We start from the raw sequence: 140,163 nt of genomic DNA on the forward strand, positions 1-140,163 counted from the left end.
TCTGTGTCCTTCTCCCCATGGTGGTGACAGTACAGATCCAAATTTTGCTATGTGTTCTCCCCAGATGGTGAGACCATTAGCTTATTTCCATACTTCCCCTTCGATGAGGTATGGCCTCCATAGTTGTTCTTTTTTTCTACAGAAAGAGAAAGCACTTTCCAGTGTTTTCTCAGTACCCTGTGATTATTCAGATTCTTAGCTTCTGAATTAAATCTCCCCACTGGTGCTACTAATAAGGGTCTACTCCCCTCCTGTCGAATAGGGACTCCCTAAAACTGTTCATTGGAAGGTTATGATGTCACTTAGTGGTTGCTGGTGGCATGTTCTCTTGCCTGTGCCTGCTTCACTGATGTCAGACACAGAACAGTTCCTGTGGCGATTCATATAGGGACCCCTCATGTCATAACTGCCAAAACGTCAAGTGAACAACAGAAAGGGAACATCTCAGTTATGAGTGTAACTACAGTTCCCTGATGGAGGAAACAAGCCTTTGTGTCCTTAATGCCACAACACTGCTACACCCCACTGAAGTGAGCTGTATATATCTTCTCGACCTCTTCAGCACAAGCTACTGAATAGTGCACACCATCTCCTATTATACCCGTATATATGAGACGGAGAATGGCATGCAAATTTCATTCACACAATTTTATTGGCGTTGTACATACATGTCAGTCAGAGTAGATTGTCTCTCAAGAGCAAACCCTACTGTCATCATTGATACATGAGTTAATATGGTCCAATACTGTGGATATTTAGGTATGAATGTCAATGTATGGGTCCACATTGGCCTGTAAGGCAAAATGTTTCAGTCAGTATTCTAAAACGGCTGCTGTAATAAAGAAATGGCCCCCTCTGGCCATGCTTTCACTGAAATTTCAGATGGTTTTACACCCTTAATGAGTGGAGTGTATTTGGTTAACGAAAACAAAGAAAGGTGATCAGACTGGCCCAAATGGGATAATAGAATGGCCTCAGGAATGTTTGTGTATACATGATGCAGAGTGTTGTGCTTTCTGGTAGGACAAGTGTCACAGGGTGACGAAAAGATGAAAGAACCAAAATGAAAGTAAAAACGAAAGCGGAACTACTTTTGTGGAGGCGGTTTCCCGCCGGACGGATTTAAGTGTAAGGGGTTGTGTACACCAAAACTTTTACGCCCGCGGCCGGCGCATGTTTTCAATTGTTTCCAATGGAAGCTCGGCGTTTTTCAAATAAGCCAGCCGCAAGCGGGTTTTTTCCGCGCTGAAAACCGGCGCTCGGCGGTTTTTCCGCGCTCGGAGCTGAGTGTCGAAAGTTGAAAGAGATTCAACTTTGGGAGAAAAGCTCCGCTCGTCAATGTCAGTTCTCACACGGCCGCCCAATCACAGTGGAGGAGGGGCGGGACATTACCACAGCAACCAACCGGCTCGCAGCTGAAGTATCACAGCTATCAAAGCGCTCAGCTGAAGAAAGCTGGCACTCAGCTGAAAAACAGCTGGCATTTGGCGTCCTCAAGGCGTTTTCAGCCGCGTTTAAAAGTTTTGGTGTACACAACCCCTAACAAAGGTTTTTAAGCTAGTTCTGATCGCTTCGCCGGCGAGTTGATGAGCAAATGAGCGCCAGGTGTGCAGATTGAACGTGGCGATGGCTGATTGGGACACGTCACAGGAAGATGGGTTTTAAAAGGGATGTTGAGAGCAGGCTATGGGTTGTTGTTGTTGCTTTTGTGGAGTCTCATTTCTGTTCCGGTTGGAAGAAGAGGCAGCAGTCTAGTGAGTGTACATGAGAAGAGTGAGTACCAGCAGGGTCAAAGGACCAGACCATTTGTTTGGTTGAAGAGGAATTAATGTTGTGAATAAGGATCTAGGAGGAAACGAAAACAGATGTAAACGAAGGCTCCCACGAATGAGTTTTGCTGAGCTTACAAGAGTGATAATCTGCCTCTGTGTGATTCTGTTGTTCTGCTCTTTCGACTCTTATATTCCCACTTTTTGGAGCTACATCGTAACTCTGCTGTGTGAGAGAAGAGGAGCTAACGTGGCTGGCGGGCAGATTGGCAGGTGGAAGTGAAGCGCTGTCTATGTGTGTCCCATCTCATTACTACTAGCCAGACACTTTGACTTCAAGAGACGGGTCTCGGGTTAAGGCGGTGGAGTATAAGCCCTATGTTGCTGTGAGTACTTGGATTTCGGTTTGTTTGTTGTGGATAACTACATGTGTGCATTGCTGTGGAGTGGCTTTGACTGTTAGTGGAGTGTGCGGAGCACCTGTCTTGCTGATATCCGTGCCTGTGACCGTGAGTACCGTCTACTTGTAGAGTTGAAGTTTTCCACCAATGACCCTGGACACCCCTCTGGCTCCGCCACTGTCTATAAACCATGAATTGTTTAAATAAATCCAAATGGACTTACCAGGACTTACAAGAGTCCGTTGCTGATCTGTCAGCATGGGAAATATTGTGATCCTCAATCTCACTGGCACTGCTGGGGATGTTGTTGTTAAGCCATGTTTCTGTGAAAACCACTGGGCAAGTTTGGGGTAACAGCCACTCTTGCCCCCCCAAAATCCAAAGGTGATTCATTAAAAACATCATTTTAAACCTTCTTCAAGTACATTTTAATTTCAGTTAATTTACTGCACAATTCAGTAGAAGGCTTGCTAATCTCCTTAATGTGAGATGCAAGAGGTCCATTTGATGCTCCTGGATCAAAGGTTTTTAAATGGCTGAAAGCATTGAGACAAGGTTTGTTGTACTGGCTGTCTTATACATGAAAAGACTGTGAGGTTGTGGGCTGACCTATGCCTGGGCCCTCATTTATGAAAGTATGCGTAGAATCCCTACTAAATTGAACAAACCAAAATTGAGATTTATAAAACTCTTTGTACGCACACCTCCAATTTTTAACAACTAGACAATACCTGTCCATAAAACAGCTTTTAAGTCAACTGTCCCATTACTTTTGACCCCTTTAAAAAGGGGTGTCATAATTTCGGTCTTACCGGCCGCTTTGTCTTTGTTTCATTATGTGTTGTGTTTTGTTTTGACAGCTCCACACGTGCGCGCTTCCCACCTGGTGATCTCATTATCTCTGACCCTTCTCACCGGCGTCACACACCTGATCGCATTTATGCCCATTTCGGTTTGATTTAAATTCCCCTCGTTTCCTCTGTTCTTTGCAAGTTCGTCATTGTATGTTCATGCCCGCTAGCTTGTCTAGTTCCTGTCTAGTCGTGTTCTGTATATTATTGCTATTTACCGTCTGTGCTCTCTGCTGCCTTTGCCCCTTCAGACTCCCGTTCAGTATCTGCTCTCCTGTGAATTGGTGCCCTGTCTTCGCTGTCTGACTGCTGGATTTGCTCACGTCTCAGCTCACTGGCTCGGCTGCTGTGGCACAGCCGAGTTTGACCTCTGCATCGGGAGATACATCTGAGCGCTGTTCTTCATCATGTCACGACACGGAAGGAGAGACAGGACGCAAACGCAAAGTTCAAAAATAAATAACATTTAATAATAAAACACGAGGGATAAGATGGTGAACACAGGAACATCCAAGACAGGGAACAGACGGGGTAGCAATGACAATCTACCGGCAACCGGAGTGACAGAAACAAGGCATATAAATACAAAGACAATTAAACATAAGACAGGTGTGGTGTATTGGCTTAATGAGTCAATGAGAGTCCAGGTGAGACGGATCAGTGCAATACACAAAACATGACACGGACTAGCCGTGACATAACCCCTCCCTCTACGAGTGGCTACCAGACACTCAAATAAACACAAAACAAAAACAAAGTCTGGTAGCAAGAGTCCAAGGGAGGGGTGGAGGGCTTGGGGACCCTGGCGAAGCCGGCAGCCGCCGGGATGAGACCAACAGGAACGGTAGGCCGGACTGCGCCAGGAGAACCGGAGCGATCGCTCCGAGAACCGAGGCAGACGAATTACCCCCCTCCTGGGAATCGCCGACGATCAGCTGCCCCCGGAAGTCATCTCCCATCCCCTCGCGGAAACGGAGACCCTCTCACGGTAGCCACCCCGGGAAAATGATCGGGCGTGGTCCGTTCCGGATCCCCCTGCGAGCAGGATGGTGGTCCTCCGAGGGACCGTCGACGACGACTCAACCGTTGGGGGACCGCCTGGGCCGATCCTCCTCCCGCATGCTCGCGGGAGCGAGCGATCGCTCACGGTGGTCCCCAAGAGACATCGGGGCTGATGGGGAATACACCCCGATGTCACTACTCCCCCTCGACGAAACTCCTGGGGGAGCCGCCCTCCGTGAACCCGCTGCGTCCAGTCTGGCCGGATCATTCTGTCACGACACGGAAGGAGAGACAGGACGCAAACGCAAAGTTCAAAAATAAATAACATTTAATAATAAAACACGAGGGATAAGATGGTGAACACAGGAACATCCAAGACAGGGAACAGACGGGGTAGCAATGACAATCTACCGGCAACCGGAGTGACAGAAACAAGGCATATAAATACAAAGACAATTAAACATAAGACAGGTGTGGTGTATTGGCTTAATGAGTCAATGAGAGTCCAGGTGAGACGGATCAGTGCAATACACAAAACATGACACGGACTAGCCGTGACACATCAGAGCGCTTTCCAGCGGCTTCCGAGCTGAAGTTTTCCAGCATTTACCTCTCTCTCTCTGTGCCCCGCCAGGATTACATCTCGGGCTTAGAGGATGTCCTACGGCTTTGTGCTGTGTTTCCCACTACCAACTTTCCCGAAGGAACCGTCTGAAGATTGCCGATCTAGTGTTATCTCCTTTTCGCACCATTCACAAGGACACCGAGTGTTATTCTATTCTACATACTGACTGTCAATTATACATATTCTGAGTACATTGAGTGTTTGTCTCCTACACATCTAATAAATACCTCTGCGCTGGGATTCCTGTGTTCTGTCATACCCCTCAAGGGGGAGCTACATATAAAACGGCTGTAATTCCTAAATCCCTCAGCCAATTTGGATGTGAAAACCCTCAAAATTAAGCTGAAAATGTGCACTGGAAGCCAATAGTCATAATATGACTGTAACTGGAATACATTTTGGTAAACAGCTAAAATAACACAAAATGTGCTTCTGTCCCAATATTTATGGACCTGACTGTACTTGGAGGGCTTTCACAAACCTCTCCTTGAAAGTCTCTTTGCTCTGCTTATATATGCAAAAAACCTATAGGTTAATGTAAAGCAGCCTATCTCAGTCCTGCAATGGGTACATCACATAACGTGTTATTTGAAAAAAATTTCAATTGCACTATTCAAACACACACTGAGGTTTTTCTGACAGTTAACTGTGTCTTTATTTTCACATCACAAACTTGTAAGCTTCTGCCTTTAAACAAGCTAACAGTAAACAAAAAAAGAATGTGTGTTTAGAGTGTTTGTTTGTTATCATGTTTTTATATAAATAGGTTATTTTCAATGCCATTCAAGCGCAATTACTCACCATAAACATAGGAGCTTGATAAAAATGTAATTTTAGAATTTCATATGGAAATTTTCTGTTTTCGCAAATCAACTCTACATTTATTATAATATAAAATACATTTTCCTTTAAAAACATACTTCATTATTTTATTCTTATAAGTATATACATTCTTAAGGAAAGATTTAAATAAAATACAATCCCGTTTTTTCTACACTTTAGTGACGTGTCAAGATTCGTGTATAAATCAATAGGTCACATTATGCTGTTTAATTTGTTTATTTTGTAAGTAAAGAATATGGAAATGTGCAGATGGAAACACGTGTTGTTTGTAAGGTTTGTAGGACTTGTTACTGCTTGCACAAGAGTGTATATGACAAAAAACACCCGGACAGTGTGTGAAATAGTGTTACAATAAGGTAAAAGTGCCCATAGTTACCAAATTACTATTAATAGTGTTCAAATAGGCATCACGGTGACATTTACCGCTACGTGTTGTTTCAGGTTGGAATTCCTGTAAGCTGAGATGTCAGTTCGTTTAGGTGCACACAGCATTATGAAATTACTATTTTTGACGTCTTTGAGTGAAAACAGAGACCAAACTTGAGGCCACGGGTGATCTGCCTTCGATAGCTCACACATGCCTTCCTTTTCTTTAGCCATCTCCTTTCGTCTATGCGTGCTAAAGTAGATGAATCTGTTGTGATGCGTAGCCATGCAAAGCAGCCTCTCCAACGTCTCGCAAAACTGTTTAACAAGCCATATACATAAAAAAAATACATTAATTATTACCATTTGACAATAGCGAAGTAACGCCAACGGATGTAGCGTTGTAAAAGAACAGTTTTTTTAAAGTACCCATCCTTAAATATACTCTCGCTGAGATATCGCGATGTCTCTCCCAGCCAAATGGGACTTCACAGTAAACAAACATGCCGAACAACGGCATAAAGAAATGGCAGTAGGGGTGTAACGATACACTAAGCTCACGGTTTGATCTGTATCTCGATGCTTGGTTCACGATACGATACGCATCACAGGGGTTTTTGAGCAATTAAATTTATTTAAATTTTAGATATATATTAGATATATAGAGTTAAGGGTCCGGACTTAGCAGGGGCGTTGTTAGATATAAAGCTCTATTGCTCTATCTACATGCCCCCTATTTTGACTTTTTTGAAAGCCTAACACTTTTTTACAATCTCCTATTCATACATGTATTTAAAAATATTTAAGTATTATGTTCATTATACTTAACATGAAAATTGGTAACATGATTTGAGGCATAAATGGCATAAAACATTTGGAAATAATGACAGCAGAGAACATATTTTCTTGCACATTTGCATTTTACATTATACAATGATTAATAACTTATTTTTATAAGAATATTTTTACAATAGCACTATTTTAAGAAACCAGTCATTTTATGACTGCTATACTAAAATAATCTCAGTCATAGTTACTGCAAACTGGGCCCTACAGCTAGTGGACTAAATATTAATTTCATAACTGAAAACACAAAACAGTATAACACATACATGTGTGGATTTTTTTCAGCAACAATGCAATTCTATAGACTTGACAGAGGTTTACTTGAGATTTTTTCTCTAATGTTTGAGACCTGACTGGGTGAGGATTAAACTACTTTAAACTCATCATCTCTCATTTCTGCTTCCCTTTCCCTGCTTTGCACAAAACATTTCTGATGTCCATCTACAGAAGCCAATAGTGATCGAGTTAAAATAAGATTATCATTATTATTTCTAACGTACTTTAGTTTTGTTATGTTTTCATAAGATATCTCAATCGCGTGGCGTCACCTGGATTTTTGTATGCGGCTAAGCACTGAACGGACAGAGCGCGCGATTAAGATTCCCATCGAGTGATATGAAAACAAAATGCTGCCAGACGTTGGAGTTAAAAGATGACAGGGCATTATCTATATCAGTTTCTGTTTCTACTGAAGTCATGTTGCTGACCTTCAGTTCAAGCTGCAGGTGATTCAAGCGATGTCTGTGTGACTGCGGTGAAGCACAGGTGACGCTGGCGCAGAGTAGATCACGTGTTGACCGGTCAACGAATAAAATGAAAAGAACGTCATTGTATAAATATCCCCATCATGCACAATGCAACATTGTGGCATTTTTTGTATCGCGAAGTATCGTTACATTGCTAAATGGCATTGATACAATAGGCTGCTTTTTATTACATCTCTGATGACCATCTCACTTTGGACTGTGCCTGCTGCGCCATGTGTCGTTTCATTTCACGTGACAATCTACAGCATGTGCATTTGTCCTCAGAGTTTCCCCCGCACAACAAGATTTTTTGATCTTAAATATTAAACTTTACGATTTGCAATCAGAGTGATCCCGACTTGCCTCATATTCAGATGCTCTTAAAACACAGTGCACCACAGGAAAATTTGATAAGATAATTGGTTCATTGGTTATGTTATGATGTTTAGTGTTTGATGCTCATAGCCTGTATGTTTATTTTGTTCCTTATTTACTAAAATGTATGTTAATTGAAATTCCCTTGTCTCCATCGTCCTTTCCGACATACATCATTACAGATTGACTAGTTGGGGCAGAAAGGGCAGTTGAAAAGCATGCACTGAGGTGCAAAATGTGCAATACATCTGAGCACCCCTTAATATTTTAACTGATAAACACACAATGACATGTGTCCTACAGGCCCATATATCAACCGTCACATTTCACAGCAGTTTGTATCTTAGGTGCATACGGTGGCCATTAAAACTTGCACAATCGACCAAACTGAACAACAAAAAAGACTACAGACACCAAAGATTTGAAGTTGGACTTAACTTTTATTAAAATATAACAAAATATGATATCTTTATTTAATGCTAAATATAATATACTTTTAACATATAACATTTTTATTTGTGTTAAAGCAACACTATGTAGTTTTTTTACCTTTAAATAATGTCTCTAAAATTATTTCAGTAATAACTTTTAACTGGACAAATTTTACTGTTGCTGCAACCTGAACAGCCTCCTAGCTGCTACAAGCACACTCTGAAAGTGGCGGTGGAGGGTAGAGCACACAGCCCCGCCCCTCCCCCTGCCTGCAGAAGAGTGTCTGATACCAGGCACTGTTGCACTTTTCAACCACATGGGGGAACCGTAAGTCATTTTTACATGGAAACTACATAGTGTTGCTTTAAAATGTATTGTTTGAATAACATACATTTTATTAATCAGTCGAATGAAGGAAATACAATATACAGGTGCTGTTCATATAATAAGACTATCATTAAAAAGTTGATTTATTTCACTATTTTAATTCAAAAAGTGAAACTTGTATATTAAATTTATTTTAATTTTGGTGATTATAATTGACAAGTAAAGAAATTCCCAAATTCAGTATCTAAAAAATTAGAATATTACTTAAGACCATTACAAAGAAAGGATTTTTTGAAATCTTGGCCAACTAAAGTTGGGGCTCCTTTTGCCTGAATTACTGCAGCAATGCAGCGTAGCTTTGAGTTGATCAATCTGTGGCACTGCTCAGGTGTTATGAGGTTGCTCTGATAACGGCTTTTCATCCACTCAGCAGTCCAACAGACGCTGTCTGTTGTTCAAGAGTGGCTTGACACAAGGACTAACTATATGGAGATGCATATTTCATTTTCAACAGGACTTGGCACCTGCACACAGTGTCAAAGCTACCAGTACCTGGTTTAAGGACCATGGTATTCCTGTTCTTAATTGGCCAGCAAACTCGCCTGACCTTAACCCCATAGAAAATCTATAGGGTATTGTGAAGAGGAAAATGCGATATGCCAGACCCAAGTCCTGAAGGCCACTATCAGAGCAACCTAGGCTATCATAACACCTGAGCAGTGTCACAGACTGATCGCCTCCATGGTACGTCACATTGCTGCAGTAATTCAGGCAAAAGGAGCCCCAGCTTGAGTGCTGTACATGCTCATACTTTTCATGTTCATACTTTTCAGTTGGCCAAGATTTCTAAAAATCCTTTCTTTGTATCGGTCCTAAGTAATATAAACATTTTCTGAGATTCTGAATTTCTTGGTTTTCCCATTGAATTGTTTCGGTTTTAGATGTATTTCACATAAATTACCACAAGGGGGCGCCTAAGTTACATTCCTCTTTCCAGACTTTTAAAAGGAAACACTTTTAGATACAACACTGATTTTGTATGTTTTAATGATGAAATCTATACAAATAAATGAATCAAATTAATTGATATAATTCACAATATAAATATGTTTCTAATTTTACAAATGTATTTGCTGAACACTAAATCTGCTGTTGATTTATAATGACATTTGACATTTTTATATTTCATTTTTAAATAACTTTATCTTTTTAAAGCTGAAGATGTGTTATTTTTTTGTATTACCTGCTCTCTTCTGTGAAATTGCCTGCTAAATTGGACTTTTACCTTTCTCCCTGGTTTGCTGCCTGATTTACATAAACATAAACTCAATAAAATACATGAAATACATTTTAATAAAATACAAAACAAGACAACACATATCAAATGAACTATATACAAAAAATCTGTGTGTTCAAAGATAAAGTGGTACCAGTGTCTGCACAGTTTGGTTTGGTAATGTGTAATACTAACCTTTATATCTAGATTTATTTTTTGGATCGCAGCCTCTGTCAAATGCAAAAATAAAATGTAAATGGATATAAGTAGACAGGAAACTTAAAAGTAGGTTATGTTATTTCGGAGAAGCTATCAATAACAAGTTAGCCTTGAAAGCATAAGAGCCTTTCACAGCTCTCTTCAAGGCCATGCCTCCTCTTTAACACATAAACTCTGAATTTAGCCATTTCTTAATCCAGCCATTTCTCTTCATACCCATTTTGACTGTATTTTTACATCCTTTTTTTTGTGCCATGTCTTGTTATGATGCATGTGATGCATGCAGGGTTGTCCGATTTGCATAACAGCTCATTTCTACCATTAACACCGCCTGCACACATCCTATTTTGTGACTTAATAATGCCGTGGTAGGCCCTCAACAAGTCTGGGCCGTGTCCCAGATCTCCAGGCATGTGAGGGGACCAATTAAGTAGCCAGATTAATCACCACATCTCTTTGGCATAATGTCAATATATTTCCTCAGAACTCCAATTCAAGTCAGAAGCTTTCCTTTAAATGTACAAGTGCAATATGTTTTTTCAAATCGCCCCAAATTTGCTTGATGGGGTTGAGGTCTGGACTTTGAGGGACAAGTAAGGAAACTTACATAAATCTCCTTATGATGGCCATCACTGTATCTACAAATTCATTATTATGCTTTTTAAACCATAAGGAGATTTAGGTCATTTTGCCAGAGAGATGTACAACCCCAAAACAGAAAAAGTTGGGACACTGTAGAAATTGTGAGTAAAAAACTTGAAATGTCATGCCAAATATTGCCTCATTTTGGATTTCATGGGAGCTACACATTCCAAAAAAATTTGGGACAGGTAGCAATAAGAGGCCAGAAAATTTAAATGTACATATAAGGAACAGCTGGAGGAGGACCAATGTTTAGGAATGGGAATGTTGTCCTATTCTTGTCTAATACAGACTTCTAGTTGCTCAACTGTCTTAGGTCTTCTTTGTCGCATCTTCCTCTTTATGATGCACCAAATGTTTTCTATGGGTGAAAGATCTGGACTGCAGGCTGGCCATTTCAGTACCCGGATCCTTCTTCTATGCAGTCTTGACGGTGTAATTGATGCAGTGGTCTGGCATTGTCATGTTGGAAAATGCAAGGTCTTCCCTAAAGAGACGACGTCTGAATGGGATCATATGTTTCTAGAACTTGGATAAACCTTTCAGCATTGATGGTGCCTTTCCAGATGTGTAAGCTGCCCATGCCACACGCACTCATGCAACCCCAAACCATCAGAGATGCAGGTTTCTGAAATGAGCGCTAATAACAACTTGGGTTGTCATTGTCCTCTTTAGTCCGGATGAAATGCTATCCCAGTTTTCCAAAAAGACCTTCAAATTTTGATTCGTCTGACCACAGAACAGTTTTCCACTTTGCCAAAGTCCATTTTAAATGAGACTTGCCCAGAGAAAACGCCTGTGCTTCTGGGTCATGTTTAGATATGGCTTCTTTTTTGACCTATAGAGTTTTAGCTGGCAACGGTGAATGGCACGGTGGATTGTGTTCACTGACAATGTTTTCAGGAAGTATTCCAGAGCCCATGTTATGATTTCCATTACAGTAGCATTCCTGTATGTGATGCAGTACCGTCTAAGGGCCTGAAGATCACGGGTATCAAGTATGGTTTTCCAGCCTTGACCCTTACGCACAGAGATTGTTCCAGATTCTCTCAATCTTTGAATGATATTATGCACTGTAGATGATGATAACTTCAAACTCTTTGCAATTTTTCTCTGAGAAACTCACAAAACGATTTTTCGCTGCAGCATTGGGGGAATTGGTGATTCTCTGTCCATCTTGACTTCTGAGAGACACTGCCACTCTGACAGGCTTTTTTATACCCAATCATGTTGCCAAGTGACCTCATAAGTTGCAAATCAGTCCTTCAGCTGTTCCTTATATGTACATTTCAATTTTCTGGCCTCTTATTGCTACCTGTCCCAACTTTTTTTGGAATGTGTAGCTCTCATGAAATCCAAAATGAGCCAATATTTGGCATGACATTTCAAAATATCTTACTTTCAACATTTGATACGTTATCTATATTCTACTGTGAATAAAATATAAGTTTATGAGAATAGTAAATTATTCCATTACTTTTTTACTCATAATTTCTACATTGTCCCATCTTTTTCTGTTTTGGGGTTGTACAGCTGGAATTGCCCCATTATGAGATTGTCCTATCGTTAGTCTGTGAGATGGGGGGGGGGGGGGGGGCGAGGCAGTAGCTTACTTATTTATTTATTTGTCATTTTTTACTCATTTATGACAAGTCACTTGATTTGTGGACCAAAAAATCAAGGGCAACACTGTCATGACCTCAACTTTCTTAAAATTGATGCCATTAATCAGAGCGCATCATTAAAGTAACATTTCCTGTGTGCCAGGGAGCGGGAAAAACACACTCGGTTTTAACCCTCTGCGTGCTAACAACCTCTCTAGTGCCAGGAATGTTAAACTTAATTTGTGTTCAAAACTTGGATGTTCGCTGTTGTGTTTGTTTGAAATAAATATATGCTCTATTCTCAGGTTACTGAGAAAATCACTCACTGCTTCTGACTAACTAAAAGAACAAACCCATATTTACCTATATAGATTAATTTTATTTTATTTACTTACAGTTTTTTACGATTGCTTAAGCACAATTTTGAGAACAGGGCCCGGTTTGTCAGAACACTACACACAATTAACACAACCCTACACCAAAGTAGTAGCACAACACGTCAGGTCATTTGCAAAATGGAACACTTTTGTCAAAACTATACATGACTTTATAAAAACAATATTTAGAAACACACACATTCATAAGACTTGAACCAGTTACACACTGCTGTTGCTAACCTAAAACACTTTTAGCAAGTCTAATTCTTATTGGTTAGAGTACTGGAAATGAAGTACAAAGAGAAAGCGCAACTATAGTTACCAAACACCACACAAGACCAATGCTACAGACTGAGGAAAATATCATTGATTTCTCTCCATATACCCAAATCAGTCAACATGGAGAATCACAACTAAACCCAGTTGTCCCAGTTGTGCATAACACTGTTAGCTCAGTAAACAACAGACAAACATAAAATACTGTATTCAGTACAGTTTACAATTACAGTAAATAACAATAACAACCATAAAAATAATCAACAAAAACTGACAATATTGTAAAGAAAATACTACAGTCATCCAGCATATGTTGTGTTTTGGTGCTGGTGTGCTGGTGACCATTCCCATGCTGGTGCTGGTTTAGCTGGTGGTCCCCAGCATACCAGCACCAGCATCCCATTCTGGTCATACCAGCAAGACCAGCATATGATGTGTTTTGGTGCTGGTACAGCAGGCTGGTGATCACCAGCTAAACCAGCACCAAACCAGCATGCTGGTCTGTGCTGTTTTTTTCAGCAGGGATACTATTATATCTTCGCCTAGCTGGATCTGGCCAGAGAATTTTGTCAACATAACAAGCAATTTCTTAATTTGCAAGACAATGCGTGTAGAACTGTCTTGAATGTTGAATCCATCCTTGCACAGCTACGGTGTCAACTTGGTCACATGCGTCCTCCATGGCCTGAATGAGGGGTACCTGAGACTGGGGCTGGAAATCGTAAACCTTTCACCACCATGCAGAGAAAAACTCTTTGATTGGGTTTAGAAACGGAGAGATGGTGGAAGGTATTGTACTGTGGATGGTGTTGAAACCAGTTCTGGACCAAAGCAGAGCAGTGGAATGACACATTGTCCCAGTTGACAGTGTTTTGTATCTGGTGCATTTCATACCTGCTGTGACAATGTGGTGTAATCGGTCCAAAAATGGGAAAAGATGAGGTGTGTTCTAAGGGCCCATTTTGGCATGATGGAGGAGAACCCCATGCTCTGAAATGGCAGCGCGAAGGGCGATGTTACCCCCACGTTGCCCTGGGACATTGATTATAGCCCGGTGGTCAATGACATTTCTGCCTCTCCTTTCTTTTGTGATTTTGAACCCTGTCTCATCAATATATATGAATTCATGCAGGACCTGCTGCATTTTTAGTGCTTAAACATGATTGGTGTGTCTACAATTTAGCAATAGTGTGTTTATGCACCTGTTGGCTGTGTTTAACCGATTGGCTCATAAGTGTGGTCATTTGACAGTCAGTGCTTTGGAATTGCAAGGAAGTGCCATCCTGATATACTTCTGTGTCTGATGTATACAAGTGTGTTTAGTGTTTTGCAAATCACTGTGTGTAATGTTTTGAAAATAGTGTGAAGCTGACAATGTGCTTACAGTTGTGCAAATCTAGCCTTGTGTTTTGCTCCTTAAGTGTAAGGTTTTGCTAATTGTGGGAAAAGTTTGATTTTAGTGTGTAAGCAATCGTAAAAAACTGTAAATAAAAATCCTTTGTGTTGAGCTCTGCTATTTTAAGTAACTTTAAGGTTAATCATAAAGTTTAGATTTACAAAACAACCTGTCGTTTATATTAAATCTTTTGCGTCATTATTAGACAGTAAATCAGATGTAGGAAATAGAAAAGTTTCAAATTCAGGCTTAGCCTACATTATGTGCAGAAATATTTGTCAAATATGAGGTAAGTAATCAGCGATAATGAGATAACGCTTAATAATTGTAAAATACATTACATTTCTTGAAAAAACAGATTTAATTAAATGGCGCCAGTATGTTACCAGGAGTCACAAGGATTACTTTAATATCTGCTTTTGAGTCGTCAAAGTTGCGGATGTATTGACTTGCATTAAATGGGTTTTTGCTGTGCTTTTTTATTTTTCTACTGATGAAAAAAGTCACCAACATGTCGGATAGCCTGATGGTTAGTAAATAAACTTGATATTGAAAGTATGCTACCGTGTTCTATTTTTATTATAGTTCGTTAAACACCATTCTTTTATTTAAATAGCCTACCTTACCATTTACGGTGTTGGTAATTATTGTGCTGCTAATTTCTGATCAGGAAGTGATTTGTTTGTTAAAAAATTATATGCTACTTTATTATAAGTATTGCTCTTAACAGTCTGTGACCGTCTGTCCTCCTCTGAGCCTGTAGAGCAGATCCAGCTCATCTCTAAGGTCAGTGTATACCTGCATCATATTAGACTGATCACTACATTTAACCTGACCATCTGTGTATTACATAAAACATGGTTCCTACTCTTCAATATCTACACTACAGCATCAAGTATAATAACTTTTATTGATTTTTTTAAAACCAATTGAAAATATTAAATTTCTTTATTTGTCATGTCATATACAAGGAAATCAGTGTGTATTTCATGAAAGTTTAGTTTCTATGCAGAAGCCTTTACATGTAACATTTACCTACATACAATATACAACAAAAATAAACTAAGAAAGTCTGTACATTAAATCTTCAAATGTTCTTGAAGTATTGCTCATTTATGATATTGAATGTTGTTTGTGTTGATGTGTGCAGGCAGGATCCAGGCTGGAGCAGTTGGGGGAGGATGATGAGTCTCCTTCAGGTCCTTTACTGCAAGCTTGCTTGAACACACTGGCGTTCTTATACATCACACTGCCAGTCAAGAATCCACTGAAGGTTTGAAACATCAACATTTATTCTTCATGTGTTATCAGTGATATTGTGAATCAGTTCCCACTTGTGGTGGTGGGTCTTGTTGTCCAGGTTGATAAAGAAATAATTGGGTAAAGTTGACACACATTTTATTCCAGTAAATATGTCTCAAGGTGGATTTAAAAACAACATTAAAAACACTTCTAATAAAAACACATTTGTGTTATTCAACTTATAACCCCAAAACTTTAATTTACTATGTTGTAGTGTTTCTCATACATCTGTTTAATAAGGGTTAAAGAGAAACTTTTCAGGACAATAAATAGTCCTATTTTCAAATACCTTTTCAAAGAAACATGTATTATGTTGTTGGAATTATAGTTTTACTACAAACAAACAACACAGAAAGGACACTGCAAAATAAAGGCATGACACAATGATTTGCTTTTTAAGTTATTATATTTATTTATAAATATAGGGCCAGATATTTCTATGTTAGTATAAAGCTATATTATAAAGTGTATAATTAATATATTATTAATATTTAATAAATAGCATAATATATAAATAATATAAAGTATATAAAGATTATATAATATTAGGTTTATATATTAGTACAGAAGTAATATTTTATTAATGTATAATATATTAGTGTAGTAATAGTATAATCAATGTATAATACATTATAAAGTATCTATATTATAAATATATATTATAAAGCTATAATATTAGTTTTATATACATTTATATATTAGCTTTAATATTAGCTTTATATATTAATATATAATTATAATATGATTAATATATAATATATTAGTGTAATAATAGTATAATTAATATATAATACATAATAAAGTATCTATATTATAAATATATATTATATTAGCTTTGTATATTAGCTTTCTATTTAGTATAAAGCTATATTATAAAGTGTATAATTAATATAGTAGTAATATATAATTTTTAGTATAATTAATTAAACATATAAAGTATTTATAATGTAAATGTCTATATATTATAAAGATATATAATATTAGCTTTATATATAAGTATATAATTACAATATGATTAATATATAATATATTAGTGTAATAAAAGTATAATTAAAATATAATACATAATAAAGTATCTATATTTTAAATATATATTATTAAGCTATAATATTCATTTATATTATATTATATATACAATTTTTAGTATAATTAATAAAACATATAAAGTATTTATATTATAAATGTGTTTATAAAGATATATAATATTAGCTTTATATATTTACATATTTATTTTAGTATAGCTTTAATATTAGTTTTATATATATATATATATATAAGTATATAATTATAATATTATAAATATATATTAGGGTAGTAATAGTATAATCAATATATAATTCATTAAGTATCTATATTATAAGTGTATATTATAAAGCTATAATATTAGTTTTATGTTTATATATATTCTTATATTAGATTTATATGTTAGCTTTAATATAGCTTCAATATTAGCTTTCTATTTAGTATAAAGCTATATTATAAAGTGTATAATTAATATAGTAGTAATATATTAGTATAAGTAATAGTATAATTAAGATATAATATATATTGTAAATAATATATCTATATCTATAATAATATAAAATATTCCAGAGGAAAGTACTGCTGATGAAATGAGCAGTACTGGAGTTTAGTTGTCAGCTGCTTGTAAAGCTGATCTGGAGACAGCAGAGGTAACTGGATCTAAAACTCAAGGCAAAACTGTGAAATCTCAAAAACATGAAGGCAGAGGAACTGGAAACCGAGAAGACAAAGCACAGCAACGCCACAGCCATGAACGACAGGACCTGCAAACCAGTCAATAAAACAACACAAGAGATGAACAAGACTTGCAAACGATGATGAGAGATGAATATGAAAGCCACAGACCACCAGCCGAAACAACCTGCAAAGGACAAAACCTGAGCCCGAAACAACCTGCAGACCACCAGCCGAAACAACCTGCAAAGGACAAAACCTGAACCCGAAACAACCTGCAGACCACCAGCCGAAACAACCTGCAAAGGACAAAACCTGAACCCGAAACAACCTGCAGACCACCAGCCGAAACAACCTGCAAAAGACAAAACCTGAACCCGAAACATCCTGCAGACCACCAGCCGAAAAAAAACCTGCAGAAGACAAAACCTGAACCCGAAACAACCTGCAGACCACCAGCCGAAACAACCTGCAACAATCAAGATACCAAAAAACACAAGGACCAGAAACACAAGACTCTCAAAAAGCCATGACATGAAACACAACATGGATTAACAACACCAGGATCACAAACTTATTAAAATGGGACCATACCTCATGTAATGTTTAATGCAATCTATAGAAATACATTTTACACAATTATCAAAAAATAATGAAAACACTGCTGAAATTCTTATACTTATGCTACTTATCTAAAGTGGTATTTACAATATTTACAGTAGAGGCTGACATTTTTTCGGGAATCCCGCGGGTCCCACGGGTCCCGCGGGATTCCCGTGGGATCGGGAACAAAATCACTATTAATCACGGGATTGGGACGGGACAGGAAAAAATGTCAGCGGGAGTGGACGGGACCGGGATCGTAATAAAACTATGATACCCAACTTTATGAACGCTCTCAGATTTCATCAAAAAGATCTTAATTTGTGTCCCAAAGATGAATGAAGGTCTTATGGGTTTGGGACGACACGTATGTGTTATCTGATACATGTGCTAGTCACATTTTAGAACATATGAAACCATTTTGCGGTATCTTGTATATTTTTGCATATTTTGAACTTAATTACAGCTGTTAATGCTGGTTATTTAAACAAATGTATATTAATGTTCTTTCATAAAACTTTTATTCTTGTTTATTATTTGTTGTTGCAGAACCACAAAAACACAGATACTTAAGTGCATATTAATGGAAGGTTTTATGCCCATACTGCAACTGTGAATTAAACACCCATAATCCAATTATTTGTCTGGTTCTTGTGTTCTGGACTCCAGACTTTGGGTTTATTAAACTATTGTAGACATGGAGTGAACTATGTATTGTTTTTCTTTTATTTGCTGTATTCCATTTTCTGGAGAAAATCTAGAAACCGGCTCAGCAGCTGGTCCAAAAAAGGATGGAGAGCAGATTAAATCAAAGTCTTTGTATGAACTAGACACTAGTTGAAGAAAAAAATATATGGGAGCGATACAGGAGCGGGAGTCAGTTTAAACAGGAGCGGGATGGGAGTGGGAGTCAATTTACCAGGAGCGGGATGGGATGGGATTATTTTTTAAACTTTGGTCTGGGAGTGGGACGGGACAAGATTTATTTCTATGGGAGTGGGACGGGACAGGAGTGAAAATCCACTCCCGTGTCATCCTCTAATTTACAGTAGTATTTTTAGGTGTGACTGATCTGTGTGTTTATAAATCACACATTGATTCAGTACCTCTTGGGTGGAGGCTCTCCACTGATGTCCACTTCGATGCGAGGAGGAGCAGCTCCTGGTGTGGAGAAGATCTCTCTGATGCGGATGGATCCATCAGCCTGCTCTTCCTCACAAAAGCTGGGACGATTGAGTGCTTCCCACAGGCGCTGCTTGATCCTCAGACCCAGAGCCAGGCTGTAAGGACGAAGCCGACCAGAGGGCAACCGCAGGATGGGATCCACCGTGGAGTGGTAGATCTCCTAAAAAGTAAGGGAGGGAAACGATAAATCATGTAAATTAGTTGCTATGCTTCTTAGTGAATTATGATGAAAGGCGGCTACATCCAAAACCAGAGGGCGCTTTTATACAGAAACTTAATATGCACCGCAGAAGAAATACCATTTACAAACACTCCAGCAAATGACTACAAGCTAATTTATATCGCTTCACTTCAAAACTTTGAGGTATTTTTATAATAATAAAGAATATTTATAATGATTATGTTTGACAAGTGCTGCTTTTTATATATAAACGACTTAAACAGTGATTTTACATTGATAAGGACGGATCAAAGAGCCGTAGTACATGAAATAGCTCTGCATAATATCGCCTCTGCGTTTCAGAATCAATACCGGACAAGCTTTATTAGTGTGTATTGCGATTTATTGTTACACTCTTACCTGAAAGTCCTCCACGGTGCGGCCGTTGATGATGAGAGGTTCCTCTGGTGCCGTGTCCGCGGATGGTGCTGAGACCGGAGGCCTGAAAAGTGCTGGACAAAGGTGAGGAATAACAGCTGTGTTGTGCATGTACCTTTCCTCCAGCCGCTGGTGGTCCTCCTGCAGCTCAGCATCTCTCTTCCTCTTCTTCGGTGGCTGAACGGCTCTGGAGACGCAGCTGTAGGTGTGGTCCAACCCGGTCACATCCGCCATCACTGGGAGGTCCGCTACCTTCGACACCCTCGACCTGGAAACACTCAACGGGCCTACACAGTAGTCATCCAAATATTTTGAACGAACTCGGGTCCTACGGAGGCCATACTCACCTGTGAAGGTCCTCACCGTGCTCGTCATCATGAAGATATCAACAAGATTCAGAAGAAGCTGAAAATCTCTTGAGAAATCTGTGTGTGTATCAAGGTATAAAGAGTGAGAATTTTGTTTTGAATTTGGTTTCTACAACTGATGTCAGACGTATGACATAAAACACCAATCAACCAATCACGTGGCTCCTTGAAATGCTCTGTTAATTTCAAATATACGCTGAGGTCTACTGATGTAATGCAGAGTCTTTAAATGTAAACAACACTGTCAATATTCAATTAGAGCTGTTATTGTACAGAAAAGACTACTTTATCTTTTATTTCTAGTAATATTAGTAAATATTTACAAGAGTTTTCTACTTCCAATAAAATTTTCTCTTTCAGTTGCACATTTATTTATTAAATAAAAATTTCATAAATGTTTATACATAAAAAATGTAACTTTAAAATATATAAAACAGAACACATTAAGGGAATTATTTATACATAAAGTATAATCAAATTTTTTCTTCACAATAGTGCAATAGCTAGCAGTCCAGATTGGCTACAGGAGCAGACATTTGGGTGTCTATCTGAGTGTCTGTCTGCCTCACTCTGCTCTGTGAGCACAGATCTATATCCTCCCCTGGAGCTCCGTCTGGATCGCTTTCCCATTGGTATGTTAGTGCTGGTATTATAATGAATTATTCAATTGTGTCATTATATCAGTTCTTAATATGTTCTGTTTTGCAGATGAGAAAACCCATTTATTGTTTGCTAACAGAAGGTTTGTATCAAATCATTAATACATTTAATGGCATAATTTTGATTGTCTTACATGTCATTTCTGAACCAACGGTTTTCTGGTTTTCATAGTTCTCCAGTTCCTTCACCAAGTCTTGAGTAATTATGTGGAGCAGAACAGGTAAACTTTTCATTGTTATGTAAGGTGCCGTAAACATGGGATTCACAGTGTTGCGATTGCACTACTCATAAACAGAATGTTTCACATGCAAATAACTGTTATATAATTGTCTGTGTATTATTGTGCACTCATATTTGATTTGGTCCTCAGTGGTCTTGCTGGTCGTCACGTGGCTCAAGCTCAGTGGATGCAGTCCTGTCTTGCAGGGTGAAGACCTCCACGCTGGTGGTCCAGAGATCTCAAAAGCCCATTAGTGCAGCACTGCTTTCAGCTTCAAACCATTGCGACCTACAGCAAGCACTCTGTGGATTACTGAGATACTCATCTATATTGACTGATGGTATGCTGAAAAGCGCTATAAGTAATGCATTTATTAATGCACATCAGAGTTTCCGTTCCATCTTTCTCTATCACTTTTTCCTAAAATCCAGAGGAGTTTGTTCAGGCAGTTCAGAGCACTGCAGGGATGGCTGTTGTCCTGCTCATTAGATCTGTTATGGGAAATGGAGATGATGTACCTGTCACTGTAAGTGAGTTTACTTTTCTTTTAAAAGTTGTTTAGTACAATAGCAGATTTTACATTAACCCATACTGTATGATCATATGTGTTTTCAGGTTGCAGGTCTCCTGCAGGGTATAGATGAGGAGAACGACACCGCACCCTTGTGGTTGAGTCAGAGCTGTGCGGCGCTGTATGAGAGCAGCAGACCTGAGCCATGGAGCTCTGGCCATGATCAGCTGGAAAGGAAAAACTCTCGGCCCACAGGCGGTGAAACTGACTGAAATGCTTCTGTCTTTAGATGCAAGGTACTGTGGGATACATTTTTATATTTAGGATGTTATATTACTGTAAACAAAACAAAAATACATCATAAAAAATAAGCAGTATTGCATTTAGATGTCCTCTATCAGCCCTTTTTTAAAGTTATCCAATGGTTTAAAGTTCAATGCAAACTATAGGAGAATCTTGAGAATCAGCATTTCTCTTCTAACAAAACATTTTCAGACACATTATTCAGGCCAGAACCATCATATAATCATCCAGATTTACTATCCTAAATATCAAACCTGTTTGAAATTATTGGGGCAGCCCTGATTTGCTTGTGAGTCATTTGGGAGGTGGAAGATTTGATTTGTAAACATCACACATTACATAATAATCTGAGCCAAACATCAGACCCAGTCCAGATCCTGGACACGATTTTCTTTCAGATTCTCAAGAGGGGAAAATTTGGGTCGAAAATCCTGTAGTGTGAGCCCAGCTTTCCAGTGTGTTTAAGCAATATTGAGCAATTATATCAGTGTGTGTGTGTGTGTGTGTGTGTGTGTGTGTGTGTGTGTGTGTGTGTGTGTGTGTGTGTGTGTGTGTGTGTGTTCCCTGGGATTTGAACTTTTTTTTTATTTAAATCCCGTCATTGACAAAACAAACATATACTGCAATTGAGCGTGTTTGTGACCAGTAACAGTCACTGACAACAAGCACACATACATAGTCTATCCCGCACATTTTTGAGCCATCATTGACAAGTACATTAACCCTCCATGTGCTGTTTGCAGGGTTCCCACGGGTCCTTGAAATCCTTGGAAGTTTGTGAATCTGGGGGGAAAAAATCAAGGCCCTGGGAGGTTTTTGAAAATATACTTGCATAGATGCAGGTCATTGAAAGTGTTTGAATCTATTTTATGCAAGAAGTTTTCTCGAAAAAAAATCCATATTATTCTCTGTGTAGTGTAGGATAATATCATAAAAATCAAGACTTTATAAGCACACATGCTAAACTGTTCCCTTTAAATGCTTATATCTTCTGTATGTGAATGTTGATTCATACCAAAATGCTTTTTTGCATAGTTATGTTTGCCATATGAAAACATTTCGAGTTACGTATGTAACTGTTGTTCCCTGAGAAGGGAACAAGATGCTGCGCCTCTCTTGCCATATTCCTGCATCCCTATAATGCCATTTTTGGCAATATTTCAGATAGCGATATACTTCCTGGCTCCCGCGTCACCCTGTCTTTGTCGTTAAGCCTCACCATTGGTTGAATTTGATATACGCATTCAGACACACTTACCCCTGGAGGCGTCCCCAACATGTCACCACAGTGACGCAGCGCGAGTTCCCTCAAAAGGAAACTGTAACAATGTATCTTAAAAGGTAACACAATGTAACCTTGCTCTTACTTGAAATGTGTCCCCACATTTAGTCCTTGAATTTGAGGGGGATTTGCACCTGACCATATTAAATGATAGAGAGCACGGACCCTTTTATATTTGAGATTAAATAAAACGTACAGCTGAGTTGACTCTGTCATCTATGTGACGCGCGACAGTCAGCACATGATCATTTCAAATCAGTTTACAAGACAAATTCTCTTGTTATGTTTAATATAAAAGTTAACATGTTGGTCCAGACTCAATGGTTTGGTGTATTCATTTTTATTGTAAGCCTTTAAAAAGTAATTATTTTAGATGCAATTTTGTAATATTTACAGCGTTAATTCTCTAATATTTTTTTTTTTAAATATTTTAGATAATTCCGCAGATTTTTCAAAAAAATGGCCATAGAAACAGCAAAAAAGCAAGAAGATTTGGTCTGGCCCTGCCCATAACCTTTGCTCTACCAATTGATCTACATGAACACTTTTTTTTCATAACTTGGCTGGTGCTGCGCCTTACAGTCAGGTGTGCCTTTTAAGTCAGTATGAATTAATTTTGACATTTATGAGGCAAGAGACAACATTACCGTCTACAACCGCGAGAGTCCGCCATATGCTGCTTCTGTATTTATGTAATTCAAAGGATTCAGTAATGTAGAATGACGAGTATGCGAACTTCACGCTAGGTTAATTTCACGCAATGTTCTGGATGCTATGGTTTATCGTTTAAATAACTGATAATATTACTTTTAACGTACAGACATCTATTCAGTCTGCTGTTCTGTCTGCTGTTGTTTTGAATAACTTGCCTTTCCAGATGAAATGTCTGTTCTTCAGTTTGGATTTTGTGAAAGAATTTTCTAAATAAACGCAACGTATAGTCCACTGTGACTTATATATGTTATTTCGTCTTAATGACGCATTTTTGAATGATGCGCCTTATACTCCGGTGCAGTTTATAGTCCGGAAAGTACGGTAATGAGTTGATCCAACAAAATTTCCTTTAACCCATTGCTCGCTTTCTCATAGAGTAAAAGAGTCACGCACGGTATGGTAGTGGCTCGTGTTTTAACTCTTTGGAGCGGCGCTGCGGTCGATTTTGTCGCCTGTCTCTCGTCGGGGGTTCTCCTCTAATCACACGCCTCCACCACCACGTCTACTCCCATTGGGAACACCTGCTAGACGGGGTACGTCACCAGACTCGCTCCCTGTTCCAGAACCTGCTACTGATCCACCAGAACTGCACAGAGCACATGTCTGATCCCACCGCCGACCCCTACATCGCTGAACTTACCCGGGATCTTCTAGCTCTGGAGTGGCATATGAAAGGGAAGTATGGGATCCTACATTCTAAAAACAAACGGTGCTATATAGCACCAAAAGTGGTTGTTTGCTCGTAATCATAGAAGAACCGTTTTAAGTGCCATATAGCACCGGTGAAGCACCAGTGAAGCACCTGTGTAGAACCAAATAGGGGCCATATAGGACCACATATGGTTCTACATAGCACTATATGGTTCTACACAGGTGCTTCACTGGTGCTTCACCGGTGCTATATGGCACTAAAAACGGTTCTTCTATGATTACGAGCAAAGAACCACTTTTGGTGCTATATAGCACTGTTTTCTTTAGAGTGTAGCCAGTCTGGTGGAGCGTTTAGGAGCAGAGCATCTTTTGAGGCTTGATGGTGGTCTTTCATCCAGGCTGCTGGGTTTGATGGGAGATCAGACGTTGGCACCGTACGCCAGCGATCTGCTGGAGAAGCTGTTTGTGAGTCATAAAGCCCAGCTTTGTGCCCAGTTTAAAAATAATCATGCCTGGATGGAAAGATGGTACGAGGCGTGGATGACGCCACTCTTGCAGGTACTGTGTGCAGCCCGGCTGGATCAGACAACTTATATATTGGACTACTTTCTACCCAAGCTGTTGCGTTGTAACCCATCTAATCTTAGCCTCATGGTGCAGGCCCTGCAGGAGATGCCATCCAGTACAGAGGGTAAGATAGTCATTCAAATTACTCATACAATGATTTAAGAATATTTACTGAGAGGAATTAAACTGAGTTTTGTATTGAATTGAATGTTTAAGTGTCTGTGTGTTTGTTTCTCAGGAGCGTCTGGAAGCAGAGGTGCATTGGGCGCTCTGATGACCTGTCTGCGTGCCGCCAGAGCTCAAGGTGTTTTCAAGTCTCTAGACCAGGAATTATGGGATGGCCTGGTGCCCCTTCCGCTAATGCGACAGGCATTGGTGCACAAACACGATCAGGTGAAACACCAGCTACATGCACCACTAACACTTCCTTGTTTATACTTCAGTCTAATTTTCCTCTACTTTGTTTGGTGATTCGTGAAATTAGGTGCGAATGGACGCACTCGGTTTGGTTTGCGAGAGCCATCGCAGCACAGAAACTCTCTCTAAACAGGAAATGGAGCTGATCCGACACTTCCTGCCCTTTAATCTGAACAGCCAATCACCAGGAGTTAGGCAACAGACGATAAGCCTGTTTAAGAAGGTATGAAAACCAAACATTTTTGCTGATTTATGAAAGAAAATTGTGTTGTCTCAGCCATTTGAATGGGATCTGATTGGATCTGATTTGGCCCCCGAAAGCAAAACCTTTACAAATTACCTGGTTACCACAGAGCTTCAACATCTTCAGCTGAACCTCAGCAATATCTTTATTTAGCTTTATTTATGGTTGTCCATAAAACAATACCTAAATAAAATGCATAATCATTAAGCTGAGTTAAGGCAGAACTACTACTGTACAGTAATAAAACTTAATCATTTCTTATTAATTTCTCGATTATCTGAAAATATGAAATTGCCTGCAACCTCTAGCGGTGAAAGTTACAGATTGCCCCATTGAGCACCACGTCACTGAATGTAGCTTCTCGTTCGGGTTCAGTAGGTATCACTAAACAGTGTGTAGAGACCCTGCAAATTGGAATGCAGCTTATGTTTGTAGACCTCCAGTAAGCAAAGCAAAGGCAAATATTGAGAGAAACCAAAACTTCAGGTGGTGTAAGCAGTGAAGAAAATAGAAACACTTAGAACAAATCAGACTTAAGTGCAAGTTCTTCTATGGCCAGTTTCCCAATATTGATGATAACTTTGCTTTCTCAATAATGACGATGGACTGAGGGTATCTACAGCTGTAAACTTTTAAGGTTAACAGAGAGTGAAACGGGAAAGACAGGAAACTTCGGTAACACTTTATTTTACGACCCGCAAAGTACCGCGTAATTAAACCGAATTTACAGCGTACCTATTTGTAACAACAGGGTAGGTAACCTGTAGGTATAAGGGAATAATATTTTAAGTTTGGGGTAATAAGGGGGTAAGAATATGAAGAATTATAAATTATTTATACTCTAAGTATTTTATAACAACAGGGTACCTATTGTAATATTACGTGGTATGTATGACTTAGTCAAGTCTATGGGGAAATTATGTTTTATTTATTTTTTATTGTGAATTTTATATATTGTCTACTGAATGTTGTATACAGTCAATGTCTACGAGCCACATCGGCAAATAAATATAACAGCACATCACTTTTATTTTAGTAGCCTATATTACTTGCTATTAATAACAAAAGTCCAGCTGATTTAATGTGGTTATCTTTTTTTTAAGGTAAGTACAATAAAAATAGCAACTTATTCCCTATTTACCAGGAACTCCTAAATTTTTTGAATATGCATATTTTTGACATATTTGAAGTGGTGCTTTGCAATTTATTTACTGTAAACACAAGTATTTTAGCCAAATATAATTTATGCAATGGCAAACCAGAATGAAACAACAGCAGATATCAGCTCCTGCTAAAGCAAAAGACGAAGCTAAAGCAAAAGAAGGCTACTGCGCAGGTGTAGAACGCGCGGCCGTCTGCAGGAGGTTTGCTGGAACGCGATCCTGAGGTAAAATTTCTTTAAGAGGTTTTAAAAACGTTCTACACTGTGGAGTACGGCTGCGAGTGATGTCAGCAGGATCCGCATGCTGGATAAGGTGACTGGTTTTGTTAATACATGACTCACGCATTTCAAACAATGTTTTTCAAGAAAGTTGCCAGCTAACGGTAGCAGGTTAGCTAGCACATAGGTTAGCCTAAAGTTATTAACGTCACTGGCTCAGAAAACTCTGTTTCTGTCAAGGCACAGTGAAGAAACATTTACTGAAGGCTTTCATTTATGTTTTTTTATATGTAATGCAGAACAGAATTTGTGAGACGACATCAACTCATCATCCGATCGTGGACAAGAACACCAACAGAGGAAGCCAAGCCGCAAAAACAATGAGAAATTGTCATGACTTTTTATTTTAAATAAAAGTTATGTGATAATAAACATTAAGTGTTGGCTTAATTATAGTGTTTTAAAGATGTTTTGAAATAAGTTGTTTTTAAAATAAAAATAACAATATTCTGTATGTTTATGGTATTTACCCTATGACATTTATAACAAGAGGTGAACAAAGCACCACTTTAGTTTACAGCCCGCAAATATGTGAGTTACCTGGTACATACACAGAACAATCGGGGAATAAGCCCCACTTCAATTTACAGCCCGCAAATATAAGAGTTACCTGGTAACTTCTGTATACATATAGAGATCAAAGAGGTACAAGTTGCTATTATTTTTATTGTGCGTTATATTTTATTTGCCAACGTGGCTTGTAGACATCAACTGTAGGCTATACAAAACACTTCATCAGGTAAGTAGCAAATATGAAAAAAAAAACATATTACACATAGACCATATTACACATAGACCATATTACCCATAGACGTAAGTCATACATACCACGTAATATTACAATAGGTACCCTGTAGTTATGAAATACTTAGAGAATCATTTTCCATATATTCTTACCCCCTTATTACCCCAAACTTAAAATATTGTTCCCTTATAACTACAAGTACGTACTGTAGAGGTACTCTGTTGTTACAAATAGGTACGCTGTAAATTCGGTTTAATTACGCGGTACTTTGCGGGTCGTAAAATAAAGTGTTACCGAAACTTCTCTGCTCTCCTCTTCTCTGCTTCACCCACACAACACAAAAAAAAAAAAACATATTGGCTACGTCTGAAACCGAACAGAGGTGGACACTACTTGAGTAATTTAAGTACATTTTCCAAGCATCTGTGCTTGATCAGGGTGTTTGTCTTGGGAAAAAATGTACTTTTCTTTAATAAAAATGTTCACTACATTCTAAAGCATAGAATCATACTGTGTATTCCTTTTATATTGCATATTAAAAAATTGATTTAATACCTAATTACATAAAAATTGTGTACTTTTACTTTTCTTAAGTAAAAATACAAAAGTACTTTTTACTTTAGTAAAAGTAAAAAAATACTAGATGTTTATTGTTCTTAAATATTAAAGGAACAGTATGTAGGATTGTGGCCAAAACTGGTACTGCAATAACAAAACTTGTGGCTAAAACTGGTACTGCAATCACAGAACTGGTGGCTAATACACAAAATGACAACATAAACATCAGTTGAGGGCTGCAACTCCACTTTTTAAATGACAATATCCTGGCCAGACCACTGTTGTCAGTGATATAATTATTTCAAATGAAAATTATTTCTTAATGTCTAGTGACATATCAGGGCCATTTTATGATTAATTGATATACATTTCTTACATACTGTTCCTTTAAATATAAACCAAAAACTTGAAATTATGAAATGTAGTGGAGTAAAAAGTCACTGTAAAAAAATTCAGTAGAAATTTGCAGCTGGGTTGCCGGTAACTTACTGTAGATTTAAATTTATATTATTACTGGCAACATTTTGTTCAAAGTTAAATGAACATTTAACATATACAAGTCTTTGTCTGTACAGAATAAAACTAGAAAAACAAAATCTGAAGCAAATAACAGAAAAAGTTTGATGATGATTTCTGGTTCCCAGAATGCTTTGCATGAGGCTGTTAGTTTTATTCTGTAAAGATAAAGACTTGTTAAAATATAATATTTATTCAACTTTGAACAAACTCTTGCCAGTAAATAACATAAATGTTAATCTACGGTAATTTACCGGCAACCCATTGTAATTTCTACTGATTTTTTTTACAGTGTATGCTTTGGACTGTATGTTTTCCAAAGAAAAACACTGATAAAATATGAATACTTAAAACTGTACTTTTATGTAGAAAGTAAAAATAATTAATCAGTGTCCGCCTCTGAAACCGAAGGCAGCTGACTTGTTGCCTCGCTGCCTCGAGGCAATGACTTTGGCGGCATGAAGGCCAATCATGCACCAATGAATACCTTTTAAGCAATACTATAAAATTATAAACATTTTTTTTTGTCATTTTTACTCATGCTATATGTTGTGTCTGAAAATGTTCATATTTTCAATTTTCCTGTTTCCATCATTTTGACAGGTGCAGTTTAATATTACACAAAGATTAATATAAATGTCTTTTAATAACAAATATGGCATTACATATATACAAATAATTCAACCAAATTGACAGGAGAAATGGTACCTCTCTTTACTTTCATACAGTCAGGGCCGCATTAATGCATGGGCTTACCTGGGCTTAAGCCCAGGGCCTCGGGCTGGAAAGGGCCCCGAGATGCCGGAAAAAAATAACAACCGCATTTTATAAAAAGTTGATACTCCCTTTAAAATGATGCTTAATCGCTTTGCTTTGAATGTCCGTGCGTGAATGCAGTTCCTGCGCAAGAAAATCTCTCTTACTGTAGGCTACCCTGCAATCATTAGTGAGCTTTTTAAAATTTCTGTCTGAAATATCCATTATTGCATTTCTGATGAACAAAGACGAAACTGAGGACGCGTTTTTATCTTATTATGAAAGACAACGTGTAAACATTCATTAAATGATTCCTCGTAACATTTTTAAAGCCAAGATGTAGGCTACAGAACAGCACACAAAGATATTACACAAAACATTTTTGATAACTAAATCTAATAAATAACAAATTAGATTCTGCCTCGGAAGCCATGGCTGAGTTCAGCGATCTTATTTCATTTTGAGATTTAGCGTGGCAAGGAAATAAAAGTAGAGAAATTACATATAATTTGTTACTGTAAATTGTAAAAAACAAGCTTTATATACAATTCCTTAAACGGTTCATTTATAACAAGAAAACACTTAAAATAATCGTTTCATAGACACTATATGCTTTATTATTTTGCACAGAAATATCTGATTGCTTACTTTCACTTTGATCATCTCTGTATTCACTTGAAACATCTGATGTGTCTTATAACATTTGTTTCAGGAATCTCTTTTCTATCATTTGAAAGTTAACACCGACCATATTATTAAATCACAAGAGATACAATTGTGTCAGATTCGGTAGAGATATTTATATTCGGTGTCATCACCGAAAAAAAAAACGGCTTACCTGTTTTGTAGCTCAACTTCTGACAAGTTAAGTAACCTTTTAAATACATTTTAAAACTTATTCTTGTCGAAAAAATCTGTTTTTTGATGTTTAGTTTGATGAACGCCTAATGATCACGCAGAACACCTAGCGTGTTCGGCTAAATTGAATGTGACAGCATGCAACAGCCTAACATCGACACAACGGAAAGCAATCCAAAACTTACAGAACTTAAATTAGATCAGAATTTACCTTTATAATTCATAAAAATTAAAAACAATATGAAGTCAGAATCAATAAGGTGCAGAACATGGGTGCAAAATGCCTAAATGCGCAGGGGAATAAAACACAAGCCACTAATAGTTTAAGCAGATAACACTAAATAATCTATAAATTAAATAAAAACAAAGAAATATTAAAATAAATTTTAAAATAACGAAAGTATAGAATTGTCTGTTTTGTCTTTTTTAAATTGCAGAAACAAAGAGACTTTGCAATGGTTTCTGGATATGGACGTGTAGCCCTGTCACGGGATTTAGGCTATTAACAGACTTTAAAAATATTTATTAAAAGCTAGTTTTTCACATATTATTTACTTCGTATTATCATAATAGGCTGTATATTTTTATATTGGGAGAAAGCTGTTATATGTGAAATCAGATAATGTGCACTCTTATACAGCCAAAATTAAATGATCTTCATTTTTATAACACATCTGCGACGATTCGACTGTGCAGTAGTCGAATCAGGCTTCTCCTGTCAAAGCATCGAATCTTAGACTATTCGGGTCACCTCTAGCTAGGACTATGTGCATATGTTATGCAGTGATATTTGTGTATATTGTGGGCATTCTGATATGGTTTTAATATTTTGTTATTGCATTTATTCCAGCAAAATAAAAGCCTGACAACTTGCACTTAGTGCCCTGCTAAAAAAACAGCATACCAGCAAGACCAGCATATGTTGTGTTTTGGTGCTGGTTTGCTAGTGAACACCATCTAAACCAGCATTAGCACCAGCATTAGCACCAGCTAAACAAGGACCAAACCAGCATTAGCACCAGCATCAAATGCTGGTCATACCAGCAAGACCGGCATATGTTGTGTTTTGGTGCTGGTATGCTGGTGACCACCAGCTAAACCAGCATAGACCAGCATAATTCCCATGCTGGTCCATGCTGGTTTGATGCTGTTTTTTTCAGCAGGGTTATTATAAAGATTGTGTGAATGTAGGCTGTAATTCTGGTGGATGAAGGGCCCCACAAAAGGGTAAAGCCCAGGGGCCCCTTACAGTGTTAATGCGGTCCTGCATACAGTACAGATTACATAAACAGGCAATAAAGAGTATCAATTGATTTTTGTAACGTGTTTCAGAAGATGTTTGCGGAGACATCTAGAATGCGAACCCTTTTATTTTGTATTTATGTTTTATCCTTTATTTATTTTACTGTTTATTTTGTATATTTGACAAAAGCACAACGTTTTGTTGCTATAATGAATGTAGACAAATAACAGTAGACCCTTCATTTTCAAAGGATGTCAAACATGTAAGTGTTTCATTATAAATGATGGAGTATTTTAAGTTGATTCCGCTTTGATGAGAAAAAAATCCATCAAACCGCGCCCTGGCGTTTTTTGACCACATGGTGTTAAACCACATGGCATAATTCCCGCATAATGCATGTATTTTTGCTACTTTGTGTTTACTCTGAACACACTTTCCGACGTCATTTGTCATTTCCTAACAAATTAATGCCATAAACAAGCCGTTCTGTGCTTGAAAGTTTTTGCACACAAATAGCTGCTGTTTATTCACAACCTTTAAGGGAAATGAACTTTATTTTAAACAGTGAAAAGCTCTCTCTGTAAGGTAACAGATCTGCAGCCTGGTGGGTGATTTTCCAAAAATATGGGTGTTGAGGTCATACAGACAATCTATTTTCTCTCTGAAAGTCATTTGTCCAGGTCACCTTGTCAAGTGATTTACAAAAGCAAACTTCTTTTATTAATGAGATATGTTTTCTCTCCTGGTTTAAATAAATCATGCTGACTAGAGATTGTTAGTCTTGCATTTTTGCTAACATCAAAGTACTGTACAGAAACAATTCATAGAAGTCAATGCACAATGCAATAAACCTAAATGACTCTGGATGTTCTCCGTTATCTACTCATAACCATCCATGGTCTGTACAGGAGCACTTTTTTAGCAATTTTGGGCCATATGAAAGAATAGGAGGTCGGGCCCCCTACCATACCTGTTTCGCACCAAACATACAATATACAATACAAGATAATTTATTGTGCAAATGTAAATTTCATAAAAAAATACAGTACAGTAATCAAATATTCATAGAAAATGAAACATTCTTAAACAAAGATTAAAGATAATTGTGACCCTGCCAGTGAAAAGCCAGCTGAAGTATTTATTTGTGGTTTACTGTTTACTACATAAAATAATCCTACATAATATAAGGAACATTTTGTGAAAATATAAACTTGAAATGTTTAATATTGACGGAGTAATATCATGTTAGCAAACAACAACATTGCATCTTTTCTCGAAATTGACCTTTTGCATTAAAGGCAGGATAGGCAGGAATTATCTAAAAAACTTTTTTTACAAATTTGTTTAAACAGTCTTTATATACAAATACAAAATTAAAATGTAAGTACTCTGAAAAAGAGAGTATAAAACTCGATTGTCTTTAGACCTCTCACGACTGTTTTAAACACAGCTCATTTTTCCATTCGGGACAAAACAAATGATTGGCTTGCGCGACTATCACTCTCTCTCGCGACCATGGCACCACCCCTGTTGCTATGGGATCTGCCCACACATTCGCACACCCGATTGATTTGAACGTGCATGAGGCACGAAATCTAGGAAGAGCAAAAGTATGGCAGAGAAAGTGCATTCAGAACTCACAGTACCTGCATATATAGTCAGCGAAGGCAAACAAGGCAAACAAAGGAATAAACGAAGCAATCAAACGAGAGTAAATATCGCGTGGCTTTTCCTCGAGTCGACGATGCGGTATGGTCTCCAGAGTGTAGTCCTCAGAGTCAACAATGCTTTCATCATGGAAACTCTTCCATGCAAAACACTGGCTTTATAGTGAGTACTAAAAGCCATCCTATTTGTTTATATTCTTAGTGATAAAGTTAGGTGTATTATTACATGTGATTGTGACATGATGTTACTACATGCACTGCGCTCCCAGCAGAGCCGTTCAGCGTCACGCGTTTATGTGTTTTGGGGGCGTGCTTTAGAAGAAACCCAGAAGGGAGGGGGTGGAGTGGATGGAAAAATGAGTCGTGAGTTGTCTACAGACACTTGATTTTTATACTCTCTTTTTCAGAGTACTTACATTTAACTTATGTATTGGTATATAAAGACAGTTTAAACAAATTTGTAAAAAAGTTTTTTTTAGATAATTCCTGCCTATCCTGCCTTTAAATCAGACTGGGTCAAAAATGCTTGACCAAAGCTTGTATTATAATTGTTAGCATTATTTATAAGGTGAATTACAGGTTTCACACACCAGCAGCTTCAGTAAAGCAAAAATAACGACACATTATGAAATGGTGAACTCGAGAAAACAGCTTTACTGTTAAATGATTCTTCAGACTGTTGGTTAATCAACGGGACTCTAAAATGAAATGAAGGACAACTATGGCAAATTACAACATAGATTTCCATTGATTTCTTAAAGATGTTGCAAGGTTAGAAGCTTTAAATATATTACTGGACTAGTTTAGCCTTTGTTACCTTTGTTTCTGTTGCATTCAGTGGAAAGAAAACTGTAATTTCTCTACTTAAATGACTCTTTAAGCTTTATGTTTTTATATGAAACTAGGCACAAATAAACAGACTGTCTTGTCATTTTGGTTATGTGTGGCTATAGGGTTTCCTTGTCATTTGGGAACTAGGCTGTTGGTCTTGGAAATGGGGTAATTAGTAGGAGTTTTCCATATACTGTACCTCACTTAGACCTTTCATTGGTTCCTCATCAGCTCAGATGGTCAAATGTTAGCAACATAATAAAGCATGGTTAACACATTCCAAATGATCTCATATATCCTCAGACTTAGTTCACCTAATTAAATGAGAAAGAATACTGCTGCTGTATCCTACTGTATGCTCCATGTGCCTCTTGGTTCTACTTCTCCTGTGCCAGTTCTGCCTTGGTGTCCTGCTCCAGAAAGGCCCCCAGCCATGCCTGTTTTGCCATGATCTACAACCCCATGGATATGTACATAGAGACATAAACTATCAACATACCTAAAAAACATTGATTGTGCTCATCTGAAAAAAGACGTCATATACACCTGGTATGGCATATGGGTGAATATATTATAGGATAATTTTTCATGTTTGCGTGAACTGCTCTTATCAGTTCTAGATCAGGGGAAATATCAGTGCCTTTAACACCACTCAGTCAGTTTTTGTCAGCAGTGTCAGTCAGTTCTTTGATTTGATAGTGACAAGGGCAAACATTGATGGCTAGAACCTTGCATGGCAAGTCTTGTGGGTTGTTACCAGGGACGTACCCATTAAAGGTTATCCAAAGACGGAAAATCAGTGAACTGGCACCAGGGTCACCCAAAACTTACTCATACATGTGGGGAGCAAAGGCTAGACTTTCTTGTTTGATCATACAGAAAAGCTACTGTAAAAACACACTGCATAAAGTTCAGGAATGGTTTAAGGAACATGACAAATGTTAAAAATGTTCAATCTCAATTTATAAAGCACAATAAAAACAACAGTGGTTGACCATTGTGATGAACAATATCAATTAAAACAAATACAACAGAAAACAGTAAGATGAAAATAAAACACAAATAAAATAATGCAGCAATTAACATTTAGACAAAGCAAAAATAGTTTTTTTTATTTTGCTTTAAAAAATAATTATGATGAGATTAATCTAATAGAAAGCGGTAGGCTGTTCCACAGTTTAGGTCCAGCTATGGCAAAAATGTTACCTTAGACCAGTGGTTCCCAAACTTTTTCAGCGTGCGGCCCCCCTTGTGTACGGTGCATTCCTTCGCGGCCCCCCAAAGAAAATTTGTGACAAAAAACTGTTCTAAAACTCAACATTTTAATAAAAAAAACAATTATACAAAAAAGTAGTGCTTTCGGTTAGTAGCCTTATTTTTTTAGGTTTAATTACACAAAATTCATGATAAATTAATGTATTTCATAAAATGTCATAAAACTGGGGCCCCCCTGGCACCATCTCAAGGCCCCCCTGGGGGCCCCGGCCCCCAGTTTGAAAACCACTGCCTTAGACCACAAATTTCCAAAAATCAAATGAACGTGTATTTGTTGATGAGCCCCTATTTGTTACGGTTCTTTGTCAAGAAAGCAACAAAAACATGGAGACACACAACTGCTTAATTTGCAAAACAATTTATTAAACTAAAGAAAATAACCCTGAAATGTTTAGTAGTCAGTATAGATGAATAATCAGTATGTGCGTGTAAGTGATGCAAATGTAGTCAAACTAACAAACTAAAGGAAGATTAATGTTCAATAATTTGTTCTAGGAAAGGCGGATCATAGCGAGAACTCCTCGAGTGCTGCTGTGGTCTCCCGCAACCTTCGTATCCCTCAAGAACACTGGTAGCCACATGACAGACAAACAAACGCCAACAAGCACACATCTCTTCTCTCTCTCTCTCTCTCTCTCTCTCTCTCTCTCTCTCTCTCTCTCTCTCTCTCTCTCTCTCTCTCTCTCTCTCTCTCTCTCTCTCTCTCTCTCTCTCTTGCCATCAGTTCAAGCAGGTCCTTATAAAAGAGCGCAGAGTTGGTGCAGGTGCAACACGTCATCCAATCTGACAGTCACCTGTAGCTAGAAACAGTAGGCTTGTTCGACTTTATGCGGTGCCGTTAGAACTGACAGCCGGATAACTAATATAGGTTAACACAGATAAAATCATAGTTAAGTCTTTCTTTATTAAGCCCATTACTGAGTGTATTTGTGTTTGTGAGTTTGTGACTGTGTTGTTGTCTGAGGTGGAGTTTCAGAGTTGGTGACTTGGATGTGGACGCCAGTCATCAGAATGGTTGATTTTCAAGTTCATCGTTCCATTGTTGTTGACAGAGTCCCTTTAAGGACACAGACATGGTTGCTACAAAAAATAAAACGAATAAAGGACAAACGGTCGTTTCCCTACGTTATAAGGCATGTTTACGTATAATAACAAGGCAAAACAACAGTTACATTGCAAAATGATTCATTACTGCAATGGCAGAACTAGCGGGGTCTAGATTTTTTTCTTTAACCCCCACGAAAATCAAGTGGCTAACTAAGTCAATGGCAGGCAATTTGTGCTTTTAATTCACGTCAGACTTTAGCACTACCATTACTTTGAGATAAAACTGTTATATATAATGTATAAACAGTTTTTATATAATTCATATTACTAAAAGGGGACAGAGAATGAAGAAACATTTTTATCTTGTCTTTGTTGAATAATGGTAGTCTACCCGCATTCATGAACATACAAAAAGTGCTAGACATGCTAAACATCTCAGTCTCATAGAAATTCCTCTTTTAGAAATGTCAGCCAGAAAACGGCCCAATCTGAAAAACTGATGCTTATGACATCACAGGCATCTCACTGCCCCTCCACTTTAAAATAATTGGCTACATTTTTTGAGTGGCAGCAAAGTCAGCCAATCAGTAATGAGATTGCAAGTTAAGCCAGTAGGGGGAGCCAAATAGGTGCAAAACCACTTGTTTAAAATCCCCCACCCTACTAGAGCTATCTGAGAGAGGTTTCTAGGAAGCTTCTAAGGCATTACAGACCCAAACAAAAATGTTTTTGTCTACATGTCACATCACAGAACAAGGATAAATACTCTGTTCAATCATTCTATGTCACCTTTAATCATAAATAACCAGTGTTTTGAGGACATTTACCTCAGTGGACGTGTTGCTCAACGAGGATTTCGTTGCGATTCTCAATCTTGAAGAGAAATATGCAGCGAAGCTCTCCCGCGGAGTGAAGAAGGGGTGGAGTTTTCAAGGGTTTCTCAGACAGTTGAAATGTCCAATGGAGTTAAGAGGACTTTAGATTGGTTAATAAATTCTAAAAGTAACAGACCCACGTGGGGACTGACCAATAGCATTGATTTGTGAAAAAATATGAAATTGACAAAATTTGGACATACGAGGTTGCCGCCCGACAGCGACGATGTACTTATTCTTTTGAATTGAAAAACGTCTGGACATCTGAATATTGCATGACATCCAATAGCTTTGTTTAGTATTACTGATAATACATTTACATCTATGCATTTGGCAGACATACTATACATTTGATCAAAATGTTTGTTTGATTCCCTGGGAATCAAACCTTTGATCTTTGCACTGCTAACAAAATCTAACAAACTTGTGTTCATTTGATTTATGTGCAGTTTTTATGTTAAAGGGGACATTTCACAAGAATTTTTAAAATGTCAACTAAATCTTTGGTGTCCTCAGAGTATGTATGTGAAGTTTTGGCTCAAAATACCATAGATCATTTATAACAGCATTTTAAAATTGCCAATTTGTAGGTGTGAGCACCCAGCACTTAAACAAGGAAAAGATCTGATTTTCATGATATTTCCCCTTTAAGTTTGGTTCAGAGATTCATCCCATCACATATGAGATTGATTTCCAGATACAGTAGCAAATGTTAAGTGCATGCAGAAATCTCTAAGTGAAAGGGGTGTGTTGTTAAGGCAAATAATTGACAGAATAGGTCAGCTAGTTTGACCCCACAGCTTTGCTGTCTGTCCTCAAATGAAAACAATTAGGTGCCTGGCTGACATTTACACTCTACATCTCGAGAACCGGAGGAGTCGGGCTTCAGGCAAAGTGGTCAAACAAGGGACACACTGTGAATGTCTCATCCACACAGGTAATCAAGTTACAGGTGGGTGTCTGGCTGTTGATGAAATCACAAAGTCCGCCTTTCAGTTTTGAGCCTAGAGGGCATGACAGGATTTAAAGAGGGGAAGACAAATACAGAACATACAAAATTTGTGTTGTGCTGACCACAGGCCAGTTCAGTCTTCAAGTGCATACAGTAAGACTTTAAGTTTATGGCTTACTTTTTTTAGATTAGTACTTTTCTGAAAAGAGAAACCATTTTAGGAAAAGAACGGTTTTCAGAAGGGCACTAAATATAAAAAAAAATTAGTATTTACTTAAATGAAAAAATACAGAGGAAAGTTAACTGGCTAATAGATACTATGGAAGAAGTTAGCATGAAATATAGCCACGAGGTGGCAGAATATTCTGATTTTGGTTTCTTTTGAAATTTGATCAAATCATACCAAACAACACAGTTAAAGTAAGAGTAGATGGACATACAAATGTTTTTGTGCGAAGCAGGGAAAGGGAAGCAGATATGTCCTACCTCCTGACTATATAAACAGACTGCATTCTCAGACAGTCAGGTCTCAGTCAAGTATATTTCATTGTTGCTGAGAAAATAAACACATGTATGTGTTCTGAACTGTCTTTGATTGTGTATGAATCAATCTTTCAGATATGAAATTAATACACCAAAGGTCAGATTTACTAACAGCTTGGGCCAGCGCAAACCATAATTTTGGCATTAAAACGTGATTTACTAATGTTTGCACGTATGTTATGACTGGTATTTGCACCATTATTTAACACTGAAAAAAGCATGTCTTAAATTCAGTGGCGGTCCGTGCATTTCACAACTAAGCCTATACAGTTTATTAAAAAAAGACACTGCAAAATGAGTCGCAGCAAATATTATACAGAAACCTGTTTAAAAGGTATTTAAAATGAAGTTTTTTTTTGCTAAAGACATTGCATACATGTAAATGGTTCTTGTAAAAGATTGCAAAGTGTTTTTAAGAATCAAAAGTATAAAAATTACTTTGTTGACCGTCTATTATTCCAAAATAATGCATTTACATACAGTACATCATTTACATTTACATTTTGTCATTTAGCAGACGCTTTTGTCCAAAGCGACTTACAAGTGAGGTAAACAATAGAAGCAATTATGGCAACACAAGAACAGCAATAAATAAGTGCACTGGAAATTGTCTCATCAAGTCCAACACAATATACATAGCCATGGGTATGTTAGTAATTTTTTTTTAATAATGCAAAGAGTTTTTTCACAGATTTACTATTTAAAAGTGATATTAGTATTTGAAATACACCTCCGGTGCAACTGAGACACATCATCAGTGATTTATCCTGGGTTCATTGGTTGTTTCGGGTCTCACAACATCATACACCCTCTCCCAGGTGACCCAGCCAGGGTTGATCAGACCTTGGCTTGTGTCTAGGTAGTTTGTATGATCCATGGATCATAAAAGTACAGCCATCTTGATGCCTTTTCAGCGACGTCCATGATGTTCTTGATGGCTTTCTGTGCAGACCCTTCACTCCATCTTGAGTGCCCTGATGAGTGACTGGGCAATGAATCCTCTACACCCAACCCAAAGGTCAACATTCAGCTGCCAGTCCTGTGCTGTTGCGAGTAGTCCCCCTGTTTGCTTCAGGCGCTGATGTGGCTTCCCCCAGCTTTAACAAAGGCGATGCTCTGCCTTGCTGATTGCTGGTGTTTAGGTGAGGTGGTGATGGCGCAGTGGATAAGACACACGGCTTTGGTGTGAGAGACCCGGGTTCAAATCCACTGTGACACACCATTGTGTTCCTGAGCAAGACACTTAACCCCTAGTTGCTCCAGAGGCGTGTAACCTCTGACATATATAGCAATTGCAAGTCGCTTTGTATAAAAGTATAATTAAATAATAATAATAATAAATAAAATAATGGTGTCTACTGCATGCAATCCCAGTACCTATTCCCTCCGCAATGGCCCTCAGCACTTGGTCCATCTCCCACAAGCTCACCATGTTTCAGCCGTGACTGGCAGCCTGCTCTACTGCCTCTACAGCCTTCCACTTCCTGCCAGTTCTGACCTATATGCCTGCTGAAGAGACTTTGATGTCACTTCATCACAGTAGCACCTCTCTTGCTCGAGTTACCATAAACTCTCCCTTCAAACTACTGAAGGGCAGTTTTAGCTTGTTCTTCCTCCCATAAGGCGATGTCACTGAGACTCCGTGGTAGCCCTAGCCACTTCCGCAGAGAACAGCTGACTTTCCTCTCAAGGCATTCAACGGTGGTAATTGGAATGTCATAGACCAGCAGTGGCCAGAGCAGTCAGGGCAGGATGCCATGCTGGTAAATCCAGGCTTTATATTTACCTGGTAGACCTGACTTGTCCACAGCCATCAGACAGATTCTCAACTGGTTAGTGGTTGTCTGGATTGCTGTGGTCCTTTAGAGAACAGTCGTGAATCTAACCAGGACTCTTAACTGGCTTTTCTCTGACAGATGGTATCTCAATGCCTCCTAGTGTGAAGCAGAACTGGTCTGTAACCTTCGTTTTCTTTACTATCAGGGACCTGTTCTTGGCTGGCTTAAAGTTTATTGTAGCCCATTTAATGAGGTGCTTGAGCAGAAGATCCATCTGCACCCCAGGACCGATGTTATTGTCACTGTCATATCATCCATAAATGCTCTGATGGGGGGGCTGCCGTATACCTGACTTGGTAATTGGGCCTCTGCACTCCACCTCTGTTGACTTCACCAGCATATTCATTGCCAAGGCAAAACAATATCACAGAGATGGGGCATCCAGTGATAATGCCCTTCTTCAGCCGACGAAATAAAGATGTTTTCGCTCCTGAGGTGACTTTCAAACTGAAGGAATTGTAATATTCAAGTATGAGGTTGTTTGGAATGTAATGTCGATCAAGTGAGGTTTCTACCAGCCTATGCAGGATTGACCTGTAGGCGTTGACAAGATCGAGCCAGAGGACTGCCAGATCCCCTTTGCTTTCTCATGCTTCACGTAACAGCTGGGTGACAACTTCTCTATGCTCGACGCATCCTGGCATCTTCGGGACTCCCCCCTTCTGCACAGAGGAATTGAAATATGTGTTCCTCAGGAGGAACTCTCTCAGGCGTTGGGCAAGAATGCTGAAGAAAATTTTGCACTCAACACTGAGGAGCGAGATGACTCTGAACTGCTCGATAGTGCTTGAACTCTCCTCCTTCGGGATCCAAACACCCTTTGTATGTTGCCACTGCTGCACCACCTTCCCCCTCCTCCAGATAACCTTAATTACTTTCCATAACCTTTTAAAGAGTCTGGGGCACCTCTTTTAAATGACATATGGCACCCCACTTGGGCCTGGTTCTTAGTCGGTTCTAGCAGCCTTGACAACTTCTTCAACTTTCTTCAAAGTTGGTTCCCTGGTGTTAAATGTCAAGGTGGGTTCCGGCATGGCCCAAGATCTTTGTCTCTTGCGCTGTCCCTACAGATGGTGCTGAGGTACTTGTTAACCCCATTTTCAGTGCACTCGAGATGGCCACTTCTTTTCTGCCCAAGGATCTTCTTTGTAAATCCAAACAGGTTAGAAATGAAGGCGACACGTTACCTCTCTCTCTCCTTGCCCCTCCTCCTATACAGCTCAGCTCACCGGAGGCCGGTTAGCCTTTTCCTCAGGGTGTGGTGGAGTTCTGCCAGGTCAGCCTTTCCTTATCCCTTGCCTTCTTAAACTGCTCTCCGAGCAAACTGAGCTCACTCCTTAGCTGGCTGATCTTCACTTCCCACCGGTTTGGCTCTGCCACACTTTTAGTCAGCTGTTGTTGCTTAATGCCGAACCTTTCAGCTCCGATCTTAATGATCATTGCTGACATAGCTTGCAACTTCTGGTCTGCATTCCCCCTCGCAGTAGCTTCAAGGACTTGGTCCAGGTCTTCATCGAACTGGAGCCACTCTCTCTCCTTGTTTGCATGGGTGAGGCTTGTGGGGCTTGGAGGTTCTGGGCACTGTGGGGTGACTCCAGGCCACCATAATAATCACCACCAAACAGTCAAAGATTTTAACGGGTTGTTTGACTTAAAAATCAATCACGGCATACGTCAAAGTCAGTTTTGTTTATAGCCAGGACAGATAAAAAATAGGCTTGTTTGACTTCATGCGGCACTGCTAGAACTGACAGGTGGAAGACATCAAAGTACTGCGAGAGCGAGACGAAAAAAGACTTCATATGATTTCTCGAATTACTCTCACGGCACTTTGACATCATCCACCTGTCAGTTCTTGTGGCGCCACATGAAGTCAAACAAGCATAATGTTCCGTGACTCTGCGCTAAGCTGGAGAAAGCTCGCGGGAACTTTTTCCGGTATGTTAGAAACTGCTGGGCATCAATCCAATCAAATGACGTGAAAATGCTGACATCATGTAGGTCAACGAGGTGGCTCCAGTGAGACCAAATCAAAATCTGATTGGTTAATGCAATGATTTCTTTCTCCATTGCTCTTAAGCTGAAGACGCCAGCACTGAAAATCCTCAAGGCCTATTCAGTTTTTTTTTTACCATGACAACACATGATGTCTGGCTGAAATATAATTGGATAAATGCTCTATTATAAATATAAACTATTGGAAGCAGCGCAGCCGAGAGAAAAGCTATGAAATAAAGTTATTAAACTATTATGGAATTAATTTAATAAATATTCATGGAAAAATATAAAAAAAATAAGTGATTCAGATAGTGTTTAGGCCAGCAGTGAAGGCTTTTCTCTTCCTCATGGCCCACAACATGTTATATTACTTTACGCTTGAAATGGCTGAAATTATTGCTAAAAAAGAGGCATCACAGAGCTTGTGATACAATGCAGAGGAATGTTTTAATATGTAATGTCAGAGGAACATATTATTAAAAAATATTGTTTGTCAAGCCATGTTGTTTTTATTTGCTGAAGTACTTGAGTTACTAGGAGAAGTCACATAATACCAGACGTTTCAAAACTTCTTGTTAACCTTCATTTTTTGTCCTCCATTTCTTTTTAGTGTATGGCTTCATTAGCTAGGATTACACACCCAAAATGTTCAGCTGCGATGTCTGTGGTACTGAACTCAAGCTCTGCTTATTTGCGACCCTGAGAAGATTGTGCTGGTGATTATGTTGCGCCCGTTTAATTTAACTTGCCTTTTTTAGTAAATAACCCACAGTTATTACCACTTATTACACGGCTCTCTGGAATGCTTGATTCTGATTGGTCAGTTGAGACATTTGCAGGTTCGTTCTTTTCAAATAATAACCGCTCCAAAGTAATAACGCATAGCCGGTACTTCTTGTACGATTTAAATCGCTCCGCTCCAATAAAGATTACTGTTTGGCGCCATCTTGTGACAAACACTGGACAACCACAACATTTTGACATTAATTTTAACATGTACAGAAAAAACAAAACATTTAAACAGTGGATAGAAGAACGAACAACGACAAGACACAGAGAGCTTACTGAGACTGAACTTGACAAAATAGAGCATGACAGCTACGAAGCCAACACACACAAAAATACAGAATGGGCATTAAAACTTCTAAAAGACTGGCTAAAAGAGAAAAAATGGAGACAGACAAGTATGAAGCAGAGGATCTTAATAAGGTATTACGATCATTTTGTGCATCTGTGCAAAGTTTCGCGGTAGGATAAAAATGTTAATTTAAAACAAATATGCCAATAAAATGTTTCAAATTCATATTGAAATATGTCCAGTTTTTTTTTATTTGGCAAGTAGCCGTGTAATAAGCGGGATAATGTAGAGGCAGCCGGTAGTTATCGGGAAATAAGCCCCTTCAGGGTGATACAAGACCCTCCGCTTTGCGTCGGGTCCTGATCACACTGTCGGGGCTTATTTCCCGATAACTACCGGCTGCCTCTACATTATCCCTTACTTATATCCGCGCTTTTTTTTGGAATTACACTCTCACACTAAATTGCCCTGTTTAGTAAATCTGGCCTAATGGTTAAAACCTGAATGCTTTGCTTTTTTGTTAAAAAAATAAATAAAATCTTATGCTCTTTATTTTGTTGCAGCTATAAAAAGACTATAGAATTTAATTCTTGAAAAATATTTAATTATTCATTGTTTTCAAAAAAATCTGCTTTCATTTTTTCCATATACTGTATGCAATTTATGCCTTAAAATTAGGGATGCACCGATACCAGTTTTTTGGAATACGAGTACGAGTACTTGCATTTCAGTACTTGCCGATACCGATACCGAGTACTTAATAAAAAAACATGATTTAAATTTACAGGTAACAGCTTTAGTCATATCATTTAACAAAAAAACAAAGGACTAGTTTTCCAGTTTGTTGTAAACTCTGCCTCTTTGGACAACACAAGAGGCATTAACCCCTTACACGCCGCTCAAACATAGACATTTCTCAGACCGTGGTATCGATTCCAGGTATCGGGGGACTTTTAACGAGTACGAGTACTTTAGAAAATGTGGTATCGAGGCCGATACCCGATACCAGTATCGGTATCGGTGCATCCCTACTTAAAATATGTTAGTAGTATTGTATAGTATAAAACATAGTACAAGTATGTTAAGGATACTTAATATAGTATACTAAAGATGATACATATTTTAAATACATAAATGTTTACCTTTCCCATTACTTGCTGCAGTATAGGAATAGTGAGTTAAGCTGAAATATGTGAAATATGTGTAGTGCATTGTGTTGCACACTTCTTATACACAACAGAAAATAATGTTAAAAAATTTAATGTGGTGTAAGCTTTATGTCTAGCAGTGCCCCTGCTGCAGGTCCACTCACTTCTCCCTCATCTCTCTGACTATTTTGACAGATGCACACTAACACTGCAGGCTTACAAAATTCATAAGATGAGTTTTAAAAATGTGATTGGGCCAGCCAAATGGTTTTGATGTTATGGGCTGGTCAGACAAAAATAAGATGTATCTGAAAATGCCCTGTCTGCCAGATGGCCAGTCCGCCTGTGCCACCGACGGAAACATAATTGGCACAAATTATTATGATTCATATGTTTTAGTTACTTACCTGACTATTTTTGTTTGATTGACAGCTCCAGTGTTAAACAATGATTTTCTTATGTGCATGACTTGTAAGTTAAAATGCCCAATCTCTTTTGCCAGGCCTGGTCAAAAATAAAAATTCCATTGGACACTGCTTGGCGTATTGTCGGTTAAAACAACTAAAAGAAAACTAAAAGTAAAAGTTTACTGTTTACACTAGAACTGTGGAATATAATAATTTCAACAGTGTAAAATATTCTGCATGAAAGGGTTTGTTTAATAAATAAAGTCCTCAAATTATGTCTTGCTATCTTCCACTATAAAAAAACAAACGGTGCTATATAGCAGTGGTTTTCAAACTGGGGGCCGCGAGATGGTGCTAGGGGGGCCCAGTTTTATGACATTTTATGAAATACATGAATTTATCATGAATTCTGTGTAATTAAACCTAAAAAAATAAGGCTACTAACCAAAAGCACTGCTTTTTTGTATAATTTAATGGTTTTTGATTAAAATGTTGATTTTTAGAACAGTTTTTTGTCACAAATTTTCTTTGGGGGGCCGCGAAGGAATGCACCGTACACAAGGGGGGCCACACGCTGAAAAAGTTTGGGAACCACTGCTATATAGCACCAAAACTGTTGCTTTGGATCGTAACCATAGAAGAACCGTTTTTAGTGCCATATAGCACCGGTGAAGCACCATTGAAGCACCTGTGTAGAACCATATAGTGCTTTGTAGAACCATATGTGGTGCTATAGTGGTGCTATATGGCCCCTATATGGTTCTACACAGGTGCTACACAGGTGCTTCACCGGTGCTATATGGCACTAAAAACGGTTCTTCTATGGTTACGATCCAAAGCAACAGTTTTGGTGCTATATAGCACCGTTTGTTTTTTTTAGAGTGTAGGGCATGTAATTTATCATGTTCATTTTTTTGAGAATGTCTGATTAAAAAAAGGAGAAGGAGAACTGGTCACTGGTATTGGCTCATCACTGGAATTAGTAATTTACTCTATATTGACATGCTAAGAGACAACAGTGTGTTAAACTTTGTTTTTTAGTGTCATTTCATACTGACACTGACTCAAGTCTTCACCTAGGACTTGGCATTTCCTTCATATTATCTATATGATAATACTATTGTACACCAAGGTAGGATTATCAGGTATTATAAGGTATACTTGGTGTGTGGTGTCAATTTTATTGATTTAACTAGGCATTTAACACATTTTTGAAGATTTCACAAGTCTTGTTTCAGATCCAGCTTTATCCGTACTTGGTCTTGAGCTCAAACCTGTCTGTCTTCCGTATGGTTTCTCGAATCGCACTCGTGGGACTTTGATGTCATCCACCTGTCGTTCTTGATGTCGAACACAACTTATGATAGAGGGGTTCCCCCATACAGGAGGTCTCATGACGACGGCTGCTGTTATAATCATGATCTTACTTAAAGATTATGGGCTGTGTATGCTTTTTACTTGTGTAAATTTAATTTATTCTTAGTTGGTTCCAAACCTGTGAACACGATATACTGATTCACCACCTCGGGAGCTATGGTGAGATACAGTGATAGATGATTTATTGTTCATATCAAGTCAGACTCAAATTTATTGTCAAGGTAGATGTGCGGCAAGTGTACTAAAATATAGATGCCTCTGAAACAAAACTTCTGTTCACAGGCGTGTGTTTTAATAAGCAGAATGAAGTGGCACATCCTGAATTTTTCATGCATTTTAAATGATAATGGGCCCTAATGCAAAAATTATTCCTATAAATTGTCGGGACTTGGGACACAATCAACTTGGGCATAAAGCAGTGGGGACATCTTTCACCCACAAATAGCCAGTCCTTCCAGAAAAACGCTGAGTTTTTTTGTGATTGTTGCGGGCAAAAATCCTTGATCTTGCAAAACATTTTCTTAAAAAATGCAATGGAATATGCAGGATATTTATGCAATTTTATGCGATGAAATTGCGGGAACTTGCAAAACAGCAGCTTTTGAATGATGTTCACGTCACATAGTCATGTCACTTTATAAATGTTCCCATGGCAACAGGGGACATGGCTGCCCTTGTGTGAGGTAAATGCATAGACTGTAAAATAAGATGGATGACACCTGTTAGCTCTCTTCCATTAGTGAAAAGTGAAGCCGCCAGTGTCCCGATATGGCGCTGACATCTTGGGTCTTTAGTCTGCGCACTAGCGATTTCGGGACCAGTCATGCGCAGTAGTGAGCAGGAAGTGAAGCCGCGAAATCAAGACCCACGCCCTCGGTCTCGCAGAATGCGCATATCACACGATATCACAGCTGTCAATCATGACGTGACACCACTGTTTTTATATCATTAAATAACTAACTAAACACAAGCCTATTTCAAAAACCAACATTTGAATTTACATCAGCGTGATAAAAACTACAATAAATGACAGAAACCAGCTTCGGAAAAAAGATAATTGAAGTGTAATTAAATTTTTAAGTTGGTCTCAAGTCCCATGGGGAGGCGGGGTTTATGACCTATACTGGGACCAGTCACTGGGGGGCGATCGAGACGTTTTGGCTTCACTTTTCAGGGCTTGTGCGGCATGAATTTCTGTTAAGATGTATGTGATTTTGCTACGAAAATGCAGGGATTATGAAATCATGCAAGCCCCGCATATTTTGCGCATAGAAATCTGCAATTTATTCTGCGAAAGTGCAGCGTATTTGAAAAAATGCATCCCCCGCATAAATATGCGGACTTTGGCTGATTATGCGTTAATCATGCAATCACTTAATCACGTTTTCCTTTAGGGACTGATTAGCCATTGGGTCTGGAAAATATTGTGAGTACTGGCAGCCTAGGGACAGCAGCCTTCAACCCGGTGGCATGACAACACTGACCCTGGTGGCCAAAAACCCAGACTGGCCCAACAGGAATTCTCCCAGTCCTCCCGACTGGCCAATCCGGGCCTGGGCATTAGTACTTGGACCAGTTCTGTTCCTCATCTGCTCATCTGAGTCAATACCTAAGGTCATGATCTCTCACTGCTCCTTATGCAAAATCTTCATGCAGCGTTTTAAAGGTCTCTGGCACAAATTAAAGTCCATTGTTAGGGCTGGACCTCTCTGGAATGTAGTGATTGACAAAAGCCTCTTTCATTCTCTGATGATATTTTTCTGATATGCACCAATTCTGTGTATTTCAATATGGACATTCAAGATCATTTTTGGAGGTGTTTGCCTTTTGTAACATTTTAGTAGCTAGCTGTGGCAGGTTTTACACATTTAAAGCTGTGGAACTACTTTAGGGGTTTCACTAATTGAAGCCATGCTCAAGATGTGTAACCCGAGGTTATGGTTTCTTTTTTCCAAAACTTTCTGAGTTAGCATTGAGGTCAACTGTTATTTTATGAGCACAACGATGCATTGAGGTAAAACTGTCACTCCAGACTTTAGTGTTCCTTATTGCCTGTTTATAAAGAAACAATGAACAGAGAGGGACTTCACAGAAATATAATAACACATCTGCTTTCTACAAGATTTCTTATTTTTGATAAATGCTTTTTCCAGGGCACACATTTTCAACATTCCTCTTGTCCATCTTATATTTCTGTTTTCTTCATTATGTTATCTCTTCATGTGGTATAAATAAACTTGTTAAGTGCATAGCTATGATGTTTGCCGTTGTCATTAGGCACTAAAATTGTTCGCATTTTCTTCATATTTAGCAAGTTATTTGGTCTGCCTTTGACTGATTTTCTGCTCTACGCCAGTTGGGATACGCTTGCCTTGTGTGAAAGACTGTCTGTGAACCTTAGAAAAACAGGGTGCGGGAAAAATAACACGACTAAAAAGGCTCTTGTTACACGTGTGGGAAGATAGCAGTGGCAGCCAGAAGGAAAAGAATGAACATTTTGCTTCTTTGCACATTTTGCTTCTTTGTCATTCAGAGCAAATAAAAAACTGTGAAATTGAATTCTTAACCCATCCACCAATACACTGATAACAAAGTGAAAGAAAGAGGGTGGAGTGTAAATGAGAGACATGAAGCGTGCGAGGCAGGCATGTAGGAAGTATTAGCAGGTTATCAACATGATGGGACATGACACAGAGCCACACAAGAGCTATTGCACATTGAATTTCGGCACCTGAGCGTCCCTGTACTCCAGTGAAACAGAAACCAGCAGATGAGCTGAACTCATACTGAACACAGGTCTGCTTTCACGAAAATATATAGTGTTGTATGATGTCTTGCTTTATCTCTTTTTTAAGTGCACAGAGCTATTACTCTTGATCAAAACAAAAAACAAAAAAGAAGTGTGTGTCTGCGTGTGAGTGCTTATTCCTCACTGGGATGGGTTAAATGCAGTGGTCACACTTTGAGTATAGGTTACCATACTTGACAATTACATCACTTTTCACTTAGATTACTTCTGAAAATGGATGAACTAATCTCAGTATGAAGCAAACACAGTTAAGGTTATTTTTCTGTGGTGTTCATAGACAATAATCATAAGCTAAACATTAAACAGCACATAATTGTACAGTGTACATGCAGTTTATGTTATGCTTATAAATCCCTTGGGGTAACCAATTTATATCCATCATGTGCAATTATCTTTATGTTAATGATGCTTATGTTGTGTCAGACACACACTGTTTTTGTGTATGTATAGAGTTGAGTAAAGACTCATTACAAGTCATTAATAGATGCATTTACATCTACTTTTTTCTATAACTTCTGTATTTCACTTTATTTACTGTAGTAGTTACAGGGCCCTCACTCTGGCATGCATGGTGTCCATATGTTGTGGTGTTCATGTGGTCTGCCTGTGGTCTCCATACCCACCATAAGCATTTTCACTCGGCCAGATCAGACACTTTATGTCCTTTAGCATGCGGTCTATGTTGTGCAAAGACTTCAAACAAAACTTTGTAGAAACAAAATCTTTAACACTTTAATAACATCCCCACTACAGTATGAAGACTTAAAAGATTTACAGACATTAAATCAACAAATAAGCATTTTTTTTGACATGCATATATGTTTCTCAAGTCATAAATATTTCCTGCCACTGACTTGTGTTCAGATGTAAGCCAAATGCTCCAACAGAACACAGTGTGAAATTTATGAAGGCAGAAACTGACCTGAAAATTGTATGATATACAGTACTGTATAAAACAGCTGAGAAGCATGTGTATAAATGTTTTGTGCCCTGGTATGCAAGTGCAATTACAAGCATTGAGAAATTGAATGTAGACATATTTTCATAGAAAACTCAACTGTAAGATAACTTTTTTTTTCTGCTCGAATTTGTGTATTAAAAAAGTTATTCTAAGCTACATAAAAGGCGGTTGTAATATGTCAAACACACATGTTTTCAGTGAGAAGCTTTACTACAGTGACTATAAATCAACATGCATATGGATAAATGCACCACAGGCTCAAATCGAAAAAAAAAATCCTCTTGTAGAGGAGTGACGAATAATGTTTGTCACAATGTTTATTCTGTGTGCCTTAGCCTTGTGATAGACAGGTGTTTCCCTATGATATGCTATAAAATAGACTCCAGCATCCTTCCAAAAAAAAAGATTGATAACACTGTAAAAAATAGCTGTAATTATGATGCTGGTTGCCAGTAACTTACTATAGAAAATAAAGAATGAAAATGTTTCACGTTCATTTAACTTTGAACAAACTTAAGCCAGTAATATCCAGTAATACTGTAATTTCTATACAGACATTTTTACAGTGTAGGTTATAAAGTTGAATATAGATACATGCATAAAGGCAGACACTGTGAAATAGCTAAACACTTCAAATTATCTTTGCAAGAGCACATTATGAACATTAATTCTGAATTAATAAGCTGTATGTACAGCCAGCCAGATGAAACCCTGACAGGGTGATCCTGATGTGAAGCTGAGAGGTCTTGTATTAACCTGAATGGGTTTATTCACTCTATGGAACTGTACAGTATACATTTCTTTGTTCTGCTGAAAACAAATTTATAATTAAACAGAAAGCATCATTGTCTGAGTCAATTCAACAATTATCACATACTGTAGTGTTTTTCAGATTCACTGCTGAATTTGTGCAATGTGTGTTTGAAACATCATTGATCTTTTTCCACACTTGACATGGCGCTAAGATTTTTAAAGCTATATAGTAATGCATTTTATCTTGCTGAAATAAAAGAGTCCACATTCTAATGTTTAAATTAGAAACACCATTATGAACTATAAGTTTACAGTTAAAATCTGTGTGGTGTGGTTTGTGTCTTATTCCAGTATGATTTAATGGTGTTTATTGGTTCTCCTCTGCCAGATAACATCTTAACACATTACCAAAGACCACAATTTTCCTTTAAAGCCAATTGCCATTATAACCATTACATCCATGATGTGTGCTGGTTTCTGTACAGTAGTTAGATTTGTGCGTCTCTGATCGGACCGTTCACAGCTGTGTTTTGGGTGGGACTGAAAAAGGAGGCAGTTAACTTTCACCCCTCCAGCATCAGCAAACACGCACACACAGACCTCACAGCTGACACATCGAGAGATGGTTTAACGCGTACAAACACTCGCTGAGCACAAACACGTGCGTGTCTGGAGTTTTAAAGCGCCGTCACCAGTCTCCGCGCGTCAGTCGCGTCAAGGTAAGATACCTTTCATTACAACCACACTCGCGTGTCATCAGCGGGTCCACTTTTAAAAGGAAATCAAAAGTCATTATGTTTAAAATACTGACTCTTTATCGGTTCAGTATTTTTCATACATTTACATGTACAAAGGATTTCTCATAATCCCTTACACAAGCAGTTATTCTCATTACTGCATTACCAATAGTGTGTACAGTAAAGCATTGATGTTTATTTGTGGACTTACAGTATTAATGTGTGTTCATAGTCTTCCATGCCAAAATATTTATGATCTGCGGTTACAGCACTAAACAAGTACAGACTTGAATTAGAAATTCACTGTGTCGCACGCACTGAAAATAAGAATCCTGATTTTTATTACCTACAGCCATATATATTGATTGACCTGTCGTGTAAATGTTTTTTCATCCGAGTATATTAGTTTCTGTCAGAATGTGGGTGAGCTTGATCAGACTTGTATGAGTGAACCATGCGCGTCTGTGGATGTGCGCGCGCTGTGGTGTCTTTGTGAAGGGCTATGGAAGGCCAATTGGTTCAAATATACGTGAATTTTCCATTGTGTATTTTTCAAGTACTTAACCTGTATTTCATTCTTACTTAACGTATTGTTTACGTCTGAAAATGAAAGGAATAGTCCACCCAAAAATGATTCCATGATATACTCACCCTCAAGCCACCCTCCATGTACACGATTATATTTTTCAGACAAACACAATCAGAGGTCTATTAGAAATCGTCCCGGTTCTTCCAATCTTTATAATGGTAGTAAATAGTGCTTCTGATTTGAAGCCCAAAAATGCCCACCCTTAATTCACAGAAGTGCATGGTCTTCTGATGCCAATCAAAGGGATTTTGTAAGAAAAATTTAAATATTTGAAACTTAAAAGGCGAGGTAATTGACAGTAGATGATAACGTTCTTTGATTGTCAGCTGCACAGGATGAGCTAACGTTAGCTTGTTTTGCTCGTGTTCATAATAACAACAACATGATAATAACTTTTTACGTAGTATGTTTTCCATAGTTACACAAAACAAGCAACAACTAAGCCAAAATATGTTTTAGATATTTTGATCATTTTACATTACCTGAGTCTGTGGAAAACTGTGCTGAAAAACCTCCTGAGGAAAGTGCTGGCTGCATGTTAAAATTTTTGAGTAGTGGTGTGTCAACTGAGGGTCGTGGTGATGTAAAAAATAAAAACTCCCGGTTGCCTGAATTTGTTGTCCTTACATCCACTTACTGCACAGGTACTAGTCATCTTTTATCGAGGGTTTGGTGATTTCCCCTTCAAAGACCGTATAAGCGGAGTTACTGTTAGGTTGGGTTCGTCTGCCGGCTTACTTCAAGTTGACTTGAGTTGATTTGAGAGCAGGTTGAGCGGTAAAATAAGCTATTAGGCTTGTTTGACTTCATGCGGTGCTGCAAGAATCCACAGCCGGATGACGTCAAAGTACCATGAGAGCAATTTGCGAAATCATACGGAGGAGTTTGCTTTTAAATTGCTCTCGCGGAACTTTACCATCATATGGCTGCCAGTTCTTGTGGCACCACATGAAGTAGAAGAAGCCTGAAGGCTGCATCCATCATCAATTATTGGGTGGAGCTAATAGCCTCTTTCACACAGTAATTCTGGTAAATTACCATGAATTTACCAGAATGAATTTACCAGTAAATACAAAAATGTGCTGTTCACACATGCAGTGACGTTCCGTCTTTTTACCAGTAAGACATCATTCACACATCAGTATCAAAATACCGGTAAACTTGGAGAGAAAGCGGAGTTACCCCTGTCGCGCGGCTGGCGAGCTCTGTGTCGTATTTGTAAATAATGGCGGGTTATGACTATATATCTTCGGTCCGTATTTTGTTGTTTTCGCTCGTGACCAAACAACATTGCGTTAGGCGGCGTCAAACGGAACCTGCGTTTGGACATTAGGCTTCACAGATGGTGTGCTAAGGATGTCGGCAATTTGGCAAATAGATGGTAAGCTGTTTTAAACAACTTTGAAGAAATGTGGATGTTAACTTCAGGTGTGCTCGGCTTTTAAGCAGCATGTGTGTGGAAACGTCCGTAAACAGTGCGGGGGTAAACACGTCACCTGTATAAAAACTTTCTGATTGGCCCAATCGGTCAGCACGGTCTGACGTCGTCCGTTCTAAATGCCGGTAATCCTATATTTTTCGTTCACACATATAGGGCTGTGACGGTGGCAGTTTTTACCACGGCGGTGGTAATGCACAAATTCACTGCTGTGGTGCGGTGGTTATAGATTGATTTTGTGTGTGTGGGGGGGGCGCGTATGCACACGTGCACATTGATGCATATAGGTCTTATACATAATGCATACATATATTTTGAAATATAAAAATGTAAACGATGATCAGATATACAGTTCTTAACAAACGTGCGTTTTTATAGGCGCCAAATTCTTTCTCCGCCGATGGGTGCTCGTCCCAGCGTCAAGCAATGCTTAGGTTACTTAGCAACGAAAGACGCTCTGAAGCGCCCACGTGCTTTGAAGAGGAGGGAAGCGGCGCGGTCACGTGAAGCAACTGTGCGTATGTGCTTGGCAATTCTAGTGGCTGCTCGAGCTGAGCCCTGGAGAACACAGGAGATCGGCGCATTTCTGCATGTTTATTGTAGCACTTCCACTCATGAAACAACAAGTAAGAAACCTTTTTGGGGTTATAATGTTTCCAGCCGCGCTGAAAACGCGTTCTGATGGTGTACTGGTAGCGCAGATTGATACTTTTTCGTAACCAAGAGAGAACAGACATTTCTCAATCTGAAGGCTGCAGCCTCCGGAGGTCGGAGCCTGGTTTATTATTTTCAGACATTTGCAAGTCATAAGCATATCACAACAATGTATGATTAACAAAGAATAATAGTCAACTTTATAATTGTTAATGTTAAAAGTCTTAATGACGTATGCAGCTTGAAAATTCGACCTCCGGAGGCTACAGTCTTCGGATTGAGAAACGGCGTATATCTTTCCTCATTATTCCACTCACAAGCCAGCGGGTCATCACTGATATATCAGGTGCCTTCCCTTGCAAATTAGCGCATTAACTCAGCGTCTGCTGGCTGTTTGTGTTAACACGAACCTGAAGACATCTCACTGGGCGAGATTGTACTTTATATTTTTCATAATTTGTGAGGTGCACACAACCGGTGTGTAATTACAACCGGTGGTAATAACATCCATCCCAGCCCTACACACATAGCGCTTACCGGTAAATTACTGGTAATCTTACAACCTGTCTTACTGGTAAATTGGGAGCACTGATTTACCGGAAAGGTTCTGTTCACACATGACATGTTAACTGCAATTTACGAGTAAATTACCAGTAAAGACTGTATGTGTGAAAGGGATTAATGACTCAGTTTCACACAGTGCATTCTGGTTAAAGGTAGGGTAACACATTTTGAAAAATGCTAACGGTAGCCGCCTAGCAATGAAATCCTGATCCCACCCTCAAGTCAAATCGCCATCCAAAGTCACGCCTCTTTCATAACACATGAACACGCACAGATCAGACGGTCACATTTCATGTCTCATTCACCAGTGATAAAACTTTGCAGTACAAAGTGAATAACACTTCCAAAATAACCAACATAAACAACTGGTTTACATCAGAATTAGTTTAAGCACACGTTCGATTGTGTAGACGTAGTAACTATATTGTTACGCTAATCCGGAAAACGAACACAAATTTCATAAGCAACACAACGTTTCATCAAAGTATAATATCTGAATCCATCTCAATACAAACATATCGCGTACCTACCTTACCAAAATAAACAGTGCAACGACCCTTTCAGACCTTTTGCCTCCTGTAGCTGTTTGCATCTCATTGTAAAGCAGTAAAGTTACTGATGTTAATTTGGGTTTTTGCTCTTGCTGATCCAGGCAGTTTTTGCTGTTGTTGTTATAAGAGATGCATTTAGTTTTGTTGCTCCTGTGTAGGTTGTCAATTCAGCAGAAAAGTTTGCTGTTCTCGCTGTTTACAGACAGAGCGCACGTGAACGCGCCGATGACGTATGGTATCTGCGTGGACTCGCTGCGTGGTGGGAATTCAAATTACGCTTACGTATGAGGGACATAAAAGGAAACGTCCGTTCGGACCGAAATCTATGATTTGTTGAACATTTTTTGGTCCTACGCCTTTCACAGATGACATAAATTTTACAAATACATTTAAACAACTTAACACAGTGATTGCTATCAGAATGTGAGGAGACTTTTAACCAGCATAACTAAAAATGTTTCAGGACCAAATCTGTTACCCTACCTTTAATTGAGTCCATCAAAGACCGTTACGAAAATTCGTTCAACACACTATCAATCTCATTTAGCGAAATCGTGCACATTTCTTTTTTTTTCTCATGTAAAATGCAAAATGAAAGTAAATTATCCCTGAAAACAGGCTAAAATGTCTAGGGTTCAATTCCGCTTTAAAGTATTCAGAATGCAGCGGCAAGAGTGGTGTTCAATGAGCCAAAGAGGGCGCACCTCACTCCTCTTTAAGGCTGGGTGAAATGTTTATCATCGATATAACGTGTTATATCATCCGATAGCGATAATTACTGATACATTTTATTAAGCTTTTTAAAAAATGACAAGTAAAAAAAGTTTTAATTTAACCACTATGGGGCGGTTTCCCGGACAGGGATTAGACTAGTCCTAGACTAAAATAAATATAAGAGCTGTCCAAACTGAAAACAACTTGCACTTAAATGTCTTAAAATACATCAGTGCCCTTTGTTTTGCCTCAAAGTGCAACACAGTAATGTTTTTAGTAAGGCATGTTTGTTAAAACTAGTTATATTTCCTAATTAAACTAAGGCCTAGTTCTGGCTTAAACTAATCCCTGTCCATGAAACCGCCCCTAAATGTTTTATTTACATACTTTATTAAGGCAAACAATAAACAAGTTTAGGTTAGCATTACAAAATCATTTGTATATCTTACATAAAGATGAAATTGGTGTTAAAGGTAGGGTAACACATTTTGAAAAATGCTAACGGTAGCCGCCAAGCAATGAAATCCCGATCCCACCCTCAAGTCAAATCGCTCTCCAAAGTCACGCCTCTTTCCAAACACATGAACACGCAAAGATCAGACGGTCACGTCTCATGTCTCATTCACCAGTGAGAGAACTTTGCAGTACAAAGTGAATAACACTTCCAAAATAACCAACATAAACAACTGGTTTACATCAGAATTAGTTTAAGCACACGTTCGGTTTTGTAGACGTAGTAACTATATCGTTATGCTAATCCGTAAACGAACACAAATTTCATAAGCAACACAACGTTTCATCAAAGTAGAATATCTGAATCCATCTCAATACAAACATATCGCGTACCTACCTTACCAAAATAAACAGTGTAACGACCCTTTCAGACCCTTTGCCTCCTGTAGCTGTTTGCATCTCGTGGTAAAGCAGTAAAGTTACTGAGGTTAATTTGGATTTTTGCTCTTGCTGATCCAGGCAGTTTTTGCTGTTGTTGTTATAAAAGATGCATTTAGTTTTGTTGCTCCTGTGTAGGTTGTCAATTCAGCAGAAAAGTTTGCTGTTCTCGCTGTTTACAGACAGAGCGCACGTGAACGCGCCGATGACGTATGGTGTCTGCGTGGACTCGCTGCGCGGTGGGAATTCAAATTACGCTTACGTATGAGGGACATAAAAGGAAACGTCCGTTCGGACCGAAATCTATGATTTGTTGAACATTTTTTGGTCCTACGCCTTTCACAGATGACATAAATTTTTACAAATACATTTAAACAACTTAACACAGTGATTGCTATCAGGATGTGAGGAGACTTTTAACCAGCATAACTAAAAATGTTTAGGATCAAATCTGTTACCCTACCTTTAAATAAACACTATAAATGGTCTCCCTGGAGCATTTTCATCACGATAATATTTGATTCCTGTTCTTTGTTTTTTGTTGTTTGTTTTAAACTTTGTTTGCAATGGTGGATTGGCTACTTTTCTTCACTTAAATTTTTTTATGTACTTTAAATGTGGCCAAATCAGTACGGCCTGGTATAGTAATAATTTGAATATGAAGTCATTTGTATTGTGTATGTGTCGGACACTGCCATTCACGGGTAGCCACAGTGAGTATACTTTGAAAGCTACGCTGAAGCGTAGGGCTGGGTTTCGATTCAAATTTTAAGGATCGTTTCGATTTCGATTCTCAAGATCTTGAATCGATTATCATTATTCGATTCGATCTGATCCGATCTTCGAGATTTAGATGAGTGTTTTTTAAAAAAAGCATTTTTTCCAGCTTTTACCTGAATTACAGGACTGTAGTTATGCAACATATCAATACTATTTGCATTTCTGGAGTTTTCAAAACAACCGCTTGCTTAACGTTACTGACCTCCATGTTCATTGTGTTCATTTAATGTCCTTCCACCACGCGCGCATGCGTGAATTCAATCTAGGGTTGCTGCGGTGACAGAATTTTCCCACCGGTGGGCTTATAAATGCGCATGCAGACGTGCACATTTTACTTTCACTTTTGAATTACGCAATTGTTTAAATGCAGCACTTGCGTAAGCTGCGTTAAATCGCGTATGAATTTGCGTGCAATGCAAGTGCAACAGCTGGTTTAATTAAGTGCTTGAGTCAATGTGCGCAGGTAATTCTCACAGTATACCCGCCAGTCCCAAGCAGAACAATCGGCTACTTCTCTATAAAGCGCTGCTTGAATGATGGGTTTATTGTTTTTCTTGATGATAAACACAACAACAAAACGATCTCGCTTATATTAAAAATCATATATGTATATTATAACAAAAACTAGTAAGCACGCGGCTTCCGCCATCATCTGGTCAATCAGCTCGCCTTTGCAAACTCTGACAGAAATAAATGAAATCTGACCCCTGCTGCTCTGTGATGTGACACGCGTTCAGCTCCGCTGAAATTCAGGCAGCAGACACATTCAGTTCTTAGTGTTTGCTCTTTCTAACGAACCTAAATGATTTAATTACAAGAGAATATCAAAACGACGGTGAAAGACGGTGTCGCGGTGGGCAAGTGATCTAATCGCGGCAAGCCTAATTCAATGACGCGGCAAGTTTAAGTTATTAATTATTAAATCGATCCTCTGAGTTATGGATCGATCTTTAGAAACTAATATGAAAATCGATTCAGAATGGGTGAATAGATTTTTTCAACACAGTCCTACTGAAGCGTGCGTGTTTAAGATCTATGAACAGCGATGTAATGTAATCCAAAGCAGTTTTAGCAATTCATTAACAGGCACCATATCTTTCTTCTATCATTATCGATAAAGGTGTATCAATGGTACATATCGATATTGGTTTATCGCTCAGCCCTACTCCTCTCTTCGTCAAGTCGCACTGGCTTCCTATAGCAGCTCGCTTCAAATTTAAGGCTCTGCTCCTGGCCTTTAAAACCACCACTGACTAAGCAACCCCTTACCTTCGCTTTCTTATACAGGCTTATGTACCCTCTCGATCCCTGCACTCTGTCACCGAGCGATGGCTTGTGGTGCCATCTCAAAAAAGGGAAAAAAACATTAACGCGTACCTTCTCTGGAGCTGTTCCACAACTGTGGAATGATCTGCCAGTCGCGACACAAACTGCTGACTCTGTTGCTGGCTTTAAGAATTGACTAAAAACCCATCTCTTCCGCCATTACCTCACTTCCTAATATAGGACTTACTATCTCTCTCTATTTTCATTTTTTCTTTATTTCTATCTGTATATTCTTATATACATTACATACAGGGGAGTTAACCAATAATGAGTAATTAACGAGGAGATGAGGGGGCAGGAGCAGAGACTAGACACGGCAGCACACTACCCAAACAAAAGGCCATGTGCTGCCACACAAAACATGGTTACCGCCACAATCCTGCCATATGACTATGAGCAACTATGAATAACTATGACCAACTGGCAGGATCATGACACCTGGCTATGTATATTGTGTTGGACTTGATGAGATTATTTCCAGTGCACTTAAGTATTGCTGTTCTTGTGTTGCTATAATTGCTTATATTGTTTAACTCATTTGTAAGTCGCTTTGGACAAAAGCATCTTTTAAACGACTACATGTCAATGTAAAGTGCACGTTATTCAGACACCAATTTCCCTGTTTACTGGGTCAGTATCATTGGCTGCATAAGAATTGGGTTAAACCATTTCTGTAAACCTGGGGGTTGCCTGCCGTTCATAGGCTACATGCTATCAACATTAAAGATTCTCTTGATTATTTGTCCTTTTTGTTCTTTTCTTGTGCGGCCCATACAAAAATATATAGACTGCAGTTTTTAATAGTTATATTTATTAAGATAAGATAAAAGGCCCCTTTTGCACATTAGTGAGCATTCCGACTGTAGCAGCATTTTCCACACTTCAGTATTCTTTTACATTGAAAACACTAAATTGCTTATGAAAAAGGTTAAAGCAACACTATGTAGTTTCCATGTAAAAATGACTTACAGCTCCCCCATGTGGTTGAAAAGCGCAACAGTTCCTGGTATCAGACACTCTTCTGCAGGCAGGGGGAGGGGCGGGGCTGTGTTTCCTACCCTCCACCGCCACTTTCAGAGTGTGCTTGTAGCAGCTAGGAGGCTGCTCAGGTTGCAGCAACAGTAAAATTTGTCCAGATAAAAGTTGTTCTATCACTGAAATAATTTTAGAGACATTATTTAAAGGTAAAAAAACTACATAGTGTTGCTTTAAGATATGGTTCTTCTTCGAATTTACCATTGTAAATGAATTTCCATTTTTGATGAACAAAAAATCTTTGAATTATAGAACAAATTAAATGTATTGCTATGACCAGCAGGGTGCAATCAAGATGCTCCACAAGGGCCATATTACAGATTTATCTTAAATTAAGATCAAGCTAAGTGTTCTAAATGAGTTCCAAAATCAAATCCAAGTGGTTACTAATACTAAGTATTTTTCATAATACACTATAGCAAAAGTTTTGGGGAGTACTGCCTTTGCATGCAGACGAACTTTAATGACATCCGATTCTCAATCCGTAGAGTTTATTATGTAGTTGGTCCACCCTTTGCAGAAATAACAGATTCAACTTTGCTGGAAAGGCTTTCCACAAGGTTTAGAAGTGTGTTTGTGGGAATTTTGAAAATCCTTTTAGAAGTGAATTTGTGAATTTAGGCATTGATGTTGGATGAGAAGGCTCTAATTCATCACAAATGTGTTCTATCAGGTTGAGATCAGGACTTTGTGCAGGCCAGTCAAGTTCCTCCATACCAAACTTGCCATGTCTTTATGGATGCTTTACGGCATGCTTTTCAACACTGCATTTGTAGTTGGCAAACTATTACGGTACCGTGCTTGAATTCACTAAGCTCCTGAGAGTGACCCGTCTTTTAACAATGTTTGTAGAAGCAGTCCGCATGACTAGATGTTTGATTTTATACACCTGTGGCCATGAAAGTAAATATAATCATTTGGAGGGGTGTCCCAATACTTTTGGCAATAACTTTAACCAGTATTTAAAAAAAAAACATCAGTATGATTTTTAGAGCTTTCCTTTCTGTTTCAGTTATTAATAGAGTTCAAGTGAAAGACAGATCTGATCGACCATAACAGAATAGGATAAACCAAGATAGTGAAAGCAAACTGTAAACCTGGGTGGTCAGCTTCCCTGCTAGAGGGCCACTTTCCTGTAGATTTTATCTCCAAATATCCAACCCTGACTCCGGTCCATTGAATTAAGGAAAGCACAACTGAGGTGTAACCCCATGGCAATGTGTGTATTTAGGTCAGAGGTCTTAAACTCAGTTCTTGGAGGGCCACTGTGGTGCAGAGTTTCGCTCCAATCAGCTTTCCCATCAGTTTCGCCCGAACACATCTGCCTTGAAGTTTTTAGCAATCCTCAAACGCTTGATCAGCTGGATCAAAGCAGCTCCATTTGTAAATGTTGCCCAAATTGAATCAGGGGTTTTATATGAGCATACATCTACAACATTCTGAGAGGGGGTGTGAGGACTGGAATTAGGAAACAATGCTATAATGCACCTTCCTACATTAAAGGTCAGGTTTCTTCAGATCCCATTTTTCTAACTTTAGTTAGTGTGTAATGTTGCTGTTATAGCATAAATAATACCTGCAAAAGCATAATTCGTTAACAATAAAAGTGGGAAGGTTTGGGGCTCACAGTGCTGTGCCCCAAGGATGATCTGAAACAAGCCAATTAGTGCTTAGCCTTAAGTCCCATGCTTTTAACAAGTTTACTGACCTACATACACAGTCATATGGGTGGGGCCCCAGACACACACATAATACACATGCAAAATACAGTTTTGATTTTTTTTTTAAATAAATGATAACATGACTAACAGTGAAATAGTACAACTAAATTATTTTATTTTGTATAAATTTGCACTATATATTTCACTTTTTGGTAACATGTTAAAGTAGCTTTTTTCTCTCTGGGCAACTTTAAGGGTGCAGCACCCCAGCGCCCCCTATTGACCAGCCGCCACTGATAAGGACATAACAAATTCAATACAAACAAAACTCAAATATATGTCTGTACTCTCGAATTTTATAATTCCTCAGAAAATATGTACACACAAGATGCTTTTGAAATTCTATTCCAGCTGACATTTCAGAGGCAGCCCGATCAAGAGTTTCCAATTTGAAATCAAGGAGCCTTTTTTGGACCAAAAAATCTGCTGCGATAAAAACTAATCAGGCCAGTCCCTTTTTCGATCACTGAGGGTGAAAATTGAGCTAAAAGTCTTCCGTGTGTGGCCAAACTTAGTGTACTTGTGGCGTGCGCTTTAGACGTAGACTGTAAAAAATATGGACGTAGTGTCTGTGACGTCACCAATTGGTTTGTGAAGATCGTTTTTGAAGCTTAAAGTAGGCATTGCCTGCCGTCGCCATCTTGGCCGTGCGTCACAGCAAATCACTCACGGAAAAAACGAAAATGGGTAAATAGGTGGGACATGGGTGAAGCTGAGGTGGCTGGTTGCCGAAACAAGCCTGCTTAGCTCGATTCTAGTGACAGCAGTGGCAGTTCAACCATCACTCAAGCGGCCAAATTATGCAGATGTTTAAGGCTTAATATAATTTCAATGGATTAAATAATTCACCCCCCTCGCAGTTATCATCAAGGGCAAAATTAGTTATATAGACCAAAAACACTTTTTGTACCAGGCTGTGAACATATTATTTTCTACTGTAAAGTCGGCATTTTAACATGGAGGTCTATGGGAATTGACTCCCTTTTGGAGCCAGCCTCAAGCGGCCAGTCGATGAATTGCAGTTTAAGTCACTTCCATATTGGCTTCATCAGAGAGATCGGAAGGTTGCCCCTCGGCTTTAGACCATGCGCTTAAATCATTTAAAGAGGGCCCCTAGTTTCTGTTTTAGGTAAGGTTAGGTAAGTTATTTTAATTAAAGAAAGTGACATACATTTATACTAACATAAGACTGAATTGAATTTATGTGAAGGAATTAAATGAGGAATTTATGCTGTACTCACTAGATATACAGTAGTAGAGCAGGAGTTTCAAACTCAAATTGGCTTGGGCAAATTCTGAGAATGACATCTTGTAAGAGGGCCGCAGAGCTATTTTAACATTCAAAAAGTACAGTATGTCTGTAAATTTACTGTTTAAATTCTATTATTTAACATATACTGTAATACTACTTAAAATATATAAACAGTGGTTTCTTATCTTTTTAAGATACATTATTTTATACTGTAACAGTAAGTAAATCTTTTCTGAACCTTCTCTTAAAACCGTGCACCAAATTTAATTCCTGAATAACTTTATGAACAAATTTTCTTTATACATTTTTTGCAGAAGTGTTTCTGTTTTAATTTATTTTGGATTTCAGTCACAGTATTGACTTGCATAGTTCTATCTGTTCTATTTCATAGTTTTGATGAGTTTGCTATTATAGTAATTTTTGGAAAAAAACAAGCAGATAATTTAAAAAAGACTTGCTTAAAAGGGAAACTGGTGCCTGAATCACACATTGTTTACCTGTATTACACGCGCACTTGACGTTTTTAATACATTCTTAACGTGTTGTTTTCGCATCAAGAACACGTTCATTTTTCTGAAATACACATTAAATTAGCATATATTTAAATCAGTTGACCTTCCACAAAGGGGACGACTCCGTAAAGGTTTGTGATGAGTTAAGGATGTGTGTCTGTGAATGTGCGCTGCTGCTGTGTCTGTGTGTCAAGGCCTCTGTCTTAGTTCTCTTATATTATTCATGCTGTGCTTTGTTCTTTAGCACACCAGCTGTCCTAACAGTCTGTGGATGTGTCAGCATTCTTTCTTCTGCAGATCTAATAAGAAAAATATGATTTATTTTAAACATTTTATGAACTTTAGTTAAACTGTTCAACTAACAGAAATAATAATAACTGTTATCAAATGTTTTTTTATTTATTATACATTTTATTTTCACAACCTGATGTCAGTGCTGTGTCTGGTTAGCTTAAGGTACCTGAATAAACAATGGTGGTTTGAATCCAGCTTAACACTTTCCCATAGATATGTACACTAGATGTCGCCATGGGGCTCTGAGCATGCGTCAAAACCGCCGCCATCTTAGAACAGGGGTCTTGTCATTGGAAGTATCTAGGTAAAGCACTTATCTCCGCCTGTACTTCGAATTCATGAACGATGCCGGACTTTTGTGCTGCGCATGGATGAAAGGGCTACTAGCACTATGCATTACAGTTAAAAAAAGTACATTTTCATAAAATTAAAACTTTTATTTTTTCCTGGACTAAACGCTAAATACAAGTCTGACTGTTGAAACGAACCAAAAGAAAACAAAGAAAATCGTGTTCATGACGATTTATGGTGATTTTATTTCTGTTACACCATTGCCTACAATGACGCTGATGCGGGATTCCCCTGTTTCAAGATGGCGGCTCTGTTTGACGCATTCGGTCCAATGAACTGCTGTAGCCAAGGCGACATCTAGTGTACATATCTATGAACACTTTTCCCCAAAGGTGTTGTCCATGCAAGTTTTTAGTTTATTATAATGGTTCCAGCAGTAATGACATAAACGAACGGCTTTCATGGACCAAACGTAACTTCCGGTAAACTATAAAAAGAATCAATAACAAATGAGTCATTTTAGAGTAGTTTATTTCTGATAACTAGCAACAAGTAGATTACCTTAGTTTAAATCATAGCAAAAGCAAAAGCTACACTGAACTACACTAAAATAAACAAATACAATGTTAGCTACAGATCGGCTGCCAAACCTCCCTTCACAGAGCACTGGTCCATGATCATCTTCTCCCCTATTTTAATCAGTTGTAAAGGTATGTTTACTTAAAACAGAGAAATATTAGGAAATATTGGCAAGTCAAATCCTCCCAACTGTTTTCTCTGAGCATCTTAACTTTCCTCATGGCTGCAGTTATGCATATTTAAGTAAACAAACTTGATGTTAGGATATCAAGGGAAATAAGGATTATGAAATACAACGATTGTTTAGGAGATTTTTCAGATTGCTGTACCAGTTACTGCTAATCTGAAAGTGTTTTGTGTTTAGTCTTGTGATTAAAGGGGTGAGTGCACAATTCAGTAGTGCGGTTGAAGCAATTTACCTTTTTATTTTTTATTTTAATTAGCAGGTTTATTTTTCTACTTTTAGCCTTTCTTTAATGTGTTGGGGGTCAGAAACAGAAAAGATTTGTGTGGATAAGTGTCTTTATACATTTAAATCTTTCATGGCTTTAGACTGTTTGATCGTCTTTGGCTGAAGACTAGAAGCTCACAGATCTTACAATATCTACCAAATTCATGTGTTGAACTTGAGGGTTTCATGTTATTTTAATTAAACAGTTTTATTCTGCCTTCAAAGAGCATCACAGCGTGCAAGCAAAGGTAACAGATATGAACAAGATCTCACAGTTATATCAATATGAATGAGGGAAATGCAAAACTCAGTATGGTCGATCTTGTGACAGAAGTCAGAATAAGCTATTACATTATGTGCTCCAATTTATTATATTGTAAACATTGTTTTTCGTATACATTGTATGCTGGTATTACTTAACAAACTGTTAATACGTGTTCATCATGTAATTAATTTCTCATATAACTTTTTTTTTTTTTTAAATACATTTTTACATAATAAGCTGAAGACTTTATTACATTTTAAGAAAAGTATTACATTTTTAACAATTTATTACCTCGATATTGTAATATTAGATTATCTTCAGTCATTATAGTTTGAGTTGTTACAACAGTGTATTTAGTGTAGTTGTGATTGTGTTTTAAATATAATTTCCTCAGTACAATAGTAGAGACCCTTTTGCAAATTTGCACCTGTTTTTTGTAGATACTCTGTATGTTAAATAGTCTTGTCTGTTTAAATAAATCATTGGGTTTTTTTGTGTCTGGCACAAAAATCTTAAACAATAGGAAAAGCTGTCTGTGTATGCACGTTTACTAAAGAGATCAGTTTTTGATATTATGATATGGTAAGGAGCATTTGTCATCATAATGTCTAAGTACAGTAACAAATATATCCACAGATTTGAATCAGATCTTCCTTGACTAATTTTGAAAGCCTTGAACTTCATAAAACCCAGTGTCTGACAGAGCTGCCATTTAAAAAGCAGTTGTATCTGGGACAAGTACACAAAAATACACCGTATACAGCACAAAACCTGGATCTCTGCGTCTAACCAACAGAAAATAACAGGGTCAGATGAGTTGTCCTTCACTGTATTTTCTGTAACCATACTGGTTTACTGATTTAGTGAAAGGCCTTCTTTGTGGCTTCATGGAACATTCCATTTGTTAGAGGGTTTTATTTAGTAAACATGTGCTTTGTATTATAAATCCAGTCCTTTAATTCTTTTCTTGAACTTTGTGCCAGTGACATTTACCTTTGCAATAAGGCATTGACATTGTGTGAAGATTAAAGTTTCTGTTCGTGAAAACGTCTTCTGCCATATTAAGCGTTTACATGTGTCCTCACTAATGCTTAGGGTCTATTTTGGATCTGTGAGGATGATCACTGATCTCATAGTCCTGCCTGCCATCCAAAACAGCATGAGATAAGAGCAACTTGAAAGAAAGTGTTCATGGAAATATGTACTCAATCCATGAACTTCTTAGGTCATCTCTAAGAATAAAAAAGTATAGCACCGTCTGTTTCTCATCTCTGTTCCAAATTTGTATACTAACCTGTAAAAAACAGGAATATTTGAATTTAGGGGAATTCAAACAACTTGAAATATGAAATAACATACAGTAAACCTGGAGGGCGTTTTGTTCACCAAAAAAATTATGAAGTGAACCAGACCATAGAGGTCATTTGGGTTTAAAAGGATGTGAGTTAAATGAGCTAATTTCTGTGAACAAGCAAAGAAAGTGTGAAAGCATTCTTCAAAACAAAAATGGGAATTCTGTTTTCTCTTTTTAGAGAACTAGAGGACTTGGCTCCATTGAGCAATTTGATCCAGCTCCTTTGGCTCCCAAACAGTTCTTAATTTAGTACCAATTTTAAACTGCATGCATATATTTATCATAGTTTTGACTTGATTATTATAAAAATATGTAAAAGATAATATTTAAATTCTTGTATTCACTTAAAAAAAGAAAATCTTATATATATAAGAAAATATATATATATAAATCATAGCAACTATATATAGATATGTATTGATGATATGAATATCTTATATCTGTCTGTCTTTCCTCTCTTTGAATACAGGACGTGTTAAGAAAGTCAGAGGGAATATTTCATCCGACTCTACAGCTCAAGATGCTTAAAACACCTCTTACTGCCTTCTGTATTGGTAACTTATAAATTTTTTTTATATTTGTTTGTGCTTTCAATCTTTATTTTTCGTCTTCCTGAAAGCAGGTCTTCATACAACAGTATATGCACTTTAAACTGTACATGTAATATTACGTTAGCAACTTGATTTTCAATTAAACTGGATTTCAACATAAATCTGTTTGTTAATGATAACCACAAAACTGCCCTGGTTAAAGGGAATCTAAGGCATTCTGTAAATGAATTAAAATTTCTATAGTTTGATGTTTGCTGTTTCTCAGGTCTTTTCAGTTCATTGTTTTTATGTATATACCGTAGGCACATAAAGCTACTGTATATTTTACTTTGGGTTCTTTGAGGATTTCTATGACACATTTGAACTTGACTGATGCTGGAAATCCCTGCAGTACACACAGAGGAATGTATGGATAACATATGTAGCTGTAGAGAGACCCAATGATAGCTGGTGCAATGTGACCTGCAGTATTTGCATCTGCTGACGACACCTCGTTGGGCGAGTATAAATAGGCAGCAGGTGCACAGCATCATCAGTTTTTTATTAAAGAGCCGAGCCTAGGAGACCTGGCTACCTCAGTAATGGTACAGCAACCATGGGGATGGGACGTCTTCGTTCCCTACCTTCAGTTAAGGAGGGTTACATCTTGGTTACATCCGTAATCAAGACATTTCCTTTCGAGGTCTCAGTGTTACACTGGAGTCAGCGGGCCCGAACTGTAGGCACAAATCATTGACCAAGAATGCGTGCAGGGCCCCTACCCTCTTTGTCAAGGTTCCATGGAAAGAAACTTGATTTGCTTTGACTGTAAAGGCTCAAAGGAGGCGTCCTGTAGAGACTTCAGCACCATGGACAGATTCCAAGAGGGTATGGAGGGAGGCTGAGGTGGATTTAATCTCCTTCCTCCTCTAAGGAACCTGATGACCAGATTATGCTGACAAACCAACCTACCTTCTATGGTGGGCGGAGATCACAATATATACTTAAGTAGTGGGGTGACAGCCTCCTCTCTAACCGGTGCTGCAAAAAAGAAAGTACAATGCTGATCGGCTTCCTTGGGGATCTTCTTAAAGAGAAGTACACCACTCAAGGAACAGGTTCCAATTAAAAGCGTAAGCTTGTCTCATAAGTGAGACTCTTTCCAAAGTGATCGTTTTCACTACCTGCTGGCGTAAGCCACTTAGAACCTCGGTGTCCCGTCCAAGGACCACACATGGAGATTCCATAGGTCTGGACGCGGGTGTTCCATGGTTCCTCGTCCCTGAGAAAGAATGTCTTCCTCAAAGTGATCCACAAGGGAGGGGCTGTCACGAGGAACACAAGTTCTGGGAACCATGTCCTGATGGGCCAGTTAGGCGCCACGCATTGGAACTGCTCCCCGTCTTCCCTGACTTTGAACAGTGTCTGTGCAAGCAGGCTTACTAGGAGAAACACGTATTTGCGAATATCCCGCTGCCAGCTGTGTGCCAACACATCTGTGCCGAGTGTTCCCTTGGTCAGAGTAAAATAGATGGAAGTGAGAGGTTTCTAAGGATACAAACAGATCTACCTGTGCTGTTCGGAACTGTCTCAAGATCAGCTGGACCTTCTGGTGGGGAAGTTGACATTCGCCTCATTGCGATGCTCTAGAAAGCTCGTTAGCCACATGATTGAGCATGCTGGTGATGTAAATGGCATGAAGTGACCTCAGATGCTTCTCCACAGAAGAAGATGGCAGACGAGATGTGACATGCGATGGGAGTGTAGACCACATTGTCAGTTTATGTACACAACGCTCACTGTATTGCCTGTACAGACTAAAACATCTTTGCATCGTAACTTGGTTTTGGGCGGTCGAAAGCAAGATACACTGTCCACAACTCAAAGCAGTTGATATGCTGCATACTGAATACTGCATGCCCATTGTAAGTGGCACCCCACCCTGTGGTGGAAGCATCGGTGAATACCACAGCATGCCTGGAGACCTGTTCCAAAGGCACACTGCCTGAAGAAACTAAGGGTCTGACCAAAGGATAAAGATTTGGCGGCAGAGACCAATGTGATTTGCCCCCTTTGAGTGCCGCTGCTCACACTCAACTTGGCATTCGGCTGTGAAGCCAGTGCTGAAGCAGTCTCATATTGTCTGCTTTATGCCCAAGTTGATTGTGTCCCGATCACTTATTGGAGGAAATTCTTGTAGTAGCTGTGTATTAGGGTCCATTAACATCTAAAATGCATGGAAAACGTGGCACACACAGCTTTCTGCTTTTCAAAGCACAGTCTGCCTTTGCAACCAGTCCCACTTGCTGTGAACACAAGTTTTGTTTCAGACGCGTCTATATTTGAGTGTGCTTGCTGCACATCTACATTTAAAATAAACTTGAGGGCTGCAAGTGCTGTGGTGGAAGAAAGACTGTTTGTTAGTGTGGTATATTGAATAATTTTGCCTATGTGTGTAAAGCCCTTTAAAGAGCCGAAAGGTGTGAATGCAATGACAGGTGATGCTCAAGATGAGCAAGCACTCTACAATAAGGGTCGACTTTTCGCTGCTGAGGAATTCATTGACACAGTGAAGTCCCCAGGACCAAGATGCGTAATAAAAGAAAACAGGTCTGTCAGTTAGACTTTCTGCTGCTTGGCATCACACAATTTAGCCTCCTTGAGTTAGCAGTTCAGCTGGATTGAGTATGCCTGAAATTCCCAGTCTGTAGCCTCCTCAGGGATGTCACTATTTTATTTTGTCTCTTGTATGGTGCCGAAATGTTGCTGATTCATACAGCAAAGAGCTAATATTTTTGTTCTAAATATTAAATGTCATCAGTTATTTACAAATGTATTTCAAATGTGTTGTTATTGGCAATGGAAAAGTTCACTTTTTTTAAATGTATTATGTCCTCTTCAATTGCTTTTGTATTATGCTTTTTGTTAATAGCAGTCCTGCTGAGTTGTAGCGAGGCAAAGCCAAATGGAAAGAACAAAAAGGAAAAACAAGGTAAATGTTGCACATTAATATGGTGTTAAAAGGATGACCTGTTTGTCATTAGAATGGGTTCATATGTCTTCTAACATGGCTTATGTTTCTCCAGTTGTTCCTGCTATAGAATGTGACGTACGGGCAGGGAGGATCAATGCGCCTGAATTCATTGTTAAGTGTCCCGCTAACTGCAGGGAGACCAAAGAGAGGGTGTATGGGACTGGAGTGTTTGCCTCTATATCCAGTATCTGCAATGCAGCCATTCACAGGTAAGACCTGCCAGCGCTTAAAGATTAGTGCTGCAAACATGCAGTTCACATATACATGGTGTGAATCCTAACTTAGCGTTTATGTGTCTGACACTGCTGAATGTAGCATCTATTTACATATATATCTATGGTCCAAGGTGGTGCGAAAGAGTGGAGGCAGTGACTAATTTGCATATTCATACCTATGGTCCGAGCTGTGTGATCGAGTAGAGGCGGAGCCTTATTAGCATATTCATAGTTTTGCGTATACTACATGAGGCAAGGATGTAGAGTTACATTCAAGCTGCTTTAAAGCATGAAAAAATTGCGGTAACAGGTCAAACTTTTATATATGCTATTATGATGCTCAAAGATGGGTTTTAATTGATACAATTATTGGCTACTGGAAGACTTTAACTACAAGTAACAGCCCTACTAACTTAACACTCAGGGGGCGACCACAGCGTGGTCAATGCCTCATCCAGTTTCTGCATTCAGTGTAGTGAATGCGTGTTGTTTTACTCTGATTCCAAGTGCAGCAAATCGGACATCTAAATCTTATTTACTTGTGTCTGTCTCCGCACTTCAAGTTCATTGTGCGCTCTGTTGCACGTCTCTCCAGACACAGGTGATTCCTTTTGTGCACAACAGAGTAATCATGTCTGTAAACAAACACAAATTATTAATAAGTTGACCACACTCATTCTTTACTAAATTAACCATGATTTTACAATTTGTATTTAAACCAGAGTAACCACAAATTTACCATTGTCTCATTACATAAACCAATTTAATCGTGTTTTTCTATTAAATATATGGTAATACAAATTGCATTTAGCCAAACATGGTTGCTATACTCTTTCTGTAGTAAACCCATGGTTTCTATACTTGTGAAATTATATCAAAATATTTTAATAGAATATATAAGTTAGGTTTAGAGCATCAAAGTTTGATTTCAATCATTTATTTCAATCTTAAACCTTGGTCAATGTTAAAGACTGGGTCCAAAATCCAATGAATCCAATGTTTGCTTTACTTCCTGTCTCCTGAGATACATTCACACAATTCTTTGCGTGAGTGTTTCCATGGAGAATGTGATTGGCCGGGCCTGGTCGAGTTCGAAAAAATACAATGTCGTCCAAGAAAGTGTCTGGAGCACAAATTTAGTGTAAATTTTACATTATATTTTCACTTTTATCAAATTTTGATTGTCTTGAAGTTTTCAAATATGGTATTAGTTATCTCTCTGTTTATATTTCAAACTAAATGTTATTACACTTCATATGAAGTCTGTTCGAATGTGTTTTCCAGAGCTGCCCTTATGCCGCCAAAGTCATTGGGCCCTATTTTAACGATCTGAAACGCAAGTACGAAGCGCAAAGCGCAAGTGAGTTTGTGGGCGGATCTTGGGCGCTGTTGCTATTTTCCCGGCGTGAGAAATAACTCTTGCGCCGGGCGCAAATCAATAAGAGGTTGGTCTGAAGTAGGTTCATTATTCATAGGTGTGGTTTGGGCGTAACGTCAAATAAACCAATCAGAACGCTATCCAACATTCCCTTTAAACACAAGGGCGCAAGTTCCATGGCGGGTTGCTATTATTATGACGGATTTACCAGGCGCACGCCAGGAGCGGTTCACAGCCGAGGAGACCCACGTTCTTGTAAGAGCAGTCAAAGACAGAGAAGTTGTTTTGTATGGGGATAGGAGAAACCCGCCCAAATCAGCGTCGGTTAAACAGGCGTGAGAGGAAATAGCCACAGTCTCATCAGCTGGCATCCTTGTTGCGCCAAGCACTACAATGATGTCAGGAGACGGGGGAATCCCAAGCTTGCCAGCATAAATCGGGCACGCCGTGTAACGGGAGGTGGATCTGCCTCAGGACCTGACGCCAGCAGAGGACATCGCTGCGTCCACCCTCACCGCTGAAAGGGTTTGGGGGCTTTGAAATCGGACCCAAGAAACGCAACCAAGGTCCAACCCCAAAGTACTTTTACAAATCAAGTTCATATACATTAAGGTTTCTTATGAAAACATTTTTATTATTATTTACATAAAATAAACGTAATACAGCCACACATCAAACTTATGAAAATATTTTAATCGTTATTTGCATGAGAATTTTTTTAACGCAGCCACACAATAGATAAAAACTATCACCACAATGCTCACCACAATGATTTCCCTTATCTCATGTGTTAATATTTTTTAGTGTAACAATTTATGATTTGCAAAAATAACTGTTGCATCTGTGTAGATTAGATAAGCAAAGTGTGTGTGCGTTGTGCACGCTATACATTATGGTCAAGCATGCGCCCTTAAAATAGCATAATGAACAACGCGCAACGCGCCACTGACTTTGAACTTTTTTTTTCTGGTCAGTGGCGCAATTGTTTTTTGAAACTGCAAAATAGCATCAGGGATGGTTTGCGCCGGAACACGCCTCTTTTTTGCGCTTAACCGCCCAGGGACACAAGTTCATTCCCTAGTTTGCCGACGTGCGTCTGTGGAGGGAAAAACCCGCTGTGCGCCGGTGCAAAATACGAATGATACATGCGTCACTGACAAAGTCAATTGCGCTGGCTGCAAGCTAGGGCCCATTGCCTCATGAGGCAGCAAAGTAGCAAGTCGGCTGCCTAAGCTTTCGGGCAGACAAAATGTAATTTGAGGAAACATCTCTGATTTTAATAGTTGGGCCAGCAGCCATATCACCCTGTAGCCCAAGACAGCTTGCCCACTGAAGCTAAGCAGGGCTGAGCCTGGTCAGAATTTGGATGTGAGACCACCTGGGTAATACAGGTTGCTGCTGGTAGTGGTGTTAGTGAGACCAGCAGGGGGTGCTCACCCTGTCTTCTGTTTGGGTCCTAACACCCCAGTATAGTGATGGGGACACTATACTGTCAAAAAAGCAGAGTCCTTTGGATGAGACGTTAAACTGTGGTCCTGACTCTCTGTGGTCATTAAAAGTCCCGGGAAGTCCTTTGAAAATAAGTAGGGGTGTGTCCTGACATTCTGGCCAAAACTTACCTATTGGTCTACTAATCATCCCTCATACTAATTGGCTATGTCACTCTGTCTCCTCTTCACTAATAAGCTGGGGCACGTTCAAGTTCAAAACGGTGCGCAATGTTTAGCTACTGTTTCCGGGTTCAATGACATGTGTCTTGGAAACGCTGTGCACTGGTGTGCAACAGGGTTTGAAATACGTTTTCTCTTGTTTGGTGGGTGTGTCAGAACTGCAGTCCAATCAGCAACAACATGTAAATAAACCAAGCGGTACTGAAGAGACATCTCATACAATGGGTTCAAGTTGGTATGTTTTCTTTCATTCTGGATGGGAAGGGCAGTGACTGTAACATCAAGTGAATTTTACAGTATTAAACATGTATTTTTAACGAATTTCATCAGGCTTCAGAAACGGTAAAAAAAAACACAAAGCATGCTTTCAGCTACTGTAGTTGTAACTCTTGCGTCATCACAACAGGGTGTTTAATACATTACTGTTTCTGTTTAATAACCGTTGTGCCCTAGTGTGTGGTGAGCGTTCTGGTGCAATATGGCTGCCGTCGCATCATCCAGGTGGATGCTGCACATTGGTGGTGGTTGAGGAGATTCCCCCGTTCATATGTAAAGCGCTTTGAATGCTGCAGAAAAGTGTTATATAAATGTAACAAATTAATAGTTCTTAAAGGGATAGTTCACCCAAAAATGAAAAGTTGTTTTAAACCTGTACAAAGTTTTGCTCACAACAAAGATAATTTGAGCAATGTTTGTAACCAAACCATTTTGGAGAACGACTGACTCCATACTACTTTTTACAGGTTTGTAACAACTTAAGGGTGATTAAATTTATGACAGAATTAATGACGGTTAATGACGACCATCTACATGGATCAAGTTACTAAGAGGTTAATCGAATAGGTTTGTAAATTCATGAATCTGTATGTTTCCTCTTTGTCCAATTATAAAGACTGGCAAATGGCTTTTGGCAAGAGATTTCCTCCAATGTTTTCTTGGAGATTGTGGGGTGCATGAAATGGTGAAAGAATGCCAGGGACAAATAAGCCTCCGCAAAAAATGTTGCCCAGTCAGCCATCTCCTTCTGCTCACCAGTCATCTCCTTCACCCACCAGCCATCTCCTTAGCCCTGCCAGCCATCTCCTCTGTCCCCCCGCCCCAGTGTGACACCAAAAGCTAAGAGGAAATATAAAGATGACTGGATGGAAAAGCAGGTGTCTCATTTGGAGGCAAAAATGTGCCGTTTCTGGTGTGTCCCTTAAAATGCAAATGAGCTGATAAAATGCAAACACTGATCAAAATAATGGGGGTTTGTTGAAATTGAAACTCAATCGTGTTGTTAATTATTCGGTCTCTCTTTTTCTCTGGACTAAATATCACTGAAGGCTTTTCTGTGAAGGCCTGTCCAATCTATTAATAAGTAAAAATTGTTTTAGTAATGTTTTCCATTTAAATAAGTTGTAACTTAGCATCCCATTATATCGCAACTAGGCTAAGTTGTAACTCACAAACAGCTGGTGCAACTGGCCCTAGGTCCTGAGAGATGGTAAAGTCCAAGAACCTGAATGACTTGGTCACAGTGGTCACACCCAGGTGAAAAAGAAATATATTTAAATAGTATTTTTTGGGACATACTTAATATATTTAAAAGCTACTATACTAAATGCATATTAAATGTATTATATTGAACCCACTTCAAATATATTAAATGCATTTCAAGATATATTTAAAGTCAATTTTAATCTATTTGCATTATATTTAATATATTGAAATTGTGTTAAATTGGAACAACTTCAAATATATTTAGTGCAATTTAAGTGTACTTCTTTAAAATTCATTTGAAATGCACTTCTCATACACTTAAAAATACAGTTAGAATACATTTAAAGCTTAATTTAACTGTGCTTTAAGAACACTTTAATAGTACTTCAGCATATTAGAAATATACTAGCATTACATTAATAGAAATGTATTAGCATTACACTTCTATTTTATTATAAAGCTGTTTTTAATATTTAAAATGTTATATTAAAATCATTAAATTTTAAGACACATACACAGATTTTGAATACAGAACAATTTAATATACTTCATATTGTGTTGTGTACATTACAAAAATACCTAAAGTAAATTAATCAAGCAAGCACAGAGACATACATAATCTCTTGACCAAAGAGAAACAATATAAAACAAATATCAGAGAAATGCAATTACAGAGCTACTTCTATCAAATTGTACAACATTAACATTAAATCTATTAATGAAAAGTACACTATGAATATGCAATCACTAAATATTCATAAGCAATGATTATATAATAATCATAATGTAATTCTCTGCATAAAAAGTTACTGAAAAAAAATGTTTAAGTGCAATTTAAAGACGGAGTGCACAATGTTTGAAAAACGCTTTGGAAAAGGAAATTGGGCCGACTACCAAAGCACACTTGTAGCGAACCAGCAGTAAGGGGCGTGTCTACTAACTGACATCCTTGCCGGGATTGCGTATGTGTGTGGTGGCTCTATCAAAAGAAGGTCCAGATTCTATTGGGGTAGAGGCATGTTTGTTTAGGTAATTTCAAATGTTAACATTGGCTTTCAAAAATAGTGCACTCTGCCTTTAACCAACTTAAGATAAACCTATAAAAAGCTGAACTAAAACACAAAACAGTTTAGATGTCACATGTTTAAGTGGAGGGTGACTTCTTCTTGCAATTCAGACACCGTAGTAATTGAAGACTGCTTTATCACACGGGCTGTGAAAAGGAAACAGAATATACCAATTAACCAATAATGAATGAACATTTGGATATCCATGTTTAAAATAAATTGGCATAGATATGCATGTATGGAAGTTTTGTTAACTTCTCAGTTTACCTTTTAAAGCTTGACTGTGTCCTCATCAAGCGTGTCAGTTTTATCTGTCAGAGCACTCTACAAGTGGGAATGAAGATAGGATTAGAACAGGCTCATGAAATAAAGCAACCTGTATTACAGGATATGTTTTACATTGATAATTGTGTTTTATTTGAACCTAGATCATTTTCCATTGTTTGTCTATTGTGGTCTTGCAAACTTAAGGTTCACCTCTGTTTAAGGAGATTTAAGGAAATCAGAAATGATGCCAAACAGGGCTCCAGACTGCTATCAAATGGTGGCATTTTGCCACCTAAATTTGAGAGTGTGCCACTGAATTTTACATCCGGTCGCACGTGTGCGACCAGCAAATTTGACCTTTTTTTTGTGATATGACCACTGATCTATATAAATGACTGGATTGCGCATAGAACGCTTGACGTAACTGCGTGAGGTGAAGCCAGCGCAGAGTTCGAGCCGCCATCTTGGTATACCCAACCGGCAGAGAGTGTCATTGACTTCCATTCAAAATCATGATCAAAATTTACCCCCTTTACAGCGTATCAGTTACACAAGGTTAATTTTTAGGATATGTGTACGTTAATTATTTGTTAATTCTGGTGTTATTTGCAATGTTTATGTTTTAATCGGGCAGGATAATGGATTTATAAAAAACCGTTAAGGTGAGTGTGTCTGCTGCATTTGCTAATGACACGGGTATAAATAAAGTTTTTTTTGACATTCAGCTACACTGTGACGGTCAGCGTTATATCTCTAAATAAGTTTAGGTAACTTGTAAGTTAAGATAACATAATTACAAAACTAGCAAATTATTGCATGCACATACTGTACAAAGCATGATTATTTATTTAGATTTCAGAATGAGCACGTTTATTGTCATTAATACTAAATATGCTGCGGTCTGTCTGCTGATCTGATACTGTAATAAAGATGAATGTATAATAACTGTTTAAAATGCAAAATGTACAACTTTCAGTAAATAACTATTTACATGCTTTGGACGTTTGTGTTGTAATAATGTACAGGGTAACTTCACATATAAAAACAAAGACGAGTAAAGTGATGTTTTATCATTAAAATCTGATAACGTCCGTTGATTAAATAGAACTTTTGGGTATACCAACATGGCGGCGCGGTGGCTTCACAAGTGTGACGTCATGCGCAATCCAGTCATTTATATAGATCAGTGGATATGACACTAATCTGAAACAGCACATTGTACTTTCTGAATCTATAATTAAAGTATTCATTAGTAATACAGTCTAAATTAGTAGACATGTGAATATTTGGTTAGCATGTTGTTTTACCGTGTGTGCCCCTAAATTTTCTGGTTGCGCCCCTAAAATTTTCAGTTGGGGGCCACTGTGCTCCTAGTAAAAAAAGTTAGTCTGGTGCCCTGCCAAATGGTGCAATGATGACTAGGCCAAGTCCCTTACAGCTTTACAATAAAAAAACGTTTTTTACAAGAATAATTCAAAAGGACAGAAATTAGCCACCTGGAATGGATGTGTTGCAAACGTTTTTCTTCACTCCACATTTGCCCCGATTCAAAAATGTCAATAGCAGTTGATCTGAAAAACAACAGGCAGGTAAATGATGATTAATGATTTTTTTCGTTTTAAGATTTACTTACCCCGAGTACAATATATTAAGACAATATAATATAATCAAACCCAGCCTCGGCAGTTTTACAATCTCTCATAAAAGTATCCCTTCTTACAATGTCATTTTTGTGTCCATATGTAATTAGAAATACATTTAAAAATAAACAAAAAGACAATAAGGTTGTCAAGATTGAACTGATATAAACATTAGCCATTGAACATTACTGGAGTTATAATAACCATATGGTCATATCATGGTATTTTCAGGTAAGACAGCTCAAACATTCATTTTAAACTAACGTTAGCGTTGCAAGAGAAACATTAGAAAAACCTTAAACGTGAAATCAAATAGCAACAACAAACTTACCACCAAGAATAAGTCTTTCTATGCGCTATATCTTCATTTGTTCCTGTCTACTTGGGATCTGGTTGGTCATATTTATGTCGCTGTGCTAAAAAAAATGAAAGGTTTTAATGATTTCTGAAATGCTTAAGAGAAATGCCTAACGTTAGTCAGAAAATAATGTTCCAATTACCACACGCAACACAGACATAACGTTACATAAAGAAGCTGGGTTAAATGTAATGTAATGTTTTACTTATTTAATAGTTAACTAAATAAAGAAATGTGAAAATCTGTCATCACTTACCCTCGTGTCGTCTCGTTCATCTCCAAACAAAAAGCGAATACTTTTTCCCTCAACGTCAGATCCACTAAAACTGCTCATATTTTAAATCGAGTTGTTTTATCTTAGTCCTCTGGTGAAATATGATCGCCGATTAATTAGATAAATACGTTTAATGCAGAGTCGCCATCTAATTTAACAGTTTATATACGTTTAATGCAAGCAACCGCATGCACCGTGAACAACTGAACTAAACTGAACAAGTTTCAAATAGCACCGTGACGTGTTACTATGACAACAACCAATCAGGTTTAGTCACGTGTGTCACGTGTGTTGTTTGAAATTAAACAAGTAAGATTTTGAAATTAAACAAGTAAGATTTTAAGCAAATCTTTGAAAAAATAGCTTATTGTGCAATCGGAATTATATAATGTTGAAAGGCTTGAGGAAAGTTCAATGTTAGCTTATTACAATTAATGAATCATGTTTTGAAAAAAGTATGTTTTATCCAAATATACTAAAACTTCACTAGAAGTACATTTGTGTTTAGCATATTTCTTAAAAGTGTAATTATGCATATATTTATTACCAGCATACTTTTAGTACACTTAATATAAATACATTAAAAATATTCTTAAGTTTAGCATATTTCTTAAAAATGTAATAAAGCATATATTTATTACCAATGTACTTCTTAGTACACTTAATACAAATACATTAAAAATATTCTTAAGTTTAGCATATTTCTTTAAAATGTAATTAAGTATATATTTATTACCAATGTACTTCTAGTACACTTAATATAAATACATTAAAAATATTCTTAAGTTTAGCATATTTCTTAAAAATGTAATTAAGTATATATTTATTACCAATGTACTTCTAGTATACTTAATATAAATACATTTAAAATATTCTTAAGTTTAGCATATTTCTTAAAAATGTACTTAAGTATATATTTATTACAAGTGTACTTCTAGTATACTTTTAAAAAATATGTTTAAATGCAATTTAACGTATTTTTAATACACTTCAAATAAGTATGTTGGAAATACAAATGTATTATAAACATACTATTTGTATTTTAAGTATATTTTTAATACATTAAATACTACGTCTTTTTGACCTGGGCAGTATTGGTGTGATTGCTGAATGGGTGGTTTGGGGTCTTTATCCTAAACTCTGTTATCATTTTAACAGTTTGAGGCTGTTCAGGTTGAGGTTGTTATGACTGCACAAGACAGCCAGCTGTTCAAGCTTCTGTCTCTATGAACTCTTGGCTCCTGCAGATTTTTTCAACAAAACAATACATAAGGCTGGGGGAGATCTTTGTTCTTTTGAGTTGATGTGGTGCAAAGCGGAAGTTTTCTTTAAATTCCTTTCAAGTTCTAACCTGATTGAGTCATTTTATCAGTGGTTTGCTTTTTAGATTTTGTCTTCATTTCAGCTGTTCTGTGTAGTGACATTAGGCTGTACAAGCCTAATTTTTCATGGTCATAAGACCTCTGTTTGGGTTGGGGGTATATGCTTGTTAGGTGTATGCAGGCATGTGCAGGGGGTGAGCGGAGAGTGCTTGAGCACCTGCCCTTTTGCGCCTGTATGGCCAAAGTGCCCTTTTGTCAAGACTATTTTTTAAATTAAATCCCCGTTTGTGAAGGCCTGCCCAATCTAACTGTTAGTAAAATTAATTAATAATAATTTAGCCATAAATAAAATAAGTCACACTATGACCTTTTAACCTTTCACCGGATGTTATCATCCGAGACACACGCTCTTACTACTGCACATGGCATTAAGTGAAGCGGGATGCTTGTTAGGGGCTTTAAGGGGTCTGTGCGTAGGATCCTTACTAAAAATCTACGTACGCAAAAAATAGCGCACGGCAAAAAATATTCAAATGTTTAAAACCATGCGCACGCACACCAGCAAGCAATGTTCCCTTTATAAATCACAGATCATCTGAAAGTGTGTATACGTGAATCTGCCTTATATTCCGCCCTGTACACAGCCATTTTTAATTATAAGTAGACAATGCAAATCAGCTCATGAATGCTGTCCACATATTAATAAAGCTGCCATCCAATTGTTCTTTTGTGAGCTAAATGTTCATGGCCAATAAACGCAAGCCATTGTTGAAATCATCCAGTATTGCAATCACGCAGCATTACACACAGGGTCACTGCAGAATTTATATATTTTTATAACAAATATTATAAAAAAATCGCAGCATAAATACGTTTTATCACTAAAATAAAATAAATATTTTCTGCTCCTTTTGTGCGCCCGTCTCACAGCAGCATGAGCATCAGTGGCGGCCAGTGACTTCTTTTTTCAAGGGCGCTCGATGCGATGTTCGTCACAACATGTAGCCCTTTTTTGTGGTTCCTTTTTTGCGCATCCTGTGTGCATCACGTGTTTTGTCAAAATAAGTTTATGCCGCAGATGCGCCTAAAGGGTTTATGATAAAAGAGACCCTCACGTTTGCCAGAAACTCACATAATTTCATGCGTAATCAAAGTTTACTGTTAAGGTAGTGTCTTGCATGTATTTTGTGAACTCTTTTATCATAAATGGTTTTGACGTGCGTGCATCAGGCACTTATTTTGACAAAACACAATCTCTCGAGTGCAGAACACATATTTTGAAAAAAGGAACCACACACATGACACTCTGAATACTTATTTTGAATTAGCACCCCTCAGATGAGCAGTCACGAGCCGCCACTGATGAGTGTTCTCCTCTGCTATACAAAGAGCAGATATATAAAAAAAGAATCATTTTAATTTAAAAAACATACATTTTGTTTTTTTTTGTCCTTACAGACTTGCACGTGTGAGTAAATATTTATTTTAGTGTGACAGGCGAACATCATGCCGGTTTTGTTATGAACACCATAATTAGGACTATTATAGGCTAACAATAGAGAGCAACAATTGTCCGGGAGCTTAATGGGTGTACACTTTCCACACTTTGACATTTGATATAAAATGCACAGTAATAAAGGTATTTAATTAGGGTAAAAAATATTTGGTTATTTACACTGTGTTCTGCAGTTGAGTTCTAGTGTTCTAATGTTGGGGTATTTTATGCTATTTTGTATTTTTACAATGTGGACAATCTGACAGTGAGACAGAGCTGATTAAATATTTAAAATTAATTTTAAATTAATATCAGTTTTTACAAGATGTATATGAAACAATTATCTCTCATTGATAGATGAAATTAAATGTGTGTATGGCAGCAATACTTATAATTGTTCTTGTCATATTTACTTTCTTCAATCTCCTTTCAGTTCACTACCTCACCATCTGTGTTGCCAATTCCCCTTGATATTCTCCCATCAAGATTTTTTTTTTAAATCACAACCTTTGCGTGCGAAGTGGCATACTGTTTCAGCCCGATTTGTGCGTACGCACACTTTATAAATTAGGCCCCTAATCTTTAAGTTATATGGCTTAAAACTTCATACTTTTAATTACTATTTTAACAGTTTTAATAAAACAACAAGAACAACAACATAAAAATAGTTTCAGGACGCTGGTAAATGGGCTCATAATGATTTTCTAATCCTCTGAATTACCCTTATAATTGCTGTTTTTATTATTATTTCAATTATTAAGAAAGAGTACATTCAGGGTTAGAATAGAATTATGTTTTTAAAAATAGCCTGTAAACTTAAAAATATCTTATAGTCACAATGCAATATGTTATTATTATCTTTATCACAAAACTATATACTGTGTAGACACACTTTATCTATATAGATTTTTGTGTCTCAGTCTATTTGCAAGGAAAATAAAGAAAAATATTAGGCTTATTGATATGTGTGTCCGCAAGAAATCTTACACGTGCCCTTTTTATACTTTGAGCACCCACCTCTCCAAAGGTCTCTGCACAGCCTTGCTGCATGCCAATATCTGTATTTGTTCTGTGGCAAACTCAAAATTATATCTAAATCAGAAATGGGTGTGGTTTAAACTGACTCTATAGCTGACAGAGTTGTAAAATATTCTTAGTGTGATTGTAAACATCTCTTTTTTCAGAAGTGCTCATTTCTCAGTGAAACACAAGTGGGTAAAGCCAACTAAGATCCACTAGTGTTGCCATAGTTGCTACAAAAGTAAAATAAAACTAAAATGTAGAATTTGGTAAACAGTGGGTTATAATTCAGTAAAATAAAGAGAACATGCATTGTTTTTGAATTGTCTTTAGGTGTCTTCATCTGGAAGTAATCAAACACACTGATGACCTTTAAATCTCAATAAAATTGAAGTAAAAACAATCTCACTTAGAGAGCATGTTTTATTGAACAAAGCCCAATAACCTGTTATTCTGTTGCTGTCCACTTTGATTGTTTATCCAACACAGACAGCATTTGAATGCACCACTATCAAACTGCTGAAAAAGCCTTACATCATACAGCTAAAACTGTAAAATCTCTGACTTACCGCAATATAAAATTGTCTGTAGTCATGCGAAACCTTTCTGAGTGAGTATTTGCTCAAACCTGTATTTGTTATAATCCTCTCACACCTTACATCCCTGCATAGCCCACAGGTACTCTCATACATGCTTTGCATTTTTTGCTGTTATTTTGTTGTCAGTGGGGTCATCAGTAACTCGGGAGGAAAGGTTATTGTGAAGAAGATGGCAGGACAGGCCATCTACAAGGGCAGCTTTGCCAATGATGTCCGGTCTCTGTCCTTACCCACCTGGAGAGAGTCTTTTTCAGTCTCAGGTAGTTTTATTCTGTTGGAAAACAAGTGACAATGTTGACTGTTAAACATGCATTTTAAATCGTTTCATTTCAAATCTTTGCTTGCGTGTTTTAGTGGGTAAACCAAAGAAAGGGGTGATCTATCCATCCACTCTGGACTACGCCAACCCAAAGCAAACCACTGTGAAAACTGGTAAGTTGTTTTTCACTTTATATTTACTTTATATTTTAAAGTTACATATGACTTAATGTTGGAATGAAGATATACTAAGATTAAATCAGGAATGTTTCCTGATCTATGGCCCAAGGTATGGCGATGAGATACATAAGATAAGTGCTGTAGAAAATGAATTATTGGGTGGATGTTAAGTAAACAATAAAAAAACAGCTGGAAAAACTAGTAGCATTTCTCTAAGAAAACACAAGTACTTGCAAGTTTGCAAAAGAATAAGCTGCCTTTCAAGGGAACTCAGCTGTTTATTATAGAGTGTGTGTGTGTGTGTGTGTGTGTGTGTGTGTGTGTGCGTGCGTGCGTGCGTGCGTGCGTGCGTGCGTGCATGCGCATTCATGTGGTTGAATACTCTATCTGCATTGTGAGACAAAACAATGGCAGTGAAATATGTTAAGATATGTCAGTATAAAAATGATTTTTTTTAAATTAAGGCAGCTCAAATAGGCATTTTAGTCTGGGATTAGGATAAGAATATGTATTTGGTAGGAAGTGGCCCAGCTTTAAACAGTTGGTTATAATCCAGTAAAATGAAGACAGCGTGCATTGTTTTTGGATTGTCTTCAGATGTGATAGTCTTCATCTGGAAGTAATCAACCACACTTTGTATTTGAATCTCAATAAAATTGTAAAAACAATCTTACTTAAAGAGCATATTTTATTTAACAAAGCCCCATAGCCTGTGATTCTGTTGCTATCTACTTTGATCGTTTATCGAGGCGCTTAGATTTCAGAGTACATTTTATTTCAAAGCTCAAACACACAACAAAGCTGTAGCCAACACCCGTAGCACTGCAGACAGGGGATAGATCTCTGAAGTCTCTGGGGATACCTGACTTGGGACCACTAGTATAGCAGGCTTGGCATGAGCAGACTCTGGATGAGCAGGCATGAAGTGAGCAGGCTGTGGAATAGCAGGCATGATGTGAGCAGGCTGTGGAATAGCAGGCATGATGTGAGCAGGCTGTGGAATAGCAGGCATGAAGTGAGCAGGCTGTGGTATAGCAGGCATGATGTGAGCAGGCTGTGGAATAGCAGGCATGAAGTGAGCAGGCTGTGGTATAGCAGGCATGAAGTGAGCAGGCTGTGGAATAGCAGGCATGATGTGAGCAGGCTGTGGAATAGCAGGCATGACGTGAGCAGGCTGTGGCAAGGCAGGCTTGATGTGAGCAGGCTTTGGTATAGCAGGCATGATGTGAGCAGGCTTTGGTATAGCAGGGATGATGCAAACAGTCTCTGGCTTGACAGACTTTGCATCATGTGTATGGCAGCACGAAAAACTGCACCCACAAAATCCACCAATCAACAGTCACAAACCAAAGGGGACACTTTCCGTAATGTGGGGTTGAGTCCCAGCCAATACCATGCCCTAAGGCATGGTTCCGGGCAATCAGCCTGGGAGGCCAACCCCAAAAATTTGGCATTAAAGTTCTGTACAGTACCTGTACCTTGGTGCATAATCATCAGTCCATCTGCTAGATTTATTGTATGGTTCTCTGTACCAATTTCAGTACCAAAACACAAAAACATGCTAATTAAACACAATATAAAGGTCAATATAAAATAATAATATAAAAGCATTGCCATTCTGTATTTACTTTACATTTGTGACCCGTCACGGAAACCAGTGACACAAGTCGGCAGCACAAGAAAAAGAAAATGAGAAACAAAAAAAATGAGAAACAAAGAGAAAATGAGAAACAAAGTTTTTTTTTTTCAAAATTTGTGATTTTCATTTTATTGCAGAATCTGTTAGTTGAGATCACGAAGAAGCCTCTCCATGTTTGAGATAGCAGTTTTTGTATATTTAAAATCATACATTTTGCGGTTGAAAAAGCCTTGTTTTTCCGGAGATTCTAGCGTGTAGCGGGGGGCGTCATTGTCTGTGTGTATATTTACATACTTATAAGCTTGTGTTTTCGCCTCCGCCCCCAAAGGGAACAGCGTGACTACTGAATAAGGATAGTTCGCCCAAAACTGAAAATAATGTCATTAATGACTTACCCTTATGTCTTTCTAAACTCGGAAGACCTCCGTTCATCTTCGGAACACAGTTTAAGATGTTTAAACTTTAGATTTAGTCCGAGAGCTTTGTGTCTCCTCCATTGAAAATTTATGAATGGTTTCCATGTCCAGAAAGGTAATAAAAACATCATCAAAGTAGTCCATGTGACATCAGTGGGTAAGTAAGAATGTGTTGAAGCATCGAAAATACAGTTTGGTCCAAAAATAGCAAGAATTAGAAATAGCCTGAAGTCACGTGACTGTAGTGAGGCACGGCTGCCCTGTTCCTAAGACATGTTTGCTAAGTTTTTTTTTCAAACTTATAGCTTGCGTCTCCACAGACTGTAAACGTAGCGCGGGCGCACAAAACGAAAGAAAAATAAAAGAATCTGGGGCGGAACAAATAACAGTCAGCCGCATCATACGTCAGCCGCATCACTGACTTTATTGGGCGCCGCAGTCGGATGACGTTAAAGTACCACGAGAGCTCTTCAAGAAATCTTACAGAGTAGCTTAATTTCGACTCGCTCTCGAGGTACTTTGACGTCATCTGTCTGTCAGTTCTTGTAGCGCAGCATGAAGTCAAACACATATAAGTTACACAGAGATCGTTGACCTCTTTATATAATTGGCTACATGTTTTGTCTATCAATATTTTCCATGAAGTCATTGGCTGATGGAGGAACGAGCAAGCGATTGGTAACATCTCTAAAGGACATCACGTTTTTTTGACGGCGCTGTTTGGATTATCTATTAAACTACCGCCCTATTTTAAATACAAACTTCATGTTCGGGTTCATGTGTTTAACGGAACGTAAATAACTGTTTTTAAATAACAAAACTGAGCTATTATGATACATTTACAAAAGACTACATAGATTTAAGTACCTGCATGCATATTAAGGATAAAATGACAAACACTGCTAGCCGAACATTCATTACTTTCTAACACAAGAATTTTGTATATACATGTCATCAAAAAGCCTCAAAGCTTGTGCCTCTCTATCATTTTCTCTGTTTGAAATATAAAATTGCAGTTATTTGCTGTCTAATTTTCTATACATGTGTTGTGCTTCGCCCCGCTACTCTACGAATCTGATGTCTTCATCCGAGCTGAGATGTCGGTTAAGCAGACTGTAATATAAGCTGCTATGGTGGGATCATCTGGGTGAAATGAGAATAATATCTGGGTGTCATCCGCATAGCATTGGTAGGGTGGTGCATACGTGCATTTTTAAGGGCATGTGTATATTCATCTATCCATTTTTTCCAAAGCACCAGACTACACAGAGCCCATCTTCACCACAACAACCACAGCTCCTCCCACAACCACAACCGTGACAATTCCCACCACCACGACCACCACCACAGCCCAGCCCACCACAACATCAGCCAAGCCACGAGCCACTTTTCATAAGGTTCGGGAAGCAGGTGAGCTAAAGGATGATTTTTTGTTTAATGGGTTGTGTTGCCTGAACTTCAAGAGTTTTTTAAATGGCAACAGTAATTTCAGAGCTTTGATTCTGGGTCAGTACCACAGCATTAAATGGACATATGGCTGCATAAATTAACAGGTTCCTGCTCGTTCTTATTTTCTTTATCCCTAAAACAAATCTGTCTCTGATCCAGGGAGCAGTCATCCGTATTTCAGCGCTTTAGCACGTAAGTTCAGAGGTTCAGTTCAGTTCTGTTTTTGGGTGTTTCTAACAGTCTGGTGTGATGGATTATTACTAATGTTCTCTTACGCTTTTATTGGTTACACACAGTGTATTTTAACGTTTTTGTCACTTTTGAGTTCTTTACGTTTCCTTTCCTTTTAATATAATAAATTTAAAATTAAAGTTTAAAATAAAATAAACAATGAAATTAGAAAATCTCTAAATCAACTCTCTATCAACCGATATCATCTCAATATCAATTCAATAGGTGCTCTTAATCAGCTTGATTTCCTGTTTATATACACTAACCTAAAGGATTATTAGGAACACCATACTAATACTGTGTTTGACCCCCTTTCTCCTTCAGAACTGCATTAATTCTACATGACATTGATTCAACAAGGTGCTGAAAGCATTCTTTAGAAATGTTGGCCCATATTGATAGGATAGCATCTTGCAGTTGATGGAGATTTGTGGGATGCACATCCAGGGCACAAAGCTCTTGTTCCATCACATCCCAAAGATGCTCTATTGAGTTGAGATCTGGTGACTGGGGGGGGGCATTTTAGTGCAGTGAACTCATTGTTATGTTAAAGAAACCAATTTGAAATAATTCGAGCTTTGTGACATGGTTCATTATCCTGCTGGAAGTAGCCATCAGAGGATGGGTACATGGTGGTCATAAAGGGATGGACATGGTCAGAAACAATGCTCAGGTAGGCTGTGGCATTTAAAAGATGACCAGTTGGCATTAAGGGGCCTAAAGTGTGCCAAGAAAACATCCCTTAGACCATTACACCACCAGCAGCAGCTTGCACAGTGGTAACAAGGCATGATGGATCCATGTTCTCATTCTGTTTACACCAAATTCTGACTCTATCATCTGAATGTCTCAACAGAAATCGAGACTCATCAGACCAGGCAACATTTTTCCAGTCTTCAACTGGCCAATTTTGGTGAGCTTGTGCAAATTGTAGCCTCTTGGTACCTGGTGGGGTCTCCTGCTGTTAAAGACCATCCGCCTCAAGGTTGTGCGTGTTGTGGCTTCACAAATGCTTTGCTGCATACCTCGGTTGTAACAAATGGTTATTTCAGTCAAAGTTGCTCTTCTGTCAGCTTGAATCAGTCGGCCCATTTTTCCTCTGACCTCTAGCATCAACGAGGCATTTTCGCCCACAGGACTGCCGCATACTGGATGTTTTTCCCTTTCACACCATTTTTGTAACCCTAGAAATGGTTGTGCGTGAAAATCCCAGTAACTGAGCAGATGTGAAATACTCAGACCGGCTCGTCTGACACCAACAACCACGCCACCCTCAAAATTGCTTAAATCACCCTTCTTTCCCACTCTGACATTGAAAAGGTTTTCCTAATAATCCTTTAGGTGAGTGTATAATCTTTATTTTCTCTTCTATGCGTATTCGATATCTTCTTAATATAAACTGTTTATCAGCTCTTTGTCTGCTCTATATAAACTTTATATCAGCTTAATATTTCCCAAATCTGCTCCATTGAGCATTTCCTGTCTATCTCAGCTTTATATTTGCTCTATATCAGCTCTATTCTCTGTTTACAATCTTAATGTTGTATCTAAACACTGACTGTAGGACAGTCACAGAGCGTCCAAGGAAAAGGTCCCATGCAAGGTACGTCCTGCTTTTTACACTGTCTGTACTGCGTACTTTCTCTATCTGTAATTCTAACCATGACAACATCTGTCTAAAGCGTTTAGAAGCGGCTCCGTCTATGCCAATAGATTCGTACCCCGAACAAACTCAGGTAAACCACAGTTTCTGTGTACTTTAAGTGTTTGTCTGTGTATCTGTTGAATTGAGAAAAGGATAGAATTAGGGTAGATGGGTTTGGATTTCTGGGAAGCACAGAATAGATGTATTCTTATATGAGAACATAAGTAGACTATTAGTAACTTGAAATTACAGTTAGCACAATTTAATGTTGTAATTTTGCTCTATCCATGTAGTGTTTCAATAGTCTGCCTTAAACAGAAGTGTGAAGTACTCAAGTATTGTTACTTTATCAGGATGTTTTTCTTTTACTTCAATATATTCTGAAGCATAAAATCATACTTTTTATTCCAAAACATTTCACATTTAATATCTTTTAAAACTTAATAAGTTACATAAAAATCTAATCCTAAATTACTTTTACTCAAATTAAAGTTTATCTAAAAGTAAAAGTTTACATAAAATAATTCTAGATTTTAATGAAATTCTAAACATAGGTTTAGGAGAAGCCTATACAGTCAGTCCTGTTAACCATTTTTGAGAGCGTATATAAGCGGGTCAGGTTTTCAGTTAATGGTTTCTCTATAAAATTGGAAATCTCATTCCCGCGGTTTACAATTGCTTTGGTTTTTCAAAGTCCTGTACCCAACATGTACCCAATTATCAACACAGTTGAACGTGTGAATCAGTTCAAGAGTCTTAGATACTGTATTATGTATGGATGCCTCATTGTCTCGGCGTTGAAATGATCACTGCACTAGAGGTCTTCACGGGTCCACTTAGATCTGAAAACCAGAGGTCGGACCCGAGCGGGTTCGGGTCTAAAAGTTTCACGGGTGGCTTGGACACAGGTTGGTTATAATATTAGCGTCCAGGGGTCTCGGAGTAATTTAAAATTTATGCTTTTGCCAAAAGGACCGAAGAAGACCCAAACTATCTTACGTGTGTGCATCGAGTTCATTTCCAACCCCTCCTCTATGTGACTGTCTGGCGGTAGGTTTATTTTCATTCAGATAACAGATGAAAATAAATGGAGCAGTGAACCAAATTGGTTGCGAGGCCACTGGGGTTTCTTTCTCTCTGACATGTGTGTGTGCCTGCATACTTGGGGTTCCAAAAAATGTACGTTCACAGTTCACGTATGCACTGTGTGAGTCTAAACTTAGCAGTAATGTGTCTAAACTGCCGAATGTAGCATCTATTTACATATATATCTATGGTCTGACGTGCTGCAAAAGAATAGAGGTGGGAACTAATTTGTATATTCTTATCTATGGTCCGAGCTGTGTGATTAAGTAGAGGCGTATTCACAGACCTACTACATGAGGCAAGGGTTTAGAGTTACATTCAAGCAGTTTTAAAGCATGAAGAAATTACTGTGACAGCTAAAAAAATATATATGTGCTATTATGATGTTCAAAGATGAGTTTTAAATGATAAAATTATTGGCTACAAGTTACTTTAAGTGTTAACGGTAAACAAAACAAATGTAGTCGAGTAAAAAGTACAGTATTGTGCATCGGAATGTAGTGAAGTAAAAGTTTATCAAACAAAAACACTCTTGATAAAGTACAGATACTTGAAAAATTTACTTGAGGAAAGTTATAATAGTTAAGTACTATACAACTCTGGTATTTTCTGTGAATTCATTTTGAAGGCATTGTTTATTTCTCGCCAAACATGGTATGAAGCTTCTGACACATTCTTAACTCTTTTCCCTGCCAGCTTTTTTTTATAAAGTTGCCAGCCAGCACCAGGTAGTTTAATGCCTTCCATAATAAAAAAGACCCTCTGCTTTCAAACAAAAAAAGGTTTAATACCTACCTTTATTTCTTTTCTTTTATTACCTCTCAAATATGTGTAGGTTTCTTCAAAAATACAAAATTTTGAGCAAAAAGCTGAGATAATTGCTTTTTTGTGAAGATTTTTTATAGAGATCAGATTCTTAACAAATATCAAAACATACATGGACTTTGAAGTGTTTGACAAGGGACTGCTTCCAGGTTTTATAATTTGGGTAAGAGCGCCATCTGGTGGATAATAGCGGAAATATGATTTGCCGGAAAAACTTGTCATTGGCAGGGAAGCATTTTCTCTTAATTGAGTAAGTAGAGGTAACTGCAGACTTGAGCAATGGGCGTGCCATAAGGTCAGAAAGAAATGGGGCGTGCCATATGGAATGGGCATGCCGTAAGGTCTTTTCAATTGGACGCGAAAAGCTTCCTGATCCACATAAAAGCGAGCCATAAACTTAATCGCTAATTACACAAATAATTATAAAAGACAAAATACATTTCTTTCACTGTAAAAAAAGCAATAATGAGGGAATACATTCAAAAGTACTTTACCTTTGAAACCTTCTGTATGACGCGGGTTACATGACGTCATTGCCACCGCAACTTTTTTAGGATCATTCATTAAAAAACATTAATACTGTTTATGATAAATTTACTTTTTGTAACACATCACTTGAAGATATTAAACATTTATTTTGTATTGCCCTTTTTCTATTTAATTTTGGACTGACTTTAAAATATATATTCCTAACATAGAAACTCCTAGAATTAGAATTTAGAACCTCACATTTTACTTTGTTTCCAAAACCCATATTTTTCTGAAAAACAAAATTATATAATTAAATTATTTTGGCGAAGTTTATTTTATATGCATAGGACAAATAAAAGAAACCCTTTTATATATTACCTTTAAAGGGACCATTTAACATGTCCGCCCAAAAAAAATCAATTCATACTCCACACTCCAAACAGACGGGGGCAGTATACCTCCAGAAAAGTGAGTTGGTCTATTTTAATTTAGCAGCTGCAAATTTAGCAGCATATATCAAGTTTGATTTACATTAGCAACTAAGTTATCATTAGTCACAAAAAAAACATTCGGTCTCATTAAAATTGCAATGTTTTCCGCTACGTTTCGTTAAACGTTAACAGCTAAGGATGCGCAATAATTTGCATGCGATAGTCATTGCGCTTCTCGTCAGTGAAGCCGGTTTCTTGATTAAAAGTTAATCGCCATCAGCTGCTTTCAGATGGAGCCACATTTACTGCACAAAGCCGTAGTTCATGTACAAGCTGAGCATAGTTTATCACAATGCCTATTATAAGTGAACTTCTAGCGAAATACTAACAGCATCTTACTTACCAATCGAAAAGAAATGTTGTCATTTCGGAGTCGAACCTCATTTCTTTCATGTCCATTAGTGGTCTCCAGCGATGAAAAGCAGTGCCAGTATTTACTCTGGTTCGGTTACTTTATTTATCATATTTTATTTGTGATTCCGAGCGTGTTGTTCCCTGCAGCAAATGTTTGTGGTAGTGGTAAATGTCTCTTGCTTTAGCCATTCTTCCGCTCTCTTCCCTGAACTGAAATACGTCCGAAACCCCTATTGCAAGGCAGGAAGGCATCAAGGCATGTCCGAATCCATGGCTGTCCGAATTGCATTTCTCTGAGCTGCCTTCATGAATCTTAAGCCAACAAGTCAGCTGCCTTAGTTTTCGGACGCAGCGGTAGTAGTAGAGGGCTGTACTCCCACACATGCGACTTATTCGTGTATTGCAGTTTGGCTGGTGGTTATGTGCGTGGCCCGCATACCGCCTCCCATGGTCGAAACTGGTATTACAACACCAGTCGGGCTGTAGCTAGTAATTTAGCATGCTAATTCAGATTGATATTTCTGCAGCACTATACCTTGTCATTTTTTTAATGACATCTTTGCCCTTATTTCTTCTCATTCTTTTGATGCGTGTAGCTCATTTTTTTTAAATCTTTTACCTCAATTATTACAAATGGCACCTTTAAGACTGATCTCACTGTATACTTTGAAACCCTTTCAAACATGAGATCACAAAACAAAGTTTTTGAAATATCTATAACTACCTTGATTCATAAACTTTTATTTTTGTATTTATTTGTATTGTTCATTTTATACTTGTTATTGTTATTCTTTGAATTACACATTTTGAGCTTTGTATTCATTGTTTTTTATTGCATTACACTTGAAATGTCTGTAATTAAACTTAATAAAAAAAATAAAAAAATCATTAAAAAACAAATTATTATTTTAAAGATAAAAATGTCTCCTGACACTATTAAAGTTAAACTAATTTTGTACTTTAATTTACAGTACAAACAAACTAAAAGTAATGTTATTTTATAATAATGGTACCGCAAATGTTTTTGCTGCATAAAGGCATACATATATATACGTGTTTGATCAAACACTGACCATATAATTATAAAATACAGTAAAAACGGTTTAATAAACTTCTTTTAGATGACATTAATCAATTAAGCAAAACAAACACCATTTTATCCAAAAAACATTTATTCAGTGGTCATTTTTACAATTATTTTTTTAAACGTCAATTGAATTTGTCCTCAAAGGCTTGTGTTCTAAGTCAAAACTCATTCCTTCACTGATTCATACTATAGTAGCAGTCCATAGAACAGAAACCATCAAACTCTCTATCGGAATAGAAAGCTTAGTGAAGACCCCCTTCATAACGATCCGTGCGAAGTCTACGGCTTTGCAAATGACTGTGTATCTTGTGATATTCACAAAGTCAAAAAAAATGAGAGCACAGAACAGACATCGATATATATCGCCGACTGATGTCTTCGATGCAAATGCAGTCATTAATTCTTCTCACCGTAACGTGTCTGTCAACAACAATTAAATCATTTCCAAAGCTGACAGATGTCAAGCAAAGAGACCAACAAATTATATTGCACATGTATTACCTCCGCCGCCTTCTTTCCGTCTAAAGGAAATGACGTGTAACTATGGTTATTGCTGATTGGCCAACGCAGTTGCCAGAAGGAAGCTCATTTGACCAATGAGAAACCTCTTACCACGTCCCTACCTCTTGGCACGCCCATACCTCTTGCCACGCCCATTACTCCAAGCTGCAGCTACCCCTGTTTCTAATTGAGGAGTTAACTCGTCAGTGGCGGGGAAAGAGTTAACTGAATCCTCTTCTTACCAAAGTTGTGTTTGGTTTTTACGTTTTACTGAATTAAGTTTTGATGTATGCTTGTGTCAAAACACAGGTGTACAGAGAGCAGAAACAAATGTTGGCGTGCGCAGACAGCCACAGGTTTCTTCTGGTTCAGGTGAACATCATTCATTTATCCAGTTGAAACAGTCGCACTGCAAACATTAACTTAGGGTTCGTCTCTCTCTTTCCCATCATTGTGCAGCTTACGGTCGTGTGCAGACACCACAACATAATCCCGGTAAGTTTTAAATAGGAAAAATATTGAAACTCTTTGGTTATTTTTAAGCGCAATGCTAATGGTCTAATCAGATTTAATGGATTGTGCTAAGCTATGCTAAAAGTGGTACCACCAGACCCGGAGATCACCTGAATGATTCCAAAATGGTAAAAATCAATTGTTTAACTCAAGGGGAGCTGGAAAATAAAGTGGAGTGTTCCTTTAATTTACCAATTCTACCTGCACTTATATGCAGAACCTGCAATGAAATTTACATATAAGGAATGATATTTATATACACTTATTTATATTTTTATGCATCAATGCAGAATATTTTATCATAAAAAATATTTTATTACACAGCTCTGATATGGTGAATTGTGTATAGGTATATATACTGTAAGACTAAGAAAAATAAAATATTACAGTTAGATATTTATTAAATACTTATATAATAATAATTTTAATATTTAATAATTTATTATTTGATTAATTATATACTTATTTAATTGCAATGTTGGCGGTTTGGTGTAAGACCAATTTCTCTTTAGTGATCTGGCTCCAAACCACATTATTTCCCAACTTCCTTTTATATTGCTTTTCAAGCTATGTGTGAACTTGAATGGTCAAAGTTTAGTATCCATGAAAACATTCCTCTGCGTGACCGGGCTACTTTTCTTCATGTCATGAACTCTAGGGGCAAGGCTTCATTTATATGCATGTAATATTAAAATAATAATAGTTTTTATCCGCTACATTTTTTTAACACCCATTCATTCGTGCAATGGAATTGGACGCATATGAAAGTTTAATGAATCAGACGTGAGCGCTGTTTAAAGATGCGCAATGATCTGTGCTTGTTTCTAGGTTAGATTGATTTACTTATCAACCAGATAGATCGGCACTAAACTGGCCTCCCGTAGCCAGACTGATGGCAGCTTTCACTAAGTTCACTGAAGGAGCTCAGACTGCTTTTTCAAGTATTATTTTTCCCATGTATGAGAGATTTATGTTTCTTCAGGATGTTGCAAAGTTCTTTGTTAACATCAGAAACCATTGCCATACCTCCTTTTTTCCAAAGAAGTAATTTGATGAGATAAATAGTGTCAAAACACAGGTGTAAATGTGGTGTAAATAAATGTTGCGGTGCGCAGGCAGCCACAGGTTTCTTCTGGTTCAGGTGAACATCATTAATTTATTCAGTTGAAACGCACTTGCAGACATTAACTTTAGGGTTCTTCTCTCTTTCTCATCATTGTGCAGCTTACGGTCGTGTGCAGACACCACAGCATACGGCGCAGTCTAATCCCAGTAAGTATCAACAGATGACACCCCAGGTGAAAAAGAAATATATTTAAATAGTATTTTTTTGGGACATACTTAATATATTTAAAAGCTACTATACTAAATGCATATTAAATGTATTATATTGAACCCACTTCAAATATATTAAATGCATTTCAATATATATTTAAAGTCAATTTTAATCTATTTGCATTATATTTAATATAATGAAATTGTGTTAAATTGGAACAACTTCAAATATATTTAGTGCAATTTAAGTGTACTTCTTTAAAATTTATTTGAAATGCACTTCTCATACACTTAAAAATACAGTTAGAATACATTTAAAGCTTAATTTAACTGTGCTTTAAGAACACTTTAATAGTACTTCAGCATATTAGAAATATACTAGCATTACATTAATAGAAATGTATTAGCATTATACTACTATTTTATTATAAAGCTGTTTTTAATATTTAAAATGTTATATTAAAATCATTAAATATTAAGACACATACACAGATTTTGAATACAGAACAATTTAATATACTTCATATTGTGTTGTGTACATTACAAAAATACCTAAATTAAATTAATCAAGCACAGAGACATACATAATCTCTTGACCAAAGAGAAACAATATAAAACAAATATCAGAGAAATGCAATTACAGAGCTACTTCTATCAAATTGTACAACATTAACATTAAATGTATTAATGAAAAGTACACTATGAATATGCAATCACTAAATATTCATAAGCAATGATTATATAATAATCATAATGTAATTCTCTGCATAAAAAGTTACTGAAAAAAAAATGTTTTAAGTGCAATTTAAAGACTGAGTGCACAATGTTTGAAAAACGCTTTGGAAAAGGAAATTGGGCCGACTACCAAAACACACTTGTAGCCAACCAGCAGTAAGGGGCGTGTCTACTAACCGACATCCTTGCCGGGGTTGCGTATGTGTGTGGTGGCTCTATCAAAAGAAGGTCCAGATTCTATTGGGGTAGAGACATGTTTGTTTAGGTAATTTCAAATGTTAACATTGGCTTTCAAAAATAGTGCACTCTGCCTTTAACCAACTTAAGATAAACCTATAAAAAGCTGAACTAAAACACAAAACAGTTTAGATGTCACATGTTTAAGTGGAGGGTGACTTCTTCTTGCAATTCAGACACCGTAGTAATTGAAGACTGCTTTATCACACGGGCTGTGAAAAGGAAACAGAATATACCAATTAACCAATAATGAATGAATAATTGGCATAGATATGCATGTATGGAAGTTTTGTTAACTTCTCAGTTTACCTTTTAAAGCTTTGACTGTGTCCTCATCAAGTGTGTCAGTTTTATCTGTCAGAGCACTCTACAAGTGGGAATGAAGATAGGATTAGAACAGGCTCATGAAATAAAGCAACCTGTGTGTATTACAGGACATGTTTTACATTGATAATTGTGTTTTATTTGAACCTAGATCATTTTCCATTGTTTGTCTATTGTGGTCTTGCAAACTTAAGCTTCACCTCTGTTTAAGGAGATTTAAGGAAATCAGAAATAATGCCAAACAGGGCTCCAGACTGCTATCAAATGGTGGCCACCAAAATTTGAGAGTGTGCCACTGAATTTTACATCCGGTCGCATATGTGTGACCAGCAAATTTGACCTTTATTTTGTGATTTGACACTGAATTTGAAAAAGTACATTGTACTTTCTGAATCTATAATTAAAGTATTTATTAGTAATACAGTATAAATTAGTAGACATGTGAATATTTGGTTAGCATGTTGTTTTACCGTGTGTGCCCCTTAATTTTCTGGTTGCACCCCTAAAATTTTCAGTTGGGGGCCACTGTGCTCCTAGTAAAAAAAGTTAGTCTGGTGCCCTGCCAAATGGTATATTCAAGGATGACTAGGCCAAGTCCCTTACAGCTTTACAATAAAAACAAACGGTTTTTACAAGAATAATTCAAAAGGACAGAAATTAGCCACCTGGAATGGATGTGTTGCAAACGTTTTTCTTCACTCCACATTTGCCCCGATTCAAAAATGTCAATAGCAGTTGATCTGAAAAACAACAGGCAGGTAAATGATGATTAATGATTTGTTTTCGTTTTAAGAATTATTTACCCCGAGTACAATATATTAAGACAATATAATATAATCAAACCCAGCCTCGGCAGTTTTACAATCTCTCATAAAGTATCCCTTCTTACAATGTCATTTTTATGTCCATATGTAATTAGAAATACATTAAAAAATATACAAAAAGACAATAAGGTTGTCAAGATTGAACTGATATAAACATTAGCCATTGAACATTACTGGAGTTATAATAACCATATGGTCATATCATTTTCAGGTAAGACAGCTCAAACATTCATTTTAAACTAACGTTAGCGTTGCAAGAGAAACATTAGAAAAACTTAAACGTGAAAAACAAATAGCAACAACAAACTTACCACCAAGAATAAGTATTTCTATGCGCTATATCTTCATTTGTTCCTGTCTACTTGGGATCTGGTTGGTCATATTTATGTCGCTGTGCTAAAAAAAAAGAAAGGTTTTAATGATTTCTGAAATGCTTAAGAGAAATGCCTAACTTTAGTCAGAAAATAAACATGTTCAAATTACCACACGCAACACAGACATAACGTTACATAAAGAAGCTGGGTTAAATGTAATTTAATGTTTACTTAATAAAGAAATGCGAAAATCTGTCATCACCCTCGTGTTGTCTCGTTCATCTCCAAACAAAAAGCGAAATACTTTTTCCCTCGACGTCAGATCCACTAAAACTGCTCATATTTTAAATCGAGTTGTTTTATCTTAGTCCTCTGGTGAAATACGATCGCCGATTAATTAAATAAATACGTTTAATGCAGAGTCGCCATCTAATTTAACAGTTTATACGTTTAACGCAAGCAACCACATGCACCTCGTGAACTGAACTCACTGAACAACTACAGCTTTCAAATAGCACCGTGACGTGTTACTATGACAACAACCAATCAGGTTTAGTCACGTGTGTCACGTTTGTTGTTTGAACATAAACACTAGCAAACGTAAGATTTTAAGCAAATCTTTGAAAAAATAGTTTATTATGCAATCGGAATGATATAATGTTTGTCACGTGTGTTGTTTGAACATAAACACTAGCAAACGTAAGATTTTAAGCAAATCTTTGAAAAAATAGTTTATTATGCAATCGGAATGATATAATGTTGAAATGCTTGAGGAAAGTTCAATGTTAGCTTTATTACAATTAATGAATCATGTTTTGAAAAAAGTATGTTTTATCCAAATATACTAAAACTTCACTAGAAGTACATTTATGTTAAGCATATTTCTTAAAAATGTAATTATGCATATATTTATTACCAGCATACTTTTAGTACACTTAATATAAATACATTAAAAATATTCTTAAGTTTAGCATATTTCTTAAAAATGTAATAAAGCATATATTTATTACCAATGTACTTCTAGTACACTTAATACAAATACATTAAAAATATTCTTAAGTTTAGCATATTTCTTTAAAATGTAATTAAGTATATATTTATTACCAATGTACTTCTAGTACACTTAATATAAATACATTAAAAATATTCTTAAGTTTAGCATATTTCTTTAAAATGTAATTAAGTATATATTTATTACCAATGTACTTCTAGTACACTTAATACAAATACATTAAAAATATTCTTAAGTTTAGCATATTTCTTTAAAATGTAATTAAGTATATATTTATTACCAATGTACTTCTAGTACACTTAATATAAATACATTAAAAATATTCTTAAGTTTAGCATATTTCTTAAAAATGTACTTAAGTATATATTTATTACCAGTGTACTTCTAGTATACTTTTAAAAAATATGTTTAAATGCAATTTAACGTATTTTTAATACACTTCAAATAAGTATGTTGGAAATACAAATGTATTATAAACATACTATTTGTATTTTAAGTATATTTTTAATACATTAAATACTACGTCTTTTTGACCTGGGACCTGTCTGCATGTGTGATGATGCTACATACTGTACAGTTTAAACTACACACCTGATCCACTATCTATGTAGGCATCTAGAGTCAAAGCTACAGCAGAACTGATCAGGTTTAAAAGATCAATATTATGTTTATTGTGTGAGTCTCCTTTGAGAACACCAGCATTGCTTTACACAAGCATACAGTATGTTGTGTTGTACCTTCTTCTCTTATAAAGATTAACCATGGTTTTACTATAGGCAATACCATAAAAACATGGTTATCATATTTAAACCATGTTAACCACAAAATAACCATGGTTGTGCTACAAAAGCCATGATTAAACTATGATTGCTGTGGTGAAGCTACGGTTTTGCAAATAGTAATCATTACGCCATAACGTCATAGTTGCAACAAAAAAAGAAAAAAATTGCAATGGGTTAACCAACAACCTTATCTGATTAACCAGCACTTTTTTATTCAAAGGTATTTTTTAAGCACTTCTCACAATTTTGCATTGTTGCAAAGCAGCTTTACTGAATACATTTTAAAGCAGAACACTGAAAATGTTGATGAGAAACAATGGGCCTTATTTTTTAAATGAGCGTACGACAGAAAACTTTGCGTACAGTAGGGGTTGAACCAACTAGTCGACTAGTCGACCTTAATGCAAAGTCATGACGCTTTAAGCTTGACGTCGACTAGTCGCATTAATCCCTATACTTTTTTATTTATTGTTGCATTGTTAATGTTAAGTTGCAACATAGCTGTATAATTTTAGCATTGTTATGCCGACATGCATCGATAAAAAATGCTTTAAAATGGGAGTTATTGTTGCATTGTTAAAGTTAAGTTGCAACATATGATTTGTATAACTTTTTAAATTTAAGTTGTATAATCAGCATCATTAATGTTCTGCTAATAAATTGTGGCATGTTGCAAAGCAGTCCCATCTCTTGTGTTTTGTATGATTGACATCAACGACTAGTCGACGTCAACTCGACTTTGATGTCATAACAGTCGACTTTAAATAATTTGAAGTCGTTCAACCCCTAGCGTACAGTCGTTTCAAGTTAAGACTTCATCAATATGGAGAGGAGCCGTGGCTACGGTCACATCTCATGTCAGGTTTCACTTCGTGTACACAAGTTTTGAGTAAGCATTAAAGGTCCCATATTGTCAAATCTGAAATTTTGTGGTAACATGTTAACTGAGGTCTAGGGGTTATGTAAATACCATATAAGTGTCAAAACAGTCATTTAAGAGTCAAATGCACACAGCCTGCTTGAAGTAGCTGTGATTTAAAATGGCACCAAAACACAAGTAGGGCTGCACGATAACTTGCACATAATTGTCACGCGCATCTCGTTGATTAGTAGTAAAGCGGCATCACCTGCTTTCAGAACTGGCTGCCAGTTGCCACTTCTGAAAGCAGCTGATGGTGATTTACTACTAATCAATGAAGCGGCTTTACTGAAGAGGTGCGCGAGACAATCACATGCGTTTTATCATGCAGCCCTAACTTTAAGTTACATTATGGAGCCAGAGAAAATTGAAATTATATATTGTAAACAGTTATGCAACGCTAACATGTTGCTAACTAGATGCTTACATGTTGTTTTGTACCATTAAAGTCTTTGGTAGCCACCGGTTTTGATAGGATATCTGTTGAAAATCAGAAGTTGTTTGTTTTCTTAAAGGGATAGTTCACCCAAAAATGACAATTCTGTCATCATTCAATCACTCTCATGTTGTTACAAACCTGAATGATTTTTTTTTGTTCTGATATACAGAAAGGAAAATATTTTGAGAAAAGTTTTGTAACCAAACCGTTCGCGGACCCCATTAACATGAGAGTGAGTAAATCATGACAGAATTTTCATTTTTGGGTGAACTGTCCCTTTAAGTTACAGACACCGGCCGTGTTGGTGTCTGTTTTTTTTTTTTAGTTAAACATGGTAAGGTTAAAATCTCTTAGTCTCTGTGTCTGTTGGTTTACTAACCTAACATTTAGTGTACAAAAACTAACACTTAGTGTAATTCCATGGGTAAAGTTATTTCAACTGCTTATTTTACTCATAAAACAACAGGCCTATCAGAAGAGAAGCTCACAAATATTTCTTATTACAGGACAAAACGACCTGTTTTAGCAGAGCTCTTGAAAGAGGAGCTGAAAATATATAGTGATGGTTTTTGGTACTAAACTGCAAATATATATTCTTAAGGACATCATTACCTAAAATATAAGTTATAACCCTAAAAAACCTTAAAATATGGGACCTTTAAGATGTGTGTTTTTACCCGTTTGATATACTATTCGAAAAGAAATAATGAAAAAGTGAGAAATAGTGTTTCCCCTGATGGTTTATGTAAGAGACTGTTGTCTGACCGAAAAAGCACATGGTGGCCCCTCAGGGCTGGGAGAAAGTGCTTTAGCGCCCTGGACTGAACGGCCTTCCATAACGCCATGCACTGACAGACTGCACCTAACTTCGGGCCGTGCAACAGAAACACAACATTTTCATGTGGAGACATGAGCGCGTAACCCTGAAGATGCTAAAAGGGTTTCCCCTTGGGGAAAAACCCTTGGTTTTGAGCCCCACTGTAGGGGTCTCATGTGCAAAAGACAAAACAGAATTATATTGGCTGCGGCCGCCATGAGCCCCAGCAGTCTTTGGATATGTTTGCTGGTGTGTGATTGACCTAGCCTCATTTTGTTCACTTCTGTGAAAACGGAAGTGACACGAGCAGGGGACATCTGTTCTTGATCACCTGCATTGGGACTTACATATTTTTCTTAGTGTTCAGCCTCAACCCTAGGTGTCTCGGAAGTGCAAGCACAACATCTCGATGCTGTGCTGCCATCTGTGCTGACTGAGCTAATATTAGCCAATCGGCTATATAATTTAGTATGCGGATGCCCTGGAGGCGCAATGGCGCCAGGGCAGCATTTACACATTTTGTAAATGTGCTCAGGGATAAAGCTAGGCCAAAGGTGAGGACCCGATATTGCCATGTCACACCCCCAAGGGCAAACCTGAGATAATTTCTGCGGGCAGGAAGAATCGATATGTGAAAATAGGCGTCCTTTAAATCTATTGTCAAAAACCAGTCCTCAGACCTGATTTGTGACACAATGTAAGTGACCTTTAGCATTTTAAACCTTAATTTTCTGATGGCTCTGTTTAGATGGCACAGGTCTAAAATTGTACGAAGCCCGCCATCTTTCTTTCTCACTATGAAGTACCAGCTGTAAAAGCCTGTATTATGAAGAGAAGTTCATCTTATATTTTTCCATCACTTCTAGTTGTCTTTGGCTATGGCTACATTCATCATTAGGTAGCAGTAGCACGGACATCCGGCTAAACTGGAGCTGGGTGTGTTGACCCAACATGTTGACCTTAAGTAATCTTTGGAACGTGAGGATGAAACATGGATATGATGTTAGTGTAGAGGCCACTCACAGTGTAAAAGTTACAATAAAAATATAATAAAATGGATGTGTGCGTTTGGTTTGGGTCAAGCTTACTATTGCGGCATAAAAATATTTAGGCAAGAATTAGGTAAAAGCTTGGTAAAGAGATGAGTCTTTGGTTTAGACTTAAACTGGCGGGGTGTGTCTGAGCAAAGCAGGAAAGTGCATTGCAAACTTTTCCTAAACCTACTGCCTTTTAAGGATTTTAATATTCAGGGAATTATTAAAGGGCCAAAACCGCAATATACACAATGAGCATAAAACTGGGCTTATAAGATCATATTTTTTATTTATTTAGTAAATTCTCTTTCTGAAGCGTATTTGGTAGCTCATATACATTCTCAGCAAACTCTCTCCTACACAAAGTAAACTCTCATCTTTTCATAACCTTTGGAGCAACAGATAAAGTAATGCCATATTGGGGTTTCACAAATCACAATATTAAAATATGGGGAATAAACAAATCAAGGTTGTATAAGCAACATCAATCTATCTGTCTATCTAAATGTATTTAAAGTAATGTGAACTTTGATCTTTGTGCAACCTTGACTATGTATAGCATATTCCATAAAATCACTTAAACCATATTATGAGTAAGTAGTAAAGAGTAATGGGCTCGGTGTTCACTCACAGCACGAAGGTCGCCCCCGGCTCAGGTGGGCTTTATGTGTTGAGTTTGCATGATCTCTCTGTGTCTGTGTGGGTTTACTCTGGGTATTCCTGTTCCCTCCCACAGAAATAAACACTTGCAAGGTTAGGTGAATTAGAGTTACCAAATTGCCCCTGCCCCAACCTGTGTATGCATCAACTTGTGTGGATTAACTTGTGAATAGATTAAGTAGTTTTCATCAAAGTACAGCGAGAGCGATTTGAGTACACACAGTTCTGTATGTTTTCAAATCGCTCTTGTGGTACTTTGACATCATATGGAGGAGCGCGGTCTGTGCACCACCGCATAAAGTCCAACAAGAAGACCCTTAAAACCTTGATAAGTTCGTTGAGATGTTTATCAGGGTTGCAGCTAAAAACTTTAGAGAAAAGTGGATCTTGCGGGCCAGGGTTGACAACCTCGGTACTAGCCCATGGTCATTTGTTTATGTAAATGGATGTTCCTGAATGTGGATGACCCTACTGAAAGTCACTTGGTGAACGTTTCTTTGTGATCGATTGTAAGTATTTTCTCAATCTCTCTATCCAGCATTTGCAAGAAGAGATTGGACACACCCTGTAAACACACGACCTGATTTGTCGTCTGGGACCAGGAGACCAACAGGTATCAGAACCATTGTGCTGGTTTCATATCCAATTCAATAACATACTGTAACACTTCATAAATATACAAGGGGTAAATATGATTTTAGATTCCAAAGACATATACATGGTAAAAACCATTACATTAGCTTGTGGAATGCATTGGTTGAAATGTTTGTATGTATTTTAATTTTTGTATTTACTCTTTTTAACTGTTTGTATGTTTTCTCTATTTTTATCTGTCCTGTCTTGTGTGTTTTTTTTTGGACATGAGTCTGGTAAATAAACTGAATTGAATTGAAAATTGAATTGATAACCTGATGCCATGATCTTACTTTCTGTGTTCAGATAGTAGCCACTCCATGCCAAATAGTGGCTATACATGGACCAAGATGAGCACAGGTGATTCTACAGGTAAGCTTCTCATTTACTGCACTGAAGTAAATGAAATAAAAAACCCTTTACAAATCTACTTAATATACAGAGTTTATGTCATATCAATTTAAATAGTTAAGTTTAGATTGTGTTTAATTATTAAGCAGTAAAATACTTCTTATGATGGTTAATTAAGTCTGTTCATCTGATACTCCTGATAATATTTACAGTAGCATATGTTGCTTGCATGCTGTAGTTTGAGCTGTATGGTTTTAAATGTATTGTGAACATCAGACAGACAGCTGGTAAGTTATGAGTTATTTTCTTTACCGCTTGTAATCGGTTGGCTTCTTTGCTAACACATCTTTCCATAATGCAATAGGCTCTACTAACTGCTTTATCCTGCAGCACATGACTCAAGGCCTGATAACACAGAATCTGAACCCTGGCTAAGTCACTTTGGACAGTACTGTAAGTATAATTCAAACAAAAATACATGCCAAGATGTCCATGACAATGTAAATTAAGTCCCCTGAGAAATAGGTGAGACTGAATCAAATAATGTAATATACAGTAGTACTGCATATATGCAGAACACAAATATGAAATCAAAATTAAACATTTTTTCAGAGTAGTTCCATTGTCGTAACAAACATACATGCTGAAACGAATAAATATTTGTACAGAACCAAGGACCTACACAAGACAACAGAAGAAGAACACAAACCTAACTGTACATGATTAAATTACCTACATTTATTTCTATGCACTTTTATAGATGGTTCTACAGGTTTCAATGTGACTTTACATGAAAAAGAAATCACAGAAGCTGTGAAAAAAATGATTAAATATAGAATTATATACTAGCTGAGTAAACAAAGATGGTTTAAATTAAATTAGTTTTGTTGGTGATTAATTACCATTTGTAATAATCAATGTAAACCAATGGTAAATTTGTAGTTACAGTGGTTTAACTACAAATCAAAATACCAGTGGCATAATAAAAGTACTGAAATAAAAGGAGATGCGTGGACCACTCAATCAGGTCTGTGCTGAGGAGCCGAGAGGGAACCCTTGCCATTCAGCACTCAGTTTAATTGAAGTTACAATCATATCTGAGACATTTCATATCTGTCATTCACTTTAACGTTGTGTTGATGTAGTGATATGGGTCCCTATACTAAACGCTACAAAGACTGAACCACCTCATAATGTACTCAGCCTTGTTGTAACCTTCACAGTGCAACAAGTCTCTTCTCATGCCCAAGGAAATGAAAGGAATGTAATTACAAGCGTTAACTACAGCGACCTTTTCTGTTTAAATAAAACTACCAGCTGAGCAGCCATAAAAATTGTGCTGGAGAAGTGCTCTTTTCTCTTACAGAGAAAAGAAAACTATGGAGACCACATCCTACCGAAAGCACCTTGGGCTATGTTTGCTGAGTGTAGTTCCTGGAACTGTGCTGGATCAGAACTAACCTTGTGGAGCTCTTTTGGTGCCTTGCATACCTTGGCCCACACCACCACTTACACAGTAAAGTTACAGGCAAAACCCTTTGCTTACGCCACCAGCAGATTGTCATGGGTTAGGTCGGGTCGTGACTGCAACCTTCCGATGGACAAATTCTTGCAGAAAGTAACTTTTCCATCCAAAGATGTTGCTTGCAGCATGGTGGCAACTCAAACAGCAGAAGCAGTGTTTGTGGCCGTCTGATGGAGTGTGATAACAACTACATCCAGAAATACACCGGCAGTAAGACTTTGAAAGGCACTTTTCTCTGGTGTTCTCATTTTTGTAAAGAAATTTGCTCTGTTTAAGACTGCAAAAGTACCCAGTGGAACTCCCATTTCTGCACAGAGAGCACAATATCCACTTGCCAATTCTCATTGCCATTTTCTGAAAGATCAGAAGCTAATTTAGGCTCTCATAACCAAACCCTTAGTGTCATTACATCAACACAACATCGAGTGAGTAAAAGATGGAACTTTGGGGGGAACTTTGCTTGATGAGAAGTAACATTTACTGAACAAATTACAGTAACGGTCCGGATTCATGTTCTTTCTATTTGCCAGGGTCCTAAGCTGTATATTGTTCAAAAGTACAGGGTATCTTATGTCTGGTTATTGTGTAACTGAAGTATCTCTAAAATGAAGTCTTTTTGGAAAAAAGCTTAATTTTTACCTGATTTCTGTTCCCAGCTCCTGAGTCAGATGACCACACGCCTCTGTTAGAGACGACCCACAACAGAGGTATTCAAAACCACATGCACAATGTTTATGAAAACCCAGAGATCTAATTTCTACATGGTTATATGTTTGAGGAATTAAAATCTAAGTCTAAGGATTGTATTTTGTCACTGTTACATAACGACTGGGGATGGTATAGATCAGGATGATAACAAAAATACCCAAAAATACATATTTGAGGGATACATAAAGCATGCCTGTGGATACAAAAATGCGTGCTTGTGCATGTTTCTGTAGCCCCAATGGTAGAACATGGCGCCAGCAATGCCAAGGGGACTGATTTGAATTGAAAGGAAATGCCCATACTGATAAAATGTATGTCTTGAAAAGTTTCTCATAATCTTGAAAACCTTTGTAGTTTAAATTATTAAAATTAAGAGAAAAACATAAGTTTTCCAACATAAACGCGCCAACATATTCATATTTTTTTTAAATGGGTGAATTGGACTGAATAATGAGAAAAAGGCAGTCAAGAATAGATGTAGAGCCCAGAATAGAATTTATCTCAGGTTGAGACCTCAACTTCTTGATAAAATGACATGGATTTGCACCTTCTAGCAAAGGCATGACTACACTGAAGATGATCAAATATAATATTGACATATTTTTGATTTTTGTTACATCATAATTCCTATAGTTACATTTGTGCTATTGTTTTTTATTATTAAGTGACCCAACACTTTTGAACTGCAGTGTAAAATTCTGTTAAATATATATATGTAAATGTTAATTTATTGTTGCAGCACAGGCATGTTTCTAAAACCTTTGCCAGACATTCACACACAAACCAAACTGAATGGTTTGCAGGCTCCTTCTGAATCATGGGACCCTGAATTAAACCCATTTGATTCAGGTGAAGGATCTTTCTGTTTTGGTCTGGAGTGATCATAGACTAGATAGATAAATGTCTCTATTACATGTTTTATGAGTTAACATGCATATTTAATCTTAATACGTGGTAAAAAGTTTTTGCTTGCTGTTTGCTATGGATGGACTCGGGAAGGTTACAAGCAGTAACTAGCCCAACACTGGCATAAGAGTGATGTGAAGGTTTTATTTATGACCATCAGCACTTTTAGATTTAGATAAAAGAGGTCAAAACTATACATCCATAGTGGAAAGAACCTTCCGTAGGAAGTTTTGTTCCTAAATGTATTTACAATTAAGTAATGCAAACTTGCAAATTGTTGTATTCACAGCTGCGCCATTGGCATGTAGTGGGACTGAGGGACTTGTAGCTAATAATGTTGATGATCAGATCTAAGATGAACGTAAGCTGGTCTTGAGCAGCATTTCTTAGACCGATGGTTTTGACGACATGTATACTCAACAGATAAATTGACCATGAAGCATGAATCTAACTTGTTTTGGGAAGGACAAGTCTGTCTTCAGAGTTTTGGAAAGTTCTGATGAAGAAGGGCTGATTTTATTATTCATTAAAAATGTTTGCTGATATGATGCAGTGGCAGGTAAACTTTCTTCCAGATATTTAGTTATTTAGACAAAATATTTTATTTTAAGGTGCTGTATGCTGTTTATTAAAACATACTTCACACTGTATCTTGTGAGAAATCACAGCTACAGTATCAAAACATTTGTCACTCTGCAGGGCAGATCAAACATTCAGAGCATGCAAGAAAATGTAACTGAACTTTTCTCAGGAACAGTGGGCAGACTCATGATGCACAATACAAACTCTCATTGTTTGTTTCTGCCAAGAAATGTAGCAGCATCTCACAAAATTTGTAATCACAGATGTGTGTTTGTTGGCATTTTTACAGAGAACTCAAACATGGCTCATCCAGTCAGTTTTTAGAATCAGAAATATTTGTTTAAGAATTGAAAGAAATTATTCATCTCATTTTTCAAGAAGAGATAAACATCTTGAAGATTGCATTAGAGTCATGTAACCCCCTAAGCACAAGTATGTCCCTCAGGCTTTAACTAATTTGTAAACTCTACATCTTCCCATCTCCAGGGATCGATGTTCTGGACACACCTGCCAGAGCTCCCGAGATCATCTCTGAAGGAGATCCAAGTAAAATTCCTTTATGTTCTTATAAGACTGTCACAGCTTATTAAAAGCATATAGTGTACTTTATGACTGTCTTTGATCGCTTTCAAGTATGTGAAATCAATTCAATGGTGAGATGATGCGTCATAGGCAGGTGACGTAGGAACCAGGAAGCTATAAAAGGGCATCCAAAGAGGGAGACAATTACCCTAACCCTAACATTAGCCAGGTTGGATCCTGCCAGTTTGAGTCAGGGCACCGAGCAAAAATTTATGCAGTATATCAGAGGACAGTCTCGAGAGGCAGATCCCTCTTATAGACTTTCTGGCAGCATTGAAACATTTGCCAAATGTGTTTTAGTAGCTGGGGTAATGAAACATGAAGAAGTAGAAGTATGAAATATGTATTTTTCAGTGGCCGGTGTTGAGGGTGATGTGAGGGTCATCGCGTTACGCTTGCAACAGATGCTCCCTCACAGGCTGGGAAGCAGATATGGAAGGCCGTTGGGCCCATGACCTAAAGCAGATCAGCATACATTCCTGTATGTCTGAATCAAGGAGAAGACATCCTGTCAAGGCAGGAGCTATTTATTTCCTACGATCACTCTGCTACTGAAAGTTCTGGATATGGTTACTGGACTTGGTGTCTCTCCTCGACAGCCCACCTTGGGAAAAACCTTTGAGGAGAGACCTTTTCTCTATGGCAGGCGGTGCAATTTTTCATCCCCAGCCAAGGTTGTGAAGACCATTCTTCACCCCAGAGCTCCCTCCACGCAGACGGTTTATGCTTAAAGGTGGAGAGTCTTCACTTCTTGGTGCAGTGAACAGCTGTATGACCCAGTTAACTGCCCGAGTGGTACATTTTTGGAGTTTTTGCAGAAACATTTAATGCAGAATGATCTCTTTCTATGCTTGAATTTGCACCTGGGATGGTTAAGGCTTTTTGTACTAGATGTCCATTGTCTTGCAGGCTTTCTGTCCTTCCCATTTAGGGATCAGAACAAGAACCAAACTTAACTTGTGTCCAGTGCGAGCACATATGTTCACAGATCTTCTTCGTGAAAGAGATCGGAGCAACTTTTTGTAAGCCTTGGTTCGTCCAAGAAAGGTCTTGCGGCATCCAAACAAACTTCTTCACTGATAGTCTTCAGATCTCATTCTACTATGGGCAGACTTAAGGGCCTGCTGACTACAGTTCAGGATGTTTGTGATGCAGTAGGATTGTCCTCTCTGCTCACGTTTGTTTGGTTCTATGAGTTAGATGTGGCTGCTACACCTGGGGCCCAGGTGCTTGTCTTGCACGATCTGCACGATGGCTACACAAAGACAGGCACTTAGTAGCATGGTGCTTTGTTATATTTTTCCCATAGTGTAGCTTCTGCGACATGGCACAAGTTCCCTTGAAAGCCAATGTTTCAGGTTACACATGTAACCATGGTTCCCTAAGAAAGTCTCCCTTCCATACTTTGTAGGATGCACTTTTATAGCTTTCTTGTTCCTATGTCACTCGCCTATGACATATCATCTTACCATTGGACTGATTTCACATACGTGCTTCAGACAGAATCAAGCAAAGGGCGTTCCCATAGCATAATCAGGGAACCACAGTTACATATGTATCCTGAAATGTTTTCCTTTGGTCATTTTTTTGTAGATTGTAAAGTTGATGTGGCGTTTCTAATGGATGGAAGCTGGAGCATTGGGAAACGACGCTTCAAGATTCAGAAAGACTTTCTCGTGGAGGTCTCTCAGGTCATGAATGTTGGTGTTGTTGGACCCATGATGGGCATCATTCAGTATGGGTAATAATGTGTCCCCTGGCTTAAAATATATATATTATATATATTCATAAAAAATTATTACCTAATTAGCATTTATTACTGTAAAGTGTAGCTCTAGTATATTTTTTGAATGTTTAGATAGACAATGAAACATACAATATCAACACATTGACAGCATGTAAAAGCTTTGAAGACGTATAAACTTATTTACAATAATTTACTGCTAAATATGAGTCTTGCTACAGGAGTGTGTCTGAGAACCTGTGAAAGTGTGAGTCTCTTTTACAGTTTTGAGTTTGTTTATTTAAAGTTATTAAAATCAATCCAACATATATTAATTAACTAACGTTATAACTTTTGATTTTAAAAGTGTATTAGTAAATCCCTTAATGAACATAAATTGAAATCCTGTCTCAACCTTAATAAACTTCTCAGAATGCACATGCCAGTTTAAATTCACAAGAGAGTTTTATGGAGTTTGATATGTTGAGCAAGCCCTGGTGCTGAATGGATGGGGGCGAGGTGAAGGAAGAAGCTGGCCCACCAGGGCCGGTCTGTCAAGTCCAGTGGGTAGCCTCACCAGAACCAGTTCACAACATTGCTGCCTCCCCAAAGCCAGTTCACAACATGGCTGTCTCTCCTGAGCCAGTTTACAATATGGCCGCCTCTCTGGAGCCAACTCACAAGATGGCTGGCTCTCCAGATGGCTGAACCTGAGTCCCCAGTTGCCACCGGCACCACCCTGGTCTTCATCTCCGCCCTGGTTTCCATTCCCACCAGCACCACCCTGGTCTTCAGCTTCACCCTAGTTTCGCTTGCTACTGACGCCATCCTGGTCTGTGACTTTGCCGGCTCCTCCCTGGCCTGTTGCTTTCCCCTAGCTCGTCTCCACCCTGGCATCTGGATCCGAATGTGATCCACTAACGTTTTGCGCTTGGTCGTTCATCGAATTAATCTTCCATGCATTTAGAGGAATAATCTATGCGGCGTTTGGTGGATTCTGCCAACAAAGTGATATATACCCAACATAATACACTCAGAGAACAAATAGTGAAGAAAATAAGTATTTGAACACCATGCTATTTTGCAAGTTCTCCCACTTAGAAATCATGGAGGGGTCTGAAATAATCATTAGAAAATGGAATGAGCCAAACATGACTGTCAATCTCCCTCGGACTGGGGCTCCATGCAAGATCTCAGCTCGTGGGGTCTCACTGATCCTAAGAAAGGTGAGAAATCAGCCCAGAACTACACGGGAGGAGCTGGTTAATGACCCGGAAAGAGCAGGCACAACCGTTTCCAAGGTTACTGTTGGTAATACACTAAGACGTCATGGTTTGAACTCATGCATCGCACGGAAGGTTCCCCTGCTTAAACCAGCACATGTCCAGGCCCGTCTTAAGTTTGCCAATGACCATTTGGATGATTCAGAGGAGTCATGGGAGAAAGTCAGATGAGACCAAAATAGAACTTTTTGGTCATAATTCCACTTAACATGTTTGGAGGAAGAAGATTGATGAGTACCATGAGTACTGTGAAGCATAAGGGTGGTAGCATCATGGGTGTTTTTCTGCACATGGGACAGGGCGACTGCACTGTTTTAAGGAGAGGATGACCAAGGCCATGTTTTGTGATATTTTGGGGAACAACCTCCTTCCATCAGTTAGAGCATTGAAGATGGGTTGAGGCTGGGTCTTCCAACATGACAATGACCCGAAGCACACAGCCAGGATAACCAAGGAGTGGCTCTGTAAGAAGCATATCAAGGTTCTGGCGTGGCCTAGCCAGTCTCCAGACCTAAACCAAATAGAGAATCTTTGGAGGGATCTCAAATGCTATGTTTCTCAGCGATCTGTGTGGAGGAGTGGGCCAAAATCCCTCCTGCAGTGTGTGTGCAAACCTGGTGAAAAACTACAGGAAATGTTTGACCTCTGTAATTGCAAACAAAGGCTACTGTACCAAATATTAACATTGATTTTCTCAGGTGTTCAAATACTTATTTGCAGCTGTATCATACAAATAAATAGTTTAAAATCATACATTGTCATTTCTGGATTTTTTTAGATTATGTCTCTCACAGTGGACATGCACCTACGATGACCATTTCAGACCTCTCCATGATTTCTAAGTGGGAGAACTTGCAAAATAGCAGGGTGTTCAAACACTTTTTTTCCTCACTGTATATCATTTTTGAGGGAGGTGATGTTTAGTGGCTTTTGCATCTGAGCTCCTTAAATACAACCTTATTGTATAGTGTTAAATAATTAAATATAACTAGATTTAATTTCTATTATTTAGTTTGACCTCACCAGCTGGGGATTAAGAGATGTGCTGGAAGAAATTTACATCGCCCAAACATTCTTTTAAAGCACATTATGTGTAAATCAGCATCTCTGCTGTGTTTTTAGAGAGCTGGTCATAGTTAAGCTCATGTTGTACACTGAAAAAAAATATTCATTCAATTTACTACATTTTTTAAAGTAAGTGGTTGCAATAAATGTATTTAAGCTACATAAAAAAATAGAAAAATAAAATAAAATACAACTTGTTTAAATGTAGCTTAAATAAATTGATTGCAACCACTTACCTTAAAAAATTTAGTAAATTGAATGAATAATTTTTTCAGTGTACAGGAGAGGGCAAAACACTACAGCCGCAAACCTACCACAGCGTGACTGTACATGAGAGAACTCATTGTGTTCACAAAAGAGTTGTGTTACTGGCAGTATTAAATACTTGCCACATCTTGTGAAATGTTTGCACTGCAGACATTTTGAGTGACTGTTGCACTGTTTTCTCTGCAGATGAATAAAGGATTGGACTCAATAAATCTGATTCCAATCAGTTTCAAAATGCCTTAATGAGCCTAGATACCAATCTTTGGAATAGGTCTTGGACCACACCTAGGTTTTGCTTGTTACCATGTGTTGTTTGTTATTTTTTTCTCTATCATCACTATTCATATCTATGTAACCAATGATTAAATTATAACTAAAGCACAAAATTGTTAATAGATCAAGTCACTTCATTTTGCTTTGAAAAAGCACCAGATTGATGTGTGTCAGCTTAAGATGTACAAAATATCCTTAGGATGTAATATGAACTTGTTGCAATTGTCAGTACCAGTAAATGTTTTTTCTTGTGATTTGTTTTATCTAGGGATGATGCAGTCACAGAATTCAGTCTGAAACAATTTTCCAACTCCAAAGACCTAAAAACAGCCATCAACAAAATAGTCCAAAAGGGCGGCGTTTCTAATGTAGGTGAGTAAATAACAGTACAGTACTGCAATCAGCACTGATCTTATACAGAGAAAGCACTGAATTGTTCTCAGTTTGTACATATAAGATCTAAATCTGAGCTGAGAACTGCAACGAAATTAAAGGCCTTGAATGCCATCTGTGGAGATTTGTGTAAGCTGACCAAATGCCTGAGGTTTATCCAACCTAGATATTAGGTTTTACACTGGTTTTATGGTTTGTGTTATAGATAGAGTCTGTGTGTCACTCTAATGTAACAGAAGAATTCTGTAAAACAGCAGTTGTCATCTCAAACAGAGCCATGAGTAGTAAGATGTCCTGAGGATACAATGTAATCTGTTTGAATGATGTTTAAACAGTATCACAGCCCTTCATGTCCTGTATGTGATTTATGACAAGTCAAGCTCAGAAATCCCTCGGGTAAAACAGTGGCCTCACAAAGTATTTGAACGCTTAAGTCACACTTATAAATCCATACATTTTCAAATCTGTGACATTTCTTTGAAAGGAAACACAGTGTTCAAGCAAAACATTTATTGACAAAAAATTATAGTGACAGGTTTGAAATGCAATAATAATACGGTCTGAATGGCTGAACACGAACACAAAACTTACTCCAAGTATGACATTTTATGTGGAAAAAGTAGTCTTAGTTAACATAATGAAATCTAGCTGTGGTTACTGTTGCAGTGAAATTGACTACACAACGTACTTGACTACATTGACTACACTGTTAATATGAGAGATTACACAAACTAGATTCTCTCTTTAGAGATATGCAGCGTGCTGAGGACATCTGCTGGTAAAAGTCGCTGTAAATGCAACAAGAGCAGTATATTTAAATGTTCAATACAGCTGTAAAAGTTATAGTCCGGGTGTTATATAGTTATCATTATCGTTAAAACATGAACAGCCCTTAATAGTTGTTTGGCCCACTGCACGGACAACTATTTAACTTGTTGACATTGAAATTGGATCTGTAAATTAAAATGATGTATTAAAGAAATGCTCTAGCTGTAAATGGATGTACTGTAAATGCAGCATTAATTGCTTTCAGTAGTGTGTTGTACCGCTGTATGCCCACTTTTTCTGTTCTGGAAACATTTAAGGAAAACACTGTATGGCAGGCATTGGACCCCAAACTGTGCTGCAGTCGAAACAGATGCTTGTCTGTTTGTGGGGTAGAAGGCTGAATAAACTGTAGCTGTTTTATACCGATTCTGTGTCTGTGTGCTCGTTTAAGGGAAGGCCCTCTCCTACATCAACAAACAGTTCTTCAGTGACGCTAATGGGAACAGAGGTGGAGCACCAAACGTGGCTGTGGTCCTGGTGGACGGCTGGCCCACTGACAAAGTGGAGGAGGCATCACGTCTGGCCAGAGAGTCTGGCATCAATATCTTTTTTGTCACCATTGAAGGTCCAGATGAAAATGAAAAACAAAACGTGGTTGAGGCCAACTTTGTCGACAAGGTATGAATGTGATGCTGATAAAGCTTATAACACAATGGTTGTGATTCGATCACAGTCCTACCAACAAGAAATTCATTTTAAGTACTTATTAGACAATAGCAAGTATGTTATATACAACAGTTGGCCATTTTTGCTACCTTAAAGAAAACAGTTAAATGTGAAAAAAAAACATTATTGGTAATGTTCAGTCCAGTTTACACCTAGGGATGTTACTGTTACTATTATTATTTTGGTAATTGAGTAATTTAAAGTTTTTATTAACAATTACTCCAGTAAATTGAGTAGTAATAGTAGTAGCTCTTTATTGTCACTGGTCCAGCGAAATTAGCCATCAACCTGTTCATACATACGATACATAAAATATGAAAGGGGGTGGGGGACAGGACAGGAAGACAGGCAATTGAGGAATAAATACAGCATAACAACCCCTAGACAATGATCCTGTGGGGAGTACAGTGTGGAACAGGAAAAACACCTCAGCAACATAACCAGTACAACATAAAAAACACATGACTTGCAACAGGGGAGGGGAGTGGGGCTGGAGGTTACCCAGCACAGGCAAGCAGCACACCGGTCCTGCAGCCATTCTCTGCGCTGGTTACAGACCCGCTTGTCAGAAGGGGGGTGAATGAATATCTTTATATGTGTATGCATGTAAAAGTTCTTGTATATGTAGGCCTGGAGAGTCGCTACTCCCGGCATCAAATCTAGGTGCCTTGGTCCACAAGATTGTCCTAGCGATACATAGCAAATTGCCATAGAGACAGCCTTGATCATGTCCCAGACAAAGTCAACAACCAGGAGGTGTCTGTGGAAGTGGGCAAGAGCGTCTCACTGCAGTGCTCTTCCAGGGGAGTTCCAACAGCGGCAATGGCTGAGGCCGGTGCTGGTTGAGGGGAGCCAAAAGCAGATAAGATTGGGATTGTTTGGTCTTGGGGCGAGTAGATGCATTCCAATTTACACGACTACTCTCTTAGTCCATTTTGGTCTCCGAATCGATCCATTTGTCTTTGCAAAGCCGTGAGGTTCTCAGTGATGTTATCCATATTGCGGTTAATATTCCCAGTCTCAGTGCTGACCGCTCTGTGAGGTTTTGGACAGGTGTTACCATTTTCTGAATTCCTCGATAAACCAGGGGAATGTCTAATCCAATCAGCAGAAAACCTGTTATCGTGTTTCCGAATAGGTAGATATCTTCAATGTCCTCCACGGAAAGAGCCGCAAGACACACGACACGCCACGCCACCTCTCCCACGCGTCCATCGTATAGCCAACTGGAAATGTTCCGGCAGGGAAGTCAGTTTCCCCCTGAACCCAAGCTTCTCATTGAGAAGATGGTGCCAATTTCGTTGAGAGACCAGTTGATCAAATCCATGATATTTAGATTGTGCTATCACACTGGAGGGTGTTACTTTAATACAATAATTAAGCGATTCATATTTATTTACTTTAGTCTTATAAACATTAATAATTTTATATTGTCTTTTATTGTCACAAGTATCCCTTATAAAAAAGTTATTTTTATCAAAATGCATCAAAATGCATACATATTTTTATGTATGTACAAAATAAATTGCCAGTAGTCTCTAAATAATATGTAAATTAATTCTGTAAAATTGAAGAATGCATTTTACTCCAACTAAATGCCTACTAGATCCCATACCCACCCATCTCCTTCAGGCCATCTCTCCATCGGTTATCCCTGCTCTCCCGGATAACCCCGCTGCTGAAGAAACCCACACTCAATCCTGCTATGCTAGAGAACTACAGACCGTTTCTCTTCTACCCTTCATTACCAAGACTCTTGAACGTGTGGTGTTCAACCAGCTCTCCTCTTTCTTCACACAAAATAACCTCCTGGATAGCAATCAGTCTGGTTTCAAAAGCGGTCACTCCACTGAGAGCGCTGCTCTCAGTCATTGAAGCCCTAAGGCAGGCAAGGGCAGCCTCCAAATCATCTGTGCTGATCTTACTGGATCTATCTGCCGCTTTTCACACCATCAATCACCACATCCTCCTGTTGACCGTCATGGCTATGGGTGTCTCTGACACAGCGCTTCTATGGTTCACACGTCTCAGGTAGGTCATTTCGGGTATCCTGGAGAGGTGACATCTCCGAACCCCAACGTATCGAAACCGGGGTGCCTCAAGGCTCTGTGCTTGGACCACTGCTCTTTTCGATATACATCCCTGGGTTCTGTCATTCAAAAACATGACTTTTCCTACCACTGCTATCCCACTGATCCCACGGTTTCTGCCCGCATCTCAGCATGCCTGAGGGACATCTCACTCTGAATGAAGGATCACCATCTCCAGCTTAACCTTGTGAAGACAGAACTGCTTTTCATGTCATCTAAACCAAAGATTCAGCACAATATTTCCATTCAGCTAGGTTCCTCGACCATCACGCCTTCCAGGCCAGCCAAAAACCTGGGAGTGGTCATTGATTAGCTTAGCTTCATGAAGTATGTTGCCAGCACAGCTCCCTCTTGTAGATTCATCCTCTACAATATTAGAAAAATTAGACCTTTCCTAAATGAGCACGCTACACAGGTCCTAGTCCAAGCTCTTGTCCTGTCCAGGCTGGACTACTGCAATGTGCTACTGGCTGGACTTCCAGCCTGCACAACCAAACCCCTACAGATGATTCAGAACGCAGCGGCAAGAGTGGTCTTTAATGAGACAAAGATGATGCTCACCCACAGATCATTGAATTAAAACAGTACGGAAATGTGTCTCTCTTGTCTACTTGTGATCCAATCTACCAAAACACATCTTAATTTCAGGTGTAAACGGGGACACACTGTGCACACAGAGCAATGATAGAACAAGATAAATGATACAATTATGATGTATGACTCCAGCGTGAGGTAAAATTTCACTGCTTTCCTTTCACTCTGTAGTGCTCATAAACTTCAGTTCCAAGGTTTCCTTGAAGTGAAGTGAATGGTATGTTACAGTAGTGTTATGGTCCCCATACTTAAAAATGCTTTTTTTTACTAATACAGCACAATTTTATAATTTATAGCATATTATTTTTTGGACCCCCTGGCCATGGATTGCAGAACACCAGTAGTCCCTGGACTTTACTTTGAGAACCCATGATATAGCCAAAGTGCTTTTAGAGAAGTCAAACCATTAGGAGGCCATGTTTACAATGCCTCCGGGCAGCTATTTCAGTCATGCAAGACTAAAGTCCTATCTACTTGAATGGGTAAAGACAGATATCTCTAAAATCACAATTAATCAACAATGGGCAAGCACCTCAGATGATTATGTATAGACCCCCTCCCCAGAGAATCATTAGTCTTTACACATTGATATTCAGTTCTTCTAACTGGAAGGAGGGACTTCCATTGCCAAAGAAGCCGTATTGAGCATTGCATTGTACCCCTAATCATAGTAATAGTTGTTGTATCTAATATCTTTGGTATAAAATTAAAGAAACACACATTTACCTGCGCACCTATAAAAAACAAATCAGAAATGTTTCTGAACTTTACTTTGTGATTAGGAAACTTCATTTTCTTATTTTTGACCATAGGCTGTGTGCAGGACCAATGGCTTCTACTCCCTACCTATAACAAGCTGGTTTGCTTTGCGCAAAGCCGTTCATCCCCTGGTGAAGCGAGTGTGTGACACAGAGCGCCTGGTGTGCAGTAAGACTTGCCTCAATGCCAACGACATCGCTTTCGTCATTGACGGCTCCAGCAGCGTCGGAACTGGAAACTTCCGCACCGTCCTGCAGTTTGTGGCAAACGTCACGCGAGAGTTCGAGATCTCAGACACAGACACACGTGTAGGAGTCGTACAGTACACATACGAACAGAGGTTGGAGTTTGCTTTTGGACAGTACGACAACAAAGCCGAGCTGCTCAACGCTATCAAGCGTATAAACTACTGGAGCGGAGGAACCAGTACAGGAGCGGCTATAACGTACGCTGATGATAAACTCTTCAGCAAGTCCAAACCCAACAAACGCAAGATCATGATCGTCATTACAGACGGACGCTCTTATGATGATGTGCGGGCCCCGGCGCTGGCGGTACAGCGTAAAGGTAAGAGCAGCAGCAGTCAAAACTCTATTTGATTCAGTAGGTCATGTTCCTGGGTAGCTCCTGGTTGATTTACTTATTAAACTGCTTTTCCAACAGTCAAACATAGCATTAACTCTAATCTTTAAAATGACTGGCCACTGATTTTTTGAGAAATAGGATGTTAATCCAGGAACGTGACTGACTTGGTCCCCTCACCAATAAATCCCATTTCAGAACACTGAAGCTTTGCTTATGAGTTTCTTTACATTCTGTGTCATGAATCAGGTGTGGTTGCCTACTCCATCGGTATAGCCTGGGCCGCACAGGATGAGCTCGAATACATCGCTACTGACCCTGATCGAGAGCACTCTTTCTTTGTGGATGAGTTTGACAACCTCTACAAGTATGTGTCAAAAATAATTCACAACATCTGCCAAGAATTCAACTCCCAGCCACGTAATTGAAGCAGACAGAGATTTGGATCTGCTGGTTATATAATGAAAAGTATAATGATTTTGCATTACCAAATCACAATCATCCTAACAGTATTACAGATTTAGTATAGCAGGATGCTTTTCTTTTTATACGAATGCATTAAAAGAAAACAACTCCAGTTTCAGTGGATGGCAGTGGGTATGTTTTCAGTGATTTTGGATTAATGAGTGAACAGAGGTCAGAACGCAATACATATTTCCTGATATGTATGTCGAGAAAGACATAAGAAGCAGCAAACACCTAACTTATAGAGAGATGGTTTTAAGTAGAGGATTATATTTTTACATATTGAACACAATCATTTAATATAACAATAATATAGTAAACTTGGAGCTAATTTTCTATGCAGAGCAATGTTTTTGTCAATTAAAAAAATCATTGTCTAATAAATTAATATGTTCAGTGTGAATAGAGGCAATATGTTGTAAACCGTTTCCAGTAACGTTAGCTGAATTTTTTTGCCATTGCATGTTAGATGGGACCTTACTGTAAAATACAAAATGTTGGTTAAACACAAATTTGAGTGTTTTGAATAGATGATAAAGTCAATGAATGCGAACATTCAGAGAGTTTTGTGTAAACCATTCAAACAAGTGTCAATTACAGACCTTGTGAGTATTTTTGTCAGCTTCTTTATTGTTGTTAATGTATATATTACTTCTAAAATTTGCTTGTAAGTTTTTGAAAGACAAAGACAATCAATATTTGAATGCATTTTTTAATAAAAAATTATTATTGAAAACCAGCAAATCTATTGCATTGAATGGAATTGTAAAGTGTCTAAATAAGATTTATTGTGATTGAAAATACAGGTCAGTTTAGTATGTAATAAAATAAGAGAGTTAATAAATACACAGTGTTGTGACATCTATCAGTCTAGACAGATAGATAGAAATTACTATACAGCTCTAATAATAACTATGGTGAATTGTGTAGTAAATATAATACAAGAACCCTGATATGTTTTACTATAGTTTTGTGCAGTAAATACAGTATATAATGTCTACAGCAGGGGTCTCCAACGTTTTTGTGAGCAAATGCTACCACAATGGATGAAAAACAATCTGAATGTCTACTCAAAACTTTCTTTTATTTGTTGATTTTATTTCATTTTACTTTTTAATATTGTTTAATATTAACATACATAAAAGAAGCCAAGCTAATATAAAAATATGTAATAAATAAATATTAAAGGCATTCCATGCAGTTTGACGTTTTTGTCAAACAGCGACCCCTAGAGTCACTGGGGAAAACTTGCAACTGTCGTAATTTCGCACCCCCACTCTGTACGTACCTGTAAGGATAGTGTTGGGTGTGAATATGCAGAGATGGACTCCGAAGATAATGACCAGGGAATGTTTCACAATTTCATACAAATATTAGGCTACTGCATGTCTACTAAACTACAGATGATGGTAATAGGATAATAAGAAGTTTATGCCAAGTGTAGAGTAGGCATATAATAATAAAGTAGCCTACCGCGTTTGCTGGCTTATTACGTTTTTACAAGATTGCAGCTTAATCACAAGTAAACAGTCTATAGTCTAACGTTATGTCTACTGTATAATTTCATTTGTTATTTAATTGTAAACATTACAAAATGCATTGACAAAGTTAATTGTAATGTATACGTTGCATTATTTCATAACATTGGCCATTATTCGTTGGCCATAAGAAATCGAAATTAGACAAATGACTACGTACACATCACAACACAACACTTGAGTTTAGATGGCAAAAAAACAAACATGTAAGAGAAACGAGTGTTTGTTAGCAAGTCTGCTAAATGCTCTTATGATCGTAAGCTAGCTAGACCCTTGTTGAAGTTATTTTACTGGTCTAATTATCAACACTGGATGAATGAACAGCTTAGTAAAAAAATACACACTACAAGCAAGCGCAACCACATACAACATAGACCGCAAACAAATTTACAAATAAGAGATTTACTTACTTGTCCATCAACAAGATCGCCAGATCCGCATCTCTCTTGCATCCAGTGCTGTCTATTAGCTCACGCCAACGAGTAAAAACCTGACCGCGTGGGACTCTTGTCCGGTTCCTAACTCGGTCAGATTCTCTTTTTCGCTTTCTACTCTCTTCCGAACGGGTTTTCTTAGCTGTTTCCCTCATCGAGCATCACGTCTCAAATGCGCGCGTGCAGTTGTTGTTATAGGCTTGTTTGACTTCATGCAGCGCTGCAGGAACCGACAGCCGGATGACGTCAAAGTGCCGTCTCGGATCATTCTCGCGGTACTTTTACGTCATCCGACTGCCGGTTCTTGCAGCGCTGCACGAAGTCGAACAAGCCTAACGTGTGTGATGTCGTTGCCGTAAAGCAAGTCGTGATTCTCGCGAGATTTGTCAGGGGCGGTTCTCTCAAGCTTGCATTGCTGGTTTTGCTAGCGGCGTCCTCCCCGAGCTTCAACAGGAGGATGATTCGCCATACTATGACTTCGTTTACCATCGAAATGACTTTGAAGCTGTTATATTAAGGTAAATTAACTGCATAGTGTGTCTTTAAAATAAAATCTATTAATATAATGTGTTTTGGCGGGCAACTCATAGACTCCATGTTGCACACAGTATTTTTTAAATGTTTGAAATTACAAAGTTAACAAGATTAATTTCCTTTCAGTGATCTTGCTTCACACTGCATTTGTCCAACATTTCACTTTTCAGGTCAAAGTTTATTATACGTTGAGAAGTCCCTCTTTATGGTCCCTTTTTATGTCGTTGACCTTAGAGCGAGGCTTTAAAGCCAGTGCTGCATCCCAATTCAAATAATTATATACTATGAACTTAAAGTATGTAGGGGAGAACCGGGGCGAAAGTAAAGGCCGTTTCACATGGTACGCGGCAACCGCCAGTGTTTCTTTTTCCATAGGAGACGTGCGGAAAGCGGCATAACGATGGCGGTTACATAGGTGAAGCGGAGTTGGTCCACACGCCTTCCTCGTGCACCCAAAATCCTGTCCCTTCTCCGGACATAGCACTTCATGGCAGGCGCCGTGAAGATAAACATATTTGCACTAAATGCTGCACAAAGCGCTTCCAATACAAGAGAAGCCGCGCGGCGATTTTGCCGCGTACCGTGTGAAACGGCCTTTATGCTGGATGAAAGTAACAAAGCGATTTTAGAACGCAACCCTTGACAGCTGACAAATATTTCAATATTTTTTCAGCGTTTCATACATGTAGGTTCATTACACTAAAAAAGACTTAGCAATGTGAGAGGGTGAGTGCAGGGTTTAAGTAGTCCGGATAATGAGCAGTAAGTGTGGCAGTAATCAATGTGGTGCAAGGGATTCTGGATGATAGGGATGGCTGCCGCGAAACTGACGTTTCGACACTGTGTCGAGATCCCGAAGTGTAAATGTTTCAAAACACTGCTCCGAAATCTGATTCGAAAAACCCATGTCACGTGATGAAGTGATTCGAAACACCAAAGTCACGTGATGGCTAAACGAAGCGGTGCATTTCACAAGTGTTTCGAAAGGTGGCGTACCTGTCGAATCTGCGTCGAATCTTAAACTGACAGCGTAGGAAACAAATCTGGCAATACATCATAGATACGTTTTTGCAAAGATCAAATACTTTAAATTACTAAAAAGAAGCAATGTTTGCTCATTTGTATGTAACAGTTAGGCTACTTAAAAAAAATTGCATGTCAGCAACAAGCGTCCCTTGTGTGAGAATTTTTTCAAAGGCTGGAGAAATTATATGTAAAAAAGAAGCTGGCCGAGTCTATCAACACAGAACAATTTATATATTTGAATAAAGATCTTTATATGTAAAGAATGTGGCATATTATGGCTTGATATATTTTATGAATCTCTTATTATTTATTTGGTATATCTGAATTCCATTTTTTAAATTAAATAGACCCGAACAGTCTATACGATAATTGTAAGCCTAAAAGCTCATGTAGTTGTCAAACAGATGTTAAAACAACAACAACAAAAATGTATTTTTTATGATGACGTAGCGCATGCATTTCCTGGGTTCGATCCTAAGAGCTTTGCATGAGTCGAGAACTCTATCCACTCTCCCATTCTATCAATTGTGTGTCAATCAAACAACATGTGAGATACAATTTTTCAGCGCTCGTCTAAAATCTTGCCAAGGATGCTTCATGTAAAGACATGCAAATGACCGCTAGGTGTCACTGTGGAGGCGGTTTCGGATTGATGTTTTGAAGCCTCGAAACATACGGCACAATTGATTAAACTGTTTCAGTGTTTCACGAAGCCTCGCTCTGCCCACCACTACTGGATGATGGAGTCCTGAGGGTGATGTGTGGGTGAAGGCTCTGAAGGCCAGCAGAGGGAGCCATGATTACTATTGTTACAGTAACACTTGTTACTTTTGTCCCACTGCTAATACTGTTGCATTATGTTGAAAATGTATATTATTCTAATTTGATTTAATTTATTTTGATTTTAGTGTTCAAACTGTTGAAAAAAAAGTTTTCACAAAAATCCAAGTTTGTACTGTTGGGTTGCTTTTGAAACATCTGAAGAAACTAAAATTTAAAATGAAAATGTAATTTAATTATTTCTTGCAAAGATGAAAGACAAAATATGTTTGCAGTTACATATTAACAAGGTTATAGTCATGTATATTTAGTAAAAACAAGTGTAACATAAAATCTATCTTGTTCTGTTACATTTGATCCACCTGTGTGTTACTTTCGTCCCAGCTGACAGGTTCAAAAGTAACAATGCGCTCCTTATGTTTAAAGTGAAATTATACTGAAGTTGTTTTACATTTGATCAAAATTCCACCTGGTATTGATAGAGCACACTTGTGAGTTATTGACCACAGCAAAAATATATCTCTGTCTATAACATTATTTTTTTAAATTAAGTTTTTCTGAAAATGGTACTTTCGCCCCTGCTTTGCCCTACTGTTTTTCTTATGGGAACGTATTTAAAGGATTAGTCCATTTTCTTAAAAGAAAAATCCAGATAATTTACTCACCACCATGTCATCCAAAATGTTGATGTATTTCTTTGTTCAGTCGAGAAGAAATTAGGTTTTTTGAGGAAAACATTGCAGGATTTTTCTCATTTTAATGGACTTTAATAGACACCAACACTTAATACTTAACTCAACACTTAACAGTTTTTTTCAACGGAGTTTCAAAGGACTCTAAACGATCCCAAACGAGGCATCAGGGTCTTATCTAGCGAAACGATTGTCATTTTTGACAAGAAAAATAAAAAATATGCACTTTTAAACCACAACTTCTCGTCTAGATCTAGCGGAATGCAGCGCCCACAAACTCATTTTGGACATGCGCGCGGCAAAGAACGTAACTTTTCATGTTTGGAAACACTGCTGTTTGTGCTTTACTGTCATGTAAAATCAATCACACTGGTCAAGCTTACAAATACACTCATTAGAAGGGGTTATTTGCAATGTCTGCACCTATGTGTTTAACAAGTCCTTTGCAGATTTAGGAGCGCCACACAACCATTCATTCTGGTTAGAGGCTTTTTCAAACTCTGGGTTGGGACCATCTGGATTGTGCAGTCACTTGGTGGTTGGTTATAGTGAATGACTGAAAAAGAGTTTTTCCTATTAAGGACAATTAATGGCCATGTTTTTGATGTCAGGTAGTTTGGGAATGCAATTAAACTTACATTTTCATACATTGAAAATATAAACTACTCTCTTCTAAAAGAAAAAAAATTTTTTTTTTTTTTTTTTTTTGCATAATTTCTATACCAAATATTTTGGTGGGTCCTGGTATAGATTATACCTCCGTAAGTGGGGCACATAATAACAGGAGGGGGGTTAATATTGGGGTTGGGAAATTTTCTTTTATTTTTAAATCCCAATGTTGACAGGTATGCTATGATGTAATTTATTAATTCAGTGAAGCATTACCGATTAAGTCTAACTGGCTACACTTATCTTGACCGGTGACGGCCTTGCTGTCATTGATAGATCTGATGTTGCAGTAAGTGAGGTTTCACTGCTGTGCTTTTTATTATTTGAATGCCTGGCTTTCAAGCTGACTGGTCTCTTATCAGTTCTTGTGTGTTGAATTTCTATCGTCCCCCCAAACCTAACTCTGTATTTTTCTCTGAATTTAAACACTCACTTTCTCTGAAGTGTTTGTACTTGCCAGTGCACTCTGTCCAGTTATTCTTTAAACTGGTGATCTAAATATTCTTGTTGACAATTTGGCTTGCAATAATGCTGTGTGCCTCATGGATGCACTAGTACGTTTTCCTTCGCTCAGCATGTTAACCTTCTGACACTTCACATTGTGAAGGACACATCCATTTAGTGTTGTTGAGGATGTGAGGTTCAGAGACATTGTTCACAAACTAGTCCCAACCAATGTTCTTCCCACAAGGTATAGGTGTATAGGTGCAGGCCAAAGATAAGGCCAAAGCTGAAGTGAAAAGGTGGCTGCAGTGAGCCTGACATCAACATGTATGCCTGTCAGTAACTTGCCACTTTTTGGACAACAATACCTCAATTCTCAATCTCAATTCATTTTTTAGGAGTAATAAAATTCCCCCTAGGCACACATTATTGTAAAGTTTAGCTTGTGTGAAAGCCTCCCTCATGGAGGAATGGAGGATAACAAAAAATGTAACATTCCTGGTTACAGGTGCTGCTAATATGATAGCCTGTGGCAGGTAACTGAGTTGTTAAAGCATAAGTTATCCCTGCAAAATTATAAAGCACAAAGTTCAATGCTAAACAATATATTTTTTTCTGTAACAGAACTACTTTTTGAAGCCTACAACGAACGACCGGTTTGTACTAAAGCCCTCTACTTCCCATTTGAATAATGTCAATATAAGAGTTTTTGACTAAACTCCACACACAGGAATACGTCAGTCGCCAGCTAAGCTCAAACGGCTCTGGCTAAGCTAAGCTGGTTTCGAATCACAACTCACTAAACAAACTACACAATCGGAACTCGTGAAGTATTTCTGAAGGATGGACAGCATCAATAAATTGAGCAAAAACAGAAAGAAAGAAAGATACAGGCAGCAGATAAAAAATGGTATGAGATGTATCGGCTCACAAAGTACTTCGGCCCACCGGGAAATTGTTAGTCTGCCAGATGGCCAGTTTGCCCCTAAAGCCATGTGGATTACTTCTGTAAAAGATGAATGCACTTTTTTGGGCTTTAAAGTCAGAACTTGTTACCTGATCCCTATTCCCTACTGAAAAATCCAAGTAAGACCAGCATAAGCTGGTGAGCTGGTTTTAGCTGGTCTCCAGCTTAGTTTTAGCTGGTGTAGCAAGCTGGTCTAGCTGTGTTTTGGTCACTTTTTAAGCTGGTCTGGCTGGACTTAGCTGGTCAGGCTGGAAGACCAGCTGGCCCACCAGACCAGCTTTGTCAGGCTGGGAGGACCAGCTTAAACCACCTTAAACCAGCTAAAACCAGCTACCAGCTTATGCTTATTTTGAGGTAGGGTTTCCTTAAAGTGACACTTTGTAGTTTTTCAACCTTTTAAAGACCCTTGTGATGGTACATCGACTTAAAATAGGTTGAATGACATGCCCACCATAGCCTGACGGTGTCTGTATCGCTTTTACTCTTACTTTTAAACTTGGGGTTTCGGGTAGTAACCAGAGCACAAAACAAAAAACTACAAAAATCTGCTTTACGGCATATGTCAATTCCTCTACTTCCTTAAATTCGGACGTGAGAGCGCAACTAGTTATTTTTCTGATGTTTTTGTGATGTCCGAAGCAGCAACTAAGAAAAAGAAACCCAAGGTTTTGTCGGAGGAGACCAGAAAACGGGGGAGTGACAGAATAAAAAGAAGGACGTGGAACAATTATATTGGGCCAGCGTTCGCTCGCTGGTGTGAACTAAAGAATGAGGAGGGGTTTCTAACCGATGCTAAGTTGGCCCTCATGCTTTTGTACTAGTAAGTAATGGTATATTGCTTGCATATATAAGTCTTGTCTGGTGCCCGAAGACTCTTTTTTATATTTTTTTACGTGAATTTAACTGAAGGCTACTTGGAGAGTGTAGAGAGAGATTTATATTATGTGACATTGTGGTGCCGTGGTGGCGTCATGGACCTAGGACATGGGCGAGCCGGGTTCGATTCCCCCTTTAAGGCAATATTTTTTTAAATATAAACTTTCACCAAGTGACCACCGTTACAACTGGTCTTGTAAACGTGAGCTACGCGATCTTTTGGCGTTTGAAAAAAATAAAACCATGAAATTATATTCATATGACATGCTGGACGGCACACTTTGTGACCTAAAGAGTTGTCTTCTTTTCCTTTGCGACAGTGCTGCGGCACTTGTGGCCTCTAGGGGTGCTAGATGTGAAAAATACTTGTCTAGCACCCCCTTGTGGACAAAAATGTGATTCCCTTTAATGTGATTTCAAAATAGAGAATCTTCTGTAGAGAATCTCAAGGCTAATTTAAAATATGAGATTTTTTTGCTGATATGTTGTATATTTTTGTTATACACTGAGTGAGTCGTTTGGGGTATCTTATGCCAAGAATTAGCCAAGGAGGTTTTATGAGTCTTTTTGATGAATTGTGCATAATGACATTTGAAAACTCAGAGATTCTTCTTATAATAATATATTCTCTGGCACAGCTTTCAGAGCAAAACTCATCAAATCATAATTTGTGGTAAGTGCTTTTTGTGTTTATATCTTTATAAAAGTTAAAGCATGTAGGGAATGTTCCCTGTTTTTCTTGGGAAACAGTGGGGGATGGTTTAGGTGGGATCGGGGGGCGCTGAAGGGGGGGATTGACCAAGGCATCATATGAGCTAGAATTGCCACTGAGTGCAAACACATCTTAAGACTGTGGTCAGTACAGAAGGATTACGGTTCAGTGATGCTATAGGCTTTGGCTTGTCAGGAATCCAGGAATGAGAACAATAATTCACCTATGATAATCATGCAACACCCTGCAGATGATGTGTCCAATCTTTAATTTACTGAAACATCCCAAATCTTACCAGACCTCTGGCATTGTTAGTGACAAGCAAGGAAATCTCAGGCGACACAACACAGATGAGCAGACGATATTCTGATCTTAAATAAATCTTATGGTCCCTAACGGTTCCAGGAAATCTAATGATTTAGTTGAGCTCTATACCATTATAGTAGTTTGGCTAGATTTTACATAAAATGTCCTATATATATGTCTTTGACTTTTATTATTTTATAGAACACAGCATTAGTTGTATAGAAACTGAGTATTTCTAGCACTGGGTTTGGTGACGCAGAATGAGACGCATCTGGTTCCAGTTAGTCACGTAAGCCAGCTGTTATCTTTTGGGAGTTCTTAAGAGCCGCTTACATATTCTTGTTCTTTCTTTAAAGTTGCACTCACATCTGTCTTACAATCCCTGTTTTCTTCTTGTCACTTTATAAAAACACCTCTTAAAACATACCTTAAAGCTTTAAAATCAAAGTGTTTAAATGAAAAAACCCAAAGCTTCACATGCGGTTGTACTCTTTTCTTCTCTCTATAATGTTGGCTTTGTTTCTGTATATGGCACTGCACTGACCTTTTCCCCAAACATCCTGTAGTGCCGCCCCATCCCTCCCTCGTTCTCATGTGTCTGTTTCCTGTTCTTGCACAATTCTCTTGTTTTCCTCTCCGTGGCTCTTCCACAGATACATTAAGGTATTTGATAGCATTCTTTTAGCATTATTAGTTAAATTGCTTATTTTTAATGATCAGGAACCCACATTAATGTTTTTGTCTCCTCATCTCAGTTCCAGTTGATTTATTTTAGTCTCATGCTTGGACAAAGTGATCATTGCTGTGAATGTGATTCGTGCTTTAGTGGTGTTGTAATCATTGCTGTGATTGTGATGTGTGCTGCTCCAGTGATGTTGTGATAATTGCTGTCAGGGATGTGCACAGACATTTTGAGGGGCATAAGTGGAATAATAGTACTTATCATCAAAATTGTACAAATCTTATGAAAGAGTGTTCAGTATAGAAACAGAATAACGGAATAAAGTTACAAATACCAAATGCTAGAGTGATTGCGCAATGAATGGCTTTCGACTGGTCTGCTTAGTGCTGCACCCAGTCGAAACACACGTGAACACTGCAAGCACCATGACGTCCATTCAGCGGCGGTTTAGGATGAATACATTTATGTTCAAGAGAGCACTTTCTCTTGTGGAAGGGCAGGTGCTTAAGCCCCCGGTCATGTCTATGTGTGTGCACTTGCCTGGTTACTGTGATTTGTGCTCCAGTGATGTTGTGATTATTGCATTGACTGCAATTTGTCTTCTAGTGATGATGGATGATCATCCAACAGGAAGCTCAGCTGAGCCCGTCACCACTGTAACCGGTGGCGATAAGCCTTTGCATCGCTTCCTTAGAGGAGAACCCAAGTGTATTGGAGTAAGACACTAAACATGCTTTTCTTTTCACTGTTTTCCTTTTAAATTAGAGAAGCTTAATACTCTCTCTGCTTAAATGTAGCTATAAACAAAATGTTAACTAAAACATCTTGTATTATCTTACAGTTGGACATTTTTGCCACATGTATATCACTGTGACACTCATCAGAATACTTTCTAATTATAACATTAACACATATTTTCTGAAATGCCTACTGCCAAATATTCTTTAAGAGATGTAGAACATCAGGGAAATAAATAGAAAATTATGAATAAAATAAAACCAAAATAGCAAATAACTTAACTGGTTTCCAATTTGCTCTAAAACTAAGGCATGATCAGACTGCAGAGGTAAACATACAAAAAGCATCAATAATTCTCTAAGGGGCAGTTTCATGGACAGGGATTAGACTAGTCCTAGACTAAAATACACTTAAGAGCTGTCCAAACTGAAAAACAACTTGCATTGACATATCTTAAAAAACATACTAAGATTTTGATTATTGATGCGTACAAGCACTGGACTAATACTGAATCTAGGGATTTGGACTGAAGGGTGGTTTCTCAGACAGGGCTTATCCTAGTTTCAGACTAAAATGCAAGTTTGAGCCTCCTTGTTTTTAAAACACCTTGCAAACATATTTTAATATCAGTACAATTGTTTTGTCTCAAGATGCACACAAAGATAGTTTTTTGTAAGGTTTGTTTGTAAAAACTACTTAAATTTCCTAAAATAACTAAGGCTTAGTCCTGGATTAATCTAAACCCTGTCTGGGAAACCGCCCCTGCATGTAAAAATCCATTGCATGGTTAGTCAAGACTACATAGGAATTGAAAACATTAATGTGTTATTAATCTTTTTACTTCACCTTCTTGGCATTTTCTGCTTCGGATGGATAGCTTTAAATCATATACATATTAAGACGCATGTTGATATGTGCGTCAACTACATGCGGAGCTGCACAGACTGACTGACAACTGGAATGAAACTATTGTAAGATCAGACTGCTTGTTATGATTTCGAAATGGCTCCCACGGCATAATGATTTGATATTTCATAAAAGTTTTCTCCATTCTCTTTATGTTTGTTTCAGATTGTGTTGGTGATCATGGGCGTGTCTCTGAACATGTTTGGAATTACTGTACACACGAGTTTGTATGGTTCAACAGACGCATTGAGCGCATTCTGGCTTGGCATTCTGGTATGATAACTGGGACATTTTCTTTTGAAATAAAATCATATATATATATACACTCACTGGCCACTTTATTAGGTACACCTTACTTGTACCAGGTTGGACCCCTTATGCCTTCAAAACCACCTTAATCCTTCGTGGCATATATTCAACAAGGTGTTGGAAACATTCCTCAGAGATTTTGGTCTATATTGACATGATAGCATCACGCAGTTGCTGCAGATCTCCCGTTCCACCACATCCCAAAAATGCTCTATTGGATTGAGATCTGGTAACTGTGGAGGCCATTTGAGTACAGTGAACTCATTGTCATGTTCAAGAAACCAGTCTGAGATGATTTGGAAAGGTGTGGGAATTACAGTAACAAGTTACAATAAGTCACCCTTAGTGTAATCTTTCAAAATGACCAAGGGCCTTCAGTTTTTCTTCACTGCTAAAAACATAATGTAATGCAATGTAACCTAAGGTATTTTTATAAAACTTTTTTGTTTGTTTGTTTGTTTTGTTTCCAAATTAAGTAATTTTTGAATAATTTTAGGTTAAATAAATTAATGAATTTTTTTGTTAGAAGGACCCCAAAGTGTCAGCAATAGTAGAACACAGCTATGCAACATAAAGATCGACTACCTACCCGTGCAGTGTAGTGATACAGATAGTAGTTCAGTGAAAAGATCATAACTGTGCTTTTTATTTATTTTTACAGTTCATCACCTGTGGCATTCTGTATATACTGTCTGAACACAACCCAACCAAAAAGATCGTAAGTGAAATCTGAATGCCAATTTGTTTTCTATTACAAACGACCTTAAAGTCCTTGTGAAGTCAATTTTGAAAATTGTTTCTAAACACATAATAAATGTTAGAAATGTTTTTGTGAAACACGCCATAAAGACTGTAAACTGCGTAATACTGAATTGCAGAGTTAGATGGTTAAACAGTTTTTCGCTATTCTGAGATTTGATTTAAGGAGGGCCTAAAACACTGGCTTGATGAAACATTTGAGCCACAGCACATGGCCCCACCTAACACAGTCTCACCCCATGGCGTCAATATTTGACGACACTTGACCATGCGTCAATATGTTGACGCGGAGGGTATACCTTTCGCGTCATTTTTTGACGAACTGGGGACTTCAATACTATTACGTCCGTTGCATTCTCTTTCCTATTTTCTTACCATTTTCGCGTCGGTTTAGGGTTAGATTACGCAAAATTAAACAGTGTACGCAAAATTAAACAGTTGTCACCTGGCGTTGGGGTTAGAGTTAGGTTTGGGTAGGGATGTCATTATGTAAATCTAACCCTAAACCGACGCGAAAATGGTAAGAAAATAGGAAAGAGAATGCAACAGACTTAATAGTATTGAAGTCCCCAGTTCGTCATAAAATGACGCGAAAGGTATACCCTCCGCGTCAACATATTGACGCATGGTCAAGTGTCGTCAAATATTGACGCCATGGGGTGAGACTGGGTTGCCCCACCCCACCACAATTGCAAGCATCCATTCAGGTCCTAGCTGTATTTGAAAGTTGAGAGAGATGGCGGCTTTCCCATGAGTGGCCGTTGGACAGCGGATACGCCCCCACTGCTTGAGAGCAGAGAAACCGGCCTATTTTCCAAACTTTTGATAACTTATTTTTATTTACTTGCTATTTTTCCTTTAATCAAATTTGTTTGGGTGGATAATAACATGTTTTTCTGTGGTGTAATAAACTCAAAACAAATTTAATAACTGACTTTACACAGACTTTCAAGCAAATGGTTGATTCTTAACTGCACAGTTTTCTGGTTTTATTGGAATTAAATAAACTTTCATTTCTGTTTTTTTTATTTTATGTCTTACAGATCACAGCTAGCTTTGCTGTCAGTATTGTCTCAGCCATTGGAGTGGTAGTTGCTGCAATAAACCTCATAAGGGCTTCTATTGACTTCCAGCACCATCACTGGTTTTTTGAAGGGAATAATACGGAGGACTATATTTATGCAAGCCAACATTACGTATGTGTTTTAGAATAAACAAAACATGATGCCTTACAAAAGACCAATGAATGATTGTGCATAATGAATATCATTTCACTATATGGATTTTTTGTTGTTGTTGTTGCAGTTGTCAGTTGATACCATGGAGCGAGTGTTCCTCTTCCACAGTCTGGTAGGAGGCGTTCTGATTGTAACCATGATGTTCTTTGCAAGAGCTGCGTTACGCTCCAGTAGAACACGGGTAAATAAAACATCTCACGCTACTTTAATAACCCACCAAAGCTTCTCTGACTGTGCTCAAATTCAGAATCTGTCCAGATACCTCAAGAACTTCTCACGTGTTCTCAACTGGTGGGTCAATACCTAGAAATAGATCAAAGGGTCGGTTTAGATAAAGCTATGTCACGACTGGCTCACACAAGTCATTACGATTAGAGAAAACATACACTGCTTTTCCACTTTATTAAAAGATTTATCTAACAGAGAAAAAGTTGGCTAACCAAAGGTCAACAAAACAATAATACAAAAAGAAAGTACTGTGAGTCTGAAGCGGGAGGAAATATAATAATGTCGGTCTTGTCTACATCACCAATCCCAGGAAGTAAACTGTTGCCTACAATCCGTGTGTTTGTTGTAGTCCAAGTAAAGAGATTGACGTTGGAGACGATAACTCGCGTCATCGTTTACTTTGGGGTTGGCATATCGTTAGCATGTACTAAACACACTTACACACCAAAGGAAATGAAAAATCGTGATTCGGACAAAAGGTGCCCTTTAAGCAACAAACTTTGAAAACACAAAATCTATGTTACTGTTAATACTTTGACCGTGACTGTATGTATGTACAACCCCAAAACAGAAAAAGTTGGGACATAGTATAAATTGTGAATAAAAAAGGAATGGAATAATTTACAAATCTCATAAACTTATATTTTATTCACAATAGAATATAGATAACATATCAAATGTTGAAAGTAAGATATTTTGAAATGTCATGCCAAATATTGGCTCATTTTGGATTTCATGAGAGCTACACATTCCAAAAAAAGTTGGGACAGGTAGCAATAAGAGGCCAAAAAAGTTAAATGTACATATAAGGAACAGCTGGAGGAGGACCAATGTTTAGGAATAGGAATGTTGTCCTATTCTTGTCTAATACAGACTTCTAGTTGCACAACTGTCTTAGATCTTCTTTGTCGCATCTTTCGCTTTATGATGCACCAAATCTTTTCTTTGGGTGAAAGATCTGGACTGCAGGGCTGGCCATTTCAGTACTCAGATCCTTCTTCTACGCAGTCTTGATGTTGTAATTGATGCAGTATGTGGTCTGGCATTGTCATGTTGGAAAATGCAAGGTCTTCCCTGAAAGAGACGACGTCTGAATGGGATCATATGTATCTAGAACTTGGATAAACCTTTCGGCATTGATGGTGCCTTTCCAGATGTGTAAGCTGCCCATGCCACACGCAGTCATGCAACCCCAAACCATCAGAGATGCAGGCTTCTGAACTTAGCACTAATAACAACTTGGGTTATCATTGTCCTCTTTAGTCCGGATGAAATGGCATCCCAGTTTTTCAAAAAGAACTTCAAATTTTGATTCGTTGGACCACAGAACAGTTTTCCACTTTGCCAAAGTCCATTTTAAATTACCCTCGCCCGGGGAAAACGCCTGTGCTTCTGGATCATGTTTAGATATGGCGTCTTTTTTGACCTACAGAGTTTTAGCTGGCAACAGCGAATGACACGGTGGATTGTGTTTACTGACAATGTTTTCTGGAAGTATTCCTGAGCCCATGTTATGATTTCCATTACAGTAGCATTCCTGTATGTGATGCAGTGCTGTCTTAGGGCCCGAAGATCACGGGCATCCGGTATGGTTTTCCGGTCTTTACCCTTACGCACAGAGATTGTTCCAGATTCTCTGAATCTTTGGATTATATTATGCACTGTAGATGATGATAACTTCAATCTCATTGCAATTTTTCTCTGAGAAGCTCAGAAAACTATTTTTCACCGCAGCATTGGGAGAATTGGTGATTCTTTGCCCATCTTGACCACTGAGAGACACTGCCACTCTGAGAGGCTCTTTTTATACCCAATCATGTTGCCAATTGACCTAATAAGTTGCAAGTTGGTCTTTCAACTGTTCCTTATATGTACATTTAAATTTTCTGGCCTCTTATTGCTACCTGTCCCAACTTTTTTTGGAATGTGTAGCTCTCGCGAAATCCAAAATGAGCCAATATTTGGCATGACATTTCAAAATATCTTACTTTCAACATTTGATATGTTATCTATATTCTACTGTGAATAAAATATAAGTTTATGAGATTTGTAAATTATTCCATTACTTTTTTATTCACAATTTCTATAGTGTCCCAACTTTTTCTGTTTTGGGGTTGTATGTATGGTCCAGTGTTGAGATGAAAAATAAGTTCTGGGTCCTGATGCAAAACCAGTTGAGAACCACTGACCTACAGTACAAAAAGGAGATCATTTGAGCACAAGAGAGGGTTTTAAGTTCTTTATGTCATTTATGATTGGATCAATTGGTTAATAACCAACTTTTATTCCTGCAGGCTGTTGTTGTTATGAGAAATCTGCCGTCAGTGGAGTAGACCAAACACACAAACAAACCAAAATCATCCCAATGAGAATCTGAAGAACCACACCGATAAATGAAAGAACATTTCACTAACAGTCATGTGTGATGTTAAATGTGTTAAACAATATTGAACTGTTGTTTATGTCCAATGTTTCTACAATGTGAATAAGAGAAACAACAGTATGTTTACAATGAAAATGTTTGGTAGAATTTTAATCCACACTGATCAATGAATGTGGTCAAATTAGATAAATTTACTAACAATGTGCATAACTCAATAAGGTACAGTATATAACTTTCATGTTTGTACTTTGTATTTTGTATGTGTGATAGGCTAGGAAAGTTTTAATAACTGCATGAACGTCCAATCATATTTTTGTATTTTTATACTTTTTATAATAAACAAATTAAACACATTATGATTTACTTAAAAGCCTGGCTGGAACAAATTGTTTTATAGCCTGCTCACAATCATTTGTCAGACAACAAAGCTTTTTGAAAGATGTGTGTGTGCGTATTAAAGACCTTTTACATTGATTAAACAACATGATTTTGTGTATTTGGTGTAATAAAAAGTGTTTGCATGGTTCATGGTTTAAAAAACACACTATTTTCCACATACCATACATTATTGTTGCTCCTTTTTGCCCTGCCTCCCTGAAACACGTTGATTTTCGATCATTGATCTGGAACTTAACAGTAAGGTAAGGATTACTAAAACATTAAACACACATCTGTATTCCTGGGGTCCCACGTGTTTATGAGCAGTCAAGTTGCAACTTGGCAATTTGACTGTTTGAGCACATCATATGTTAGCTTTGGTTTTGCATCACATCCAATTACAGACAATCCTAGTCCACTTTTTCAAACACCTGGTATTTTTGTATTGCAAATACAAATAATAAAGGGAAGAAAGATACATTTGAAGAGTTTGGTTCCAAAACCAGATTTTTTTAATTTTCAAAAATATTATTTTGTGTATTTTAATTAATATCAATCAAACTGCATTCATATTTTCAGCCAATTTTAAATTAATTAATTCAATGCTAAAATAAAAAAAACCTTAAAAATATTTAATTTTCAAGGTGAAAATGCATCTTTCCTGCCAAATTCAAAAATTAAATGCAATTGATGATTTGACATTTCATTTTCAATACAATCTCGAGACAAGACTGCCAATATTAAAATTAAAAGGCAAACTTAAAAAGGAATCTGTAAATATACGGCCCTGGGCATAGGCTATGCTAAGTGCACCACCCCGCCCAAATTATTAATTATTATTAAATATATATATATATATATATATATATATATATATATATATATATATATATATATATATATATATTCACTGACCAAATTCACTGACACTGATAAGTTATCATTATGTCAAAAAGACCCAATCTGGTGCCCATGTGACGGATGCAAAATTGAACACCTTTACACGTAGGGGTTGATTCTTCTTGTTTTTATCTTTGATAGAAAAATGAAATATAAATCAAAACCGACTGGTGACCTGAGTACTGCAGACATTCATGAAAGCTAGAAGATAGAGAGTTCACATTTACTCAACTCATATTATAATTGTTCAACATACCTTTAGAAACAGATAAGGCCTCATTACTACACACAATAAGGTTCAATACATTTCCACCCTAATAACTATTTTAACATAATCTATTAAGAATATGTTCATATACATGTGTGAGATCAATCACATCGAGGATGTTCACACAAACCACATTATTTCCACAATTATTTCATTATGAGTTGGAGCCATGAAAATCATACCTACCTGCAGCAAAGACTCTCAAATCTGCTATGGCAAGGGAAGCAAAGAGGGATAAAAACAATATGTGCAGTACCATCACTGGCCACAAGAGGGGAGCCCTTGAGCACTCAAACCATTATAATGCCTGGCTTATTTTATGGAATTCACACATCTAAACTCTTTAACTTAAATGTTCTTTTTCACACCGTTACACCCAGGGAAGAAAAAAAGAAGAGAAGAGGAAGAAAAACGTGAAAAAGACAAAGGTAGGTAGGCTAAGGACACCTTGATGTATGATCAGTTTATCTATGTTGCATTAAAGTAACAGTATGCAAGAAATGTATATCAATTAATCATAAAATGGCCCTGACATGTCACTAGACATTAAGAAATCATTTTCATTTCAAATACTTATATCACCGACAACAGTGGTCTGGCCAGGATATTGTCATTTAAAAAGTTGAGTTGCAGCCCTCAACTGATGTTTATGTTGTCATGTTGTGTATTGGCCACAAGTTTTGTGATTGCAATACCAGTTTTGACCACAATCATACATACTGTTCCTTTAAGTTGGTTCGACGTTGACTCAACGAGGGTCGTGTTGGTAACTACTGTTCGAGGTTTAATCAGAGATCCTAAAAGGACAAAACAGGAACGAACTATTCTTGAGTTGAAGTGGTACGATATAATAAAATAAATTTAGAAGTAACATGGGTGAGGAGTCTGAACATGGAAAACTGTGTACAAGTAAAACCAGGGATCCAGGGCATGGGTTGATGAGAAATAGTGAGGAAAAGGAAATAAAAGTTATGATCACATTTCTCCAACAAGTAGAGCAATACATGCATCCTGTTAAAGAAGTGGATTAGTGAAAGGAGCAACATGTCTGAGCAATGGAAGAGTCTTGATTAAGTGTAAGAATGAAAATCAGAAAGCATTTTAAAACTGAAAACACTAGCTGGTGGTAAAATAAGTTGGAATAGATGTAAAGAAACGTGGTGTTATTGCAGCAGTACCCTTAAATGTAACCAGAGCCGGCGCCAGACCATAACTAACATGGGGGCACTCGGCTTCCAACGGGGGGCACGCAATAGCAACAATAACTTGCAAAAACAAGACATTAAAGCGTAACTAAACCCCTGGTCAGAGCCTGACTCCACCCACTGCAATATTTGAAAAATGCAAGAAAAGTGGGCAGATCCCAACGGAGATAGAGGGGACGAACTAAGCTCGTATCAAGTGTGTGGTGAGATCGTAACAAGGGCGTGGTGAGCTTGAACCTGCTTACGTCACGAGTCATTTCTTGGACCCAACATCCAATAGGAAAATTCAACTGCAGTAGCCACCGTTCAACCTGAAGAGGGCAGCACTCAGACGTTTTTACACCATATATTGTAGTATTGAAACACTTTATATCCAAATGTCAAAAAACTTACTAAAATCAATGAACAGCACTAATAAAGCGTCATTCTTACAGATCATTAACTAAAAAAAGTTGGTTTGGGGTTTAGTTACTCTTTAAAACAACAAATACAGCAAGCACACACTCATACAACTGGTACAGACTGTCAGCTCATTTCCCGTATAAAGTGCAAAAGACCACAAACTATGTGCAAAACTATTGAACTTCGACCGCGGCGTGAGCGCAAGCTGAGCTCCGCTGCGCTCGCGCTCACTCAACGCAACAACAAACCGCCCTCGCGCGGCGCAAGCCTTTGAA

General features: G+C 37.9%; 2 protein-coding genes, 2 long non-coding RNA genes and 1 pseudogene across 8 annotated transcripts; 3 read left to right on the forward strand and 2 right to left on the reverse strand.

Moving 5' to 3' along the window:
- Window positions 1-13,756: 13,756 nt before the first annotated feature.
- On the forward strand, window positions 13,757-41,632 carry LOC135737583 (tRNA (32-2'-O)-methyltransferase regulator THADA-like; annotated as a pseudogene).
- A 10,300-nt stretch (window positions 41,633-51,932) lies between these two features.
- On the forward strand, window positions 51,933-121,258 carry vit (vitrin). 4 transcript variants are annotated; one of them, XM_065250013.2, is made up of 23 exons: window positions 51,933-52,091; window positions 67,840-67,924; window positions 70,833-70,892; window positions 70,987-71,143; window positions 83,848-83,981; window positions 84,076-84,153; window positions 87,469-87,624; window positions 87,823-87,855; window positions 89,459-89,497; window positions 89,577-89,630; window positions 94,664-94,726; window positions 94,814-94,849; window positions 96,092-96,139; window positions 104,778-104,852; window positions 105,179-105,244; window positions 105,614-105,676; window positions 107,405-107,455; window positions 109,431-109,490; window positions 111,120-111,267; window positions 114,406-114,509; window positions 115,750-115,976; window positions 119,521-120,034; window positions 120,299-121,258. In XM_065250013.2, the coding sequence occupies exons 2-23, from the start codon at window positions 67,891-67,893 to the stop codon at window positions 120,475-120,477; spliced, it is 2,379 nt and encodes a 792-aa protein (XP_065106085.1). In that variant the 5' UTR covers window positions 51,933-52,091; window positions 67,840-67,890; the 3' UTR covers window positions 120,478-121,258. The 4 variants fall into 4 exon arrangements, with proteins under 4 accessions (XP_065106085.1, XP_073668948.1, XP_065106091.1 ...); XM_073812847.1 differs by lacking the exon at window positions 94,814-94,849; XM_065250019.2 differs by lacking the exons at window positions 89,459-89,497; window positions 89,577-89,630; window positions 94,664-94,726; window positions 94,814-94,849.
- LOC135732130 (uncharacterized) lies at window positions 76,602-79,649 on the reverse strand. 2 transcript variants are annotated; one of them, XR_010526710.2, is made up of 5 exons: window positions 79,268-79,649; window positions 78,985-79,069; window positions 78,510-78,584; window positions 77,014-77,070; window positions 76,602-76,892 (listed from the first exon to the last, which is right to left on the reverse strand). It is a non-coding gene; the product is annotated as an uncharacterized lncRNA (long non-coding RNA). The 2 variants fall into 2 exon arrangements; XR_010526708.2 differs by lacking the exon at window positions 79,268-79,649 and having other exon boundaries at window positions 78,985-79,217.
- On the reverse strand, window positions 96,490-99,066 carry LOC135732138 (uncharacterized). The gene is made up of 5 exons (XR_010526712.1): window positions 98,839-99,066; window positions 98,574-98,658; window positions 98,104-98,178; window positions 97,424-97,481; window positions 96,490-97,326 (listed from the first exon to the last, which is right to left on the reverse strand). It is a non-coding gene; the product is annotated as an uncharacterized lncRNA (long non-coding RNA).
- An 8,794-nt stretch (window positions 121,259-130,052) lies between the features above and the next one.
- Window positions 130,053-137,105, forward strand: LOC135732094 (membrane-spanning 4-domains subfamily A member 15). Its single transcript, XM_065250001.1, has 7 exons — window positions 130,053-130,155; window positions 130,781-130,890; window positions 131,984-132,091; window positions 132,789-132,845; window positions 133,930-134,082; window positions 134,192-134,305; window positions 136,647-137,105. The coding sequence occupies exons 2-7, from the start codon at window positions 130,783-130,785 to the stop codon at window positions 136,683-136,685; spliced, it is 579 nt and encodes a 192-aa protein (XP_065106073.1). The 5' UTR covers window positions 130,053-130,155; window positions 130,781-130,782; the 3' UTR covers window positions 136,686-137,105.
- The last annotated feature ends 3,058 nt before the right edge of the window (window positions 137,106-140,163 follow it).

This window comes from Paramisgurnus dabryanus, chromosome 20 (genome assembly GCF_030506205.2).
Source record: "Paramisgurnus dabryanus chromosome 20, PD_genome_1.1, whole genome shotgun sequence".
Taxonomy (NCBI): Eukaryota; Metazoa; Chordata; class Actinopteri; order Cypriniformes; family Cobitidae; genus Paramisgurnus; species Paramisgurnus dabryanus.

What these genes read in the sequence shown, in the direction of transcription:
- vit (XM_065250013.2), top strand. Translation starts at nt 67,891, where the DNA reads ATGCTTAAAACACCTCTTACTGCCTTCTGTATTG. An exon ending in AAGTCACTTTGGACAGTACT is followed by an intron (nt 105,677 to 107,404) that starts GTAAGTATAATT and finishes TTCTGTTCCCAG; the next exon opens with CTCCTGAGTCAGATGACCAC. An exon ending in GGGCGGCGTTTCTAATGTAG is followed by an intron (nt 114,510 to 115,749) that starts GTGAGTAAATAA and finishes TGCTCGTTTAAG; the next exon opens with GGAAGGCCCTCTCCTACATC.
- LOC135732094 (XM_065250001.1), top strand. Translation starts at nt 130,783, where the DNA reads ATGATGGATGATCATCCAACAGGAAGCTCAGCTGAGCCCGTCACCACT. An exon ending in GAGAACCCAAGTGTATTGGA is followed by an intron (nt 130,891 to 131,983) that starts GTAAGACACTAA and finishes TGTTTGTTTCAG; the next exon opens with ATTGTGTTGGTGATCATGGG. An exon ending in CATTCTGGCTTGGCATTCTG is followed by an intron (nt 132,092 to 132,788) that starts GTATGATAACTG and finishes TTATTTTTACAG; the next exon opens with TTCATCACCTGTGGCATTCT.